Genomic DNA, 121,896 nt, shown 5'->3' with positions numbered 1-121,896 from the left:
TCCAATCCCAAATGTAACAGAAAAGTAAGAATCAGACAAAGACACTTGATCTCATTTGTAACTCCCTGCAGGCGCCAGCTGAGCTGGGTGACTTTATTTACGTCACGTGTGTGTGTGTAAAATACTCCTCCAAGAAAAGTATCAGTGAATTGCGATGTTAAAAAAAATATATATAAAAGCAGAGCAGTAACATGACAGCGGTCCGCTTTAGTTCACTCCCACACACTCGCTTCCTTATAAACCACTCCTGTCTAAACGGAACCTACTTTTCGTTGTCAGCGGAAGCATTTCGCAGCGCGCCGCACCGGGTAGGGAGGGCCGTGTGTCGCTGCTGGTTTGCCAGTTCAGGGGCGGAGCTTGAGGCGAGGGCGGGGTTGCTGCTTGTGCTGCTGTTCCAGGGCTATGCAAGGAGACTGATGAGGAGGCAGCGGGCTGGGGAGATGCCTGGATCCTGCTTCCAGCACTGGGCACTATGGAATAGAAGGGGCGCTGCCTGCTGACCCCTTTGCACTCGCTTTCCCTTCCCCTATGGAGAGGGGTTTTTAGCAGCTGGATTGGGCTGCTCCCCACCCGGGGAACCTGCAGTCTGTGCTCCCATTCCTCATTAACAGAGAGAGGAGAGACTGGGGGAGCCGTAGGAGATTGAGATCCGAGGGGGGCGGCGACGCTGAAGCCTCACCATGGGGAACACCACGTCGTGCTGTGTGTCCTCCAGTCCCAAGCTGCGCAGAAATGCCCACTCCCGGCTGGAGTCGTACCGGCCCGAGCAGGACATGAGCAGAGAGGACACTGGATGTAACCTGCAGCACATCAGTGACCGGGAGAATGTAGATGGTATTGTTATAATTGTTATATTGTTATAATTGCACTGGGGGTGGGCTTAGCACTGGCATATCATTGTAGGCTACAGAGGCATCCCATAATCACAGACTCCATGCATTATCTGATTAGCATACGTACAAAGAACACTTAGATTGCAAGCTCTATGGGACAGGCGCCTACTTCCTCCTGTCTCAGCACTTCTATATAGAATGGAGCAGAATTGTTGTGTTTCTTATATCTCTATTTTTTTTTTTTTTACAGTGCTGCCTAAACAAATCCCATTATATCCGTATATATTGTTGAACTCCAACCCTACGCACCCCCCCCCCGCTGACAGCCGAAGGCTATTAGCTGTCCCTAACCACCCCTCCCTGTGCATGGGTTTATTGTGACTTGTCAGTAGAGATGAATGGGGATGTGAGGGGCATGACTTGTGTGAAAGTTGGCAAATGCTCTGGGATTGCCCGTGGGATTTGTGTGGATCCCAGTGATGGACTTGTTTCATTGTCTGCTGCGAGGCCTTGCACCATGTGATCTGTCAATAACTAAACGGGTGCCATAGGGTGACACTATTGGGTTGGATCCTTTGTGCTCAGCAGCCCACCCAGCTGTGTCTGTGACATATGGACATACTGTGCTCACCTAAGTTTGCTCTTCATCTTCCTTGTTTGTGTGCCCTTCACCTGTACCCATTGGTACTGACCCATCTCCTGCTAAGGTTTAGTGGCCTTTCTAGTTTTCTACCTTCTTAACTAGACGTTACTGGGCCCCACAGCAAATTAGTTTTAGGGCCCCCGACCTATCCGGAGGCTGTCCTTTTTTTTTTTACCAACATATGTGGAAATTGTTCATTAATTAGTAGGGAGGCACCAAATCCACTATTTTGGATTCGGCCAAACCCTGAATCCTTCGAAATATTTGGCCGGATACCCAATCCGAATCCTAATTTGCATATGCAATTTAGGGGGGAAAGGGGAAACATTTTTTACTCCCTTGTTTTGCGACTCATGCAATTAACCTCCCTGCCCCTAATTTGCATATGCAAATTAGGATTAGGTTCGGCCGAATCAGAATCCTGCTGAAAAAGGCCGAATCCAAATATGCAAATTAGGGGTGGGAAGGGGAAACCATTTTTTACTTACTTGTTTTGTTACAAAAAGTCATGCGATTTTTCCCTCCCGCCCCTAATTCGCATATGCAAATTAGGATTAGGTTCGGCCGGGCATAAGGATTCGACCGAATCTGAATCCTGCTGAAAAAGGCCAAATCCCGAACTCTGTGCATCCCCATTAATTAGGGCCTCTTTGGGCCCCCCTATACTTCCTGGGCCCCCCTGCAGCCGCAGGGTCTGCTTCCTCTGTAGTTACACCCCTGCTTCTGTTCATATCCAGTGCCTACTCGGCATTGCTCAGCAGTGATAAAGAAGGGGTTTTTATGCAAATTACAATATTATTATCTTTTATTTATATGCCACCAACCATTTACACAGATTTTATTAGAGCTAATTTCTACAATCTAAGATCCACGTCATATTCACTACAGTCAGTTTTAGCCGCCAACTTGTCTGTTTGCTTTGGAAATGACAAAGAGGGAAGCAATGAAGCCTCCTGGGCAATATACGGAGTCACTGCAGATTATGCTAATGCAGGAATGGAATCTAGAACCCGGCTGTGCCGGGTAACCTTTTTTTCTTATTCTGGTAATTGTTTTTGATGATGGGTACCCCGCCGGTCATGGGGGCCCTACTTTAGTTGTGACTTGTACACTAGACTGCTTGCTGTATATGAGTAAGGATCTTTAAAGGACAGGTAGGTGTAAACAGGGGGGAGGTGCCAAACCGTTAACCTACCTGATACCACAGTTCAATGGTTCTGTTTGATAAAACCTGCACCGGTTTCCCCCAATTGGAATGTGGTCTCTATTAGCTTGAACCTCTGTTGGGGAAAAAAAAAAAATCAGTTTACAGGTGCCTATTAACCTCCTAGAGGCTACAACATGCTTTCTACTTGCACAAGTCACCTGGTACAGGTATGGGACCTGTTATCCAGAATGCTCAGAACCTGGGGTTTTCTGGATAATGGATCTTTCTGTAACTTGGATCTTCACACCTTGTCTACTAGAAAATCATGTAAACATTAAATAAACCCAATAGAATGGTTTTGCTTCCATTAAGGATTAATTATAGCTTAGTCCTGTCAGGGATCCATATTGTAGTGACTAATAATTACTGATTCCATTGATTTCTCTGAATTCCACTCAGGGGTAACAGCAATCAATGCATCATTGATGGTACAGGTATTGGACCTATTATCCAGAATGCTCAGGACCTTCAGTTTTCTGGATAACGGACCTTTCCGTAATTTGGATCTTCATACCATAAGTCTACTAGAAAATCATGTAAACATTATAGAAACCCAATAGAATATTTTTGCTTCCAATAAGGACTAATTATATCTTAGTTGGTGCAAGCTGTTGTTTTATCATTACCAAGAAAAAGGAAATCAATTTAAAAAATTGGGATTATTTGATTATAATGGAGTCTATGGGAGACGGCCTTTCCGTAATTCGGAGCATTCTGAATAACGGGTTTCTGTATAACAGATCCCATACCTGTATGGGATATCTGCTTGTACCAGTGGTATCATATTCTCTAGCAAGGAGTAGAGGATGAAAATCTAAGGGGCAGCCTCTCTGGAGGACCAAATATATGGGTAGAGTAGTTTAAATGCTACTTAGTACAGGTATGGGACCTGTTATCCAGAATGCTCGGGACCTGTGGTTTTCCGGATAATGGATCTTTCTGAAATTTGGATCTTCACACCTTAACTAGAAAATCATGTAAACATTAAATAAACCCAATAGGTTGGGTTTGCCTCCAATAAGGATTAATTATATCTTAGTTGGGATCAAGTACAAGCTACTGTTTTATTATTACAGAGAAAAAGGAAATTGTTTTTAAAAATTTGGAATATTTGGATAAAATGGAATCTATGGGAGACAGCCTTTACGTAATTCTGAACTTTTTGGATAACGAGTTTCTGGATTATATATCCCATATCTGTATATGCCATTCTTGATGTATCCATGTTTTGATGGGTAATTGTAGGTGCTGGGTGACCAATTACACTTCTCATTGGTCAGAACACCACATGTGACATTGCCTATAGCCTTCGAGAATATCCATTGCCTCTCAGGCAGGCTGGCCACATGTTTCCTTAGATCCGGTTAGTATTGACTTAGTATATGACTATTGCAATAAGATGGGTGGGAAAGCAGTGGTATTCAGCAGGGGGCTGCTTCAATAAAGCCATAGATTGCAGACTCATTGGAGTATAAATAGGAGAGGGTCTGAATAGAAAAATGAGTAATAAAAAGTAGCAATAACGATAAATATGTACCCATTTTAGATGGGGTCAGTGATCCCCATTTGAAAGCTGTTTAATTCAGAAGGCAAATAATTAAAAAAATTTTTTTATAGAAAATAAATATGAAGACCAGTTTCAAAGTCGTTTAGAACTGGCCATTCTGCGACATACCAAAAGTTTAATTTGAGGGCAACCAACCCCTTTAAAGTGGCCTTATGTGGCCAAGGGATGTAGTTATCAATCATTCCACTCCCAGCGTGTACCATTTACTGAAGAATCCTGATGAGATGTTACTGCCATAGAGCTAATAAAACACTTCTTTCCCTTTTAAAGGGCATGTAAAGTCTAAAATAGAATAAGGCTAGAAATGCTGTATTTTGTATACTAAATATAAAAATGAACTTACTGCACCACAAGCCTAATCAAACAAATGATTTATGCTTTCAAGGTTGGCTACAGGGGGTCACCATCTTGTAACTTTGTTAAACATCTTTGCAAGACTAAGACTGTGCACATGCTCAGTGTGGTCTTGGCCGCTTAGGGATCATCATAAACAAAGCTGCTTGAGGTCTGCATGGCTGGGAATTAAGGCGGGGGCTCCCCCTGCTGTTCATAAGTATGATTGTTTCCCTGCTCAGCAGTTGGGGACCATCTGACAATTCCTATCCACAGCAGTAAATGAAGGGAGAATTTCACTGCATACGGTCAGGTTTCTTATAAAAACAGTACACATTTTTTAATTAAAGTAGATTGGAGATAGGTTTCTTTTTCATTAAAGAAAGTAAAAATGGAATTTTATTTTTTTGCCTTTACATTCCCTTTAAATAGCACTGCTAGTGAGCAAAAATAGGTGGGGATTTCTAGCGAGAATGCCTTAGCCGGCCGCTCCCTCCCGTGCATAAAAAGCAATTATGCAAATAATCTTTTTATGCAATCGCCAAGCCCTTATACTTCACTCATGTTAATTGGTTATAAATGGAAGATAAATTTAACCTGCAGGTAATATAAGGTCATTAAAAGGCAGAAAGCTACTGTGTTTGTATATTTATTGCATATCATATTTTATTGTATTATAATAGCCTGATCTGAACCCCCCCTTCCTTTTAGCAGACTGAAAATCCTGGATAATACGCATCCTGGCAGTCCTTTCATAACTGTCTACGGTTAAGAGGACAATCTAGTTGTTTTGTACAGGCAATCATCCTGAAAATTATATCGCAGCTAAATACAATCTCTTGGGTGCAATATCCGTTAGACTCGATAATTGTCCCCAGTTAAAGGGGTAATCTCGTCACAGTGGTGGAGCTACTGCGGGGGCTGGGGATGCAACTGCACCAGGGGCCACCCTCTCACGGGACCCGCTGGGAGATTTTGGGTTTGCTTCTGTGTGCTATTTACATAATAAATAGGGACCACGATAAGTGTGTGTGTGTGGGGGGGGTTAAGGGGAGCCCATTTGAACTGCCACATCTTGCACCCAGGCCCTTAGGGTCAGGGCACACGCTCAGATTCTGGGAGATTAGTCGCCAGCCGGCGGGAGGCAGTTCGGGGAGATTAGTCGCCCCAAAGAAGAGGATATTTGTCGCCAGGCGACTAATCTCCCCGAATATGAGTGTGTGTCCTGACCCTAAGGGAAATAGTTATTACTATTCAGTCCATTTGTGCTTGCTGTTGCAGAATTGCCTTTATGCTGCTTCTAGGAAAACCTTTGAAGTACTCCCTCCATTAATAACATCTGCCAAATGTCATTGAAATGATCAAAAACAGGGGCTACTGTTGTTGAACGAAATCATAAGTGGGTCACTTGCATTATCGTAAGGAGCAAAACCGCACTGCTGTGGTCTGCATCAATTCAAACCCTCTGCTCTGCTCACTGTACAGCCTCAGGCAATTTTTATATTTTAAATAATTGCTATTCTAATTCATGCTCTTCATGACCTCCCGGGTGATATGTAGTGCCTGCAAATTTTTTATTCTTCAGAATGTAGCTAAGGTCTTGAAAGCTTTGAAGCTGCAGCAGATGTTAAGGCCTTTGAATTGTGTGCAACCCTTCCAAATAAAGTGCACAGAATGGAAAAACTTACACAACCCCTGCTGTTATCAAGATGTCTGAAAGGGAAAATACCAGTCAAATAACTTCTGTCCAAAAGAGAGACCTATAGAAGTAGACAACATGGTCTTTTGTAGGGACTGAATAGGTGTGACCATCCAAAGCCTTGTACCCTACTAAGCAACAGTCATGGTAGGGCAATTGGCTACACTTCTTTACCAAATTTGGGCATTTTTGGCCACCTCAAAGTTTCTCCAGTTTGCAGTTTCAACAATCTGGTTGCTAAGGGTCCAAATTACCCTAGTAACCATGAATTGATTTGAGTAAGAGACTGGAGTATGAATAGGAGAGGGCCTGAAAGGAAAAAAAAAAAAAAAGTAGCAATACATTTGTAGCCTTACAGAGCATTTGTTTTTAGATGGGGTCAGCGACCCCCTTTTGAAATCTGAAAAGAGTCAGAAGAAGGCAAATAATTCAAAAACTATAGAAACTATAGAAATAAACAATGAAGGCCAGTTGAAAAGTTGCTTATAATTAACCATTCTATAACATACTGAAAGTTTACTTAAAGGAGAATTCAACCTGTGGGGAAAAAACCCCGTACCCCCCACCCCAGGTAGACCTCCTTCCCCACAGGTTGAATTCTCCTTTAAAGGTGACCCACCCTTTAACACTTTCTATCCAGTGTTTCCTGACTTTCAAATTTCTTTTTTCTTTTGCTGAATGCATAAAAACAGCAGCTGAAGGGCCACAGGTTGAACCTCCTACTTTCCCTAATAGGACTCTGTTTATTTTTTCAGCAACCCACCATTACCAATAAAAGCCATGCAGATAGACGTTCACTCAGTTACCTACCTCAAAGGAGAACTGAACCCTAAAAATTAATATGGCTAGAAATGCCATATTTTATGTACTAAACCTATTAAACCAGCCTAAAGGTTTAGCATCTCTATAGTAGTAATGATCCAGGCCATATACAACAATCTGGTTGCTAAGGGTCCAAATTACCCTAGTAACCATGAATTGATTTGAGTAAGAGACTGGAGTATGAATAGGAGAGGGCCTGAAAGGAAAAAAAAAAAAAAAGTAGCAATACATTTGTAGCCTTACAGAGCATTTGTTTTTAGATGGGGTCAGCGACCCCCTTTTGAAATCTGAAAAGAGTCAGAAGAAGGCAAATAATTCAAAAACTATAGAAACTATAGAAATAAACAATGAAGGCCAGTTGAAAAGTTGCTTATAATTAACCATTCTATAACATACTGAAAGTTTACTTAAAGGAGAATTCAACCTGTGGGGAAAAAACCCCGTACCCCCCACCCCAGGTAGACCTCCTTCCCCACAGGTTGAATTCTCCTTTAAAGGTGACCCACCCTTTAACACTTTCTATCCAGTGTTTCCTGACTTTCAAATTTCTTTTTTCTTTTGCTGAATGCATAAAAACAGCAGCTGAAGGGCCACAGGTTGAACCTCCTACTTTCCCTAATAGGACTCTGTTTATTTTTTCAGCAACCCACCATTACCAATAAAAGCCATGCAGATAGACGTTCACTCAGTTACCTACCTCAAAGGAGAACTGAACCCTAAAAATTAATATGGCTAGAAATGCCATATTTTATGTACTAAACCTATTAAACCAGCCTAAAGGTTTAGCATCTCTATAGTAGTAATGATCCAGGCCATATATATATATATATATATATATATATATATATATATATATATATTATATATATATATATATATATATATATATATATATATATATATATATATATATATATATATATATATATATATATATATATATTATATATATATATATATATATATATATATATATATATAAAATACTCTGTGGCAGAGCCGTGCTTGAGAAAGGGAACGAGATGCTCCCGAAACGTTGCTATGTATCGACTCTGAACAGAATTCTGAACAGATAAGTTGGCTATAACTTACACATGCTTTTATTGCGTTTGAAATAAATGCTACGTTTTATTGAATATGAGTGCGACCCTGTTGGAATATTTATACATAAGTTTGGCGGATTGACTCACCGCTTATTGGGGAGACGCACCATCAGAAGATAACTTTATTACTAATACTGTGCATTACACGTGTTGGACTTTTATTTTTATATATATATATATATATATTGTGCGTTGGGTCCCTAAGCTCAGTAAGTGACAGCAGCACAGAGCATATGCTGTGAATAAGCAGAAAAGAATAACGGGAGCTTCAAGGGAATCTTAGGAGATTTAGGAGACACAGATCTTTACTTCTAATGGGCTGTGATTGCCTTGGGCTTTTTTAGAAACACAATTATTTCGCCTTACTTTTTTAGTTAAGCTTTAGTTCTCCTATAAACAGTTTGAGGAAGAACTTTGCTCCTTGTTTTTTTTATTTGCAGTGGTTAAGGAATATTTTGCCTCCTTGTTTTTCCTCTGTCTATCCTGCAGTGGAAAATTCTTAGGTCATTGATTATTAATCCAGTCTTTTTAATAATGTTAATCTTCCATTCTGACATCTAAAACACTTCCTTGTTTCTACAGTCAGTGACAGCAGTATAAAGGAAATATTGTGTGTTGATGATTAGGCTTTTATATTGTCTGTTATTTTTTTAATTGGGACCAAGTAAAAACACACTGGCATGTAGGGTGTTCTTCTCCGGAAGCTTTGTTTATCTCCATGTTTCTGTATATTTATATGCATGGGAGCAGCCACGATTGTTCTGAAACTTTAATCTCACCCAGAATCGTAAAAGAAAAGAGCACCAAGAATAAAACGAAAGATATTTCTTACTTGATTTTACTAAAACATTCAAATATGTGCGAGTGTGGTTTTCTTATGTTGTCTGCGAGTTGCATGTTAAGGTGGCCATACACAGGGAGATCCAATTGTTTGGCGATGTCGACAAATGAGCAGATCTCTCCCCGATATGCCCACATTGAGGTGGGCGATATCAGGCTGATCCGATCGTGGGCCCTAGGGCCCAACGATCGGATCAGAATGGAGGCAATACGGGCGGTCAGAAAGCGGGGCCGCATCAACGGTGCGGTCGGTATTTCTGCGAAAAACATGTGGCCACAATCCGACGGGATTTTTTACCCTGGCCGACTTTTGGCCAGATATCGTTTGGGGACGCCCGTCGGATGGCCCCACACACGGGCCAATAAGTTGCCGACTGGGTCTGTCGGCAGTTTTTATCGGCCTGTGTATGGGGGCCTTTAAGATAATGTCTGGATGGAGACCATTCTAGCACTCTTGTACCTGTAGAACAAAGAGTGGAGTGGGATGAAAGAGCCCATTGTACTGTACCTGTCTTATCTTTATTTGGTATAATGAGTCCTGTCATGGATCCATATTGTAGTGACTGACTGATTCCATTGATTTCTCTTAATTGTAACCACTCCGGGGCAACAGGAATCGATGCATAATTAATGGTATTGGATATCTGCTTGTACCAATTATATCAGGCAGACTATAGAAAACAGGGCAGGTTTCAGAGTGGAGTAGAGGATGGAAATCTATGGGGCTGCCCCTCTGGGGGACCAATGATATGAGTAGAGTAGTTTAAATGCTGCTTAGTATGGGACCTGTCATCCAGAATGCTCAGGACCTGGGGTTTTCCAGATAACGGATTATTATGTAATTACATACCTTAAGTCTACTAGAAAATCATTTAAACATTAAATAAACCCAATCGGCTGGTTTTGCTTTTAATTATATCTTAATTTGGATCAAGTACAAGGTACTGTTAAGTGAGATGGGCTTGCCGTAATTTGGAGCTTTATGGATAATGGGTTTCCTGTAACAGATCCGATACCTGTAAAGGATAACTGATCCCATACCTGTATACGATTTTTCAAAATACTTTTTTTGTTGTACTCTGCATTAAGTAAATGCCAGCATTCCAGCTTTGGATCTGGCTGGCGAATCCACCAATTTATCTGGAAGACCTGATATTGACATTTAAAAAATAAAATAAAATAGGCTTCAAAGCAGATTGCTGCATACAGATCTTGCACCCCTTGGTTTATGGGGAGAGGTGATGAATTTATATATTATACACAAGCCATGAATATCCTGTAACGTATATCCTTATACATGGTGCTTAGTGATGTCATTGGTTATAATCGGAGCTTAGTGATGTCATTTCTGTCACATGACTCACTGAAACTTGTGTATCATAATAAATATAGGAAATATGTGGATATTTTAAGTCACCTCCGAGTGCTATGATGTGTTTATGGTCATGGAACTCCTCTGTGAACTATAGTAAAATTAAATATATTAGTGATATCTTCTGATAGATAATAGATTATAGAAGGAGATGCTAGCAGTGGGTTTTGCCAGGTGTCTGTCTGTATTGTTCAGCGGTAACAGGTTTTTATGCGTAAAAACTAGATGCATAGCCCAACGTTTACAGTTAGCAGAAATTATCTATGGAAGAGTGTGTGTCACAAACATCTCTTTGAACTGCTTTCTGTATTGCCAAAATAACCAAGTCTAGAACAGAAAGGAAAATCTGCTTATAGGAGTGGGTATGCCCAGGTTAGATCTACCTTGAACAGTACAGTAAGAATTAGGAATTTAAAGGGTATCTGTCACTAATGTTAAAAAAAACTACTACTACTAAAAAAATCTACTATTCAGGTGTGGGACCTGTTATCCAGAATACTTAGGACTGGTTTTCCAGATAAGGGATATTTTCATAATTTTGAACTCCATACCATGGGGCTACTAAAAATCATCAAATAAACCCAATAGGATTGTTTTGCCCCAGTAAGTATTATGGGTAAAGGGACCTGTTATCCAGATTGCTTGACCGGGGTTTTCCAAATAACGGATCTTTCTGTAATATGGATCTTCACTACTTAAGTCTACTAGAAAACCGTGTAAACATTAAATAAACCTAATGTTTCTGCTTCCGATACGGATTAATTATATTTTAGTTTGGATCAAGTACAAGGTACTGTTTTATTATTATTATAGAGAAAAAGGAAATCGTTTAAAAATTTGTCTTATTTGAATAAAAGGGAGTCTATGGGAGACCGCCTTTTTGTAACATGGAGCTTTCTGGATAACGAGTTACTTCATAATGGATCCCATACCTGAAATTATATCTTAAAATCGAGTCTATGGCCTTCCTGTTAATTGGATCATTCTGGGTTAGGAGTTTCTTTATAATGGATCCCATACCTGTACTGGATAAAACTCTGATATGAAATCCCTTACATGAAAACCTACATAAATCCATATTGGTGGCAAAATCTTAATGGGTTCATTTTATGTTTAAATTTTTTTTTATATATATAAAAAGTCTGAAGGTATGGTGATCCGAATTACAAAAAAACCCTCATTGGGAAATCCCAAAGTTTCAGTCACTTAAGATAATACATTCCATACCAAAAAAAATAACGATGAACGTTGCAAAACGGATTTATTAGCTATCCATTACAGTTAGTGGATATTTCTGTAATAATAGTGACCGTTTAGTAACTCAACAACCCACATGAATTCTTAAGGAACTGAGGATTAACCCACTTTTTACAATTTTTATATCAGGAATTGCCATACTGTTTATTCTGCCCCCTTAGGGCAGAGACAGACGAGAAGATTCTGGGAGATTTAGTCGCCCGGGTGCCATCCTGCCGGCAATTCGTCTGTCTCTGCCCTAAAATGTCATCTATAGACCCTATGGAAACTGTGGAGATATGATTGCTTTACTGTTTCCCCATTACATAGCTGATCAGTATAACTTGTTTGCTTAAAAATAAAACAAAAAACAAGAAGTGGTGTAGAAGTGACTTTATTGTGGTTTGTGATTTTTTTTGTATTTTGTTAATGACATTGAAAACCAGAATGTTGAGCTTGCAGTGGGTGCAGATCTAGGAATAAATGAATGAATGTCTCAGACAGTACTGACCGTACTAATCATAAGCAGCTTAATTTTTTCACATGCAGTTAATAAAAAATTGACAGATGGTATAACTGTTGATTCTATTTTTATTAAACAAACTCTTGTTGGATTTTCTGCCCGGTCACACAGCCTAGCCCAGTGGCACCCAGAGGGCTAAATACATTACTCAGCTGTAATCTTGTTTTCCTAGCCATATCTTTACTGTTGCACAGCAATTAGGATATCTGTGGGTGGGTTGTACCTCTAGAAGGAAAGTGTTTGGCAGGTACTAAGTAAAGGTTATTAGAGAGGTACAGAGTAATCATTGTTTGGCCCAAAGCAATAGTTAAGTACATTATACCCATTAAAAGGATACTGTCATCACAAAATTACCCCACCAGTGTTCTAGATACATTTGTAAAAGGCATTTGGCTAACATTACAGGTATGGGACCTGTTATCCAGAATGCTCGGGACCTGGGGGCTTATTACTTAATTTGGATCTTCATACCTTAAGTCTTCCTTATGTGTTATAATTCCTTTACAAGAAGCCAAGAAGGGCTTAGAATAGCAGTACAGATATGGGATTCCTTATCTGAAAATCTCCAAATTATGGGAAGGCCGTCTCCTATAGATGCCATTTTATCCATATAATCCAAATTTTTTACAAATGACTTTCTTTTTCTCTGTAATAATAAAACAGTAGCTTGTACTTGATCCAAACTAAGATATAATTAATCCTTATTGGAAGCTAAACCAGCTTATTGGGTTTATTAAATGTTTACATGATTTTCTAGTAGACGTAAGGTACGAAGATCCTAATTATGGAAAGATTTGTTATGTTTAAGGGTAGAGCTACACGGACAACTTCCATTCGTTTTCGGCGGATCCGACGCTCTGCGCCAAACGCCTGCGTTTTGGTGCAGCGCGTTGGATCCCACCAAAAAAGCATGGCAGTCGTCTGTGTAGTTCTACCCTAATACCCCAGGTCTGGAGCAATCTGTATAAACTGTCCCATACATGTACAGAGGCACAATGTGACACGGGTGGAGGTGTTACCACCCAACTTTAATTGACTCTAACTAGAGCAGATATAAATAAATAGGTTTTCTTATAGTTGGTATAGAAAGTGTTTATACAATATAGAGATGGGTAAAATTTAAATCCATATTGAATTATTGGACTAGAAACCTTTTGAAGCTGCAGATCTAGAGTTCCCAGTTTCCCTACTGGCATGGAATAGTAGTCCAGGAACAGCTGTTGGGCTATGGTATTGCTCATTCCCCTTTACTTTTGGAGTTTTAAGCTATTTACACAGTGGTGTTACAAAACAAATGAATAAACATTTGAAAACGAATGAATAAACATTTGCACATCAGAGTGCCCTAGGATAAGTTTCCAAATGTGCTGCATGCCACCCATATGTGTTTGGCAACAGTTGAGCCACAGGTTGCTGTATGTGTTGCAAGCATATCCTATAGCTACACCATCACCCACGCATCAATTTCTCACACAGTTGTGTTACTTGCCTGTTTACTTTGTTTGTCATTGTGTGTGTGTGGGCTCCATACTCAGAAGATAGACCAGCCACAGTTTATGATCTAGTCGGGAAGGATCAGTTCCTCGTGTCTGACATCAGTAGCTAATCATACATAGGCCCACGCCCTGCTATTAATCTAATTTTATTTTAGAACAGCTAGGAATGCAAGAGAGTAACAAAAGTTTGTTCCACCATAGCCCATTGAATCCGTTCACAAAATGTGAAAACGTTGCGCAAAGGCTTATGGCACGCTCAGCATTTTCTACTCCAGCTGAAAAGACCAATATGTTCCACGCTTGCCCATTTAGTAGTGACTAGAATTATTGTGATTCACCTGTCACTCTGCACAAAGGGTGAATTTCAGAACTCTGCTTGTGTGTACTCTGACAGTTGGATCATATTCATTCCGGTCACTAGAAACCTACGGGACACTGGCAGAGCAAATGCCAGCTTTAGCCAGTAACAACCAATCAAAATTTTGCTCTCGTAAATTTAACTTCAGTAAACAGATCAAAGCTGATTGCTGATTGGTTGTCTGTTGGTTACTGCCACAGAGCAAACTTGTGGCAGGTCTGAGAACTGAGAATTTCTCCAGTCTTTTTTTGTGTTTCTTTTAAGGTGGCCATAGACACACTGATAATATTGTACGAAACAAAATTTCATACGATATTCGGTGCGTTTATGGTGGGAGACGAGCCGACCATTCGGCTCAGCCATTATTAGAGCTGAATCGTCAGATACAGGTTCAATTCTATTGTTTCTACCTGTATATCTGACAATTCAGCTCTATACGTGTGTATTGAAACAAACAATCTTTCTTGGAAAAGTCTTTTACAGGAAAGATCGTAATTGTAACATCTATGGCCACCTTTAGGTGTATTCTTCTGATTGCATGGGGCAAAGCACATGTTTGTCTACATACCCTAATTAAAAAACCCAAGTGGCTGATCATTTGAAAATTGAGACAAAAAGTAAACCCAGACTTTTAGGGAAAAAACAACTTTCTTCTGTAGATTGTTTTTTTTTGTCAAAAGAATTTAGTAGCTTAAGGCTAAGGCCACACTAGGCGATAGCGCCGCGATTTGACTCGCGGCGACTTTTCGCGGCGACTTTTAAGCCGCAATCGCTGGGGAAACTTTTGCGCTGGCGTCTATGGGGAATCGCGACAAATCGCCAGCGTAAAAACACACGCGGCGATCTTTTTTCTATTGTCGCTCGAAATCGCCGATTTCGGATCATAATGGATCCGATACGGGCGGTTGGATTGCGGAATAGACTTTCAGCCAGATATCGATTGGATACCGTCGGATGGCCCCACAAACGGGCCAATAAGCTGGCGACTGTTGTACATTTTAATATTAAATCCCCTTGTAGTTTATATTTTGTGGACATTTTGGTAAAATTACATACCCAGCTACTCCTATGTCCATGGTTGAACTACGTAGTCTACGCACAGAGGGAACATTTTATCGTGGTTGTGCTGTACCTGCCATTTCTAGGTGGCATTACAGTTTGCCCGAAAGAATGAGCTGTGTTAGAGACAGAAATAAAATCCTGAGCCCTGAAACCTTATCCCTGTTAGTAATGAGGTGTCTGGGAGAGGATCAGCATTGTGTCGCTCCTTTTATCCCATCATATATCATCTATCCTTGACAACCGATGAAGAGGACTTTGTCGCAAATCAGGGACATCTATGTTTTTTCAGAGACCTCAGGGTGGTCTGGAAAATATTGAAAAGGAAATGGACCTGGGTGAGTCAGAATCGGTTGGGCTAACAAATCCTCTGTAGTTCCCATATAATAATTCTAGACTGCTCAATGCCTGCATTGTTGTCTCTACAGACGTAGCATTAAAAGAAAATGGAAAAAAAAAATTGTGGTTTAAAGTCAGTTATATTTCTCGGTGGTTGTTTTCAATGTGTTTCTTGGAAGCGAGCAAGCATTTTTTGAAAAGCGTGCAATTACAGTTAATGTAGATTACAGTTAACATAGGGGAGGCCCAAAAGAGGTCACATGCAGGTTATATTGACTTTGATGAGACTCCTAGGGGCCCTCTTGTATTAATGATTTCAGAACCATTTATGATCTATATGGCTTATATGACTATATGATTTCATGATGATGTCACAGGTGGTATAAGGAAAGCAGGGATGCTAAATAACTCAAAAACCACAAAAAATAAAAGAATGAAAACCAATTGCAAATTGTCTCAGAATATCACTTTCTACACCAGGGATCCCCAACCCTTTGAACTCGTGAGCAACATTAACATCACGAGCTACTGGTTGGGAATCACTGCTCTACACCATACTAAAAGTTAACTCAAAAGTGAACAACCCCTTTAAGTCATGGTTACTCTAGTGACTTAAGGTCCCCATAGACGTGACGATTCTTCTTGCCGAACGACCGATTTTAGGGAAGCCCAACCAATCCTTCAAAATTATCATGCGGTTAGTGGGATTCGAACGATCGTACATCTTACGATTTTTCATCTGTCAGGAAATTGATCGTCCATGTCAAAAAATCTTTGTCGGTCCCAGTACAATCTCTATCTATGTTTGCAGGGCCAAGCAGGCAGCTCCCCTTTGTTTTCCTGGCAAATTGGTCTTTTTAGTTGATGGTAAATTTGTACGATTGCTCCGAGAAGATCGTGTTCTCACGATCAGGATCTGATCTTTTAAAAATCTCTTCTCATCTGATCTGATCTTTTAAAAATCACATCTATGTCCAGCTTTAAGTGGTGTTTAAATATTTGCATTTTGCTTGGCTATTTTTCAGACCTAAATTTTTATTTTTATTTTGTAGTCTTAAATATGACCTCAAAGGAGGAAGTGGTTTAGAACTATATGATCCCACCAAATCCCTAGTAAGGCAGTTCGTTTGCAGTAAAAATGGGGGTGGGTTTGGGAGGTCAACATAGAAAAAGTAAAGAGCAGAGCTTCTGGACCATCCTAGAGGTATAGCAACTGTCAGCTGTAGATGCCAGGTTGTCCTGTTTGAAGTCAAAGGCACTGCACATGCTCAGTCGAATTTCTACTCCTTGCTTATTAGCAAATTAAGTTTTAACATGAAGCTTTGGAGGCATGAACATTCGTCCACCTACATAAACGTAAAGCTCATAATTTCTGTCCTAAGCCTTTGGGGTTCTCTGGTTTTTCTTATTATTTAATTTGAAATGACTACTAGTGATGTGCGAGTTGACCCAAAGCCAGTAGTGACGCACGGCAGGTTCATGTAGAAATTTGCCCAACAATATCAGGTTAGGGTTCTTTTCGGGTCAGACTGGGGAAGTACACTCCTTCACTGCTCCCAAAGATTTCCCTGTCTTGAAACCAGAGGTTTGTTCCGAAGTAGCGAGAGACGTGGGTACTGGTTGGGCGCTGGTCCTACAATGGCAACATTTGTGGGTCGGGTGTGGGTTAACATTTTTTGGGATAGGGTTGGGTGCCGGTTGAGTTTTTCCTGACCTGCGCTTAATTAATGTAGAACGCACCTATGAGAGATAAATATGTTTTCAAAAATGCTGTACGTTTTTCTTTAATAATTTAGGGGCACATAAATAGAATCAGGGGCAGGCATTGGTAATGGTACACTGGCTACGGATGCCTTGCAAATGAAGCCTAACCTAACCAGCCATTGCTGTGTTCTGTAGCCATGATTCCTACTCCCCACCCCTGAAGTCCATACTTTGTGGCCCTGTGGAGAGAGAATCAGAAAAACACTTTTTTAGTATTATATTTCTTGTCCACAAGAGACTTGTAATGAATTCCCAGCATGCTATGATTGCATTAGCCAGAGGCAAGGCAGTAATCTTTCATTGATTAGGACAAATAACAATAATACTCAGGCTTATTTTGCTTTTCCGTAGCATGGCAACAAGATGTGCAATCCAGTGGACCATTTCTCATGGTTTCTTTGTATGTGATTATCTTGTTGAATTCATTTGCGAAGAGGCGGTTTAGGAGCAGAAACCATGAAAATTACCCAATTTAATCATGTTTGCCAGTTGCACTCCTAATGTATTTCAAGGGCAGAATCTCAAATCTCAAAAGGCTTAACTTGAAATAACATTAAATATGTGTTTGCTTTGTTGATTATCACAAGTAGGCTGGAATTTTATATACGTTATATTTTGTGCTTCTGTACCAGCCCAAGGCAACCACATCCCTTTAGCAATAAAGATCTGTGTCTCAAAAGATGCCCCAGTAGCTCCCCATCTTCTTTTCTGTTGATTCTCTGCACATGCTGTGAATCAACAGCTGCTCAGAGCCCACTGAGCATGTGAGTGTCAGACACTTTCCAAGATGGTGACCGACTATTCGCCATCTCATCGAATTACTGTTTAAGTCAGTGAGAGAGGTCCAGGGATCAATTTGGAGTTGTTTGCAGCCTTCCTGACATGGGTTTTTTTCGTAGAAAAAAATTGAATTGATTTTGAGCTAATTCAGTTCGAGTTTTTGGGTCGTTTAAATTCGTCAGAGTATTAAAAATTCGATTTTATAAATACATTTCGACTAGTTGAATTTCGAATTGACGGGAGTTTAAAAAAACTCACATGAATTTGAAATTCGACCCTTGATAAATGTGCCTCTTAGGGTAGGACTCCACGAGCGATTTTGTCGCGATCCGACGCACAGCGTCAAAACGCATGCGACAAAAATAAGGCAAGAGATAGAATTGTCGCATGGTGTCGCAGCGTTGATACGACGCGTTCCGACTGTCGGATGTAGACGCAGCGTCTGCATCCGACAGTCGGATCGCGTCGGATCAACTCTGCGACACCATGCGACAATTCTATCTCTTGCCTTATTTTTGTCACAGCGCGTTCGATCGCTACAAAATCGATCGTGGAGTCCTACCCTTAAAGTGTACTGAAGTGATTGAGCGTGTGTTCAGAATGCTCGGATCTGGGGTTTACTAGATAAGGGTTTTTTCTGTAATTTGGATCTCCAAACATTGTCAACTAAAATAACATACATATTTTGGACTTGTTCTCCAGAATGCTTGGGGCCTGTGGTTTTCAGGATAACAAAACTTTCCATAATTTGGATCTTCATTCCTTAAGTCGGCTAGAAAATCATGTTAACATTAAATAAACCCAATAGGCTGGTTCTGCTTCCAATAAGGAATAATTATATCTTAGTTGGGATCAAGTACAAGCTACTGTTTTATTATTGCAGAGAAAAAGAAAGTCATTTGTAAAAAATTTGGATTATTTGGCTAAAATGGACCCTATGGCAAGTGGCTTTTCCAGAATTCTGAAAAAAAGGGTTTCTGTATAACCGATCCCATACCTGTAAGATATTTTTTTTAAGTGTTTTTAAAATATATAGGGAATTATATGGGAAATAATTTACCTTCCACCGTAAAATATAAAGATAAAAGAAGATGTCTGTTTATGTTTCCTCCTGAAAAAAACCTTCATATCAAGGACAAGGTGCTTGAAGTCGTTTGTGAACTGTTTATATGTAAATATAAAGAAGTGGCGGTTTGGGTTCTTCCCCTGAATTATTCGCTAGTGAGCAAGGGTCAAAGTGCACCAATGCTGATTGTACCTACTGCTCTGCTCATTCAAGTTAGTTCATGAAAAGGGAACAGTTAAGGAAATATGCATAAAAAAACATTAATTTTTTTCTTTAAGACAGTGCTTTTCGTGATATAATTTGCCTAGTGTACTGTGTTTATTAAATAGCCCCAGAGTCGTCTCTATCCCTTTTCTAGGCTTGGTTACATTGCTCAGGCACATAACTGTGGAACTCTGTGCCCTAATTGGAGGGGCTTATTGCATATGGAATTAATATCTGGGTCAATTGCCCTGCAGCGATCCTTCTGGGTTGCTCCAGCAGCTGACAAAGAAATTGAGACTTTTAAATACTTATTTTTCTCTAAGAGGCTCATATATAAACAAAAGTAGTACTGGTGTGGGATCCGACATTCAGAAAACTCTGGATTACGGAATGACCATCTCCTATAGACTCGATTTTAAACAGATAATTAAATATGTTTTAAAATGTTTTCCGTTTTCTCTGTAATAATAAAACATTACCTTGTATTTGATCCCAACTAAGGTATAAATTATTTTAAGGAAAAAGAATCGTATTTGGTTTATTTAATGTTTAATTACATTTTAAGTAGACTTAAAAGACGATTTTTTTTAAAATGTAGTAGAATTTTAGAGGTCTTTGAAACCACGACTAAACTCACTTTCTCTAAAACCATGAATGACATTTATTAAAAGATCCGAATTCAAAAAAGTACGAATGGAAAATAATGCTGAACCATCTGAAAAAAATACGAATACCTCTATAAATTTGAGTTTTTCTGACAATACCTAGTGAAAAAAAATGAGTCTGAAGTGATTTAAAATGGTCCAATAGGATCAGCGTAGCTCCCATTGATCTCTAAAGGACCTTGGGAACTTATACTTGGCAAAGTTTTCTATTAGAGGTTTCCGTGGTTAACTTTAAGGAGAAGTGAACCCCTTATTAAAAAAAACCCTACCCTACATAGACCCTCCCCCCCATCCTAGCTGCTACCCTGGGCAAATGCCCTTAACTTTTTACTAACCCCTCGGTGCAGATTCACGGCATCGGAGTTCACGGCAGCCATCTTCTTCTCTCGGTCTTCATCGGGAAGCAAGTTCTGGATGCGCAGTTGGAGCAGTCTTTGGGTTTTTGTCAACTGCGCATGCGGCGAAGTCACGAAAATTGCCGAAGCGCCAGAAGAAGACCCGATGTAGACCGAAGACGATGACGCCATGAACTCCGATGCCGTGTAAGTAAAAAGTTAGGGGTATTTGCCTGGGGTAGCAGCTAGGCTTGGGGCCTTTTTAATAAGGGATTTACTTCTCCTTAATGGATCTTAAAAAAAAAAAAAAAAAAAAAAATGAAAACTATGAATTTTAAGAGATTCGTGGAAAAAAAATTTAAAAATTAACATTCGATTGTTAGTAATTCAGCCCCTCAATGTATGAAGATCCAAATTACTTAAAGATCCCTTATCCAGAAAACACCAGGTCCCGAGCATTCTGGATAACAAGTCTCATATCTGTAATAAATAACAAAACGGTTAAAGAGCACTTTTTGTGTATTTATTTTTTGGCCTTTAATTGCGGTATTAAAGGGTAGGTTCTTGCCAGCACAGGCCTTGGCCATTAAAGAGATACAGACATTCACCAGAAATTCAATCTTTTCTTACATCTATCATTGCATTGTCTTTGCATGCTATTTATAATTTGGCCATAAAAGTATTTGCCTGATGCTTTTACATTACCTGTCTTATCCCCATGTTTCTGTATGAGGGGGCTGCCATATTTGTGCAGCAGGAGTTCTTTAGCATTATAAACTATAACTGACAGGCTGAGAAGGGACAGTCAGGTTGGTTAAGGTCAGGTTAAAGGACCAGTAACATCAAAAAAATTTTAAAAAAAATTTGTTAGTATACATCGAAAAATATACACCAACCCAAATAAAACTTTAAAATTGCAAAGCCTTTATTAAGAAATAACTTACCGAAACTCCACTTCCGCTCCTGTACAGAAAAGGCGACACGGCGATGATCCATCCTGCGGCATTCTATTTCTCCTCCCTGGCTATCGCCCATATTGTACTGACATCGTGTGAAGCTGCGTTCTGCATTTCGGATCCCTTGATGTACTGTGCGATTGGATTTGGATCTCACCAAGGACCTCTGTACACGGACATTACCTTTCCAGAAGCTGCGAGGCAATGCAAAGCTCCGCTGTCTTCTTCCAGCACGTCCTTTGGCTACCCGTATCCATTTGGAAGCAGTTACTACGGCTGCCGGTAATCACAACTTATCATGTGGCCGAGAAATACCCAGAGTCTCAGTCCCACAACTTATCAACCGGCCGAGAAATACCCAGAGGCCAGCAACCCCTTGCCCAGCGAAGGATTCTCCTCCAGGGAGAAGGAATTTGCATTTTATCCCAGTTTTGCCAGGCAGGTCCCTGGACTTGGACATGTTAGTAGTGCCGGGGATCAGTAGCCACCTGGAGCCCAGTCTTCTTCCAGCGCGTCCTTTGGCTATGCGTATCCATTTGGAAGCAGTTACTACGGCTGCCGGTTATCTAAGTCTCACAACTTATCATCCGCCCCCAAATGGATACTACTTGTCAGTCTTCCCCGGCTGCTCCTCATCTCCACCGCCGTGTTTGGGAGGACTGAGTGGGAACTGTGCAAGCAGCCACTGTCGGGATCCGACATAAGGAAGGGATGTCCATAGACAGCAGCGCGTCATGTCTGGGCTCCAGGTGGCTACTGAGCCCCGGCACTACTAACATGTCCAAGTCCAGGGACCTGCCTGGCAAAACTGGGATAAAATGCAAATTCCTTCTCCCTGGAGGAGAATCCTTCGCTGGGCAAGGGGTTGCTGGCCTCTGGGTATTTCTCGGCCGGTTGATAAGTTGTGGGACTGAGGCTCTGGGTATTTCTCGGCCACATGATAAGTTGTGATTACCGGCAGCCGTAGTAACTGCTTCCAAATAGATACGCGTAGCCAAAGGACGTGCTGGAAGAAGACAGCGGAGCTTTGCATTGCCTCGCAGCTTCTGGAAAGGTAATGTCCGTGTACAGAGGTCCTTGGTGAGATCCAAATCCAATCGCACAGTACATCAAGGGATCCGAAATGCAGAACGCAGCTTCACACGATGTCAGTACAATATGGGCGATAGCCAGGGAGGAGAAATAGAAAGCCGCAGGATGGATCATCGCCGTGTCGCCTTTTCTGTACAGGAGCGGAAGTGGAGTTTCGGTAAGTTATTTCTTAATAAAGGCTTTGCAATTTTAAAGTTTTATTTGGGTTGGTGTATATTTTTCGATGTATACTAACGAATTTTTTTAAAAAATTTTTTGATGTTACTGGTCCTTTAAGGAACTTCAAGTAAAAAATACAGGTATGGCATCCTTTATCCAGACATCCAAAATCTCTGCATTACAGAAAGACTATCTCCTATAGACTTAATTTTATCCAAACAATCCACATTTTTTTTAAATGATTTTCATTTTCTTTGTAATAATACAACAGTAGCTTGTACTTGATCCAAACTAAGATATAATTAATCCTTATTGGAAGCAAAACCAGCCTATTGGGTTTATTTAATGTTTACATGATTTTCTAGTAGACTTAAGATATGAAGATCCAAATTCCGTTATCTGGAAAACCCCAGGTCCCAAGCATTCTGGATAACAGAAATTCGCCGCAAATTCGCGCCTGGCGAATAAATTCGCCCAACACTATTCGACCATTTGATAATCTAAGTACTGTCTCTATATAAAAACTTCGACTTCAATACTTCGCAAACTTAAACCTGCCGAATTGCTGTTTAGCCGATGGGGGACCTCCTGTGTGTGTTTTTAAGTTGAAGGATTTTTTGGGAAAATCGTACGATAAAATCATTCGATTCGAAGTACGATCGGAATGCGATCGTAGAATGTATAAAATCCTCAGACTTCGAATTCAAATGTCGGAGGATTCTATTCGATGGTCGAATTTCGAAGTTTTTTCTACTTCGTAATTCGACCCTTGATAAATCTGCCCCTAACTGTGAAAAACGTGACCTATAGAAAACTTTTAATGTACTTTAATAATGTCAAGCGTCATTTTGTTAGTGTCAGTATCACTTTAAGCTGCTTTATATCTGTGGAACATTTGGTAAGTGGGGGCGGTTGTCGATAACAGTAGCAAAGGGTTAGAAAGCACCCAGCTTATACTTCTTACAGGAGAATAACTCTTCTTATAAAAGCAGTAAAAAAGGTTATCGACTCCAACCTTGTGACTGAGGAAGAGCTGTAAACATCATCATGTGATTGGTTTTTCATACAAAGTACAGAGAGTGCCTGATAGAATCCTGCCCTTGTAGCTTATGTATCACGCATTACCAGCTGAGCTTTCCATCTGTGCCCCTTGTATCCGTCTCTCTCCAGCATGGCTCACAGGGACTTGCCTAAAGGCTTTCCATTCACTGAAACTGGCAAACTGGCAGCTGCTGCGCGGCTCCTGCATTCCAAATAAATCAGAAACCCATTGACTGGCCTGCATTGTTGCCATTGTAATAAACTAATCAGTAGCCCCATATATAAACAGTATGTTTGTCTTCCACTTTCTAAACTGAACTTTGCATATTATCCTTTCAATCTGAAGCAAAAAGCTCGATTGTTTGCAATGTTAGCATAATAGTAAGGGGTTGTAATTAGTCCTAGCTAGCATCTTAGCTTATTAATAATGAGGAAAATACACATTTCACTCTGCTTGAATTAGGGATGCACTGAATCCAGGATTCGGTTCGGGATTCTGCCTATTTCAGCAGGATTCGGACGCGGCTGAATCCTTCTGCCCGGCTGAACTGAATCCTAATTTGCGTATGCAAATTATTGGCGGGGAGGGAAATCACATGACTTTTTGTCACAAAATTTGCACCCCTAATTTGCATATGGAAATTCAGATTTGGTTCGGTATTCGGCCAAATCTCGTGCAAAGGATTCAGTGGTTTGGCCGAATCCAAAATAGTGGATTGGGTGCATCCCTAGTTTTTATAAGTTTCGTGAAACTCCTCGTGACTTTAAAACAGCTTTGCCAACAGTTTAATTATCTTCTGATTATACCTACATTTCTGTGAGTCATGTCACACCAATTACATCACTAAGCTCCAATTATAACTGATGACATCATTAAGCACAATTTACGAGGATATATTTTACAGCATAATTAATGCCGTCTAACGCTGTAGAGGAACTTGTGTTATTTGTTACTTGTAAATATGCATAACTTCATTTCTGTATTATAGTAACGTAACTGGATAATAGAACTCTCAACTTCTATATTATAATAATATTTAGAATCCTAGCACAACGGAGGTGCAGACAGTGAAAGGATAGTAGTATATATGCTGTTTTCAGGCACAAATAGTTTCCCTTTATTGTTCTGACAGAAGGTATGGATTCAAAGAATGTTTGCTAATAATATACGCTTAGTGGGAAACAATGAACGCCTTGCATTCCAGCAGAACACTGACACGACTTAAGGTGGCCATAGATGCAAAGATCCGCTCGTTTGGCGATGTTGCCAAACGAGCGGATCTTTCCCCGATATGCCATTAACAGGCATGGCTATATCGGGGGTAATCTGATTGTTCGGCCGTATGGCCGAACGATCAGATTGCGATGTGCCATGAGCTCCGGCGGGATCGGTCGGGTCAAAATCAAACCTGACCGATCGACCAAACGACCGATCTCCGCCGGGCGAAAGATGTCGGCACATGCCACACACGATCCGAAAATCGTACGAATCCTCGATTCGTACGATCCGATCTGTGTGTCTATGGCCACCTTTAAAAACATTCAATAGACGGGTGCTCATGTATTATGTAACGGATAAATCTATCCTCCGTTTTTAGCGTGCATAAGTGTTTAACATAACTGGCAGTGACTTATGTGTAGAGGATCATTTCAGTGCAGTGTATGGGAATCAATAATAAAATCTGTAGAATATGTGTTTCAAAAGTAAATATATTTAATGCAGTCTGAGTTAAATATTTCATGTTGTCCCATCAGTCATTTACTTTATTGTTGATGGGAAAGCATTTTGAGGAAATTTATTGCTGGTGGCAGCGCAGATTTAATTGTGATCACCAGCTGATATAATACTATGGCGCAGATTTATCAAGGGTTTCTAATTTTTTTATGCTCAAAACTGTCAAATTCGACTAGGGAGTTATTCAAATTCTATTCGAGTTTGGTTTTCATACTCTAGCCCTTTAAAAACTCGAATTTAACTATTCGCCACCTAAAACCCGCCGAATTGCTGTTTTAAGTCAATGGGAGACATCCAGGGATCAATTTGGATGCCTTACTGACATTTAAGTGTGGAGTAATACTCCACACTTTAAAATGGTTGTGCACCTTTGAGTTAACTGTAAATATGTTGTAGAGAATGAAATTCTGAGGCAATTTACAATTGTTTTTCATTTTGAGTTATTTAGCATTTTATTCAGCAACTCTCCAGTTTGCCATTTCAGCAGTCTAGTTGCTAGGGACCAATTTACCCCAGCAACCGTTCCTGGAGTATGAATAGAAGAGGACCTGTATAGAAAGAATTTTAGATGGGGTCAGTGACCTCCAACTTGAAAGCTGGAAACCGTCAGAAGAAAAAAGCAGATAACTATAAAAATACATAAGGAAGACCAATCGAAACGATGCTTAGAATTGACCGTTCTATAACATACTTAAAGTTATATTTAAAGGGATGGTTCATCTTTACTTTATATGTTTGCATCTGGTACTGTGATTTGTTCTTCTGTCAGGTCTTTTAATGTATTGTATTATTGTGCAGCTGTATAAATAAAAATTATACACATTATGTGTTAAACTGCCATGGGGTTTTACTATGTTGATATTATAGTTTGTATCAAACAGAATCTCAGCTCTCTGGAAATCCTTTAACTCCCGTTAATGCATCCGTTCCTTTATACTGTGTGCACTAAATGGGACAATTTATTTAATAGTCAATTACTCCATTAGATAAATTGCCGAAATAAAGTTTCCGAATGGTAGAGCTAAATGGGGTTGAATCCGGTGGCTGCCTCATTTAATAAATAGATTTAAACTCTTTTCTCTGGTATAATTGGCTTTATTAGTGTACATCTCCAGCTATTCATGTTGTGTGCAGAATGATTCATGCCTATTGAGGTGGATTCCCAGATTAGTCACAAAGGATTTTATTTAGCTTATAAAGTATGGAGAGCTATATTTGGAAGCATAGGGTGCAGAAGGTTTCTAGAGGCATCCTTACGCTTCTAATAAATGCTGTTCCCCCCCGGCGTGTATTCATGTAGAATATTAGTCCAGTAAAAAGTCTAATAAAAAGGCTTAATGTCTCCATGTTTGATAAAGTGCACTCTTGATACATAGGATTTATCCTGAATGGCTTGTATATGTTAATATTGTAGACATTGCTTTTGTACACAGCAATGGCCTTTTTCAGCTCCTCTGCTGGGAAATAGGATCTTATTAATATCACAGAAGGGAAGATACCAGCCCGTAGATGATAATGTTGAGCAAATGTCAGACATTCTGGAGATATGTATTTTCTCTCTTATTATTCTTTGCTACAGTGGATCTATTGAGACAGCTGCTTGGTGGGAGGCAGTTGCTTTTATATGCATCTCTTTTTGGGTGATTAAAGACCCTACACCATTTCCTAGTTACAGGTATGGGACCTTATCTGGACCAGGGGTTCTCCGAATAAATTCCGTAATTTGGATCTCCATACCTTAAAGGGGTGGTTCACCTTTAAATTAACTTTTAATATGTATAGAATTGCCAATTCTAAGCAGTTTTTCAACTGGTCTTCATTATTTATTTGTTTTATAGTTTTGAACTACAGTATTTGCCTCTTCCCAGCTTTTCACTGACCCCATCTAAAAAAAACCAAATGTTTGATAAGGCTACAAATGTATTGTTATTGCTACTTTTTATTACTCATCTTTCAATACCAGCTTATCGTTTTTAATTATTTGCCTTCTTCTGGCTCTTTCCAGCTTTCAAATGTGGGTCACTGACCTCATTTAAAAACACATGCGCTGTAAGGCTACACATTTATTTTTATTAGGGATGCACTGAATCCACTATTTTGGATTCGGCTGAACCCCCGAATCCTTCGTGAAAGATTTGGCCGAATACCGAACCTAATCCGAATCCTAATTTGCATATGCAAATTAGGGCTGTGAAGGGGAAAACATTTTTTACTTCCTTGTCACGCGATTTCCCTCCTTGCCCCTAATTTCCATATGCAAATTAGGATTCAGATTCGGTTCAGCCAGGCAGAAGGATTCGGCCGAATCCTGGATTCGGTGCATCCCTAATTTTTATTGCAACTTTTTAATTCTCATCTTTCTATTCAAGGCCTCTTCTATTCGTATTCCAGTCTTTCATTTAAATCAGTACAGGGTTGCTAAGGGAATTTGAACCCTAACTACTGGATTGCTGAAACCACAAACTGGAGAGCTGCTGAATAACTAAGCTAAATAACTCAAAAAACATGTTTTTATATCCCAAGAATTTTACTGCAGAATAGCATACTCACAACTTGGTATTTACTAATACAGGCACAAATCAAGGTCCACATTAATAAATTGCTGACAAAATTGGATTTGTATCTTCATTTGTCAGTGTGATGCTTCAATAAGTGAATCGGTGTGCAAGTCTGTGTGTAGGCATGCACCTGTGCATCTTGCATGCCTTTTAGTTGCACAAAGCGTTTATGGATGCAAGCAACTTTGTGAAGAGTGTAAAAGCAAGCATATTTTGGCTGGCCTGGATTGGCAAATGGCAGCACGGCTGCTATAGAATGGCATACGGTATATAGGTCCAGTTTATGGGGGGGGGGGGGGCTGTTTGCGCCTCTTTGTGCTTCAAATGCCAGGGCCTTTTTTTAATCTAAGTTGGGACCTGCTCTCTGGTTTATGATTGGATTGGGAAGGGTAGGCTTGAGCAGGCAAAGCTGATACACCAGTGTATGACCGATTGTATGGATTATCTCTGTTCAGAGTCTGTGTTTTCAAAACTTTATTGATTGCTGTCATGCAAGAAGCTGTGGTGATTGATGGCAACGCTGGCTTCTACAAATGTCGTTTCTTTGTTCATTACATTGCCGCATATTCGGTGTTGGAGAAACAGATGGATCATTTGAATTTCCTTGATAATTTATTTTTTTGTACATTTTATTTTTAAATCAAGCAAAATCTGCCATGACAACAGTCTATAGAACTCGGGAGATCATTTTGTTTTTCAGTCGGTATTATTTATTATTCAAAGCAGTAAATGAACCCTTGTCAGAATAACTTCTTAGAGGGGTGGTTCACCTTTAAATTCACTTTTTGTATGTTGGCTAATTCTAAGGAACTTTTAAATTGGTTGTCATTACTTTTTTTTTTATTTATAGTTTTTAAATGATTTGCATTCTTCTTAAAACTCTTTCTAGCTTTCAGATGGGGGTCTCTGTAAGGCTACAAATTAATTGTTATTGCTGCTTTTTTATTGCTTCTCTTTATATTTAGGGCCTCTCCTATTATTATTCCAGTCTCTTATTCAAATCAATTCATGGTTGTCTGGGTAATCTGGACCCTATCAACCATATTGCTGCATATAGCAATAACAATACATTTGTAGCCTTACATAGCATTTCTTTTGTTTTTTTAGAAGGGGTCAGCAAGGCCTATTTGAAAGCTGCAAAGACTCTGGAGAAAAGGGCAAATAGCTATAAAGCTATAAAAATAAATAATGAAAACCAATTGAGAAGTTGATTAGAATTGGCCATTCTAAAACATACTGAAAGTCACCTTAAAGGTGAACCAACCCTTTAAGTCCAAATCTTGAGGGGAGACAGAAAAGGGGTTTACAGTTATGGCTTGGCTTTTTTATGGTTAAAGGAAAACTATATCCCCCAAACAATGTAGGTCTCTATAAAAAGATATTGCATAAAACAGCTCATATGTAAACCCCTGCTTCATTTAAATAAACCATTTTCATAATATACTTTTTTAGTATTACTTGCCATTGGGTAATCATAAATAGAAAGCTGCCATTTTAAAAAATAAGGGCCGCCCCCTGGGATCAGGGGTGCACTGTGCACACAAACAAACCAAACAAACTATACTTTTAGGTCACATGAGCCAATTAACAGACAGAGTTATGTCTTTTGCTTCAACACTTCTTCCTGTCACAGTTAGAGTTGTAGTATTTCTGGTCAGCTGATCTGAGGCAGCACACTAGTGATGTGCGGGCCGACCCGAGGCCCGCGGGTCGCGCGGGTTCGGGTCGACCCCTGGACAAAATGCACGACCTAGTACTGCCGGCTTCCGGCGCCGGAATTTATAGACTTCCGCCTGCCCAGCCTGCCCCTTTTGTGACGTCACTGCGGAGCGAGCATGGGTCTATAAATAAAGGGGAGCAGCGGGCCCGGGTCGGGTGCGGGTAGGGAGCAGGGTTAGGGTTGGGTGCATGTCGAGAATTTCTCGACCCGCACATCACCTCAGCACACAGACCATCACGAAATGGTGGCTCAAGGCTAGAGATGTAAAAGACAATATTTACTTAAACATATAGACCAGTTTGGTAAGATTCTTTAATATGCCACTTAATATGATGTAAACTATCTGTTGCTTAAGTGTTCATTTTGGGGTTATAGTTTTCCTTTAAGTCGGATTGTTCAGCTGATGAGAGATGCCAGTTAGTGAGTGCTGACATGCAGCCTGCCTTGTTTTTGAACAAATCAGTAAACACAAATTGTTGTGGAGGCGTGCAACGCTATGCTCAGAATCAATGCTCTAAATTAAGAAAATGTAATTAGACATGAACACTGATGTAAAAATAAGCAAACACAATGAGCTTATTCTACACCCCTTTTGCAGACACTCCTGTATGGCTAATCAGCAACCAATTTAGATTCATGCTGCAGACCTCAGCAGTTTCTGTGGCAGCATGCGATCTACACCTAAATATATTGCTTATTAGCCGAATTAAATATGGGTGTTTGCTTTTTCCCTTCCTTTCCCTTCCTTCCCTTAAAGCTGCCGATTCAGGTGTCCCGTTCCCCCTTACAGTGTAATTTTTTTTGTAAAATAAAAGGGCGAAGTAGTTTTCTGGTTATTACGCTAGACCGTTCACTGCAGACTTTATTGATGACATTTCTGGCTAATTTGCTACAGGTATGGGACCTATTATCTAGAATGCTTGGGACTTGGGGTTTTCGGATAAGGGTCTTTTTGAAAATCGGATCTTCACACCTTACTAAAAATCATTTAAAAATTTAATAAACCCAATATGATTGTTTTCCTTTAAGGAATTAATTATTTCTTGGCGGGGCTCAAGTACAAGGTGCTGTTTTGGTACTGCCGAGAAAAAGGAAATATGTTTTAACTCTTTGAATTTTTTAATTAATATGGAGTCTATAGGGAGACAACCTTCCCGTAATTTGACGCTTTCTGGATGACCGGTTTCAGGATAACTGATCCGATACCTGTATATTGAAAACATTTTTTTATTTTGCACAGCCTATTTACTCAGTTGAATTTTTACACTGAACCGTTCCTTTAAGTGCACATACACAGGTAAAGTGCTTCCTGTTCTCTTTTAATAGCACTTTGTGCAGCGAGAGCTCATTCATGTGGTTCACACTGTGTCACAGAGGAAATAACTGCTGAATCACACAACTTTGAAGCAAGACTCCATTTCCGAGTAAACTTGAATAGTGTGGTGGAAACGTCTCCTAGCAAATGGAGCAGTGCGGGCATTGACTTGTTGGCAAGCTTCAGACCGGCAAGCAGTGGTTTCTGGCAAATGTCTACCTGCAAATTCTGTAAAATGCCAAGAAAGTAACTTGATACAAAAGTATCAAAAAAAAAAAGTAATTTATTTAATGGTGGTGGTTTGGGCCTTTCTGTACCAGGGCCTATTCTGATGTCCAAGCAATGTTTCACCGCTCTGTTACTTCTTCATCCAGGCATGCAACATTTCATTGACCAGCAGCGTTTCTGAACCCGACTAAAACTTCAGCCAGACCAGCAGCGTTTCTGAACCTGACTAAAGCTTCAGCCACGCAAGCAGTATTCCTGAACCCGACTAAGGGGCAAATAACCTAACCGCCGAAAATAATCTGCAGCGATGGCGTCACAGCCATCGCAACACGTCGCCAGGTGTAAATTCGCTAGGACAACGCTAATTCACTAAAGTGCGAAGTTGCGTCCTGAGCGCCGAACACTTGCAAATTTTCGCTAGGGTTACTTCGGCAATCAAAGCGAAGATGCGCTAGCGTTGCCTAATTTGCATACTGTGGGAGATGATAAAGTTACATGGACGTATATGTTGCAGCAAATACATTCCACAAGTCCAGGGAACCTTAATGAAGACAACGGAGTTGTTATCATGCCCTACACATGAGCCCACTGTATAGTTTATGCTCCATATGTTAGAAAATGTATAGGGGAACCCGGTTACCCAAAAATATTGGACCTTTGCAGGCTATCACTCTGAAAAAAGGAAAAGACGCCAACGTAAAATTTTTGCACTAAAAATTGAGGAAGGCCTATGCACTCTATTGCACTTCACCTGGTCTGAGGTGGCGAAGGCAAGTCTGGCGAAAGAGGTAACATTCAGTAAAATCTGCATCTTAGTGAATTTTCGGAGTTCCGTACATTTGCCAGAGCAAAAATTCACCTGGCGTTCAGAGTGCAAAGCAACGCTAGCGTCTATCTCCTTCGCTAGCGAAGTGACGCCTGCACCTGTTAGGAAATCGTCGAATTCCCTGCGGGCAGTAACGCTAGCATATTGATGCTAGCGTTGGCCACTTCACCCTTTAGGGAATCTGCCCCTAAAACTTCAACCAGGCAAGCAGTGTTCCTGAATCCGACCAAAGCTTTAGCACAGGGCTATTTGAAGGCTTTAGTCGGCCCTGGGCAACGAGCCACTCTTGTTCTAAATAAGAATTGTATTTACATCCTTCATTTAGATCATCTATACCTGGAATAGGTTGCAGGTATCAGATAATGCCCTCATCCTGACAGAAGGGATATATATGTATGCACATGCAGTTCACATTCTGCCTTTTACTTGCACAATACTTTACTGATTTCTGCAGTTTCCCTTTGCTAAATAACTACGGTACTTCAGTTCAATGTTATGTTTCTGCTTTAAAGGCCAATCAGTAGGAGGGGAATCACCAGGCGAAACCTTGCTATATATATTTATATGCCTGTTTAAAGAGGGTTTATTTACTTATGTGTCACAAATGCTGGTGCACCCAGAGCAATAAAATGATCAGCAGTGTGTATTTGCCTATAAAGACTATGCAGGGAGCAGTTGTCATGTGTTTTGCTTACCGTATTTTTGTTCCATTTAAAAGCTAAAATGCTTCCCACAACCTTTATTACATACTCTATCTATATGGAAAAATGCATTTATTGATTGCAGGTCATTCTAGGCCGCTCCATAGCGTGTATATTCAGCCTTGTAAAAAGTGATCTGTAATGCACATAAGCAGAATAAAGAAAGAGCAGAGTACTTACTGGTTACTGTTTGTCATTTATTTCACCTTATTTACTCCTAGAATGCAGCATTGAGAGTAGATGTTAATTTCCTGGATTTATACCAGTCTTTGGGGCAATTCCACTGTCATGAAAAGATGTTATCTAGCACACCATTCATTGGCCTGTCTTGGTTTTAGGCTGTGGGTGTTCAAGACATTGGCAACGAAACACCTGGAATTATACAGAGGAACACAACCCATAGGTATATGTTTTAATCAAAACATTAAAGGGATACTGTCATGGGGAAAAATTTTTTTTCAAAATGAATCCGTTAATAGTGCTGCTCCAGCAGAATTCTGCACTGAAATCCATTTCTCCAAAGAGCAAACAGATTTTTTTATATTCAATTTTGAAATCTGACATGGGGCTAGACATTTTGTCAATTTCCCAGCTGCCCCATGTCATGTGACTTGTGCCTGCACTTTAGGAGAGAAATGCTTTCTGGCAGGATGCTGTTTTTCCTTCTCAATGTAACTGAATGTGTCTCAGTGGTACATGGGTTTTTACTATTGAGTGTTGTTCTTAGATCTACCAGGCAGCTGTTATCTTGTGTTAGGGAGCTATCTGGTTACCTTCCCATTGTTCTTTTGTTTGGCTGCTGGGGGGGAAAAGGGAGGGGGGTGATATCACTCCAGGAGAAACACGGGTTGTGAGAGATTAAAACGGAGCTCACCCTTCCTTGTGGCGTCTCGGCCGCAGCTCTCGCGATACTCCGGCAACTCCAAGCCGGCATCTACAGGGCAAAATCTGTGTATCTCAGGGCTGGCCCGTCCACATCAAGACTCGCCACACTTGTTCATTGAAAAAGCGGCTTTATTCAACTTGCATAAGTGATAACAGGCAGTGGGTAAGTGGTGCGAACTAACGCGTTTCGTGCCCTCTCTATTGGCACTTCATCAGAGTTCAATGAACAAGTGTGGCGAGTCTTGATGTGGACGGGCCAGCGCTGAATAGCGATACACAGATTTTGCCCTGATATCACTCCAACCTGCAGTACAGCAGTAAAGAGTGATTGAAGTTTATCAGAGCACAAGTCACATGACTTGGGGCAGCTGGGAAATTGACAATATGTCTAGCACCATGTCAGATTTCAAAATTTAATATAAAAAAATCTGTTTGCTCTTTTGAGAAATGGATTTCAGTGCAGAATTCTGCTGGATCAGCACTATTAACTGATTCATTTTGAAAAAAATGTTTTTTTCCCATGACAGTATCCCTTTAACTGCATTTCCATAACCAAAAAAAAATAAGAAATAGCAAAATGCTAAATTTGTAAAAGAAAAGGTTATTGGACTAGTGCTTGCATTCAAGGCCCTATTATGGGAGAAAGCTTTTCACTGTTGTTTGTGTACATTTTGTAATTTTGTTTTGCATTCAACTCTTTGGCGTTTAGAAAAACGATAATTTGTTTCAAAAAAGGGATACGTTGCCAGAGTCGATAAAATAAACCAATTTACTGTTGAAACTAGCCTGTCCTAAGGGCAATGGTGTGCTGATAGAAGCAAACCAGTTATCTTAATCAATATTCCCCTTGATTTTTTTTTTGGGAGCATTACTGTTAATAACTTAACTCTGAATGCTTTAAGTTAGGATTTCTGTCTGTACCTATTCCCTTCAATGAAAAGGATTATGGGCTTTATTCGTATTTAGTGATGCACCGAATCCAGGATTTAGTTTGGGATTCGGCCTTTTTCAGCAGGATTCGGATTCGGCCAAATCCTTCTGCCCGGCTGAACTGAATGCAAATCCTAATTTGCATATGCAAATTAGTGGCGGAGAGGGTAATCGCGTGATTTTTGTCACAAAACAAGGAAGTTAAAAAATGTTTTCCCCTTCCCACTCCAGGATTAGGTTCCATATTCAGCTGAATCTTTCACAAAGGATTCGGCGAATCCAAAATATTGGATACAGTGCATCCCTACTCGTATCATAAAAGGAAAAATGATTCACTGACTGTATTGGCAAAAATTAGTTGTCATAGTTTGAGGAATTTGCGGTTTATGGTCGCTTTATAGGCTGCAGTTAAAGGTTCCCCATGATTCATGGAGTTAAAGCTTTGTTTTCCATAGGCTAAAACAGCAATGCAGCAGGTTTTAGATGGAGAATAGTCTTATTAGAGTTCTTAAAAGGCCAGTGTATGATAAATCTCGAAAATCGAATTTGAATTTTTTTTAAAAAAAAACTGGAATCGAATTTAACTATTCGCTAGTTTTGGCCATAAAATAACTTGAAAATTCGAAATTCATCCGAATTATAGCAAAACAAGTCTTTATTGCTGTATTATAATGGGATTTATTTACTCAACCCTAGAACTATACTTGAAAACATATTTTAAAGTAAAGCTGACAGACCAGTACAGAAAGCAGTAGCAGCCTATCAAGTGTTTACTTTCATCAGTCAAATTGCATTACATCAGTAGCTGCTTAATGCTGATTGATTGATGTTACTGTATATGTAAATCTGCTTTTCTGTTAGGAGGTACAAAATGAGCTTTTTAGTTCACAGAATGACCCCATGAGAAGGCTGTTTGTGAAGCTTCTGTACTATCTTCAAATTTAAATGGCTGCTTCCAGAAGGCCACTGTAACTTAAATACTGCTGTCCTACATTATACAATTTATTAAGCAAATAATTACATATATTTAAAAAATGAATGGTAGCCATTTCCCAGTATCATTTGGTCACTGTATGTTTTCATGCCTGGTGACCTCTATTCGTTGAGCTGCTTGTCTCCTGAATCATGGAGGCAAGAACTATTTTGATCAGTGCTCAGAGTGATAAATCGTGATTCATTTGCATTCCAGGCAGCAGAATCTGCCATCAGCTCAACACCTCATCTGCTATCTTTATGGATTAAGAAAATGAAAAGGAAACTGTGCAGCAGATGGTGTATATTTATTTAATTTCAACAAGGTTTGAGAAATGCCATCATGAACGAAGAGCAACAAAATCACATAAATCACATCAAATAAGCGCAGTTAACAGTAAGAAGCTCATAATAAAATCAGAAATGGAAGAACTTTCTCTTCAGTTGAAGGAGCTCAAATATTCTACACCGGCTACTATTACAGATTCAACTCAAGGGAACTGTAGGCAGAGATGTTGATGAAATATGTTGTAGTAGAGGTAGAGAAGAGCCAAAAGCCAATGAAATACAGGTATGTGAACTGGAGTTTTCTGGATAAAGGATCTTTCCCTAATTTGGATCTTCATATCTTGCGTCTATAAGATCATGTAAACATTAAATAAGGCCAATGGGCTGGTTTTGCTTCCAATAAGGATTAATTATATCTTAGTTTGGATCAAGTACAAGGTACTGTTTTATTATTACAGAGAAAAAGGAAATTATTTTAAAAAAAAATGTGGATTATTTGATTATAATGGAGTCTATGGGAGACAGCCTCTCGGGATAACAGGTTTCCGGATCTGGGATCTGTACCCGGAATGATTTAGACCTGAGGCTTTCTGGATAATGGACCTTTCTGTAATTTGGAACTTCATCCTAAATTTAAGTCTACTAGAAAATGATGTAAACATTTAATCCAATAAACTGGTTTTGCCTCCAATAAGGATTAATTAAATCTTAGTTTGGGTTAAGTACAAACTACTGTTTTATCACAGAGAGAAGGGAAATCATTTTTAAAAATGTGAATTATTTGGAAAATATGGCGTCTACGGGAGGCGGCCATTCCGTAATTCGGAACTTTCTGAATAACAAGTTTCCGGATAATTGATTCCAAACCTGTAGTTATAACCAACGAGAGATGGGTTTGTCAAGACATATTTTAAAGGAGAAGGAAAGGATTTAAATGAAAATCACTTCAATATAATTACCATACTTCTGCCTCCCAAACGCTATAGCAATTATTCTGGATGTGCATTATTTATCCAGCTTGAAGTCTTGAAAGTGAGCTCTTCAGTAGATTGCAGTTGCCATTTTCAAGCTGCCGACGTCACTTCCGCCTGTGTCTCCTACACTGTACACTGCAGCTCTGTAGCTTTAGGGCAGAGACAGATGAGAAAATTCGGGGAGATTAGTCGCCCATCGACAAATCGCTTCTTTTTCGGGGGACTGATCTTCCCACAATGCCTTCCCGCCGGCTAGAATCGAAATCGACGGCGGGATGGCACTCGGAGAGCTTCGTTTTCTGAAGTCGCCCGAAGTTTCCTCGTGAAGCGATCCGAGTGCCATCCTGCTGGATTTCAAATTCTAGCTGGCGGGGAGGCAGTTCGGGGAGATTTGTCGCCCGAAGAAGAGGAGATTTGTGGCTGGGTGACTAAATTTTCGAACCCGCACTCAACCCTAACTCACCCTTCACTAACCCGCCCAAGCCCGACTTCCTGCTTCAATTTTAAGGCCTGGGCCACCCTGCCGATGACGTTACCAAAGGGGCGGGGCAGGAGGCGCTCATCTTTAAAAAATCAAGCAGACAGTTGGAAGCCGGCAGTTCCAAGTGGCAAATGGAGGGACTTCTCCAGGTGTATCAGTATTAAAAAGACAAAGCACCAGTCTTACTCCCACAGCCATTTTGCCTGCCGTTTTTTTTTATATCAGTGGGGATCTAAATGTATTAATTTCAAAGTATTGATGCAAATAAATGTAGTTTAAAATATATCTGTATGATCGAGTGAGTCCTGCAGCCTGTTGGGTACCCGCAAAACAAAAAAAAGGTACCCTGCGGAACGAGGGTAGGATTTTCAGATGCGGGTATAGATGCAGGTAGGGTTGCAGGTCTCATCTAAATTTCTTATATTATATTGTTTATATTTTACTCCTTTTAAAATTTTACAAAACTTTTTTCTGTCTCCACCCACTTTTGATGATGTCACTTCCAGTTTGCAGCAACGCCACTTCCTGTTTGATGGTGGTCGGCGGGTTGCGAATAAGGCAGTTGCCGGTCTGGGTCGGGTAGCGGATCAAAGTGGGTAAATATGCAGGCTGCTGTTCGGGTTGCCAGTTCGGGTCGGGTTCGGCTTTAAGAAATTGGTTCCGCGCAGGACTCTACTATTCATTTTTTTTAAAGGATAAGTAAACCTTTAAAATAACCTTTAAAATAAGTAAATGTAAAATTGATGAGGGTGCTATTCTAAGCACTTTTTCAATGTACATTCAATCATTTTTTTTTTTAATTCTAAGATATTAAAGGTTACATGTACTATTAACATGAATATCATTTTGTTACAACAGTGCCACCCCAGTGATATAAATCTTCCTTCTCCTTTAAGGCCTAACCTCCTAGCAAATTAAGGAGCATGTTATATGTGTAAAGTTAATTTTACGCCTTGGAGTGTTAAGGTGATGTGGGCATTGACTCATCAAAATTGGATATACTGTAAGACTCCCACACAGCAGCTTAATCCGTTATGTAATGCACAGGAGTCTTAAATAATCTGCAAAATGAAATGCTTAGTGATATCAGTTGTGTTACATGACTCACTGATACTTGTGTATTAGGGAAAATAATGTTACCCCCGGTTGTAAAATATGAGGATACTGGAAGTCCGCTCAGAGTGCCATGACCTCTATCAAAACACTTGGCCTGTAGTTTTCATTGAAGTCCTCATAGACGTCTTGTATTTTATAGTAGATAGGTGTAATATTCCTAATATATTTACTATGAGATTTGTTTGTAGTAAATCATGACTAACGCACATCTTGACTTCAAGGAGAATCCTCTCTGCGAGTCTGTAGTTTGGCTAACAATTATTCTATCCGGGCTGGGTGTCTGTATCATTTGTAGTATTTATAGCTCTCCTTTATCTAAGGACAAAAGAGAACTAGATATCCAGCATCTGGAGAAGACGATGAAAGTATCACACAGAAGCCCAGAATCCACATGCCCTTATCGTTATTTATACCAGGCAGTACTATATCAGCTATACATTAATCAGTCAGCCTTTTGGGGTTGCAATATAAATGTCCAGTTTGGGGTTGGGATCATTTTAACATAGTAAAATATTACCTTTTTTTGCACATGTTGGAATAACAGTCACATTTCTGTACCCCATTAGTCATAGGGAATTAATTACCAGTATGTTACAAAAATACACAAAAAAAGGATGTGTTAAAACTCCAAGGCTAAGTAAAATACAGGTATGGGACCTGTCATCCAAAATACTCAGGACCTGGGATTTTATGGATAAGGGGTTTTTCCATAAATTGGATATTCATATCTTAAGCCTACTAGAAAATCATATAAACATTAAATAAACCCAGTAGGCTGGGTTTGCTCCAATAAGGATTAATTATATCTAAGTTGGGATCAAGTACAAGCTACTGTTTTATTATTACAGAGAAAAAGGAAATCATTTGAAAAAATTTGGATTATTTGGGAGACAGTCTTTCCATAATTAGGAGCTTTCTGAAAAATGGATTCCATACCTGTATTAGATATTCCATTGAACAGGGTACGTTTTCATACTGCATGCCCTTCATCTGTAAAAACATACTCATCTACTGATATACACCAAGCTCCCTGGATCTCGAGTTCAAACTCAAGTTACTAGCAAGATCATAAATGGCTTTTCCGAGAAGGCCAATTAGTGAGTGAAGTGCTTCTCTCTGCAGGTTCAACATCAATTAAGTTCCATAAAGTCCTGATGATACTTAGTAGATCCAGACATACCTTTTGATGAAAAAGACTAATCTCTAATTCTCTAATCTCCCTTCCTCATGGTGAGCAGGTCACATTATGCAGTATGTAAAGGGGTTGTTCACCTTTAAATTAACTTTTAGCATGATGTAGAGAGTGATAATATAAGACAATTTGCAATTGGTTTTGATTTTTTATTATTTGTGGTTTTTAGTTATTTTTTTTTTTATTCAGCAGCTCAGATTTTCAGAAATCTGATTGGTCCAAATTACCCTAGCAACCATACATTGGTTTGAATAAGAGACTGGAATATGAATAGGAGAGGCCTGAATAGAAAGATCGGTAATAAAAAGTAGCAATAACAATAGATGTGTAACCTTACAGAGCATTTGTTGTTTAAATGGGGGTCAGTGACCCCCATTTGAAAGGTGAAAAGACTGAGAAGAAGAAGGCAAATAATCCAAAAACTATAAAAAAAGAAAAAAATGAAGACCAATTTTAAAAGTTGCTATAACATACTAGAAGTTAACTTAAAGGTGAACCACACCGTTAATATTGTATGATGGCATTCCAGTGTCATACCTTCTTCCATGTTTGTCTGTTTGTTGTGAATACTTATAGAATAACAGGCCTGCTAAGTCACAAGAAGCATTATTGGTCCTCATGAACGTTTACAATAACAACTCATGCTTCATGTAGTTGTCGTTTATTTTTTTTTTAAAAGACCTAAACCAGGGAATAATACTATTGAATCTGTTCTACGACACCAAATCATCAGCGCCCTACTTATTCAGTACCCAGGTGCTTGCCTAGTCCCAAAGCCTGTGCTTTTTTGGAAACTCTAAATGCATGGTAGTATAAATAATTATACATACAGATGTGCCCTCACAGAGTGTAAAAGGCTTTTTGCTGCTGAAGCTGCATATTTAGTACCCGACTAGTAGACACTCTTAATTTGAGGAATTTATTCTGATTTACCTTTCAGTTCCAGCCCAGCGGAGCATGCAGCCTACTTTCCTCGTACATTATGGCATGTATTGCTGACTTAATCAGGTCTTGACCCCCATCTTAATAACATGGCAGTGATAACACTGGACATTACCTTGAGTATTTGCATGAATGAAAAATGACTAGGAACCTTTCTGTAGTGACAGATATTTGCATTTTCCTGGGCATAAATCGATGTGGCAGAGGTAAGGACATCATATTTACATAGTCTTTAAAGCGGACCTCTCATCCAGATATAAAAAAGCTGTAGAAGAAAAGTCCTTTGCAAATTAAAAATTAAGCCCATTTTCTTTTTTTTTTTCCTTTTTTAATTATTAAAACATCCATACCTGTTATTAACTCGTTTGAAAGTCTTAGCTGTCAATCATATAATACTTGCCCTGCCTCTATACCTGAGGCATAGAGGCAGGGCAGGCTATTACGTTCACTTTCCATTCCATTTTACAGTCCTCCCTACATTCCCCCTTCCTCTTCACCATGTAATTGTGTAGCCAGAGCTTGGGCAAAGACATCAGGTGTCCCTTTTCCAGATCTTTCCATGATGCAAAGTTTTCCTTAACAAAAGTGTCCACAAAATGGCTCCTGCCTGTGTGATCGTAAATTACAAAATTAATGGAAGCAAGATTTTAATACTTACTAAAGTGTAAGTGAAGTTTATTTTGCTTGACTGACATTACATAGGATTTGGATTTATTTCTTAATGTGACAGGTCCCCTTTAAGAAGTTACCCCAAAATTATATTTGCAGTGGCAGTGACCCCACAACCCCAAGAAACTTATAAGCACCACCCAGCCATACAATTTCCTCTCATTGTTTAGGACAGCCATACAAAGCTGCAATTGCCTAGTAGTCGAAACATTAACATCCTACTTTGTTTCTGGTAGGGATGCACTGAATCCAGGATTCGTTTCAGGATTCGGACTTTTTTCAGCAGGATTTGGATGAATCCTTCTGTCCGGCCAAACCGAATCCTAATTTGCATATGCAAATTAGGGACGGAGAGGGAAATCGCGTGACTTTTTGTCACAAAACAAGGAAGTAAAAAATGTTTCCCCCTTCCCACCCCTTATTTGCATATGCAAATTAGGATTCGGTTCGGTATTCGGACAAATCCTTCGTGAAGGATTTGGGGGTTCGGCCGAATCCAAAATAGCGGATTTGGTGCATCAGCCCAACACAGGAACCTTTATCAAGAAAAACCTTGAGAAAGGTTCTGGTGGGACCGAAACGTTGGATTAATAAACCTGTTCCTTTATATAAAAATATTTTTTCTTGTTCTGCAGTGTGCGATCGATTATATGGAATTCCGCTCCCCAGAAAGCTCTGAATTACGGAAAGGCAGACTCCCCTTACAATCCATTTTATCCAGATAATCCAAATTTTTAAACATTTTCTTTTTCTCTTTAGTAATAAGACAGTACATTGTAGTTGATTCCAACTAAGATATAATTAATCCTTATTGGAAGCACAACCAACCTATTGGGGTTATTTCATGTTTACATGATTTTTTTAGTAGACTTGAGGTATGAAGATCCAAATTATGGAAATCTCCATTATCCAGAATACCCCAGGTCCCGAGCATTCTGGATAACAGGTCCTATACCTCTTTTTCAAGACCTCCCCCCCCACACTTTTTTCTACATGCTTTGGAATGTGCAAGTATTTTCATTTCTATCAGTTTTCTTACAAGGATTGACACCTCTTTGCAACCTCAGGTGCACGCTTTTTACCCACATTATTTTAACATTATTGCCTTTCCCAGGCGCGTCCCTCTTCTCGTATTGTCGCCTAGAGCAAATAGATAGCACTTAAAGGGCCAGTACCCATTGTTCAACACAAGTTCATTGAATAGGGCTTGTGCCAAATATACTTATCTGTTGTTTCAATTACAAAAAAAAAACAGTTTTTTGTTATTTCTTGAGCTAAGCAGGGAAATTTAAAATATTACATTTTTGGTTCTTGTGTGGTAGGCACAACAAAGGGTGAAGGGAGGGGATTCTATACTGTCTACCTCACCAGAACCAAACACAGTCGCTACAATTTCCATTTTTAGCTCAAGAATAAAAACTTGTGTACAGTCGGAACAAGCCCTGTTTCTTGAACTCACGTTGAAGAAGGGGGTATACTGCCTCTTTAATGGTGAACTGTTTGAAAGCAAAAAAGCTGATTGGTTGCTATGCTGTTACTACACCTGGGGAAACTTTGTCTGTATACAATATACACAGAAAGTGCAGCGGAATCTGATTTAGTTTGAGATGCAGCCATTTTTCTTCAGTCTTGAACATTATAGTGAGACTGTCAGTATGACCAATTAAATTTTTTTTAAAAAAAAATATATAGTTAGAAAAAAAGAATTTTGTTGCTTTTCCAGATGGTATTTCTGGCCATCCACCATATCTGCAAGAAAAATCATACGTATAACAGCAAGGTTAAAGGAAAAGTAAACCCGCAGAATTGTTTCCTTTGCCAATCTTTTTCGCAGTTCCTCCACTGGATCACCATATCAAGATATTACCAAATTATAGATCAGTGCCATATGTACAGAGTGATTTTTTTCCAAGTGGAATAAAGCTCCCCATAGACGCGACGATTCTTCTTGCCGAACAACCGATTTTAGGGAAGCACGACCAATCCTTCGAAATTATCTTGCGGTTAGTGGGATTTGAACGATCGAACATTTTACGATTTTTCGGCCGACATCTGTCAGGAAATTGATCGGCCAGGTCAAAAAATCTTTGTCGGTCCCAGTGCAATCTATCTATGTTTGCAGGGCCAAGCAGGCAGCTCCCCTTTGTTTTCCTGGCAAATTGGTCTTTTTAGTTGATGGTCAATTCGTACGATCGTACGATCGTTCTGAGAAGATCATGGTCTCACGATCAGGATCTGATCTTTTAAAAATCTCAACATCTATGGCCAGCTTAAGTCTACTCACTTGCAATATTCTTTTTATCTGTATCTAATGAACCAGGAAAAGGAAATCCAAGTCTGCCAATCTGGCAAGTTTCTGTAACACAATCTGTCCCCGAAGCTGCTTTCTGGGACAAAACAGGCAATCTGAGACCTTTAATCGCTTTGTAACCGGTACACTTTGGTCTTGTCGTGAATGATACAATTATAATTAAAACTCGACATTACAAGAACAGATTTGATTATTTGCCGAGGTGAAGAAAAGTGTCCGCTATAACACAATCGGGTTGAATTTAATTTTAAAGCGTTTGTTCACCTTTGAGTTAATTTTAGTATGATGTAGCGCGTGATATTCTGAGACCATTTGCAATTGGTTTTAATTTTTTATTATTTGTGTTTTTTTAGTTATTTAGCTTTTTATTCAATGTTGTTATATTTATGACCTCGTACGTAAAGCAAAACCAAAAGATAAGACAAGTACAAATACAATGAGGTAATTTATACTATACCAGACAATAGGTTTTGCCTGGGAAAACAGGTTCACCTAGGTGGAACACGAATGCTTGCCAAAGATACTCCCACATAACATAAGTTTATATACCCATTTTGATGTCATAGATGGGGGTATACAGATACCATACATAGTCTGACTCCTCCTTGTACGCTATATGTCTAGATGACTTGCTTAGCATTACATGTTTTTCAGAATATATTGCAACATATTATTCCTGGTTCTAACGATCCATAGCCTCGTAAACATCTGTTAGCTAAACATAGCCATTGTGGTAATGCCAGTAATTGAGCAACACTTCTGCAAAAGGGGCTCCAAGACACAGGCTGACACTATGGAATCTAAGTAACAGAGTGGAGATCATTTATTTGTATGGCCTAGGATAAGTTTTATGAATCACCATTGTCCACAGTTGACCATTGGCTCTTATAGTCCATTCTGCCTTGGGCCCTATAGCGTTATGGCGTCATAGAGGGCGGGGGTAATAGATATCGACCCTCTGACACTAGCCATTCGTCCGTCATAGGAAACCGACCGTTCCAGATATAAAAGAGAGATAAAAAAAATATAAACATCAGCAGCTCTCCAGTTTGCAGTTTCAGCAGTCTGGTGGCTAGGGTCCTAATTACACTAGATTCATGCAATAAAGTTGACATGATTCACTAAAAATTTGGAGTGCGGTTCTATGTGAAGAATTATACATTATGGATTTGATCCAGCACCCACAGTAACACAGAAAATCCATATTGGAGTACAGCTGCTGATGGATATAATATATATATATATATATATATATATATATATATATATATATATATATATATATATATATATATATATATATATATATATATATATATACATACAAACTACTGGATAGGTGCACTCAGAAAACAATGGAAATGCCTAGGTGCTGGAACATAATCTATAGAGCAAATAAACCCATTTTTTTCTTCACAAAAGACCTATGAGTGCGGATTTCTTTTCGCTCTCTCTCTCTATCTCTATATGCTTTTATCAAAAAAATTTTATTTATTTAAACATCACTCTTGTGTCCAACATTTCGGCCCACATTGGGGCCTTTATCATTGGGCCGAAATGTTGGACACGAGTGATGTTTAAATAAATAAAAGAACCAGCTTTGAGGTTATGGTATGTAGGAATTATTTTCTGTCTGGAAGAGCCCAAGAGGCTTGAGAAAGGGCGAGGAAAGATCAGAACATTGCCTGGTCTTTTATCAAAACAATACACTTTTTTCATTTTTGCAAATTGGAGTGCCGAAGAGCCCATTCTTTACTGGAAGAGCCCAGTGATACTGCCGTTTGATTGGGGAAACCTGTGACCGTGCTTGAACTGGTGTGTTTTGCCAGAGCAATTTTTTGTCTGAAAATGTCCGTTCCAGCAGTGTCATGCATGTGGCAGTGATGGATTTGGTGCTGAAACGTGCTGACCCATAATAGACTCGTGTGCCATTGGTCTAAGGGATTGCAAGTATAATGGACACACGTATTTTATTGCACAGCTCAATGTCCGCACTTACATGTTACTATTTCATTGTATACCGACATTTGCATACATCTTGCATGCACTGGCCAATATATGGTTTTGTCTGAATACTGGCATAGTCTATTGACTGACTCTTGGCACCTGCACCAAGTATGATTTAAAAGGAGCTCATGCTCTTTATTCGCTGTCATTAAAGGGATTCTGTCATAATTTTTATGATTTCGTTTTTATTGCTAAATTACTCTGTTTACATTGCAAATAATTCACTCTACAATGTAAAATTTCATTCCTGAACCAGCAAGTCATTTGCCTGGTCATGTGCTTTCAGAAAGAGCCAGCACTTTAGGATGGAACTGCGTTCTGGCAGGCTGTTGTTTCTTCTTCTCAATGTAACTGAATGTGTCTCAGTGGGACCTGGATTTTACTATTGAGTGCTGTTCTTATATCTACCAGGCAGCTGTTATCTTGTGTTAGGGAGCTGCTATCTGGTTACCTTCCCATTGTTCTATTGTTAGGCTGCTGGGAGGGGTTGAACTCATTCCAACTTGCAGTAAAGAGTGATTGAAGTTTATCAGAGCACAAGTCACATGACTGGAGGCAGCTGGGAAATTGACAATGTCTAGCCCCATGTTGGATCTCAAAATTAAATATAAAAAAATCTGTTTGCTCTTTTGAGAAATGGATTTCAGTGCAGAATTTTGCTGGAGCAGCACTATTAACTGATGCGTTTTGAAAAAAAAAAACAAAAACATTTTTTTTTACCCATGACCGTATCCCTTTAAATAAATGCATGCTATGCTATGTTTTCTTTATCTTGGGTTTATAGCAGCCCTGTTATTTCTCTAAACATAATAAGCATGCACTGAGAGCAACTGAAGAGCCGGTTTCAGAGATACCTAAAAAGTGTAATCATTATGATCAATAATTCAGAATAATCAGCAGATCCAGTAAAGTGTTTCCTTCCCTCAGCTGTTACGGTCCCCGTGTAAACAATGTCCATATTGTTAGCCGCGTTTCTTCCATTTCCCTGGACAGCTAATTGGCGAGGCGATGATTGATCGTACCCCGTGCACTTTGTGCAAAGCAGCTGGGTGTGATGCGCTGCGTTTCTGTGTGAAGGTCATTTGTCACATGCCACTTTTTATATTTGCCCTGCCAAAGCAATAAAAACATTCTCATAATGAGGCAGACTTAATTGGATTTACTGCTGGCTGTGCACACCCACTTGCCTTATTTAGCTTGATTGATTTTCTCAGATAAGATGGTCACCTTCGACCCCCAAAAGAAGGGTCCCCGATTCTCCCAGCTGCATACCCAGCATATAGGCGTAGCACAATTAGGGGGGTTCGGCCAAATCCAAAATAGTGGATTCGGTGCATCCCTACTTCCGATAAGGATTAATCATGTCTTAGTTGGGATCAAGTACAAGGTACTGCTTTAGTATTACAGAGAGAAAGGAAATCAGTTTTAAAAAATTTGGATTATTTGAATAAAATTAAGTCTATGGGAGATGGCCTTTCTGGATATAGGGTTTCTGGATAATGGATTCCATACCTGTATATCAGGGGTGGTTCACCTTTAAGTTAACTGTTGGTATGTTATTGAATGGCCAGATCTAAGCAACATTTCAATTGGTGTTCATTGTTTTTTGTTTTTTTTTTAATATAGTTTTTTTTAATTATTTGCCCTCTTTTTTTTCTTTCCAGCTTTCAAATGAGGGTCAAATAAGGGTTGTGAGTGGCTTTTTGGTAGCCTCTATGTGGACTTGCAGCCTACGGGAGGCTCTGTTTCCCTATTTCTAAGGAATCAAAACTTGCATCCAAGCCAGAAATACAAAAATAATCACCTGCTTTGAGGCCACTAAGAGCAACATGCATTGGGTTGGTGAGCAGGCCCGGACTGGCAATCTGTGGGTTCTGGCAAATGCCAGAGGGGCTGCTTTAGGATGCCATAGAAAGTGACTATTAAGTGGGCTGGTTGGGGTTGTTTGGGCCTCTGTGTACTAGGAATGCCAGGGCCTATTTTGAATCCCAGTCCAGCCCTATTAGTGAGTAACATGTTGCTCATGAGCCACTTGTTGGGGATCTCTGCTTTAGGGTGGTGGCACACGGGGAGATTTAGTCGCCTCTGATAAATCTTCACTACTGCCTCACAGTGAAACTTCGGGCGACTTCGGAAAACAGAAGCGACACATATGCCATTCAGCAGTTAATTCATATTCTTGCTGTTGGGAAGGTATTTCGGGCCGATTAGTCGCCTGCAGTAGTAAAGATTTATGACAGCGACTAAATCTCCTGTGTGCCACCACCCTTAGAGGGAAGACATAATAGTTTTCTTCTAGTAACTTAATTAACCGTTATTCCCAATCAGTATCATGCAAAATGCATTCGTTTAGTAACTCAGCCTTCACCCACCCTGCCAACACGTGTTCCCATATCAAGACTTCTGATGGGTGTGCAGAGGACCCTGTTACCATCCCTTTCTTAACCTGGGGGTCCAAGCCATTGAATCGGCCTGATTTGGTTTACCACTTGGGTTGGAAGATGGGGCAACTAGCCACTCCTTTTGCTTTCTTCGGACTACTAGGCCACCGTATCGTCTGCCTTGAGCTGATGTTATGCACCAGAATGCTGCAGGATGCACAGGGCTTACAATTGGGAAGAAAGCTGGCTATACATTTCTGGCAGCTGCTCTTTGAGCTATTTTTAAAATATATCATTATCTTGGCATTCTGCTCAGAACTGCTTAGCAAGCAGCCACAGAGCCACATTATAATTCCTCGTCTTTATCTAATAATTAAATAGCAGCGAGATGGCATTCAGTTCCAGCGGATCAATTAGGGGCTTCCTTTACAAAATGATAGTAAATCAGCCTAAACTCTGCATGAGACTTTCCCTTCTGCCCGATTAGCAACGTTAATTGCAAGTGCTGAAAAAGGCAAAACAGAGATCTGTTGGGACTTAATGATGAGTATCTTGGCAGCTCCAAAAACACTGCCCTGAGCATCACGACACATGGACTTTAGAGGTGATTTCTAAATGACAAATGATGTTATATTATAGTATAGACACAGCAATACAGGTGTGGGATCCATTATCCGCAAAGCTCCAAATTATGGAAAGGCCATCTCCCATAGACTCCATTTTATCAAAATAATCCAAATAATAATAATAAAACAGTAGTTTGTACTTATTGGGTTTATTTAATGTTTACATTATTTTCTAATAGACTTAATTATGGAAAGATCCATTATCTGCAAAATTCCAAGTCCTGTTAGGGTTGCCACCTTTTCGGTCTGGGCGGAACAATAGGGATTACAAATTTACAGGCTAATACATTGACGGTAGATTTGTAATACCAGTCCCGGCCTTGGTTTGTATTTTATTGGCTAGGCCGGTGAAATACCTGCCAGGCTGCAACCCTAGGTCCTGAGCATTGTGGATACTAGGTCCCATACCCGTATCTCTTACTCTCACAGGCTATGGAAAAGCCTCTATCTATATATCCATTATATAGCGGGTTAAAAAACATGGTACATGTTTCCTTTAAAAAAAATCAAAAAAACATGGTACATGGGATTTTTGTGTTGTGAATATTCTATGGCAGAAAAATGCCATGATCAAAAATAAAAAATTTATAATGTTCTTCCTTGATGTTCAAATCCCAGTGTGGACCCTTACAGCTGCCGAGAGTAATATTTAGACCTTTAAATATTTATGCTGTGCCTCCAAAAATCCTAGCAATTAATTGCAAATGTACAGATTTCATGGAAATGTTTCAATTCCAAGAATAATCTATTGGTAATCTGTAACTGAGAGTTAATGCAGTTGTTGATAGGGATGCACCTAATCCACTTTTTTGTATTCGGCCGAACCCCCGAATCCTTCTTGAAAGATTCGGCCGATTACCGAACCGAATCCGAATCCTAATATTAGCGACCAATCTCCCCAAACGCCTTCCATGACTCTGGCTAAAATGAAAAAAAAAATGCCAGCGCTAATCACATGCGGCGATTCGTTGTCCGAAGTCCCCTGAAAACTAATCGCGGCGTGTGATTTCATTTTTGCCGGCGCAGAGTCAGGGAAGGCGTTTGGGTAGATTAGTCACCGCAAAGACGAGGTGATTAGTCGCCAGGCGACCAAATCTCCCCAAAACGCCCAGTGTGGCCTATCCCTAATACAGGGATCCACAGAAAAAGGAAGACCAGTTGGTTTTTAATTTGCTTAGAATTTAAAGTAGAACTAGGTGTGATGCAACCCAGAAGATGGAATTTTGTTTTGTTCACTGTTGAACAGAAAAAGAAAATGAATTGTTTAGCATAAAGTTTGTGGCATCTTTTACATGTGAACGAACTAGAGTTGAAATATTCGTTTTATTTTGATGGGATGGATGTCGATCTGCCCTCGCTGCCACAAAGGAACACGCTTTTCCTGGCTTTCACCAAACAAGAATTCCAGGAAAAGGCGTTTTCGGAGACCCCTTCTTTATATTGCAGCATGGACTGTAAACAAATGGATGACAGGACACTTACGTAAACATGTACATCTTGGTGTGCCTGGCCTCATACATTCTGTAGTGCGTTGAAGGGGAACTCCACCCAAAAACTGACACGTCATAGTGATAGAAAATGTCTTTCTAAGCAACTTTCCAATATACTGTACTGTATAAAGTTATCTGCACATCTAATGGCTATTGAAAGTAGTATCTTATTGATTGTTTGCATTTTCTGATCTACTAACTCTGACTCCTGATACAGTACAGCAGAACTGTCCACTGCTATGTTGCTTCAAGAGTCAGAACCAGATAAGGGAAATGCATATGGCTACTGCTGACTCATATAGGGCCTAGCCTGGAGTCCACCGGAAAATATTTTGGTTGAGTGCCTCTTAACACTTCTTGATACACTTTAAAGTCCAACCTGAAGATCAGTTGGGGTGAAAACATATTTGCTGCCCTTGAAAACCTGGATGAATGGCTGACGCTTTATCATGCTAAGGGTGAAAGGGGTGCTTCACCTTCAAATTAACTTTTAGTATGTTATAGAATGGCTAATTCTAAGCAACTTTTCAATTGGTCTTCCTTATTTCTCTGACTCTCCAGCTTTCTAATGGGGGTCACTGACCCCATCTAAAAACAAATGCTCTGTAAAGCTGGCCATAGACGCACGGATCCTATCGTACGAATCGAGGATTGTGTGCGGAGATCGGTCGTTTGGTCGATCGGACAGGTTTGATTTTGACCCGACCGATCCCGCCGGAGCCCATTGCGCATAGTAATCAGATTGCTCGGCCATACGGCTGAACGTTCAGATTACCTCCGATATAGCCATGCTCGTTAATTGGCATATCGGGGAAAGATCCGCTCGTTTGTCGATGTCGCCAAATGAGCGGATCTTTGCGTCTATGGCCACCTTAAAGGGATCCTGTCATCAGAAAACATGTTTTTTCAAAACGCATCAGTTAATAGTGCTACTCCAGCAGAATTCTGCACTGAAATCCATTTCTCAAAAGAGCAAACAGATTTTTTTATATTCAATTTTGAAATTTGACATGGAACTAGACATTTTGTCAATTTCCCAGCTGCCCCTGGTCATGTGACTTGTGCCTGCACTTAAGAAGAGAAATGCTTTCTGGCAGGCTGCTGTTTTTCCTTCTCAATGTAACTGAATGTGTCACAGTGAGACATGGGTTTTTACTATTGAGTGTTGTTCTTAGATCTACCAGGCAGCTGTTATCTCGTGTTAGGGAGCTGCTATCTGGTTACCTTCCCATTGTTCTTTTGTTTGGCTGCTGGGGGGGAAAGGGAGGGGGGTGATATCACTCCAACTTGCAGTATAGCAGTAACGAGTGATTGACGTTTATCAGAGTACAAGTCACATGACTTAAGGTGGCCATACACGGGCAGATAAAGCTGCCGATATCGGTCGTTTGGACCGATTTGACAGCTTATCTGCCTGTGTATGGGGGCTTATGGCGGGTCTTCCCGATCGAGTGGGCTTGTGTTTCCTTTCTGTTTTCTGGTGTAACTGGTTACCTAACTTGAAGGGATTCAGAGGAAAAATAGACCCATTTGTGGGGGGAATTCAGTTGTCGAATGGTCATTAATTCAGTACGGGCTACAAAGCAAATTGGTTAACTTTCAAGCTCATTAGTTTTCAGTTTGACTTCGGAGGAGGTTGTTAACATCTTAATGTGAAGTCTACCAGAATGTTCACAGTAGTTATCTTAATTTTATCAAATTTTCTGCAGGCAGGGATTTTGTGTAGCAAGCCGCTGACTCCCACAGCATTGAGAAACTCTCTGCGCTGTATAATTGTCTAATTTATGGTATTACTCATCCAGATTTAACCTATATGGCAGTTCTCTGTGGCATATCCACTTTGCCTTAGTAAAATGTTCACGTCAGTCAGCATTAAACCTTGTTGCTGTGTGTTACATTTATTTTACAGTTAATTCTGGATAATATTGTCCCCTGGTGAAACTGCTCTTTACATGGGACCCTCTCAACATCCTGCCCAACAAGCCAGATATACTGTGTATACAATCCTCTTTTAAAGGGTTCTCTAGAACCCAATTAAGATTCTTTCATTGACCTAGGGGCCAAAGTATCCGAACATCCTGATTTGGGCTAGTGTGTTGGTGACCAATTCTGATCATCCTCACATTTGGTGAGCTTGTGAGTGATAATCATTTTATTGACACTACACTATAATTGTTTGCTGATCTCTCGCAGTTGGCTTAGTTTTGGGATGAACCGAATCTACTATTTTGGATTCAGCCAGACCCCTGAATCCTTCGCAAAATATTTGGCTGAATACCGAATCCTAATTTGCATATGCAATTTAGGGGTGTTAAGGGAAAACATTTTTTTACATAGTTAAATTGGGTTGAAAAAAGACAAAGTCCATCAATTTCAACGCCTCCAAATGAAAACCCAGCATCCATACATACACCCCTCCCTACTTTATACACACCCCTTTTACTTACTTTTTTTCTTACAAAAAGTCCTGCTATTGCCCTCCCCGCCCCTAATTTGCATATGCAAATTCAGATTTGGTTCCACCGGGCAGAAGGATTTGGCCTATCAGAATCCTGCTAAGAAAGACCGAATCCTGGCCAAATCCTGGATTGGGTGCATCCCTAGTTTTTTTAGACCACTATGTTCTTCAGAACGGGCCTCCAACCTTTTTTTTCCCCCATGAGCCACATTCAGATTTAAAAAGAATTGGGGAGCAACATAAGCATGAAAAAATGATCTGAGGGACTGCCAGATAAGGGTTGTTATTGGCTATTTGGTAGCCCTATGTGGATTGACAGCCTACAGGAGGCTCTGCTTGGCATTATACCTGGTAGTAATGCAACAACTAACCTCCCAAGTCAAGAATTTAAAAAATAAATTAAAAAAAAGCATTTTATTGAGGCCACTGGGAGCAATATCCAAGGGGATGGGGAGCAGCATGTTGCTCACGAGCCACTGGTTGGGGATCACTTGTCTAGAGGTATAGAATCCTCCTGGGAACCTAACGTTTGCATGATAAATGGTTTTCCTGTAATTAGGGTGCTGACGAGTTAAAACTTTGCCTCCTCTGCTTCCTCCTCCCATCTGTTATAGGAATGGGAAGAACCTACAACCTTTCCAATCAGCCAAAATCCAGGTTTTGTAACCTGCTTTCCCTAGTTTGGACATAGGTTTTGTCCCACATTTCAGTGTTCTAGTTTTCATAGTGTTTCGGTTGTCTGAACTCTAGATGAGGCACCTGTATAAACTGTAAACTGCGTGGGCTGCTGTTCCTGACTTGTCGGCTATGGTATTATGTAATACGGGCTATTACATTAGCTGCAAAGTCTTTTGCATTGTCACCTATTGTATCTGAAGTTTAATTTCCGATACACAATGCGGTATCAGCTCTATGGGCCCTGTATCTGCAGCACTCAAATTTGTTATTCAGCTCCTACATTATTCATTGACACAATCATAATGAGATGTCCACAGAGAGTGATTACGAATATGGATTTCAGCCCAGCATGGAGACAAGAATATTACAATGTTACGTGCAGTATTTTGTATGAATGTGCAGCATGGGTTTATAGTGGCATTATTTCTAATGTAAGAAGAGAAAGGATCATGCTGCGAATGCTTTTAAATAAGTTCCCAGTGCACTTTTCTGCTAATGTTCCTACTGAATACAGCTCTGAATGAGGCCTCTACACCCAAGGTAATCTCTGTTACGTTGGCCTTATCTCTTTATTATTTTAGTGCTTGCTATAGACAATATGCATTTTTAATCTGTTTACATTCGTTAACTGGAAGGAGATTTGTGCAACATCATTTTCTCCCAAGTTGTCTGAAACTCACCTTTTGAATGAACTTTTTTGTATGCTGTAAATGGAAGCAGCTTAATAATTGGACTTCATTTTTCAATTGGTCTGTTTTTGTGGTTTTTTGAAGTGTTTGCCTTTTTATTTAATTAAGTTTTTCATTAAACTGATACTTTAAATGCCATCTTTTGGCAGCTTTCCTTCTTCTTTTTTTTCTAATATTGCATTGAAATGTTTATGCAGTGTTTTACAGAAGTGGTTCATTATTCACATCAGTCGCCACTCCAGTGGAGCCTGCCTTTCTGTATTGGTCGAAACATGGGTCTACAATTTTTTTGGTGGGGAGATGGCTGTTGGGGCAGAAAGATTCTTCATGGCGATGACTCTTTTAGAATAATTGCATTGATGGGAACTGTCGTGAAAATGTAATTGTGTCATCATACTAAAATAAGAAATTTTCTAAATATATACAATATATAATCAATTAAAATTCGGACCTGTTTCTGAAATAATGACGTTACTCTTCACTCTCCTCCTCTCAGCGTCTGTTTCTCTTCATTCTGTCTTCACTCAGGATTTGGGAGTCTGATTTTGAATGGGGTATATTTATCAAAGAGTGAAGTCAGAGATCACCACAGTCCTCTAGAGTAAAATTCCGCCACACTCCATTCATTTCTGTGGGATTTTGAAAGGCAAAATTATCAAAGGATGAACTTTCCCTTTTACCCATTGATAAATACTCTTTTAAAAATCCCATAGAAATGAATATATTAAGTCTACTATAGCCTTTAGGGCGGCTCATTTTGCCTACATGATTTCTTACAGCTCACTCTTTTAAATTCACCAGAAATCTTGTTTCCCTACTGTTTGTGCCAGAGTCAGTTATTTAGTTAGATTTTGTTTGTGCTGGAGTCAGTTGAGCTAGCACTAATACATCTGTTAGGAAAGGGAGCCCCCCATAAAAGATATATTGGATCTAACCATCAGACTTCTGTATAATGAAGCATTATGTTGAAGCTTCTATTCATTGCGATTTTCACAATAGTTCCCCTTTAAGTAAGGAGGCAGTTTGCTGGGAAGTTACTTTAGAATTAAAGGAGTGGATCACCTTTTAAGGTAACTTTTAGTATTTTATAGAATGGCCATTCTAAGCAACTTTTCAATTGGTCTTCATTGTTTATTTTTATAGTTTCTTTTAAATGATTTGCCTTCTTCTTCTGACTCTTTCCAGCTTTCAAATGGGGGTCACTGATCCCATCTAAAAAAAAAAAAAAAAAAAAATTTCTGTAAGGCTTCAAATGTATTGTTATTGCTCATTTTTATTGCTTATCTTTCTGTTCAGGCCTCTCCTATTCATATTCCAGTCTATCATACTAAAAGTTAACTCAAAGGTGAACAACCTCTTTAAGGGCACAGCTGGCAGGGGGTACGTATTTATGTGTTTTTATGCAGGAAAACAGTAGGAATTGGGATTTAAATTAACTTGTTCGATACCAGATTCTGATTAGTATCTGACGAGTGTTATGCTTCATTGCCTTATAAATAAAACTGTGCCTTTATCTCTTTGATATAACTGAGAATGGTGCCTCCTCCCTCCCGATTAAAGGACCAAGCACTGAACTACCATCTCACACTGACACCCCAAGTGAATTTCACTTGACTTGTTCTTTAAGGCACACACTTGTAGCGATCATGCGATGGAGAGCATACGAGGGGCCCTGCATGTTATGACCTCCTTTCTATTGTTTTATACGAAATTAGTGGTGCATGTATGGTCAGCTTTAGGTGTGGAGGTGAAGGATACCTTAATCCACATAGCTGAGCTAATAATACTAAAGTGACAAAGGGAGTTAACTCCATGTCTTAGCCCTGCAATACAATGCACTTATTGACAGCATACACAAGAATTTCCTCTGGAAATAGAGAGAGGCAATTCCATTGCAGGAGTCTCTCTTGGGACTAAGTAAGTCAATAGACATGGACATTGCAGGGGCAATATAAACAATTGCTGTAATCTTCCGTCCGCAGGCCACTCACAATTTGGATCTCAAACCTGAATTGTCAAACAATGAGCATTTCCCTCCTGTCAAGCGAGCAGATGAAAGAAATATGAGTGTGCATACGTGCTGAATCATTCATCCTACAGGAATACGGCACACACAGTCTGCCAACGTTCAATCCCTGTACTATACCTAGGGAAAGCCTGGCACTGGGATGGCATACAAACCTTAATGTGCTTATTGTCATAGTTGCCAGGGATGAGCAGAAATAAATGCTTTCTTTTATTACTACACGGACATTGTTAGTAAATATATAGTTTCTGGCATTTGAAGGTTCTATCTTCTCTGGAGATTTTACCAATTTAAGTATGTTTTTTTTTGTTTTTTTTGCTTGAATAAATGTGCCCAGGTGTGGGTACATGGTCATTCTTCAATCATCTACCATTGGAGTCCCGTGGGCTGGATGTTATCCTCCAAGAGATTTTTATGGACAATATCTCCACAGGTCCCTTTGTATGACATCATTGCTTATGATAATCTGGACCAAAACATGTGAAAAAATTGGCCCACAGCATGCTAATAATCTTGGGCAGCTCTAGGTAAAGTGTTCTTCATAGTTCAGGGTAGTAATTTGCAGCAGAGTTGCAACACAGGAAGCTTAATGGCTGGTGGAGGTCCATGAAGATTGATAGTTCTTCTATACACATGGAACTCCAGCAGCCTCCTGACTGAGTACAGTAAGCTAGATTGTCTTTGACAAGATGTATTGGGGCCCTACATTTATTTTGCTGTAGGGCCCATGACTTCTTAGTTCTTAGGTGATCACATCTTCAGATAGGGACAACCAGCCTCATCCTGATCCTGCTCAATACTGATCACTTGGGGGTGGTGGCTGAACGGGGTCCCAGAAGAGGTGTGGCTGGGGGGGGGGGCAGGGGTGGTGTGGGGGGCAGGGGTGGTGTGGGGGGGCAGGGGTGGTGTGGGGGCCCTGAGGCTGCATGCGTGATGGGCACTGGGCCCCCAGTCTGGCGCTGTTTGCGTTCCTGTCCAATAATTTTCATCTTGCTTGTTGGGGTATACTTGATCCATGCTTTCAAGCTCACTGACTGTAGAAATGTCATCCCAAGTATAATCTGAATTTTATTGTTAGATTCATGTGTATATTGCCCCTGTGAAGGAAGGTTCTTCTGTATGTATAGTTGGCCTAGTTTCTGCAAAATGTGCCTTAACCAACAGTGCTTCTATTCTAACAGTGCTATCAGTTCTAAACGTATTTCTTTCTCTAAAATAAATCCTAGCCTTGACTTTATCTCTCATTAGCTGTGTATAAAGTATATGTCTGCCTCTACCCATAGCAAGCAATCAGATCTCTTCTTTCATTAAGTTTTGGTCTCAATTGGTTGCTATAGGCAACTGCTCTGGTCCAATTTAGCCAAGTATTTTCCAAGGGCTGCTGATTTCTTCATCGATCTCGGTGGTTCCCCAGCACGCAGCCAAACAGAGTGCAATTAATTTATATTCAGTCCAACATGAAATTATTGACTTCAGGTAAATTGTTTTTAGAAATTATTAACTGGGTTCTTTGCCTTTAAGTTAACACTTAGGGGGGTTATTTACTAAACTCAGCATGCAAAAATCACGAAAAACTTGTGAATTTCTTTTTACAAGATAAGACTAAAAAAAATCACACATTTTTTTAAATTTATTAAACCCCGAGCATGGAAAAGTTCGATTCTGAAAATCCGGCATCTCAGAAATGTCAAGGTTGCATATAAATCAATGGGAAAAGTCCCAATAATTTTTTGATGTATGCTGGGTTTCCTGCAATACCTCTGAGTTTTTGAGCAAAAATCCAAAAAAGTCATGAAAATCAGATGAAAGTACAAAAAAAATCATGAAAATTGGATGAAAAATCGGAAAAATCATGAAAATCGGATGAAAAATCCAAAAACAAAAACTCATAAAAATCTGATTTTATTCCCCTGCAAAGCAAATTTTCGGGAAAATGTAATAAATAAGAGTAAAAAAACCGAGCGGATTTGATCAGAGTTTGTAGCTGAAAATATTTAGATAAATTCGGACTTTGATAAATAACCCCCTTAAGTTTTATATAGAATGACCAATTCTAAGCAGCTTTTCAATTGGTCTTCATTATTCCTTTTTTATAGTTTTTGAATTATTTGCCGCCTTCTAACTCTTTCCAGCTTTCAAATGGGGGTCACTGACCCATCTAAAAATCAAATGCTCTGTAAGGCTACACATTTATTGTTATCGCTACTGTTTATTGCTCATCTTTCTATTCAAGCCCCTCTCCTATTCACATTCCAGTCTCTTATCCAAATCAATGCATGGGGTAATTTGGACTGGATTGCTGAAACTGCAAACTGGAGAGCTGCTGAATAACTCAAAAACCACAAATAAAAAATGAAAACCAATTGATTCCGAAAATCACTCTCTATGTCATACGAAAAGTTTCAAATTCAAAGGTGAAGAACCCCTTTAAAATGGAGTGTTGCCACTCTTGAGGTCATGATAAGAGCTGAAATGTATAATCTAGCGAATAATGAGCCTCCTACACGCAGTAACTGACATTACGTGACATTACGTATTAAGTACCAGGTACTGTTTTTTTATTATTACAGAGAAAAAGGGTAATCATTTTTAGAAATCTGAATTATATGATTAAAATGGAGTCTATGGGGACATGGACATCCCATAATTCAGAGCTTTCTGGATAACGGGTTTCCGGATTACGGATCCCATACCTGTAATATATTTCGGCCTATAACAATAACTGATAGCATTACAAATTAACTACTCGGTTAAAATGGTTATTATTTGAAATGTGCCAGCTGCCAAACTGAATTCAGAGACATAACCTGTTCTGTTCATTTCCGTTACATTTAATTAAATTTCCGCCAGTTCTCAATGCAGAATATCTAGTTTAGTGTGAAAGCTCTAATTAAGGGATTTTACATCCCGGCCCTCGTCTGTTTATTGTAATGGTTACATAACCACAGACCATTCTTAAAAACACATTAGCCAAATAAACGATTTATGTTATTACAAACAGGTTTCAAACTGACATTAATCCAAAGGAAAAAAGTAAAGTCAATTAGGGGTTTTGGCTTGTCACATGCTTAACCACAGCAGCACTTTCATCATGGGAGAAGAGCTACATGAAAAGAACAGACAGCACGGTGCATTGCTTCTGATTTATTTGATGAGACCTCTTGTCTCTGTTTCATTTTACTGAGACCGTTCTAGTTTAGTCCGAGCCTTAAAGGAGAACTACTGCTCAACACATAATTAAGCTAGAACCTTACATCTTGACTTTTGAACCGCTTTAAAGGTATTGTTCACATTTGAGATAACTTTTAGTATGATGTAGAGAGTTTGAGATATACTGAGACAATTTGCAATTGGTTTTCATTTTTATTATTTGTGGTTTTTGAGTTATTTAGCTTTTTATTCAGCAGCTCTCCAGTTTGCATTTTCACCAATCTGGTTGCTAGGGTCAAAATTACTCTAGCAACCATGCACTGATTTGAATGAGAGACTGGAATATGAACAGGAGATGCCTGAATAGAATGAGTAAAAAAAAAAAGTAGCAATAACCATATATGTGTAGCCTTACAGAGCATTTTCAAAAATCTGAATTATTTGTATAAAATGCAGTCTGTGGGAGATGGCCATTCCGTAATTCAGAGCTTTCTGCATAACTGGTTTCCGGATAATGGATCCCGTATCTGTATTTACAAAAATTGTGTCGTCCCTCTTACAGGTTTTGTGTCTGGGGGCTGGAAGGGTAAAGCTGGCTGAGCAATGAGCATAATAAGCTAACACTTTACAGTTTGCTGTTAGTTTAAAGGAGACATAGGATAAATGAAAAAAAAACTAATTTTGTAGGCAATTATGAGTATATATGGTGTTTTACATGGTAAAACAATACTGTGATGCTTTTGAGAAAATTCTCATTTTCTTATTTTATCCTAAGAAATAATAAATGGCTGCTTAATGGTACTAATTCTGTTACCCCTAGCAACCAACCACCGCTAGGCTTTCATTTTCTAACTTGCAGTCGTCTGATCAAAGCTAATTGCTTATTGGTTGCTGTTGGTAACTGCAGTGGGGTTCAGTCATCAATAATTTTGGCCAGACAACTGTACTCTGTTAATAAATAAGCCCTGTTGTTTAGCCATGCTGCCTTCATTTTTTAAAATTTGGATTGTTTGGATAAAATGGAGCCTGTGGATGACCGTCTTTCTGTAATTCGGAGCTTTCTGTATAGTGGCTATCCGAATAACTGATCTCATACCTGTACTATGTAAACATACAGGCAGGTTATTTAGCTGTGCATGTCCTAGTGATCGAGCAGGTTAGGGCTAAATAAATGGAGGTTAATATTTAATAGGAACATATTGAACAGACTGTGCATAGCAAGTAAAGTATTTTTAAAAGCTTTTCATAGCACTGCCTACACATATGAACGAAAATTGCCTTTGCCTTATACTATCAGTATTTACTCTCGTAAATGAATTGGTATAATTGCACTAGATCAGAATGATAGCCAATGCAAACAAGTGCTTAAGCCTTGGCACAGCAATGTTGATAAAGTGCTCATTGGACCTCTTATCTAGAATGCTCAGGACATGAGGTTTTCCGGATAAGGGATTTTTCTGTAATTTGGATATTCAAACCTTAAGTCTACTAGAAAACATTAAATAAATCCAATAGGCTGGTTTTGCTTCCAATAAGGATTAATTATATCTTAGTTGGGATCAAGTACAAGGTACGGTTTTATTATTACAGAGAAATATTTGTATTATTTGGATAAAATGGAGTGCATGGGACATGGCCATTCCATACGTCAAAACTTTCTGGATAATGGGTTTCCGGATAATGGATCCCATACCTGTACTTTATAATACACAGGGTCCCTATTGCTTTTTGCACATAAATGTGGTTATGTAATAAAATGCACGGGCAGTAACCCACAGGAACCAATCAGCAGGTAGCATTTTCTGGTCACCTTTTTAAAAGCAAACATCTTATTGGTTGCTATGGGTTCCTGCTCCTGGGCAAACTTAGTGCCTTTTATTGCATATTGGGAAAAAGTGTTTTATTGCTTCAGCCAGTCCACCTTCAAGTTGCAGAAAACACATTTTTCTGTAGTCTTGGGTCCCTCATCCTGCACTGACCAGTGCAAACGACCGATGAATGGGTCCAGACTGGGATTCAAAATAGGCATATCAGGTACGGAGAGGCCCAACCAGCCAGGTCATATAAATAGTGTATATGGTCTTACAGCAGCCTCTCTGGCAGTTCCCAGAATCTACAGATTTCAAGTCCAGGCTTGCAAGTGAAACAAGAATCAGTGGGGCAAAATATTTAAATAAAATATTTAGTTTTCGCTTGATTCATTCTGGTATATATGTGTATATATTGTGAAAATGACATGCGTAAAATGCGTAAAATATAAAAGCATAGATTATTTTAGGTATTAAACATCCCTTTTATTCTTTGCTTGCCTTGCCTAAGATAACAGTAGCGCCATCTCATGTCCAGAAATAGGTGGTGCTTTTTTTTTTTTTTTTTTTTTTAATTAAGGTCAAGTGTGTAGCAGTTGCTCATACATTTCTCCCATCTGTTTAGAACAGTCTGGGCGGGAGGGGGCATGGGAAATGCTCATTAAATTCACTGTCAACTTCCATATATTGGCAGGGTAGTTACATTTCCAAAATCAAATAATTAAGTTAAAAATATGTCTTTATTACAAAATCATTTAAAAAGATAGGCATACAGACTACTTGGTATTCCGCCTGATGCGTTTCATACCCTCTGGTACTTCAAATAATAGGAAGGCCATCTCCCATAGACTGCATTATAAGGAAACCGTTTAATTTTTAAAAATGATTTCCTTTTTTCTTCTGTAATAATAAAACCTTGTACTTTATGCATGAATCCATATTGACGACAAAACAATCCACGGGTTTTACGTTTAAATGGAATTTAGTAGGCTTAATATGGAGATCCAGAGTATGGAAAGATTTCTTATCCAGAAAATCCCAGGTTCTGGATAACCTATACTATACAATAGGGGGCAGATTTATCAAGGGTCGAATTTCAAGGGTTAATAAACCCCTCGAATTCGACCCTCGAAGTAAAATCCTTCAAATTCGAAGGATTTTAGCGATTTTTAGATTTTAATTGATCGATCGAAGGATTTTTATTCGATCATAAAAAACTTAGAAAAGTGCTGGGGAAGGTCCCCATAGGCTAACATTGAACCTCGGTAGGTTTAAACTGCTGAAGTATGTAGTCAAAGTATTTTTTAAAGAGACAGTACTTCGACTATCGAATGTTCGAATAGTTGAACGATTTTTAGTTCGAGTCGAAGGTCGTAGTAGCCTATTCGATGGTCGAAGTAACGAAAAAAACGCTTCTAAATGCGAAGTTTTTTTTCATTCGAATCCTTCACTCGAGCTTAGTAAATCTGCCCCTAGTGTGCACTGATGAATTAAACAAGAGGCTTGCATCTAGAAGGAGAGTGTACAAAAGTATTGGAGCACTATGTGGGGTGCCCAGCTCCATTCCATGCCAGCCATGCCTTGTTTAGACCCTACATTGTGCTTATGCATTTTGCTGTTTTGAAGCAATGTTCCTGTTACAGTAATATGTTAGCAGTTTATGGGTAGGTGGACTTATATAGTGCTACAAACAACATCTGCAATGCAACTTTGTGATGTCAGTGTCGCATACGTGTTCCTATAAAGCCGGGGTCCTCCAACTTTTTTTTTTACCTGTGAAACACAATCAAATTTAAATATCGTTGGGGAGCAACACAAGCATGAGAAAAGTGCCTCCGTGCCAAATAATGGCCAGGATTGACTATTTGAAGGCCCCAATGTGGACTGGAAGCCTACACGAGGCTCTGTTTGGCAGTACATCTGGAATTCAAAAATAAGCACCTGCTTTGAGGCCACTGGGAACACCTTTACAAAGGGGTTGGTGATCAACATGAGCCACTGGTTGGGAATCACTGCTATAAAGCATTGAAGGCCTCGGAGAAGACTCTTTATATAAAGGTAGTGGTTTTATGTGTTCCATGGTGGGCTAAAGGTGCAGAATACAGTGTTTTCTGCAACCAGCTCTGTGGCTCAGGAACAGCAGTTTTATTAATATAATAAAAGTTTCACTAGAAGCCATAACAAAGGGAGGAAGCGCTGTGTAAAATTTATAAGAAGCACTGGAAAAAGTGACCCAGGGCGGATTTAGAGAGAGACACGGCTGTGCTGAAACAGAGGCAATAAGGAACACGTCGGATAAAGAGAGAAGCAGCAGGAGTGGGACGAGAGCAGGAGAGAAGGTGAAGGCAGAGAGAAGCAGTACAAAGACAGACGCAGATGAGCTGTTTGCAGAGAGGAGAACAAAAGTCCCCGTTGCTCAGCAGAGAAGCCCTGGAAGATTGGCACTTATCACAAATTGAACACAATGGCAGGGAAATATCAAGAGCAGATGTATGTTTCATGAATCTCTTTCACCCACTGTGGTGTAGCTCAGTGCTTGCCAACATTGTGTTCCACTCATAGCACAAAGCACAAATTGGACAGATTCTTGCCTTATTAAGGAAAAAAAAGCCATATACAGGAAAACCGTATGCTGGCCAGCTATTCCATTTGATATTATTTTTAAAGGGCGATTTATATATTTTTTTAAATAAATGTTCAGTCTTTTTTTCATTATTATGTTTTATTATTGAACTGGAATAGATTTTCCTGCCTCATTGAGGTTTTGAGCCCCAGAATGAAAAAAACGTCTGCTAGTCTATGGCTTTTATGTATTTATGGCTTTGAATTTATAACACTACTGTCTATCAATTCTGGTCCTGGGTGCACAATGGGCCCCAGGGTCAGTATGGAGTAATTTGCATGTCTCCACCCATAATTTATTGAGTGGAAGTTAAAGCCTCTTGTTTGTGGGTTTAAGACAGTGTTCTGTGTACACAAGGTTTGTAAATACATTCTGTTTTACATAGGGATGCACTGAATCCAGGATTCGGTTTGGGATTCTGCCTTTTTCAGCAGGATTTGGATTCGTCCGAATCCTTCTGGCCAGCCGAACAGAATTCCGAATCCTAATTTGCATATGCAAATTAGGGGTGGGGAGGGAAATTGCGTGACTTTATGTCAGAAAACAAGCAAGTAAAAAATATTTTCCCCTTCCCACCCCTAATTTGCATATGCAAATTAGGATTCGGTTCGGTATTCGGCTGAATCTTTTGCGAAGGATTCGGGGTTCGGCCAAATCCAAAAAAGTGGATTCGGTGCATCCCTAGTTTTAAAGGGGTTCTTCATCTTTCAGTTAACTTTTAGTATGTTATAGAATAGCCTAAACCTGGCGACTTTCAATTGGGTTTCATTATTTATCTTTTAGCATTTTCCAATTATTTACCATCCTCTTCTACATCTTTTCAGCTTTCAGATGGGAGTCACAAAAAAATAATTTCTCTGTGAGCTTCCTTTTTTTTATTATTATTATTCATTTGTTTTCCTTCTCTTTCTGTATAGTCACTCTCTTGTTCATACTCCAGTCTCTCGTTTAAACCACTGCTTGGTTTCTAAGGTAAAGAAGACCATAGCAGCCAGAGAGGTGCTGAATAACTGAAAAGCCACAAAAATAAATTGAGACTTATCTCAGAATATCCGTTATTTTAAAGGTTAACTAAATGTGAATGGTTAACTAAATGTGAATGTAAAATTGATGAGAGTACTATTCTAAGCACTTTTGCAATGTACATTCATTATTTTTTTATTTCAAGATATTAAAGGATAAATGTAATGTTAATATGAATGAAACCTCGCCACCTGCTGGTAATTTTTTGACCAGTCTGACCATCAAGTAGTCAAGGAAGTTGTCAGGAGAAAGAAAGAGGCTGCTCTGATGTTCTTCTGCTTAGGAAAGATTTGAGAAATGTTTCTAGCTATTTTCCTAAGTAGAAGAACATCAGACCAGCTTTCAACTTCCTTGACTACTTAGTGGTCAGACTGGTCGAAAAATGACCAGCAGGTGGCACTGTTGTAACAAAATCAATTCATAATAACATTACATGCATCCCTTAATAGCTTGAAATTTTAAAAAAAATTAAGAATGTGAAGGTTTACTTATGCTTTAAGAATTTAAAGGCCAATAACCCTCTAACAAGGTTTTTACTGTGAATCCTAGACTGATCACTGGAGCAATGTGTTGTGCTTGGTAAAATTTAATAGAATGTTTCAGTTTCAGCCAGGATGTTTCAGTTGCTTTCAGTTACTAAAAACTTTAAAAGCATTAAACATTGCGAATTAAAGATGTTGTTCACCTTTCAAATTAAATTTTAGTGTGATGTAGAGAGTGATATTCTGAGACAATTTTCAATTGTTTATTATTGTTTGTGGTTTTTGAGTTATTTAACTTTTTATTGAGCAGCTCTCAAGTTTGCAATTTCAGCAATCTGTTGCTATTGTCCAAATTACCATAGCAACCATGCATAAATGTGAATAAGAAACTGGAATATGAATAGGAGAGGCCCTTAATAGAAAGATGCGTAATAAAAAGTAGCAATTACAATACATTTGTAGCCTTACAGAGCATTTGTTCTAGATGGCATTTGAAAACTGGAAAAAGTCTGAAGAAGGCAGCAAATAATTCAAAAACGAAATAACGAAGACGAAAAGGCGCTAAGAATTGGCCATTCTATAACATACTAAAAGTGCATTTTAAAGTTGAACCACCCCTTTAAAGTATCTTATAAAGTTACTTAGCATTACATTATCCTTTATTGTGCAAAAACATTCTTAGGGAGGCGTCCCCCTGAAATGAGGCTAGTAGCGCTTGTCTCAAGGGGCCACAACTTGGGTTCATTTATAAGGGGTAATTTTCTGATCTCTGGGGTCCAAGTGATATCACAGTACACAATAGGGGACCGCTTAGTGCTCACGTAACAAGCACTTGTACCCAGCCTTGGTGCACAGAGCAGTGTCAGGGGTACAAGTGCTTGTTAATGAGGAGCATGTTTGGGGGTCGTTGGGGGGGGGGGCGCCCATACCTCCGAACTGTCCCATTTTTAGAAGGACAGTCCCTCTTTTGACAGCTCAACCTGCAGTCCCTCATTTGTACTGAAAAGTCCAGTTTTTCTCTGCCAAAAGCCAATTAAGTAAGAAACAACGGTTCTTTTTCTGGCTGTTCAGTGCAGAGAGCCCAGAGCAGCTGATAAGATACTTTTGTAACAATTTCAAGATAAGCAAATAAGTAATTGAAACCATATAAGATAACCAGTCCCATGGGAAATGTTAGACTCACAGCTTAAAGGGCAATTCACCTTCATTAGCAAAACTGTAATAACTGAAAAAAAAAAACACCGAAATATGTTCAAACTTTCATAACCTGCCAAATTTTGTAAAATGAACATGGTAATTAGGGGGTGTGGCCACAAAATGGGCGTAGTCAAAATGTTTCACTGCGCTACATGCACCAACTTTTTTGTCCCTCTTTTTGTTTCCAAAATGTTGGGAGGTATGGCTTCCCAATTGACGAATAATGCAGTTAGCTCAACATTCCTGGGGCAAGCAGCAGTTCTCTGTGCTCCAAAAGCCTACAGCCTGGGGCCACAACACAGTATTGCGACCTTGTACACTGTATTCTGTAAAGCAAATGACCCCTATAGTCTCTGTAATATTGAGGCTGTTCAGCCCAGGAGTGCGGTTTGAAAATGTTTGCAATAAACATTGTTGTAGCAGAGAAGGAGATGCTTATCAAATGCCAAATGGAGCCAGTGGGCATATCACCACCTCACTGTAAGCTTTCCACATCAACAGACGTCTTAGTGAAAGCTTGACAAGTGGAAAGTTACAGTTCTGACTAACAAACAGGCAGCAGGCGTTTCCAAGCGTGGCCCTGTCTAGCAACATTGAGATGCACTTCTAATCAGCATTGGGAAATGTAGAACAACGTGCCACTCCAGTGAGTTACAGCCTCAGACCTATTAAGGGCACGGCACAGCTCTCCTATAAATCGGTCCGTAGGGAGGGATAATTATCACCCGATATTTGCATTTTGAGAATAATATGGCACAATGAGTCTAGTCATCGGCGCGTGCTCCTTTTTCTCCCCAAAGCGCAGCTCTCCAAAAGAACAGCCAGTCTTCAATTATGCATCTCAAAAGAGAACGGCTTAAATTAACATCCCCAGTCGCCTCCAGGCACAGAACTAATTCATATATTCGTATTACAACAAAAGTAATTAAAGCGGCAGAATGGAATCTGAGGGGCTTTGTAAGGTAGCTCTCTGTCGCAGCTCGGGCGACTTATATGTTAGACTGACTGTAAGGGCTCTTGCATATGGGCAGTTTACCTGCGCTCCCCTGTGCTGCACTTACTTCCCTTCAGCCTCAGGGGAGCGCAGGAGTGGATGCACTCAATTATTGTCAAAGGGGCTGTACTCACACAGATGCATGTAAGCGCCAAACGCAGGTGGGACGCAGCATGTTGCATTTCACCTGCATTGGGCGCTTACATTCGTTTATATGAGTACAGCCCCCTTGACAATAATTGAGTCTACTCCTGCGCTCCCCTGCGGCTGAACGGAAGATATCGGGGAGCGCAGGTAAAACCGCCCGTGTGCAAGAGCCCTAAGCCACAACATATACAGCTTGTTTGGGATGCTGCACCTAATCTATCATTCTTCATTCAGTTCTCATCTTTCTCAGAACACTCATTGTCACCAAACCTGGATTTAGGGCTTGGTTAGGGTAAGCATTGGGCACAATAACACAGCCAAAGGCATAGTTTATCTACCCTTTAATTTAACTTTGAGGACAGTAACATTTTAAAGGATAATGACCCAGGTTTAGAACTATACCTATAACTTTCATGTCATTTCCAGGATCCAATATTCTGAGGTTGTCACTTTTTTTTTTTTTTTTTATTTGCCCAAAATGCTGGGTCCCCCTATATAAGCAAGGGGCATCCTGGCCTCCTATGTATTGTAATGATATCTTATAGTTAAGGCACCTGTACCACCGAAACTGCCAGGTTTTAAAAAATATATGTGTTGACACCAGGAAATCAGGCCCTGTTATTGGATGAATTGGAGTACGTATTCTAATGCAGGGGTCCCCAGCCTATTTTACCTATGGGTCTCACTGAAATGTAAAAAGAATTCGGGAACAACACAAGCATGAGATAGTTCCTGGAGGTGCCAGAAAAGGGCTGTGATTGGCTTTTTGGTGGCCCCTAAGCAGGCTGGCAACCTTCAGAAGTTTGGCTGTACACTGTTGTGTTTTTTGTTTGCAACCAAAACTTGCCTCCAAGCCTGGAATTAAAAAATAAGCACCTGCTTTTAGGCCACTGGGAGCAACATCCAAATAATAAAAAAAAATAATGAAAACCAATTGCAAATTGTCAAAGAATTTCACTCTCTACATCATACTAAAAGTTAACTCAAAGGTGTACAAAGGTCAAGAAGTACGCTAGCCTAATTATGTGTTGAGCATTAGTAATCCTTTAAGGCACGGACTAATCTGGAACGGTCTCAGTAAGATGAAACAGAGACAAGAGATAAAATAAATCAGAAGCAATGCACTCTACTATCTCTGTTCTTTTCGTGTAGCTCTTATCTCATGATGAAATTCAGCCATTTACAACATCTGATTTTTGTTGTGTTTTTGTGAAGCCACTTTATTTTTTCACTTTGTTAGCATATGATAAGCCAAAACCCCTAATTGCCTTTGCTTTGTTTTTTCCTTTTGGTTAATGTCAGTTTGAAACCTGTTTGTAATGACATAAATCGTTTATTTGGCTAATGTGTTTTTAAGAATGGTCTGTGGTTATGTAACCATTACAATAAACAGACGAGGGCCGGGATGTAAAATCCCTTAATTAGAGCTTTCACACTAAACTAGATATGCTGCATTGAGAACTGGCGGTAATTTAATTAAATGTAACGGAAATGAACAGAACAGGTTATGTCTCTGAATTCAGTTTGGCAGCTGTCACATTTCAAATAATAACCATTTTGATTGAGTAGTTAATTTGTAAAGCTATGATTTATTATTATAGGCAAAAATATATTACAGGTATGGGATCTGTAATACGGAAACCCCATTATCCAGAAAGCTCCGAATTAAGGGAAGTCAATAGTCCTATAGACGTCATTTTAATCATATACAGTAATTCACATTTTTAAAAATGGTTTCCTTTTTCTTAGTAATAATAGAACAGTACCTTGTACCTTGTACTTGATCCCATCTAGAATCAAATGAATCCTTACTAGAGGCAAAATAATACTATTGCCTTTAATTAATTACAAATCAATTACAAATATTAATTACAAATAATTATTTGGTAGATTTTGGGGGTTATTTATCAAAGTCAGAATTTCTCTTAATATTTTCTGCTACAAACTCCGATCAAATCCTCTCAGGGTTTTTTAAGCTTATTTATTATTATGTTTTCCCAAAAATCTGATTTTTCATCCGATTTTCATGATTTTTTCGGATTTTTCACCCAAAAACTTTGGGGTATTGCACGAAACCCAGCGCACATCAAAAAATCATTGGGACTTCTACTATTGACTTATATGCAACCTCGACAGGTCCGAGATGCCGGATTTTCTGATTCGGACTTTTCCATCCTTGGAGTTTCATAGATTCCAAAAAAATCGGGATTTTTTTTAAAAGTCCTATTTTATAAAAAAAAAACACGAATTTTTCGTGATTTTTGCATTCGGAGTTTAGTAAGTAACACCCTTAAGGTCTGGAGATCCAAATTATCTGGAAAACCCCAGGCCTGAGTTTTCAAGATAGCAGGTCCGATACCTCATTATCCACATATTTAACCATTTATCAAGCAATAAATAGTTTTGGCATAAGTTAATAAAAGAATATCTCTCTGCCATGTTGACATTAATAGTATGATTAGGAGCTGCCATACTGCTATACAGAGATGGAATGCTTTTTTATTTAGCCACTGAAAAGCAGATATTTTGGGCACCAAAAATCTTAATGTACATTTCTAAGAAATTTGTTTCACTATAGTAGACTAGATACAGAGCTGTGACTTTCTTTAACATTGGAACTGCTTTTAATGATTGTGTCGTGTGATTAACTGATAGACCTGAAATTAGCTAAGAAATGCCAATGTGTTCTTTGGCGAGCTCCAGAGCAATCGGCTTCTTCTGATTGGGCAGCCTTAAAATGAAGATAATAGCCTCATATTTAGATTGGCAATACATTTCATTTCCATAATGACATTCTTCTTCACAAAAGCTTTAGTAATGAACATCTGCTGCATTCCAGCCATTCCCCAGTAAATCTATTGATTTCTCTTTCAGATATGAATATGGAATTTAACCCCTCGGATCATCCACGGGCGAGCACAATATTCCTTAGCAAATCTCAGACTGACGGTAAGTTCGCCCTGTTCTTTCTGCTTTCCCTGTGCACATTGAGACAACTCTTAAACAGATGTTTCAGGGACTAATTATATGAAGAAGACTTTGGAGCCCATCGTTGGGCCATTAAAATTCCTTGGAGTGCCACATTCAGCCGACAGTTGGACATCTGTGTTCAAATTAACAGAAGTGATCAGTAATGGGGTGGGTCACAAATTTAGTTTTTAAATGGGGTTGTTCCCCTTTTAATTAACGTTTAGTATAATGGACTAAGTGGTGATATAAGACGAATTGCAGTTGTTCTCAGTTTTTATTATTTGTGGTTTTTGAGTTATTTCGGTTTTTATTCAGCAGATCTTCAGTTTACAATTTCCAAATGACCCTAGCAACCATACATCGATTTGAATAAAAGATTGGAATATGAATAGTAGAGGCATGAATAGAATAGATAAGTAATAACATGTAGCAATAACATTACATTTGTAACCTTACAGAGCATTTAGTTTTATAAAAATAAATGCTAATTGAAAGTTGTTTAGAATTGCCCATTCTATAACATACTAACCGTTAACTTAAAGGTAAACTCGCTCTTTAACTTGCACAAGTAATGTCAGACTGGGATGCCAGGGGCCCCCCAGAAAACCTTAAACGGTTGGTCCACTTTCCAAACTATTATACCTCCTCTCCTCACTCAACCTCTTTATTCTTCTAGTCTCATTTCTCCACATACTATACTCGATTCTTTCATTATCAAGCCTCTCTGTTTCCATAAAGAATAGGGAATGACCATTAAATAGGCCAAATGATTAGAAGTCAGAGGCCCACTGACACCGGGAGTTTTCCTGGTATCCCGGGGGGCCAATCCAACACTGTGCAAAATTGCATTAGCCAATAGCGACCCATCAGCAATTGCTTTTAAAGAGCCTACTGTAAGTTAGACCTGTATAAAGAAATTGTTCAGATAAAAATAAAACTGGATAAATAGACAGGCTGTGCAAAATAACAAATATTTTTAAGATAGTTATTTAGGCAAAAATGTAATGTATAAAGGCTGGAGTGACTGGATGTGTAACATAATAGCCAGAACACTACTTCCTGCTTTTCAGCTCTCTTGGTTTCCACTGACTGGTTACAGGCAATAACCAATCAGTGACTTGAGGGGGGGGCATGGGTCATAACTGTTGCTTGTGAATCTGAGCTGAATGCTGAGGATCAATTGCAAACTCACTGAACGTTTATGTCCCATGTGGCCCCCATTCAAGTCGCTGACTAACTCAGAGTTAGAGAGCTGAAAAGCAGGAAGTAGTGTTCTGTTCTGTTATGTTAGACATCCAGTCAGTCCAGCCTTTATACATTACATTTTTGCCTAACTTACTATATTAGAAACATTTTTTATTTTGCACAGCCTATCTATTTACCCAGTTTTTATTTTTACACTGAACTGTTCAAGTACATTTTAGAGTAGTAAAAAAAAAAAAGGACCCATCAACAGTTGTTTATTAAAAGAAAGACTTTTGGATCACAATTTTAACCAATACCCTCCAAACTGAATTTTGTGATCCCACATTGACCCAGTCTTCTCATTCACTCAGAATGAGAATTTTGCATCTGGGGCTACCATAAACATCAGCCTGCAAAGCAAACTGATCCCTGAAACAGCACCAACTGCTGGTCTGGAACTGCAATAGCCCCCTGCAATCGTACAATTGAAGCTGCTGTACTAGTCCATTTGTATTGCATTGGCTCGATACAGCCCCATACTGCACATTCAAGCGTTCCAGGACTATGAGGATTTAAAAGTTCCAGGGATGCCATAGCCATAGTCTATTTTTACCCGTAAAACTATTGCTGATGTGCAGGGACCAAATATTAGTGATGTTCTTTCTACCGCTGTTAGGTATCAGCTTGACTTTATTTTCTATGTTGTATTTCCACAGTACGAGAAAAACGGAAGAGCCTTTATATAAATCACGTAAGTAAAACCACTCTGATTGACCTGTTTTTATAAAAATTGAAATAATATAAAGAAAAATAATGCATTTAGTTCATATTTGAATTGTATTTATTTTCCTTTTGTGTGCTCAGAAAGTCCCATCCCATGGCTGTCACACAACAGCATGTAGTATCTGCTTAGTCTCAATGGTTTCTGACTTTCCATTAGGTTTAATGTAGGACTATTTGATATAGTTCATGTAAGGCAGTGGCACACCTCTGCAGGTAGCAGGGATCACAAATCTTGAAATCAGCCACAGATTTCTTTCCATTGTCATAAATGAGAACAGTGTCGGACTGGCCCGGCGGGACACCGAGAAAAAACCCGGTGGGCCCTGACCCTCGATGGGCCCCCGCCGGGCCAGTCCCCTCTACGGATCGGAATAGAAAAAAAAAAAGTTTTTTCAAGGCGCAGCACCATCTGCGCATGCTTTCGGCACCTATTCATTCAGGAGCACCCAGCGGCACCGTCACTCAGGCGCACTGATGCCTGCACACTCTGCGCATCATAGTAGGGGGACAGGGGCTGGAGGGGGCCCTGGACATTAGTCCCGGTGAGCCCCGGGCCCCCCAGTCGACCCTGAATGAGAAGCACCGTGGGGCACCCTGCAAAAGTGGTTATCACCTGAAAAACAATCCACAGGGTGTTTTTATCATCTCTTGAAATAGTAGCAGTGAGTGGAATGAGATAAGGAATGGAGGTGCACAGCAGCACTCTAATACTTCCTAGTATTCAATAGCATGGTGCTTACTGGCCCCAAACTCAGTGCTGTGTATAGTTATGTATCAAACGCACAAATATATTGTCAATGAAAGCTGCTGCTGGATGGAGAAATCATTCAACACACAAAACCCAAAGCTAATGTGTAAGCAATGTAGTAGAGGCACAGACCCAATACAATTCAGGTTAAGAATTGCATTGATTGGGCCATTTTCTGCAAACTGTCTTTGACAGTGCTGGAATCTTCACTTGAAGGAGCATTACAGGAGGCAACAGTAAGCATTGTAGTTATGGGAACAACCAAAAACAGTTTTATTCAAGAATGCCTATTTGCTCTGCAAGATAGTCCTGGAAACCCAGTTTGAAGGCCAGTTGGGCTGTTGCTTGGAACTGTCAGAAAATGACTCATAACAATATTTCACTGTATCTGTATCATTAACCAGATGTTGGAAATCAAAGGGGACTTGAACTAAAATAGTCCAAAACCAGTGATTGTGAGGAACACTGTCCTACAAAGGATCCTCAAAGCAACTCTCAAAAGATCTGAAAACAAAGATTGTTCAATATCATGGTTTAGGGGAAAGGCTACAAAAAGCTATCTCAGAAACTGCTATGACAGAAACTGCCAATTTCAACTGTAAAAATCTGTAATAATAAAACAGTATCTTGTACTTGATGGTAACTAAGCTGCACAAATCCATGCTTGTGGCAATACAATCCTATTTGGTTTATTTATTTAATGTTTTAATGATTTTTAGCAGACTTAAATTATGGAGATTCAAATTACGGAACATTCCCCTATAAACCCCAGGTCCTGAACTTATATACTATATATAACTATACATATATATATATAACTATATATATATAATTTTTCTCCTGTGCAGTCTGTTACTTATGTTATATTATTAACTTGCTCTTCATTCTGCCTTTAATATGACTTATTTTAATTTAAGCTCCTTTCCGTGGCACCTATGAAATAATAGATATTAAACTCAATATAAGAACTTTAATACTCAAAGTCTGTACCCTCTTTGTGCCTCTAGCAACAGAAAATATAGGCGTGTTACAAGGATATTGGAAGGTGACACTGATATCAGTGACTTGGCGTCTGTTCCGGCTCTCCCTGTTCTGCCGCTGAAACTGTGCAAGCCTGCCAAGCAATGGCACCACAAGGAAATAAAAATATTGCTGGCGCTCAATGGCATTAGGGACTTGCCAATTAACGACAGGTTCATGGGGAAAGTAAAATGTGAACTGCTGTAGAGCCAATTAAATTGTGTTGCTTGCTATACTTGCCTGATTCTGCCTGATTATCCTTGTACAATCCTGCAAAGTAAGTGGGAAGATGCCCTCCTATGGGGGTTTTGTAGTTTCAGTATTTAAAGCAACACTGTGCCCTCAAATTCAAATTAATGTAAGTATTAAATAAACCCAATAGGCTGGTTTTGCTTCCAATAAGGATTAATTATATCTTAGTTTGGATCAAGTACAAGGTGCTGGTTTATTACCACAGAGAAAAAGGAAACCGTTTTAATAATTTGGATAAAATGGAGTCTATGGGAGACAGCCTTTCTGTATTTCAGAGTTTTCTGGATAACAGGTTTCCGGACAACGGATCCCATACCCATATATCTTGTGTTTGTAGAAAAAACTCGTATTGTTACATGGTATGTAAAACTGATGCTTTGGTTCCTATTGGGACCTTATTCAAGGTCCAATAGGGACTGAAACATCGGTTTTACATACCATGTAACAAAACAAGTGTTTTCTACAAACACAAGACCCTTGGTGCTGGTTTTTTGTTCTTTTTGTATACGAATCTGGATCCGTGCACAGGGGCACCAAAGAAAAGGAGATTTGTCGTTGGGCGACTAATCTCCCCAAATCTGCCTGTGTGCCCTGACCCTAAATGGGCTGTTCATCTTTAAAGGAGCAGGAAAGTCATCTTCCACTTGGGGGTGCTAAATGTTAGGCACCCCCAAGTGATTGTATTTACTTACCCGAAACCCCAGGCCGGTGCTCCTATCAGCAGAAAACTGCACCTGGGTTCTTCCAGTGAGCACCATAGAGCGATCCTCTTCTGGCTTCTTCTTTCTTCTAATTTCCCGGGCAGACGCATATGCGCAGTAGAACGAAATCGCTGACTTTTTAGTTAAACTTTGGCTTTTTTGCACTACTGCGCATGTGCAGCAAAGAGAAGAAAAAAGATGCGTGGTGCTTCCTGGAATAACCCCGGGACAATGCAGTTTTCTGCTGATAGGAGCACTGACCCAGGGTTTCAAGTAAGTAAGTAAGTAAATACAATCACTTTGGGGTGCCTAACATTTGGCACCCCCAAGTGGAAGAAGACTTTCCTTCTTTAAAGATGAACAGCCCATTTAGGGTCAGGGCACACAGGCGGATTCCGGGAGATTAGTTGCCCGACGATAAATCTCCTTTTCTTCGCTGCGACTAATCTCCCGAGGAAACTTCGGGCAACTTCGGAAAACAAATCACTCCGAGTGCCATCCCGCCGGCAGGGGAGGCAGTTTGGGGAGATTAGTCGCTCCGAAGAAGAGGAGATTTGTCGTCGGGCTAATCTCCCCGAAACTGCCTGTGTGCCCTGACCCTTAAGAGACAGGTATATGAATTCAGCAGTGAATGTTGCAGTTCTGTTTTTCCTTCAGCTGACGGAACAGTTTGAGGAAAGCATACTGGCAGCTTGTTACCTATAGCTTACGGCACATTAACTATCAATGTTCCCTCATTTCCGGCTCTAGCATCCTCCAGGACAACTACGGAGAAAATACAGCTCGTGTTCTACTATTTATCTTGATGACAGCACAGTCAGCCAGCCAAACCTCAAGTATACAATTAAATGGTGGGTACGCTTCCTAATGCATTCACTGTAATTTGTCACAAAGATTGTTATCTACACATTGGCCAGCTTGCTGGAACTTGCACAGATATGTATGTTCTACATGGACAGTACTTTTCCATCTATCTTTATAACCTCCCTGCAACCCACATTTTACAATTATATTTGCTGATCCTTCCAAGCGAAAAGGTCAGCTTCAAGACTTGAGGATTTACTTATTAGGGTGGAGCCTCACAAGGGAACTTCGGGCGACTTTGGAAAGCCGAAGCAATTCGATTTACATTCTAGTCGGCGGGAAGGCATTTTGGGGAGATTAGTCGTCTGAAGAAGAGGAGATTCGCTGGGCGACTAATCTCCTCAAATAGCAGCGTGTGCCACCACCTTTATGGTGTGTTTAAAAAAAACCAAAAAAAACAAAAACAGTAGCATCTCACCAAGATCGACCACTTAATGCCACAGTACAGTGTGTGAATTCACTTGTACTTATAAAGCTGTGCAATATGTCTAGCCAAGTGTAAAATCCTACTTTTCTGATAGAAAACAGCATTAAATGCTGACAGATTTTACACCCTTTTTTATTTGACTTCAGTGGGTATAAATAATTTTTGTTCTTAATCTGTCAGTGCACACATATATATATATATATATATATATATATATATATATATATATATATATATATATATATATATATATATATATATATATATATATATATATATATATGTGTGTGTGTATATATATATATATATATATATATATATATATATATATATCTGTGTGTGTATGTATGTATGTATGTATGTATGTATGTATGTGTATATATATATATATATATATATATATATATATATATATATATATATATATATATATATATATATATATATATATATATATATATTCTGGACATGGATAATGCCAGTGATTACAGTATGTTGGTAAATCATGTGTAAGAAATACAGCAAAGCGTTTTAAACAGCCAGTTTTAATGGTATATCTATAAAAATGCCCCTATGTACCAGTCCAATTTATCCTATTTCTTTTCTAACTAATACCTGGTTCCAAGAGCCAATAACCAGAGCTACTACATAGCAGTTTAAATAGCAACATCTAGTGATGCATAGCAATAAAGTTAGAAACAACAATAAAGAGTAACTAGTACAAGTCTTAGAACTGCACTATGAACTTACCCTTTAATCATTTCAAGTATGTTGAAAAAGCCTTTTAATCCATTATGTTCCGTGTGCTTGTTTTATGGGCACATAAAAATATTATTATCTATAAATCAAAGCTTGCTCTCTGCACAGTTAAATAAACAGAACTTTGGTTTATGGATTTGCTGTGAGCAGAGGAAGAGACCCAAAGTGACCTTCTGTGATATAGATGGAGCCTTTTTGTAGATGGGTTTGCTTTCTTGCCTATAATGAATGATGCATCATAGATAGCAGACATATCCACTAATCTTCCTATTTTGGCCCCATTTACCAGCAACAGCCCTGTCTATAACTCACGATCATTTGCACCCAAATTAGTGTCGACCCCTACAGCTGAAGAGGCCTAAACCAATCTAAAATTATCACTGGTGTAGGTAATGTTAGGCAGATGCAGGAGCTCACTCAGGGGTGTGGCCTGGATCTTAACAGGGAGTGGCCTGGATCTTAATGAGGCGTGGCCTGGAATTTAACAGGGCATGATCTGGAGCTTATCGGGGCATGGCGTGGATCTTTTTTTTTTATATTTAGTTTTGAAATCTGACATGGGGCTAGACATGTCAGTTTCCCAGGTGCCCTCATTCATGTGACTTGTGCTCTGATAAATTTTAGCCACTCCTTACTGCTGCACTGCAAGTTGGAGTGATAAGTTGGAGTGATATTACCCCCCCCCCCTTCCTTTACCCCAGCAGCCCATCAGCATAACCATGGAAAGATAATGAGATAACAGCTCTCTGACACAAGATAACCGCTCTATGATACATTTGAGAATAACACTGCGACTACTTCAGTTACATTGAGTAGGAGTAACAACAGGTTAACTGAAAGCAGCTGCTCTTGTGTGTATAGTATGTAGACTGCAAGCCCTTTCCTGGTGTTGACTGTATACACTGTGGTCAGTGTGGGAAATTGCACAATTCATTTAAATGCCATAGAAGAAATGTCACTAATATGGAAATGTATGCATTTATTCTGTTTGTTTGTTTTACAGCGTAGCCCTTGCAATATATTATCACATCAAAAACAGGTAGGTGACACTCGTCCCTTAAGAAACGTGCTGAATGTAGATACGGACCTGTGTAACCAAAACGTGGGTTTAGCCAATAAGCGGTGATGGTTTCATTGCATGTCTGTGCTGCACTTATAGATATCTTATACATATTTTGCTGTAGTTACCAAATTCGCGCTTCTAATGCTTCTTTATAAATGGCCTGCACTTTTTATTCTAATAAATGTTCATTAAAACATGGGGCTCATTTATAAACGCTGGGCAAATTTGCACCTGGACAGTAACCCATGGCATCCAATCAGATGATTGCTTTCAGTGCTCAAGCTGCAGCTAACGGAATATAGCTAATCATCTGACTGGTTACCATGGGTTACTGCCCAGGTGCAAATTTGCCCAGCGTTTATAAATGATTCCCACTGATGTGGGTTATGTACATACATATTAAGTTATTTTTCCAATATGTAACCCTTGATGTACCACTGTGGTTCTCAATGATCTGTGAATAGATCTTGGCAATCTGAGGTGTGCAAGACTTATAAAACTGATATTTTACTACTCCAGTAGAGTTTACAGTCTAATCAGCAGCAGACAGACACTTCAGTAACTAGCCGACCTTATTTATGAACTGCCCATAAAGCAGCATAAATAACAGACATCCAGTCTAAGAATGATAGATTCCCTCTAATAAGGGCATTTTTTGTCCATGATCTCAGTGGATGTCTATTTGATCTTATTCCAAGCCTCTTTCTATGCAAAGTGCATGTGTTTTAAAGGGGAAGTTCACCTTAAAGGAATAGTTCACCTTCAAACAGCTAGTTGTTCCTATTTTCTATGTGTCACCGTTTTTCTAATATTGAAGTGTAAAGTGTCATTTTTCACCTTCTAAAACAGCTCTGGGAGGGGGGGTCGCCGACCCTGTAATTTTTTTTTTTAAATTGATACATTTAATTGATACATTTCTTATCCTTGTCCCTGCTGAGCAGAATCCCTGGGTTTCATTAAAGGCAGCTTATACAATAGTTGCTAATACGCCAGAAATGCTGCTGAGAAATGTATCAACTAAATGTTGCAAAATTGTAACAGTTCAGAGTCTGCACCTGAATTACTGAGCTGCCAGACTCAAACACCAGAGACAGGGACATTCAACTTTAAACTTAGATTTTGGAAAACCAGAAAAAAATAAATGATGGAAAGTAATTGAAATTAAGTATTTTTTTCTGGGGAACAATCTCAAAACAACTGAACTGAAAAAAGTGTTTGGAAGGAGAAAACCCCTTTTGAAATTAACTTTTAGTATGATGTAGTCATTGATGTTCTGAGACCATTTGCCATATGGTTTTTCTGTTATTTTAGCGTTCAGCAACTCTCTAGTTGGTACTTGAGCAGCCATCTGGTTGCTAGGGTCTTATTTACCCTAGCAACCAGGCAATGAAGGAGAGATCAGAATATGAACAGGAGAAGGCAATTACAAAATTGTAGCCTCAAAGAGCAATAGTTTTTGGCTGCCAGGGGTCAGTGCCCCCATTGGAAAGCAGAAAAGAGGCAGAAGAGGAAGTCAAAAAAACTATTTAAAAAAAATGAATGAAAACCAACTGCAAAGTTGCTAGGAATAAGGCATTCTGTAACATACTAAAAGTTAATTTAAAGGTGAACCACCCTTTAAAGAATAATTCATCTGTTAGTATATTTAAATACCGTAATACAAACTGAAAAGTATTTAAATAATAAAAGTCCATCAAAGTGCCTGACCATGCCCCCAATAGTGGCAGGATTCGGCCTTTTTCAGCAGGATTCAGATTCAGCCGAATCCTTCTGCCTGGCCGAACTGAATCCTAATTTGCATATGCAAATTAGGGGCGGGGAGGGAAATTGTGTGACTTTTTGTCACAAAACAAGGAAGTAAAAAAATGTTTTCTCTTCCTTGGCTGAATCTTTTGTGAAGGATTCGGGGGTTCAGCCGAATTTAAAATAGTGGATTCTGTGCATCCCTAATACTGTATCTATCTATCTATCTAGATAGATAGATATATTTTTATACTACCTTTGGCCCCCAACTCTACAGATGTTGCTAATCTTACAGCCAGGACCGCCATCAGAAATCACAGGGCCCCATATGACAACATTTCCTGGGCTGTGCCCACCGCAAGCCCCATCTACAGGTCCGCCCTCCCCACCCCACAGGTCCGCCCCCCACCACACAGTAAAAAAACAAAAAAAATATTGGTGGTCAGGGCCCCCCATAAAAAAAAACATTTGTGGCCAGGGCCCCCCCATTAAAAAATATTGATAGCTAGGACCCCACATGAGAAAAAAAAATTGGTGGCCAGGCCCCCCCCCACATTATAAAAAAAAAATTGGTGGCCAGGGCCCCTTAAACGTCCATTCCTTCCGAAGTCAGCAGCTCTCAGAAAGATGGGGGGCTCAGCTAATTAAGTAAGTGTGGCATGGCCGGGCCCCCCCTTACCCTCGGGGCCCCCTACAACTGTCCTCCCCTGATGGCTGCCCTGTTCACAGCAATGCAGTTAATTGCAGTTGAGCGACTGCCAGAGAAAGAGTGTTGGAATGGAGATGAACCCGTAGAGGATATTTCCAGAGGAATGAGGCCACATTATACACATGTGCTGGAAAGAAATACAGGTTAAGGAACATTGGGCTGACAGTCTGATAAATCTTTGCTCTAGCTGTCAGGTTTCATTTGGAAAAAGATGCATCATGAGGTTTTCGCCCCGGCAGCCTGTCAAGCTGGAGCTGCATGATTTATCTGTGCGCTTGGGAAGTGGCAAAATGTTGCGCTAATGATAGACGTGTCGCTGCTAGCATTACCGTTACCTTAATAAATCCCCTCGTCCTGGTCACGTCAGTGCTGCTGTAACTGACCCAACGTGGGGTTATTGCTATTGGGCAATCCAGGAGATTTTCGTAAAAATGTAAGTGGGGGAATGCAGAAAGCAGGGTCTTTTTTTTTAATTTAGGCTGCAGGTTCTTAGGTTACAAATGTAGTACTTAATATACTTTATGTATGTCATTCCACATTGACATTATGGGACTTGCCATGAACAGTAAAGCACTTGCAAGGCTAGGGCTTCCCCAAAATTATGGAAACAGTAACTGAACAATCATTAATGTCAATATTCCTTGTGCCTCATGGCCCCGTATTCGGTAGAGATCTGTCCAGGCAGCAGTATGATGTATGCAGTTATAGAAAGGGCAATTTACTCTTTCTAACTGTCTCACAAGAGTGGCTCAGATCCTGAGTATATGACTCGAATCCCTGACTGACTTTCTAGCAACTGAGTCGCCAAAGAACAAGCAGTGTGTAAAGCCCATGTGTACTTTGCAAAGGAAAGTAAAATACTTGTAGCTCCAGAAAGATGTCGCCACCAAAGAAACCTGTAAATTGACAAATTCACTCTAAATGTGCTCTTATTGCTCCCTCTGCTGCTCTACAATATAATTACATGATACATTAGTTCATGCTCCCCATCACTAAAAGCAACTCGGGTCTATGGACTTAAAGTCACAATTTATTTTAGCTTTAAGCTTCAGTGCAACCTTTTTTTTTCCCCCCAGAGACTATTATGCCCACTCCTATAGGCACCATCTCTACCTACTATACCTGCTACCCCACACTCCCTTCCCAGAGACTATTATCCACTGTTACTATAGGCACCATCTCTCCCTACTATACCTGCTATCCCACAGTCACACTCCCTTCCCAGAGACTATTATCCACTGTTACTATAGGCACCATCTCTCCCTACTATACCTGCTATCCCACAGTCACACTCCCTTCCCAGAGACTATTATCCCACTGTTACTATAGACACCATCTCTCCATACTATACCTGTTATCGCACAGTCACACTCCCTTCCCAGTCCCTTGCCAGAGGCTGCGACTAGTGTTGGAGCTTCTGCTGCTTGGTTTGCTGCACTGATCACATCAAGGGGCTGATTTCATGGTGTGTTGAGTTTCTCAACATGTTGAGAAACATGTTGTCCCATGTTTGTCCCAGCAATTTGTTGGGTGCATTGCAAAGTTAATTGAACCCCATTTAGTAGTGAATAGTAGTCTAGAGTGTTTTGGGCCTTGGACCTCATGTTTTTCTAAGCTTTTATATCAGGTCTGTAAGATTTGGCAAGAGGCCTGTGTCATCAGCTCTGTTGCTCTGTACCTGCTTGTACCATTGTTTGTGCAGCACTGGGCAATATGGAGGCATTCACTGCCCAATTACCTATTGTCCAAGTTGTTCGGTGCTAATGACTTATTTATTATATGTCCTCTTACATTTGCCTGGCACTGCTGGTACATTATCTACGTCATAACACCATTATTTCTGAACAGCTGTTTGTTTTCCTCATGCTTCGGTTAATATATCTACCAATAAGGGGGAAGAAAAGAGAAATTAATTTTGCTGAAAATAATCTTTCTAGTAATTTATGTGCTTCTTTTTTTTTTTTTTTTCTCTAGAGATGGAGACGGGAGGCTGCTATTAGATATCTTTGATGAAAAACTTCACCCCCTGTCGGTAAGTACTGATCTCTTAAGTATATAAATCTCAGGTCATTATAAACTTTTCAGCTGAAAATGTATTATTTTATACAGGTATGGGATCTGTTCTGTGGAAACCCGTTATACAGAAAGCTCTGAATTACGGGAAGGCCATCTTCCACAAAACAGTACCTTCTACTTGACCCCAACTAAGATATAATTAATCCTTATTGGAGTTAAAACAATTGTATTGGGTTTATTTAATGTTCAATGATTTTTTACTGAATTAAAGGTATGGAGATACAAATTACAGAGCCACTGGTTATCCATAAAACCCCAGATCCCGAGCATTCTGGATAACAGGTCCCACCGGTGGGTATAAGATACTCTCATGATACATTTTTATTTGCAGAAATCAGAAGTCCCCCTAGATTATGAAAAGCACGACCCAGAACAGAAACACATTTACCGCTTTGTTCGGACCCTCTTCAGTGCTGCCCAGCTGACGGCTGAATGTGCCATAGTAACTTTGGTGAGTATTTACTGGAGACTAGAGGAAAAGTATATCTGAGTTTATAATGCAGAAATGCTGGGATAACAGTGTTTCGGTCATGTTAAACAATGCATTCCATCCCATGGAGCAGTGAGCATTTACCAGTCCAGTGCAGTTCAAAGAATTAAAATCAAATATCTGATTGGTTGTTATGCATTACTTAAGGTGGCCATACATTGGCCGATAAAAGCTGCCGACAGACCGAGTCGGCCGCTTATTGGCCCGTGTATGGGGCCCTCCGACGGGCGAAAGTCGGGCAGATATTGATCGGACAGGACTAAAAATCCAGTCGGATCGCGGACATCTATTTGTTGATGCGATCCGACCGCCCGTTTACCCATCGTTATTATCCCATTGTTTGGCCCTGGGGCCCACAATCGGATCAGCCCGATATCGCCCACCTCAAGGTGGGCATATCGGGGAGAAATCCGCTCGTTTGGCGACATTGCCAAACGAGTGGATCTCTCCGTGTATAGCCACCTTAAAATAGGAAGGATTTCCGTTTTAAAAAATCTATCCCACAACCTTTAGAAAGTTATAGAATGGCTAATTCTAGGCAGCTTTTCGATTTGTTCTTTTTTTCTTTTTTATAGTTTTTTAATAATTTGCCTCTTTTTTCTGACTTTTTTTCCAGCTTAGAAATAGGGATCGCTGACCTCATCTAAAAAACAAATGCTCTGTAAGGCTACACATTATTATTCGTTTTTCAATCTGTACATCACACTAAAAGTTAATGTGAAGGTGAACAACCCCTGTAATGTAATGGGAATAATACTGATTAAATTAACAGGTTACTGTCTGTGCCTCTGTACCTGTGCTACGGCTGTAAAGCTCTTAAGAGACAATAGGTGAAGAGTGAGAAAATAAAAGTGTTAATGTGATGAAAGAGCAAGTCATCAGCCAGTCTGTGTGTGCGTTCAGGTAACACTAAGTACACAAACCCACAGCCGTGAGACATGTCGCCTGCTTCTCGTTCCTCTCAGGTTTACCTGGAAAGACTGTTTACATATGCAGAGATTGACATTTGTCCAGCAAACTGGAAGAGGATTGTCCTGGGCGCCATCCTCCTTGCATCCAAAGTTTGGGATGACCAAGCCGTGTGGAACGTGGACTATTGCCAGATCCTAAAAGATATCACCGTGGAGGACATGTAAGTGCAAAGACATCAAATTAGCAATGTGGACCTGGAAGTTATTTGCTCTTCCTCTCTACTATCACGCAGGGAAATTAACATTATTAACTAAAAGTTGGTGAGTGCAGGTGTCTTTCAAATGCATAACTTTTATTCAATTAAAGGACAAGGAAAGCCCTATTGCAACATATTAAGTAAACCCCCCTGAAAATGCAATCACTCGGTTTCCTGCATCGGGAAGTTGGGTGTTTGCCAAAAAAGTGGATTTTCCCACCAGTTGACAACACACTTGCTGGGCCAAACCAGGCTGATCTGATTGATCTAATCAAGAACGAAAAAGCTGTTACTTTTTAATATTTCAGATATTGGTTGGGCAGACCACTGGACAGGCCAATATGCTGCCAACATGGTCCTAAAGGGCCAAGATTTTATCAGCCCTTGTGGGGGCACCTTATGAATGACCCAAGCCCTTGGACCTAAATGGTTTACATGTAAATTAAAAAAAAAAAAATTTGCAATTGGTCTCTGCTTTGTGCCACAAGGGGTGCTGTTCTACAATGACACTGTAAAAGTTGCCCTCTTATTGGCTGCAACCATATTTGAATGGCAGCGAATTACAGAGAAGAATGTAATTCTTCAGCTTCTACAATGACACTGTGAAAGTTGCCCTCTGATTGGCTGCCACCATATTTGAAGGCTCAGATTTAATCCTAGCTACCTTTGTCCTCTAGACTGACACTCTGTGTTTTGCAGGAATGAGCTGGAGCGTCAGTTTCTGGAGCTGTTACAGTTCAACATCAATGTCCCATCCAGTGTCTACGCCAAGTATTATTTTGATCTGCGATCGCTGGCAGAAAGCAACAACCTCAGCTTTCCCTTGGAGCCCCTGAGCCGGGACCGTGCATGTAAACTTGAGGTTGGTTATTTTCCCTTCCCTTTTATTATTTAGTTTGTATTATTTGAAGCTGACTGATGCAATGGAATCGTAAGCCTTGCCTGGAAAAAAGCATTCATTATTAAGAAGCATATGAGCATAAAATAGTTATATGGTCCAGTAACGCACAGTAACCAGATGGACGTCTGAGGATTAAAAACAAGCATCTTATTGGCTGCTGAGGTGGCCATATATTAAGTGACACAAAATGTTAATTTTCAGATAAAGCTGTATAAAATTCCATTACTAATTTGAGATGACCGCTCAGAAATGGCAAACCTAAATCGCTCCTTCCTGTGTAGAGGAGCAAGCACATGATGCCATGAACAAAAAAAACTCTCATGCTTCTATGCCCAACTGATACTTGCGGGGGACTCCCTGCTGGGTAAACTCTTCACCAAATGGCAAAATGAAATTCCTGAAATAGATTCTGAAGCCTGAAAGGAGGTTTTAGGGCAGAGACACACGGGAAGATTCTGGGAGATTGTCGCCCAGCGACTAATCTCTTCTTCAGGCGACTAATCTCCCCGAAAAGCCTTTCCGCCGGCTGGAATCTAAATCGCCAGCAGGATGGCACTCGGATTGCTTTGGCTTTTCAAAGTCATACGAAGTTTTCTCGTAAGGCGACTTCGGGAAAAGAAACCTTCCAAGTGCCATCCCAGTCGGCTATTTACATTCTAGCCCGTGGAAAGTTTGGGGAGATTAATCCCCAGAAGAAGAAGTGATTTGTCGCTGGGCAGTGTGCGTCTCTGCCCTTAGGCTCAATACTTGACTATATAATCACACCCAGAGATAAGATGGCACAATATAAATTCCTCCACAGAGCAAATATCACCCCAAATTTGCTAGCAAAAATGTCCCCAACTCATGGAGACGAATGTCCACGGTGTCACCACTCACCAGCAAATTTTAATACATATGGTCTGGACATGTTCTAAAGTTGTACGCTTTTGGAGCTCAATTGCACAATATATCTCCAGTCTGATAGATGCCCCAGTCATAGTCAACCCCGTTGGTATGTTACTGAACCAAGTTACTGATATGGCCCTAAAAATAACTGAAAGAACATTCATTTCTATTCTGTCAGTATATATACTTCCAAATCGATCACTATGAAATGGAAGTCCCAAGCAGCTCCCTCGATACGGTTCTGGGGAAAAAACAAATCAACCAAGTGATCCCCCCCCTCCCCTACAATCAACAGAAGCAAAGCACAGTTAATGTTTGGTTCAAATGTTTCTTTAATTAACAACTCCGTTACCAAAAAAAAGGAAAAGGCAATCCAGAATAAGCAGACTGGCTGTGAACATCTAACTTGTGATGTGGATAAAGATGTTCTATTCTTGTTCACTATTGATTGTAACCTATATATTCTTAAATGATGGCCTGTACAATAAACTTGCCAAATAAAAAAAAAAAAAATGTTAAAAAAAAAAAAATAAGAAAGAAATGGCAAACCTAGTTGGCCTGTGAGTCCCATAAGCGTTTATATGGGGTTACTGACTAACATCACGACAGGCAAACACATTTGATTATATTGATTATACTAATTCAGGGTCAGACTGACCAACTGTGTGGACCCCTAGCCCTCTTTTACATTGGTGGGAGACAAAGTAATGTGCAGCACACTATTGCAGAAGTCAGAGAGACCACAGGTCCACCAGCCCAAGGCAACCACAGCCCTTTAGCAGTAAAGTAAAGCAGTAAAAAATCTGTCTCTCCAAAGATGCCCCAGTAGCTCCTCATTTTCTTTTCTGCTGATTTACTGCACATGCTCTGTGCTGCTGTCACTTACTGAGCTTAGGGACCCACTCACAATATACAGTACACATAGAATAGAAATGTCACAATATAAGGCTGATTAGTAATTAATACAGATAATTACTACATGGCATCAGAATTTAATTATCAGCCCTGTAGCATCAGTTTATATTACAGACAAACCTCATTTTCTGCTGGATAATTAGTGATGACCCCTAAGCTTAGCTTCTCAACAGCTGCTCAGAGCCCACTGAGCATGTGAGTGTCACAGACACTTTCCAAGATGGTGACCCCCTTGACAAGTTTGAAGTCCTGGATCATTGCTGCTGTCGAGAAGCTGGTGCAATAAGTTAAGACATTAAGCTGGTGCAATAAGTTCAGTATATAAAATATGGCATTTTAGCCATATTCATTTTTAGGGTTTAGTTCTCCTTTAACGCTGATGGCTGGCTGGCCTGCTCCATGGTTGCATCTAGTGTACACACACAAGTATAGGTGCACAGGGTCAGATTGGGCCCTACCAGCCTAGACCTGCTCCCTAATGTGGCAACTGCAGTGTGCCCGGTCCCCCCAGTCCGAACCTGTACTAAAGTGTGAGATCTACACTTTTAAGGGAAAATATAGGTTCATGGTGTATATTATATTGAAATATATTCCTTCTAAATACACAGGGGTCCTTCCACACTGTAAAAACTGTATTAAAGGAGAAGGCATTGCATTTTATTACACTAGGGGGTGCCAAAAGTTAGGCACCCCCAAGTGACTACTACTTGTCTGACACCCTGGGCCGGCGCTCTTATCAGCAGAAAACTGCAACGGCCCGGGGGTTTTCTAGCAACCATCATGGAGAGATCCTCTTCCTGCTTTTTTGGGTCTTCTCATAGTTGCGCATGCGCAGTAGAGCGGAAAGCTGAACTTTAATGAAAAAGATGGCTATTTCGCTCTCCTGCGCGTGCATAAGCCCCAGGAAATTTGAAAACTGATGAAGCAGGAAGAGGATCTCTCTGTGGTGCTCGCTAGAAAACCCCCGGGAAGGTGCGTTTTTTTGCTGATAACAGCACCGGTTCAGGGTGTCGGGTAAGTAAAAATAGTCACTTGCCTAACTTTTGGCACCCCAATTGTAAAATGCAATTCCTGCTCCTTTAAACAAACTCCAATATAGTTCTTGTTCCCCTGTTCATTGGGTCCAATGCAGAATTGCAGAGCAGTGGGCAGCCACCATGTTTGGGTACATCCTTTCTGACAGAGCCTGCTTTGCTCTGATTGCCAGCCATGAGCGTGCATGCTGAAAGCCAATCAAGGTCCTTGCTTTCAGTTGACATGTTCCAAGCTTGGCACTAGAGAGCCTCAGGGTGTTACTGCAGTCATGCGTTGCAGGCTCCCACCATTCTAGATGAACACTTGCCCTGTCAGGACCTCTTGTTCTGCAGCAAATGCGAAAAGCACTGCATGGAAAGCTTGCTTTCTCTTACTGCCTTGGGTGACACAGGCTCTCCCTCCAGGAGGCAGGACACTTATACTAAACAAAAAAGCTGGACTCCTCCTTCACCCTCTATATCCTCTCCTGCTTAACTCCCCCACATCAGTTTCTTAGTGTCCTGCCAAGGAGGTAGGAGGCCCTACTAAAGGAACACTTAGCCGCCCACAGAAGTCCCCCCGAAAGAGTCAGAGCCCATTCGACTAGGGTCCTAACCCCTAAGCACTTTGTGGGCATGGAGGAATGATGCTTCTGCTGAGCTGCCACATGGTCCTCCATGCACACCTTTACAACGTTTTCTGTCCAAACTTCATCTCTTCATGTAGCAGTGAAATTTCTCTTGTGACTATGGAAACTGATATTTCTGTGAGATTAACACATTTCCCCCCTTCTTTTTATTGTTTTACAGGCCATTTTTCGCTTGTGCGAAGATAAATACAAGGACTTCCGAAAATTAGCCAAGAGGAGATCAGTGAGCGCAGATAACCTGACTGTCGTACGGTGGTGTCCCGCCATTATATCTTAACAGCGGCTCCTTCCGCGAGCCGCCCTTGTCTTATGTACTGTCTTGTCTGGACATTCGTTGGCTTTTGTCCTAAGACAGCAAAACTTTTTCTTTTTCTTTGAATTCTATAAAATTTGGCAAGCCTCCCTTACAGTGCCTCCCTGTCGCAAGGATGGGATACATCATCCTCTCTCTCTCTCATATGGAAGCCATTGCAGTTTCTCCCCATTTCTCCTGAATGGGAATGGAAACAAAGGGAAAGTGAAGAGTAAGCAAAGTAACCTGCAGACCAGAGAAGGCTTCACATTGGCTTGCTGAGTGTCCAGCCACCATGCTTGTATCTCTCTTTCTGCACACAACAGAAATGCGGGTCTATGAAGAAGTAGGTGAAGGGATCAAGGAATGGACCAAAAAAAAGTGTTTTCCCATGGAGTTAAAATGAATTTTGCTATTTTAATTCATATGTATTTAATTTATATCTTTTTTTTTTTTAATCTATTTGCTTGGTTGCCAATGACACGTGTACAAGAAGCAGAGAAATGTGATTGGCTGTTAAACAAATGAAGTACTGTTATCTCACACGTTTTTCATTTCTCGCTACCAGGCCTGGGCCACATGAGGCTTTTGGGGTATGTTGGGATGTCGAGTTGCTAGGAAGCTTCTCCTGATATCCTGATTAGACTCCATTTGATTGGTCACACTGTGGACTCTAAAGGTGGCCATAGGCGTAGAGATCCGTTCGTTTGGCATTGTCGCCAAACGAGCGACTCTCTCCCCAATTTGCCCACATTGAATTGGGCGATATCGGGCTGATCCGATCGTGGCCCTAGGGCTCAACGATCGGATTATAATGCATCCAATATGGGCAGTCTGATCACGGGACCACATAAATGCACAGATGTGGCCTTGATCCAACGGGATTTTTTAACCTGCCCGATCGAGATGTGGGTGACTTTCGGCCATCGGGGAAGCCCATCAGATGGCCCCACACACGGGCCAATAAGCTGCCGACTTGGTCTGTCGTCAGCTTTTATCGGGCTGTGTATGGGGGCCTTTAGTATGGCACCTATCCACCTTCTGAGCCAATGTCCAGCACCGGACTGCGGGCAGCAGTCAATAGAAGCATCTAAGTATTACCTCGATTAGAACAGGGAATATGCTGTCTGCTGCATTCATAGGTGACGTTCATATATGGCAGGCAGGAGGCAGACATTCGGGGCCCTGCCAAGAATTTATGGCTGCATTCTCATGTCTTTTGAATACCAAGAGAAAGCTGCCTATCTGGCCCCAGCTGTACACAGGTTCATTCAAGATGTGAAATCCATTTTTTGTACAGTTAAATAGGGTGCATTAAAATCATACATTGGCTTTAGGCCTCTTCTAATCAGACCTCCCATTTAAAGGGAAACGTTACCCTTTTTCCTTAAGCTGACATTGAAGTATGAAGGCTTACCTTGTTGTGCAATATATTGCCTTTATATGTAAGAGTGAAACTGCCATTTTCATTTTCTTCAGCTGAAAAAACTTCCTTCACTATATTCAAACACTTTCTTTTCATTGGGGCTCTTCTACTGCCATGGAGAATGCATTAGCTGAGCAACATGGCTCCCTCTCTTATGTATAAGAGTATGACTGGCAGGATGCTAAATTAAAGCCATTGTTCTTTACCATCAGTTTATTTATTAAGCAGATAAAAAGGAACAGTAAATATTTGGATGTAGGAAGATTGCTTCATGTAAAGATGTATTTCATGTTTGTTTTGTTGCTATTTTTATTACATTTCATCAGATCTCTATTGCACACATTGTTTATGCCCTGATTTCCTACAGGGTGGTTCTGACTCACCCCAAAAAAAGAGTGAGGTCAGAATATGTCCCAAAGGTGGCACTCTTCCATACCAAACTAGGGATGCACTGAATCTACTATTTTGGATTCGGCCGAATCACCCAATTCTTCGTGAAATATTCGGCTGAATACTGAACCGAATCCTAATTTGCATATGCAAATTAGGGGCTGGGAAACGTAAAAGTGGGAGTTTTTTTTTACTTCCTTATTTTGTGACGAAAAGGCATGTGATTTCCCGTCCTTCCCCTAATTTGCATATGCAAATTCGGATTCAGTTCGGCAAGGCACAAGAATTCAGTAGAATCCGAATCCTGCTGAAAAAGGACGAATCCTGGATTCAGTGCATCCCTAATCCAAACCTCGCCCCCCCCCCATGCCCACACCAGAAGTATAATTTTTTTCAAGTATATCTGCATAGGAACCTTGGTAATTATGTGCCATTATAATGCACCCAGTCTGGATTTATCATATAGGGACAATGTAAAGAGATACTGTGTGCCTTGCATTGAAGTGAAGCAGGAACAGCGATTAGCATGGGGCTGCGATTATATTCCATTGCTGCTCCTCAAAGATGAACTTTTTCAGTTCAAGTCTTTCCCTTCCTTTTGGAGTTCAGCCATTGTTAAGCGCCCTTTAGGCCCGGACTAGTGTTCAAAACAGGCTCTGACATTTAGGGGCAGATTTATCAAGGGTTGAATTTCAAGTTCATGGGAGTTATTTAAAACTCCCGTGAACTCAAATTCGTCCGATCGAAATTTATTTAAAAAAAAAAAAAAAAGTTTTTTTTAAAAATTCGGGTGAATAGGATCGACCTGAAAACTCAAATCAAATTCGATTTGAGTTTTTTCTGCTTAAAAAACTAGAATGTCAGGAACGCTGCAAACAACTCAAAATTGATCCCAGGATGTCTTCTACAGGCTAAAACAGCAATTCGGGAGGTTTAAGGTGGTGAATAGTCAAATTTGAGTTCTTAAAGGGCCAGTGTATGATAATCGGATGAAAACTTGCGTGATATTAAGGATTCGGATTGGATGAATCCTGGATTCAGTGCATTCCTACTACAGAGACCACCCACCTGCTCTCTACCTTCAGTGGTACTACTTTTAGGAACTTCGACAGCTGCAAAGGACATTGTTCACCCTCACCCCCCTAGAAGCTGCATGGAGAACACTACAGGGTTCCAAAAGCAGCCCCATGCTAATCCCTAATTCTGCTTCTTCATTTTAATTTGCATGGGGTTGACAATATCTCTTTACAATGAACTCCATCGCTGTTATTCTCTAATTCCGGCTCCGTAGAAGCCGAGGTGGCCGGATACGCAGAAATCCATTTATTTCTATTACACCCACAGCGCTGAAGCAAAAGTGCATTTGGAAGCCACTGATCATTCCTAAGGTTCTGAGATGCGTTCTTGCTGTTTATTTATAATGTGGATATACTATGTGCGTGCGAGAGTGTGCAAGGTTTTGGGTCATTCCTTGGTTATTTTTATATTATTGGCTTTGTCTTGCAAAAAAAAAATGGTTCTCTTGAGAGGTCGTTTGCTCCTTCCTGCAATGGTAAGGGAAACCTATAGAGGCCCAAAGAGCTGGCAATCAGGACAGTCTACGCGGTTTATTGCTGTACGGTTTTTAATACAAAATGATGATTTTTGTACTTCTTAGATTTTATATCTTCCCCCTGTGGTTTCATTCCTTTGCAACCAGGTCCATTTTGCAAGCAATATTCTCAGACTTTATATGTTTACCTTTAAAGCAGCATAAACCTGTTTGTATGTATATATACATTATAATATAGAGTGGGAAAAATACAAACAAACCTCAAAAATGTATATTTTTCCAGCTTGAACCATTTCCCCCACCCTCGAGCATTTAAATTCCGTGCAAAAAAAAAAAAAGAAAAGCAAATGGGTTTTCTAACCGGCACATTGTAAACAAGTGCTTATGTATTTGTGACTTACAGTGTGAATTTTAGTAATAAATGGAATTTAATGAAATGTTGTTTTTTTTGCTACTTGAATTCCCTTTTTACGTACAGCTTATATTTGGGAGCACTTGTCAAATGGGTACATGGAACAACATGCTCTGTTTATTATAGCATAGATGTGAATTTATACACAAGAGGGAGCTACCATGTTGCTTGCTACAACACTTATTTATATTTGGACTCCAGTCTACTTGTTTGCAGGGCCCTTTTCCCAGGGTGTCCAGTTGACCAATGGGCCCTGGGAGGGGAGGGTCCTGCTAACCTACTTATACTATATTCGTATAGTTACAAAATTTAAAGGAATGGTATCACCCCAGGGACAGGTTTAGATGCACTCAAGTACCTTAAAGTGATACGGAGATATCAGGATAACTTCCTGACAGTCTATTTACTAGTACAGGTACGGGATCCGTTATCCGGAAAGATCCGAATTACAGGCAGGCCATCTCTCATAGATTCCCATTTTATACAAATAATACAAATCTTTAAAAAAGATTTCCTTTTCGGTAGTAATAAAACAGTAGCTTGTACTTGGTCCCAACTAAATTTAGTATTAATCCTTATTGGAAGCAAAATCAGCCTGTTGGGTTTATTTAATGTTTATATGATTTTCTAGTAGACTTAAGGCATGAAGATCTGTTATCTGGAAACGCCAGGTCCCGAGCATTCTGGATAACGGGTCCCATACATGTATGAGGCACCCAAGCTGTGGCTGTTGCTGAACTGCATCTTTGAGAATTCCTCTGACAGCTGATGGCCGGGGGACCACGATTCGACCATTCCTGAGTTATGATACTTTTTTCTATTCTAAGACTTTGGCCACAAGATGGACACCTCATGTTTTTAGACATGAGAGATTCAGCTTAAAGGATGATAGAAACCAATAAAAATTGTTAAAGGGATATTGTCATGGGAAAACTTTTTTTCTAAACGCATCAGCTAATAGTTCTGCTCCAGCAGACTTATGCACTGAAATCTGTTTTTCAAAAGAGCAAACTGATTTTTTTTATATGTAATTTTGAAATCTGACATGGGGCTAGACATATTGTCAGTTTCCCAGGTGCCCCCAGGCATGTGATTTGTGTTCTGGTAAACTTCAGTTACTCTAGTAAAAACCCAGGTCCCACTGTGACCCCGTTCAGTTACATTGCGTAGGAGAAACAATAGACTGCCAGAAAGCAGTTCCATAGTGCAGCACTGGCTCTTTCTAAAAGAACGTGACCAGGCAAAATGTTCTGACATGGAGCCTACACACCATTATTACAAAAAAAAATACACTTCTTGGTTCAGGAATTAAATTTTATATGGCAGAATTATTTGCAGTGTGAAAACGACACCATAAAAATCATGAAAGAATCCCTTTAATGTAAACATATTCAGAGATACTCCTTTTGCAATTTGCACAAATTTTATATTTTTAGTGTTTTCTATAAAATATCAGCAGTTTTAGACTGTTCATATCAGACGTTCACCTCTACAGATGTCTTTGAAAATCAGAGAGGGGAACATAAGTCATTCATGGAAAATTATCGGCTTGCCAAAAAATAATTCCTTTGCGCAATCAATTATTCCTTAGCACAAATGTGATAAAGCTTACTAAAGTACTTAGCAGGCCCAAACACCAGTGAAAACAGAAGGCAATTTTGTATAGTTTGCCCTGATGTTCAGTGTATGTAGTTACACTTCTGCTATTTGTGCAGGAAAAGAATATAAAGTTATAAAGGCTGATCTGTAATGTTGAACAATAATCAAAAAATATGTTGGGCATATGTGAGCGTTTGGCCCTAAGGCAATTAATTGGGGCATGTGGGGGCTATCCTCTTTCAACAGATTTTTGAATTATTTCTAATTAATATCGGCATGAGCCCCTAGAAATATGCAGGCACATATAGTGCTAATTTGTTAATGAACATTTAGGGGTTAATTTACTAAACTCCGAATGCAAAACTCATGAAAAATTCATGATTTTTATTTAATAAAATATGACTTTTAAAAAATCACCAATTTTTCAGAATATATTAAACCCAGAGGATGGAAAAGTCAGAATCTGAAAACCCGGCATCTCAGACCTGTCGAGGTTGGGAGAAGTCCCAATGATGTTTTGATGTGCATTGGGTTTTGGCCAATACCCTGAAGTTTTCGGTTGAAAATTACAGAAAAATCTTGAAAATAGGATTGAAAAATTCATGAAAATCAGATTTTTTCCCGCAAAGCAAATTTTCGAGAAAATGTAATAATAAATAAGCGTTAAAAAAAACCCGAGCGGGTTTGATCGGAGTTTGTAGCAGAAAATATTGAGATAAATTCGGACTTTGATAAATAACCCCCTTAAGGTACTAGAAACCCTACTTTAAATTAAGGGGGTAGTGTATATTGTCCCTTTAGGACAGGGAACCCCTCACTCTGTTCCTGCACATGACAAGCTACAATGTATATGTTCTGGGAAAATAATGTTACTCCATTAACTTTTCCATTGTCCATTTTTGTTTGTTTTTTTTTAATCTCATCCGAGTGAGTTCAGGGAAACTGCATCATACTATTAGTGGGACAGAGATACAATTATTTTTGGGTGGTAGTTTTGATTGGTGACCGCAGTGACATATTGGCTGAATGTAACAGCTGACAATGGATTAGACGCAGATTCAGCAATCGCAGCTATGTGTGGAATGCCATTGAAGTCTATAGGAGGAAGAGGCTGGAATGCCAATACTGTGCAAGGGTTTTTCTGCAGTGATAGGTTGCTATAAATGCCAGAATGGTGCATGTCCTGGGCTCCAAAACTCAAGGACATACTTATTCCTCAATGGAGAGGACAGGGAACACAATTGTGATGTAATAAAGGCAATTTTCTAATGTTTCTGACAAATTAATTTTAATTTAAAATTAATAAAAATTAGGTTTTTTTTTACAAACTTGGTACAAGAGGGGGCTTAGGGGCATGTTTACTAACATTGGAGATAAATATCTCTGGCGATCTCTTGTGATGTTGCCCATGGCAACCAATCAGCAATTAGATTTAAACATTTACCTACAAGTTAGAAAACAAAAGCAAAGATCTGATTGGTTGCTATGGGCAAAATCTCCAGAGATATTTGTCTCCAATGTTAGTAAACATGCCCCTTGGGTAGGCATGGAGCTAATGGGATGTGTGCACACACTGGGAGGCATGGCCTGGGTTTGCTGGGGAGCCCAGGGCCTTGTTGCACGCCTGGGTTCAAGTATGTTTGCATATGTATATCTGTGGATTGCCATACAGTTCTCCCTATCCATTGTAGGTGTTTAAACTGAAAAAAGGGGAGACCTTTGAAAATGTGGCAGCTATTTCCAGTGGCAAACTAGGCCTATAATGGTTTATAGAAACCTGGATGGCGGCTCCCAAGAATGCTTATCCAAACGTGCTTGAACCCAGCTGTGCAACTTCATTCTCTCAAGCTCAGTAAGTGTGGACAGCGGGCGGTCAATCAGCGCCAGTATTGATGCAGAAATAACCCCTCTCTGGTATCCCACCTTGAGTTCTGATATTGGCATTTGGCTTTGTTCTGAACAGGGAAGTCTCTCCCCCAGCAGGAGAGTGTGGTTTTTTATGGACTAAATTGGGCCTCCTTATTGTTGCCATTCAGTGCTGCTAGAGCCGCGGCCCTTTCCCACTTGCTAGCATCTTTCACTGGATAATCTTACCATACCTTAAAGCGATAACAATACGTTCCTAAAAAAATCATAGGAACGTGTCCGTATCAAGGAGGTGCTGCATGCTGAATATTGTCCTCTAAAAGCCCCGCAAACCTTTGTGAAACAATGCAGAAGATCCATTAGCAGTGTCAGAGGGTCGTCTTAATGAAGGTTTGCAGGCTGGGGGGGGGGGGCTTTTTGAGGAAAATATTCACATACAGCACCTCCTTGATACAGACACGTCCCTATGATTTTTATAGGAATGTGTCAGTATGGCTTTAACCTGGAAACACCAGACAGCTCCACTATGATCCCTGCTCTGACACCAGAGTTAATAGTAAAGCTGTGATACTGTCACTTTAAGTTATGAACAGCCTGTACTGATGTCACAGCACTCCCATTATAAGGCTTTACAGTCATTTAGATGTTGGGCCGTTGCACCACAGCTTTTTGTTAAAGTGAAAAATTATTTATCACTTCTTTGCACTGTATCCAACAAATAGAGCCTCAGAGCCTTCCTCATGCAGGTTGATAAATAAATGGCGCAGCCCAGGGCAGCCACAAGGGATCCTCGGGAGAGTCAATGGTTGGGCGGCGCTCACTAGCAGAGAGGTTTTTTAGCGAACGAGTGTGCCAGCCCAGGGTCTGATTGTTCAACTTTGAGTTAACTTTAAGTATGATTTAGAGAGTGATATATACGGAGACAATTTGCAATTGGTTGTCATTTTTTATTTGTGGTTTTTTGACTTATTTAACTTTTATTCAGCAGCTCTCCAGTTTGCAGTTTCTATGATTGGTTTGCTAGGGTACAAATAACCCTAGCAACACGCACTGACTTAAGAGACTGGAATAGGAGAGGCCTGAATAGAAAGAGGAGTAATAAAAAGTAGCAATAACAATACATTTGTAGCCTTACATAAAGAAATATATATATAAAAAAATAGAACAATTTAAAAGTTGTTTAGAATTAGATATTTTATAACATATTATTATTAACATGTATTTATATAGCGCCAACATATTGCGTAGTACTGTAAAGTAAATGTGATTATACAACTAAATCACATGAACATAGAACATATGGAGTTACATACATCACAATCAATACCGGTACAAAAAGGTGAGGAAGGCCCTATGGAAAAGAGCTTACACTCTAAAGGGAAGGGAGTAATACACAAGGTGTGGAAGTGGGCAAGATAGAATTAAGTGGGTGAGAAATGTGGTATTGTATGTGGTGTTGCGTTTGGTAGTTAAGCAGAGTGAGGGTAGGCTTCTCAAAAGAAGTTGTGAGAAATAAATAAAATCCAAAGGTTCTGCAATTCACTCCCTTTGCCGGTAAAGGATCTGTTCTCCCTCAGATCAACCACAATGTAAAAAAGCTTTCCTTCATACGAAGATATACCAGCGCTGTAAGCTTAGGGATAGACACCAAAAACATAAAAATAAAATATAGTGTAGTATTTTCAGATATGGTTTGCACCTCTGCGCATCCATGGCCAGGACCCGTCCACAAAAGGCGCACTTGCGCAGTAGGAAGTTGTAAGCCTTGAGGAAGTCGCATAGACAAAACGCGTCGGCTGAGCAGTGACGTCATCAGGGGGAGACCAGGAGCGCGTGTCCTGTGAGTGCAATCTGTATTTTTATCTTTTATTATATTAAAGAAGTTTTTACACGATTTTAGCATATCTTTTTAGAGTTCTAAAGACAACCAGGATTGGGACAAAGAATTACACTATATGCTAGTGGCAAAACTAAACGTTTGTAAGTACCCATTACCTCACACAGGAGGTGGCCACGTATATTATTAATAAGGCACGGATAAAGGGCACTTGAATTTCTTGGTGGAAAATATCAAACCACATCATATAGCAGCTGCACAAAGAGGTGCCAACCATATCTGAAAATATTACACTATATTTTATTTTTATGTTTTTGGTGTCTATCCCTAAGCTTACAGCGCTGGTATATCTTCGTATGAAGGAAAGCTTTTTTACATTCTCGGAAGAAGTGCGTTTTCAGAGATTTCTTGAAAGCAGAAAGTCTTGGGAGAAAGTCGGACAGAGCATGGGAGTAGGGGTGCAGCCCTTGCAAAGTCTTGAATACTAAAAGTTAACCTAAAGATGAACTACCCTGTTAACAAATATAATCACTAATTGCCACCAACAGGGTTTAAACCTTTGGTCTTCCTTATTTATTTTTGTTGTAGTTTTTTTAATTATTTGCCTTCTTCTTCTGACTCTTTCCAGCTTTCAAATGGACGTCACTGACCCCATCTAAAAACAAATGCTCTGTAAGATACAAATTTATTGTTATTGTTACTTTTTATTACTCATTTTTCTATTCAGGCCTCTCCTATTCATATTCCAGTCTCTTATTCAAATCAGTGCATGGTTGCTAGGGTAATTTTGGCCCTAGCAACCAGATTGCTGAAATTGCAAACTGGAGAGCTGCTGAATAAAAAGCTAAATAACTCAAAAACCACAAATAAAAAAAAATAAAACCCCATCTAAAAAAACAAATGCTCTGTAAGGCTACAATTGTATTGTTATTGTTACTTTTTATTACTTATCTTTCTATTCAGGCCTCTCTTATTCATATTCCAGACTCATATTCAAATCAATGCATGGTTGCTAGGGGAATTCTCACCCTAGCAACAGACTGCTGAAACTGCAAACTGAAGAGCAGCTGAATAAAAACCTAAATAACTCAAAAACCACAAATAATAAAAAATTAAAACGAATTGCAAATTGTCTCAGAATATAACTCTCTACATCATACTAAAAGTGTACATGAAGGTGAACAACCCCGTTAAAGGGGATATAAACCCAACACTTAAACTTTGCATAATGAAAAAAAAGAAAGGTTCCAGTATACTTAGAAGAAATTGGCATTCAGGTGTAGCATACTAGTACAGGCTGTGTTTTTGTTTTTTTTTTGAGATGTAGGAGGGTGTGTGTGTTCCTTCCCTGTTATGAATTCAGTGCTGCTGAGTGCATTCTGGAGTGCAAGGACCTGTGTCCAGGATAGGGTTGCCAACTTTTGGCCCAGTTGAATCCGAGCAGGGGGGCAGGGTCGTGACATCAGGGGCAGGGCTATGACATGGCGATCAGCGATTGGCCGATTGCTGCGTCAATCATAGGTAATCCTGCCTGGTTTTCCTATTTTGAAATTTTTGTGAAGGGCTCTATGGGTCAAAACTGGATAAGTGGCAACTCTAGTCCAGGACCACTGTAGGAGCAAACTGCAAAGCATTATAAACATGGCAGCTTTCACCTGTTTTTTGCACTTTACACCCTGCCCTGATATCAGTAAAGAACACATTAATGAATCCAATTCATACAACTGAAAATTCTAGTCGTGTCTCTTGCCTTAGTTATATTTGTCGTCAATTTGCGCCAGATCATAATGGCTTCCCAACTGCAGACATTATTAATCTCTCCACTGCCCCGAGCCGTTGGCCTTTGTGTTCCAATAATCCCTGTCATGAAAAACATTTGTTGTAGGGGCTGTAACTGGAGCCATTAAGTATATTCTCAGCCGGTTCATCTATTCCGAGGGCATTCTCCAGGCGCACGCGAGGGCTTTGCACGCGCCAAACCCTTCTCTCTATTTAAAGGCTCTGTCTATGCCAGCGTGCCGCCCTGGAAATATTCACTTTATGAGCACATCTTCCCGAAAAATCAACATAGCTGCCATGTTGTGTACATAAGGCATAACTGTGTGCGCTGAGGGAAAATAAACTTTCATGTCATGTCCATTCCATTGACACTGAGTGAAGGGTTTCAGCACTAAGAAGAACCTGGTGGTGACTGAGCTGAAAAGTTAATGGCATTGCAATATAAAAACCTATGAAAAGCATTATTCCATGACTACCGTCATTTTCCTTGCACCTGCGGGCCAGCCAGTGAGCATTCATTATTACCATTCTATGCCATATAACTATAAATTCCATCATGGGTATAAGAAACAGATTCTGTGGTGTCTCGTTGACTTCTTACATCTATACGATAAAGGGCAAATTGTCCTTGTGTCTCATTACTGACATGAGCTTTCCTGATCGGAGTGAACTCGTTGTTTGTCAGTGACAGATGTACAAACATGGCTCCAGCTGAAGCAATACTAATAGGATAATTAGGGTGCCACTGTGGTGGCAGTGATGCCCAAAAGGTACATCGGGATCTACCAGTAGACCTTTAGCTGGTGATCAATAGATCTCAAGACACTGTCAACAGCTTGTCTAAATCACCCTCCGATTTCATGCTTTTCATTCAGATATTCATTTTGTTAAGGTAACATAAGAAATAATTGTTTCTCGTGAATTAATATTTAAGCTATATTTTCCATCGACCAGAATGCTAACAATGTTTTATGGATGTAGATCATAATTGAACAACATCACTAAAAGTAGACCTCGCATTAGTAAAGTATGGGCACTCCTGCCTTTAGGACTCCTGATGACCACCTTCCTGATAACTCTTCATAACCTTACTGGGTGGGTGCTGTAGCTGCAGTAACGCAGTAAAACTGGACTTAATCATTCTGATAAAATTGTACAGAACTAAGGTTTTTATCTTATTTGTTCACAAAGAAATATTGATTGGTTTGTAATTAGGAAAGGTTTGAAATTTTAATTTAGGATGGCTTAATGGGGGAATTCTCCTTTATGTTAACTTTTAGAGTGCTATATATCCAATTCTTCATTATTTTTTTATACATGGTCGCACTCAGCATGCTCGCAAACTGGGGGAAAAAAAAGATGGGCTTCACTGACCCAGGGCTAGAGTCCTGCGTGGAACCAATTTCTAAGACCCAGACCCAAACCAGCAACCCCCAGCTTACGCCGCGAACCGCAACCGGCATATTTACCCACTTTGATCTGCTACAGACCGCAACCCGCCGACCACCATCAAACAGGAAGTGATGGTGCAGCAATCTGGAATTGACATCATCAAAAGTGGGCGGGACAGAAAAACATTTTGTAAAACTTTAAAAGGAGTAAAATATAGACAAAAGATAAGAAATTTAGATGAGACCCGCAACCCGGCCCGCAGCTATACCGCAACTGAAAATCCTCCCCTCATTCCGCAGGGTGCCCGCTGCAGGACTCTACCCAGGGCTGCTCCCCACAGGGAACCTTTCCCTAATTGTTGCCATAAAGGGAAGAAAAAGTGTGAGGCACATGAGTTTCGAAGGAGCTGGGTTTGTTGGTGGCAGCCCTGGGTGGTCCCCACACAACCCAACAGTGATTTTGTATAGTTTTTTGAATGATTTGTCTTCCTCTTCTCTCCCACATTCCAGCTTACAAATGGGGGTTACTGGGGGCCGAGCAGCCAAAAAAACTATTGCTTTGTGTTGTTATTTTCTACTATTATCTTTGTATTCAGGTCCTCTATTAATCTCTCATTCAAACCACTTCCTGGCTACGATAGTAGAAGTTGGACTCTCTTCCAGAGTGTTGATTTTAAAAATCGACTTTAGTTCTTTAAAAAACACACAGGCATAGGGGTATGTAACTGAGGCGTGTGCCCCTGCAATCTTCTTTTATCTCCCTGGTATTCCCTGCATTAACTTGGGGTGGGCACATGCAAAGTACAATAGGATTTGTTAAAATCGCTATAATGCGAATGTTTCCCACCCAAGTCCATGAAGGGGAGACCTAGAAGGGGAGACCTAGAAAAAAAAATGTCAGGCAGCTTAATACCCAGCCAAGTACCCTTTTACTGATGTTTTTTTATTGAAGAGGAGCACAGGCCCCAGATCAGAAGTGGTACAGTATATAGTATATATTCATCTAGTCCTTATCACATTTAATATTTCATATGCCCCAGGACGAACCTCCCTCTCAGCAGGCGGCACATAAACAATTTATAGAAAACCGTCTGGCTTTTGCTTAATAACTGAGCAAATGTTCTCTGCTTCAACCAATAACAACCCCATCATTAACGTCATGGAATTCCCAGACTTGCTCCTCTCTAATCCGCTAGTTCAAATAACTGACTCTGAATGTCTGTGATTCAAATATGTGTAAAACACAAGGTACAAAGTGGTGCCCACTCATTTTGCCCACGTATGGCTTCTTAATCTATCAGCATGAACACAGATTTAATAGACTGGTACTAGTACTTTTGTGATATTGTCCCTTTTCTTTCGAGAATAGGAATTAAAAATTTTTTTATTTGTTGCAATAACCATTGCAAAACAGTGGCCCAGAAAGCACTTTCATTCCACATTATGTATCAACTCCTTAGTTCTCAGCAATTGTGGAAGAAAAGACCATGAATTAAATTCAGTCACATTTAAACAATTATATAATGAACTTTTCCTTATCTGTAAACCTGAGACATAGGGATTAAATGGAGGCAGCAAGGGACTTGCCTATATAAAAAAAAATCGAACGCCTATGGAGTTAAGTAAAATATACTTTCTCCGATTAAAATAACAGGTAGAGCATGTTTTCAATCAAATGGTATTTATTTGGTGCACCCTGAACATAGGATTGCTTTAGAATGACCTGAAAACACAGATCTGACCATACCTGGCTCTCTAACTTTATTATCACTGTGGGTTTAAAACAAAATCAGTGGACTGCACCAAACCAAGCCCTGCATGAAGAGAAAACTGACAGCCCCAGAGCTGGATCTATATGTAATAAAAGGCACAAAAGTTTGCCCTGGTACAGTAAGCAATGCTAAACAAATCAACAGTAACTGCTCCCTGCTTGCTATAAGTGACTAGACCTGTTGCAAACTTTGCACCTTTTGTTACATAACCCCTTAGGCTAGAAGCTCACATTTGAGAGCAATGGCAAACAGGGAGATTATCCATAGCTGTATTTAGGTCCGGCGCCACCCTGGGTACTGGACCTAAGTACGCCCCCAGTTTGCGGAAGTAACATGACTATGTGTGATGTTACGTCCCTTGCGCGTGATGTTACTTCCATCAAAAATGAGTCCGCTAACCCCCCCCAGCTCCCCCAAGTCTCCTTCTGCGACCGGAGAGATTTATTTTTCTTAGAATAAAAAAGAATCTATTACATTGGCATTGGGTGCCTAAATATAAATATGACCCTGCGATTACCAGTGATTTACAGCTTTGCTGGAGGGCAACAAAATACTCACAGTTTAGCTGAATGGTAATTGCCTGGACCTTGCGAGTGGGCTTGTATATCAGGCAATTAACACATGGAAATGCAAAATACTGGTACTATATTTGTCCCATGTGTTGTTGCCTGAAAGGTACCAGACTCTGGGGGAAGTCTTTCTGTCTATCTGTTGAACTTCTCTTAAAGGGATACTGTCATCGGAAAACATGTTTTTTTCAAAACACATCAGTTAATAGTGCTACTCCAGCAGAATTCTGCACTGAAATCCATTTCTCAAAAGAGCAAACAGATTTTTTTATATTCAATTTTGAAATCTGACATGGGGCTTGACATTTTGTCAATTTCCCCAGCTGCCCCTGGTCATGTGACTTGTGCCTGCAATTTAAGAGAGAAATGCTTTCTGGCAGGCTGCTGTTTTTCCTTCTCAATGTAACTGAATGTGTCTCAGTGGGACATGGGTTTTTACTATTGAGTGTTGTTCTTAGATCTACCAGGCAGCTGTTATCTTGTGTTAGGGAGCTGTTATCTGGTTACCTTCCCATTGTTCTTTTGTTTGGCTGCTGGGGGGGAAAAGGGAGGGGGTGATATCACTCCAACTTGCAGTACAGCAGTAAAGAGTGATTGAAGTTTATCAGAGCACAAGTCACATGACTTAGGGCAGCTGGGAAATTGACAATATGTCTAGCCCCATGTCGGATTTCAAAATTGAATATAAAAAAACTGTTCTCTTTTGAGAAATGGATTTCAGTGCAGAATTCTGCTGGAGCAGCACTATTAATTGATGTGTTTTGAAAAAAAATTTTTTTTCCCATGACAGTATCCCTTTAAGGTGGTCATAGACATTACAATAATGATCTTTCCTGGAAAAGGTGTTTCCAGGAAAGATTGTTTGTTTCAATACACACGTGTAGAGCTGAATCATCAGATATACAAATAGAAACAATAGAATTCTACCTGTATCTGACGATTCAGCCCTAACAATGGCCGATGTTCTTGTGCCTTTAAAGGCACCCAATCAAAATTTTCCGTCCAGCTCGATCGATGAGCCGACCGTTATCCTAAGCTTCTGCCTATACCTGTCGGCTCATCTCCCACCATACACACACTGAATATTGCACGAAAATTAATTTCATACAATATGATCAGTGCGTCTATGGCCAACTTAAAATGATCGGTTTAAAAACATGGTACATGGGAATATTTTTTTTTCAATTGTCTAAGGCAGAAAAATGGCACGATCAAAAAGGAAATGTTTTTTAACAATGCATATATAGAAAAAAAATTCTGTCCATATCCCAAAACATGTGGACCCTTCCAGCAGCATAGAGTAGATTTGTCTCCCAAACAAACAATGCAACTTATGGTGAGGGTTATAGAGAAAAACTGTGTGAAGAGGTGTAACGCTACATTGTGTATGGAGTTAGGACAGACCCAAGAGCACTCCGCCTGATGCAGGTCTGTATAAACCCTATGAATAATTGTGTCACTGTTTCACACTACCTGTAAGGTCAGTAACACTTTTCTCTTAAAAAACTGCATAGAAAATGGATTGTCTGACATATAAAAGATAAGTACATTAGTAACCCCGATGAGTGGCAGTTTAGGATACCGTCAATTAGTGACTGCAAAGCTATGGTGAGGGTGAAACCGGGTGAAAGTGAAGGATGCCAGTGGGACTGCATTATTTATGGCATAATGGATCATACAGTAACACTTACTTTACACAATTACTGCAAATGTTTCCACTTAGGTACAAAAACTTGGATGCAAGAATGCAACTGGCACTAGATTATCTGACACAAATAAACTGAATAGGATGCTGGGCATTCACACTGTGCAGGAGCCAGACACCACCCCCAGCCCAGTGTCGCTGCTACGTGTTTGTGTCGCTGCTACGTGTTTGTGTCGCTGCTACGTGTTTGTGTCGCTGCTACGTGTTTGTGTCACTGCTTTGTGATAGACTTGGCACCTCCTCACTTATCTTACACTACTTATCTGAACCTGCTGGCCCCTCTCTACACAAGCAATCCCTTTCAGATAATGCTCTCCATGCGCTAATGCTTTTAATCTCAGATACCCAATTTGTTCCATAACATCACTGCATTTTGTAGATGTGACAAAGTGGTCAGTGCTCACTTGTAGCATTAGGGTCCCAGGCAAGGAGTTTGTTTGTGGTTTGTGGGTTTCCTCTGTGCACCCTGGGTTCCTCCCACACTACAAAATTGTAACTGTGGGTTAATTCACTCCTGAGGAAATTTGTCCTAGTGGGGTTCTTTAATGCAATAGGAAACTTAGATCAGGGCCGCCATCAGGGGGGGACAGGGGGTACGAGTGTCCCGGGCCCGGGCCTGAAGTGGGGCCTAGCAGTGCTGCACTTTCGAAAGAGCCGGACCCCCCTTGACAGCGCCGAAGCCTGCGGCCATTTTCGAAGTCCCAAACAGCCGAAATGCGGAAGTGCCGAAAAGACAAACAGCCGAAGTCCTGAAGCGTCGAAAAGACCCGAAGCCACAAAAACAGCCGAAGCTAAACTCCCGAACAGTGAAAAGACCCGAAGCCACGAAAACAGCCGAAGCTAAACTCCCGAAGCGGTGAAAAGACCCGAAGCCACGAAAACAGTCGAAGCTAAACTCCTGAAGAGGTGAAAATTCCGGAAAATAGCCAAAATTTAAGTCCTGAAGCAGCAAAAAGACCCGAAGTCACGAAAACAGCCGAAATTGAAGTCCTGATGTGGCGAAAAGGCCCGACGTCACGAAAACAGCCAAAACTGAAGTCCTAGAGCGTTAAAAAGACCCAAAGTCACGAAAGGAGGCGAAGTTGAAGTTCTGAAGCCACAAGTTCAATTCTGCTGAACACCAATTTGTGTTTTTTTACTTTTTTTTTTTGATGTCTTTGTGGTCTTTTAACTGTTGTGTGAAGTGTGCGGAATCTGGGGTGGGGGGGACATGAGCGCGGCCCAGGGGGCCCTGAATATTTTGTTGTACGGGGCCCCGTGATTTCTAATGGTGGCCCTGCTTAGATTGTAAGTGCCACTGGGACAGGGACTGATGGTAATGAGAAAAAATCTCGCTAAAGTTTTTCCATTATAGTGTTCTCCAGTTTCTGTAACAGGACATGGCTGCACTTGAAATTTACCCTATGCCTATGTAATTAAGTTCATTAGCCTATGACAATGTGCCACGTAGGCATGAAATGCGTTAGGCCTTCTCTGGACATGTTACCTGAATAAAGGTCTTCACTCCCTTTATACTTGTCCTGTACGTTGGATCGTTTGAGAGTGCAAGCCCAGCATTGTTTTTACGGTGTTCCGCTCCTCTGAGTTGAAGTTGAGGCTTGACACCCAAACAGTGTCGGACTGGCTCACAGGGATACCAGCAAAACTCCCAATGGGCACAGGTGTCAGTGGCACCTCTTGCTAAACATTTGGTCTATTTCATGGTCATTCCCTATTTCTTTATGGGAAAAATGCTTAATAATGAAAGAATATAGTAAGCAGATATAAAAGACTAGGAGAATAAAGAGGTTGAGTGAGGAGAGAAGGAATAAAAGTTCGGAAAGTTGGCCCACCGTTTAAAGTTTTCTGGTGGGCCCCTGGCATCCCAGTCCCACACTGCACCCAAACCCAACTTTTATAATTGTGAGCCTTTATTGATTTGTAGACTTAGGGGTCTTTATTTTGGATGCACATACCTGTACAATATCCTATCACCTGTGAGTGCTGAATGATACCAACTATCCACCTTATGCTTGTTTCTTTTAGTATATGTTGTTTTAGGGACATGGTCCCACACTGCTTCTAAGTGTAAGTAGTAGTAAGCTATTGTGACAAAAGTGTGCTTTTATTGCAGATATGATTAAAAGCTAAGTTTTAATATATTTATTGAATCCTGTATCTGAACTGGTCTGCACAAAGGTGAGGCAAGTCCTATTTGTATCTAGCCCTGAATGACTTGTAATTTGAATATTTTCGTGTATGAATACTAACCTGCAGATATATGGTATTGAAGTTACTTTGGTGCTTTGACTGCTGTACTTACCCCAGTTATACCAGGCATAAAGTCCGAGCCTGATGCCCCCTAATCTGCACTACAACTGTCATATTCAGTGCCAGCTCAGTATTTATTGCTAGGAGGGACTATAACCAGTTTGCATCACTTGGGCTAATACTCCTTCTGCATTTAGCCAGGTTTCTGTCTACATATAAAGCTGGACATAATTAAGACAATGTAGGCTATTTCAGTGAGCTTTTAATTCCCATTGATGTTGCTCCCAGTGGCCCCATAGTAAGTGCCCAGTTTCTGGTTTGAATTTAGGAGGCACAAAGATACAGGTTTACTCCAATAGAGTCTCCTGCAGGGTAGAAGTCCACACGGGCCCTAATAAGCCTATCACAGCCCTTATTTGGAATCCCCCAGGAATCTTTTTCCTGCTTGTGTGGCTCCCCAACAGCTTTTATATTCCTCTGAGCAATATGGCAGCCTGCTGCTACTATATGCTCCCAAAATGATGACAATTGCTATTCGGGATGCCACAACCCTTCTCCTACACCCCTCTCTCAGTAATATCAAAATATAAAACTGGCATAACAGAACAATTAAATGCAGGGAGCTTTCACTTACCCTTCAAACTACATCATGCCCACAACCTAGGTGACCAACCTGGACAACAAGCCTGAACTGGCAATCTGTGGATTTTGGCAAATGCCAAAGGGGCTGCTGTAAGGCCCCAATTTTTTTACCCATGAACCAGATTAAAGTGTAAAAAGTGTTGGGGAGCAACATAAGCATAAAAAAGTTCCTGGGGTGCTACATAATGGGTGTAATTGGCTATTTGGTAGCCCCTATGTGGAGGTGGCTCTGTTTGCCCGTACATCTAGTTTTTATGCAACCAAAACCTTTCCTTCAAGCCAGAAATTTTAAAATAAGAACCTGCTTTGAGGCCCCTAGGAGCAATATCCAAGGGGTTGGTGAGCAAAATGTTGATTGTGAGCCACTGATTGGGGACCACTGCCTTAGATAGTCACAATTTGGTGGTGGTGGGGCTCTCTGTACCTGAAATGCCAGGGCCTATTTTGAATCCCAGTCTGGGCCTGCTGTTGGAGAAGTAGCCACACTAGCAGACCTACCCATGTATGGCCACTCCATTGCACCTCTTTCACTTGACTGCTACCTCTGGCTCTTTAGAGTTCAGTTTCAAAATGCTAGGAATTGTAGTTTGACAACAGCAGGGTCGCCTTAAGTTGCAGATCCCTGATCCAGTTTATGTTCTTGAAGACAGTCTGGAAAAGGCATGGGAGGAATGAAGAGAGAAACGAGATCTAAAAAGCAAAGCAGTAGCTGTGATACAAGGGGAGAGTGCAAAGGCCAAGGAGAGATAAACAGGTAGGGGTGACAAAAAGCAGCCACATTGCTAAGCCATAAATAGAGAGCAGGCTGGGTGGGGGGAGCTTTTAAAAGTAAAGTAAGGCAGATGGAGTGAGATACATTCTCTTTGCTTTGTAAACTGAGAAAGTAAACCGAGATATTCCTTTTTGCTGTGCAACTTTACCTTCAGTTCAGGATGGACTTTATTTATCCTAAATATAAAGGCATTTTATATTTCAATAGCAGCAGCCATATTTCTAGTCTCTCTCTAGTGCAGGGGTCGCAAATCTTTTTCACCCATGAGCCACATTCAGATGTAAAAAGAGTAGGGGAGCAAAAAAAGCATAAAGAAAGTTCCTGTGGGTCCCAAATAAGGGCTGTGATTGGCTATTGGTAGCCCCTGTGTGGACTGGCAGCCTACAGGAGGCTCGGTTTGGCAGTATATCTGTTTTTTATGCAACTAAAACTTGCCTCCAAGCCTGGAATTCAAAAATAAGCCCCTGCTTTGAGACCACTGGGAGCAACATCCAAGGGGTTTGGGAGCAACATGTTGCTCATGAGCGACTGGTTGGGGATCACTGCTCTAGTGCGTAGATTCACCTGCAAGTCAGATAAATAAATGTGTCCTCTTATAACATGGTCACATTTATTGCTGCAGACTGCAACAGTCCAAAAATCATGATGTACATAAAAAACACAACCCCATTTCTTAGGAATGTACTGTACATGACTTTCAAACCTAATTTGTATCCCCTGAGAAAAAAGGAATGAACCCCCCCCCTTGCTTTAGCAGAAAACAGCAACCTTGGTGGTTGGTTAGAAGTATGTATGACCACCACTATGAAATCTATTAAGGGATCTCCATACATGAAATCTGCTAAAGGATCACGTAAACATTAAATAAACCCAATAGGCTGGTTTTGCTTCCAATAAGGATTAATTAATATCTTAGTTGGGATCAAGTACAAGCTACTGTTTTATTATTACAGAGAAAAAGGAAATCGTTTTTAAAATTATAAATTATTTGATTGAAATGGAGTCTGTGCCTTCCTGTAATTCTTAGACTCCGGGTTTCTGGGTAACGGGTCCCATACCTGTACAATGGTTGCCATACCACTATTTATATTTCTTTGATATAGAATGCTGCATCTCAGAACAAAAGTACTGTACTGTACTGTATTCCATTGATCTGCTTTTAGCCATTATGGTTCGAACCTTATCTCCAACCAATGGTGGAACTAGATGTTCCTGGGCCCCACCCCACAGCAAATTCATTTTAGGGCCCCCCAACATATCCAGAGGTTGTCCTGTTTTACCAATATATATTGAAATAGCTTGTTAATTAGGGCCTCATTGAGGCTGCTTCCTCTGTAGTTACGTCCCTGTCTCCAACACAATTTGAAATAAATGTTGATGACAGCAGTCGGTAAAGTGTTAATTCTAAACCCACGCTGTGCTATAACTTGATTTAAAAAAAAAAAAACAACTAATAACCCTTCCAGCCCAATGGTAGTTACAGGTCTGACACTTAATGAACTCAGCAGTGCAGGGGGAGTTGGATTAGTCAGTTACACTGGGCTGGGAGTGGCAAGAGCCTGTATTCACCTTTCTACTGCGCTCTATGGGGCAGATTCACTAACCGCCGAAAAGTCGCTAGCGACCGATTGGCACCCATCGCTACACTTCGCCAGGCGAAAATTTGCTCAGACAACGCTAATTCACTAAAATGAGGCGTTTCGTTGTTAGGTGCCGAACGCTGGCGACTTTTCGCTAGCGTTACTTCGGCAATGCCAGCAATTCAAAGCAAAGATGCGCTAGCATTAATTTCTGCCTAGCGCAAATTTTCTAGAGGTCTTGTGCTCAGGTCAATTTGCATATGGCGGGAAATTTAAAGTTGAAGGGATGTCTTTATATTATATGTTGCAGCAAATACATTATATTTCCACTGTTAATAACACAAGTCCAGGGAACCTTAATAAAGACATTAGAGTTAAAGGGATCCTGTCATCGGAAAACATGTTTTTTCCAAAATGCATCAGTTGATAGTGCTACTCAAGTAGAATTCTGCACTGAAATCCATTTCTCAAAAGAGAGTGTTGTTCTTAGATCTACCAGGCAGCTGTTATCTTGTGTTAGGGAGCTGTTATTTGGTTACCTTCCCATTGTTCTTTTGTTTGGCTGTTGGGGGGAAAAGGGAGGGGGTGATATCACTCTAACTTGCAGCACAGCAGTAAAGAGTGACTGAAGTTTATCAGAGCACAAGTCACATGACTTGGGGCAGCTGGGAAATTGACAATATGTCTAGCCCGATGTCAGATTTCAAAATTGAATATAAAAAAATCAGTTTGCTCTTTTGAGAAATGGATTTCAGTGCAGAATTCTGTCGGAGCAGCACTATTAACTGATTCATTTTGAAAAATCTTTTTTTCCCCATGACAGTATCCCTTTAATATAATGCCCTACACATGAGCCCAATGTATAGATAATGTTCCATATGTTAGAAAATGTATGGGGGAAACAGGTTACCCAAAAATTATTAGGACTTTTGCAGCCTATCACTCTGAAAAAAGGAAAAGACGCCAGCGTTTTTTGAACTTTGATGCTTTCTCCACTCACAGAATATGATGTAAGTGGCAGAAGTTTGAGGAAGTTCTATGCACTCCAGTGCACTTCATCTGGTCTGACCTGGCAAACGCAAGTCTGGCGAAAGAGGGAACGTTCATATCTATATCTCTTTCGACAGCAAATTGGCGCCTGCGCCCATTAGTAAATTGCTGATGTCCCTGCGGGCGGTTTAGCTGTCGAATTGTCGCCAGTGTTTGCCACGTCACCCTTTAGTAAATCTGCCCCTATAAGAGGATGGCACCCCCCCAGTGCAGCATGTCTAAAGAACCAGCTCTATTGGACTACAGAATTCAAAATGTTGGAGTTTTGGACCTGCAAGTAATGCTGGACTGGTGGTTTGGGATGTTAGATTCCTCTCATTGTTCAGTATACGGGAGCATCACTTTAAGCTGAAGAAATGCAAACAGTAGAGTGAGCAAGGCATTCCTGAGATCTAATGGATTGTTGGGTCTGCGCTACATCTCACTGGAGAGGATATGGTTAATTTCCAATGCGGTATAAATGCAGCACATTCTAAGAAGATTATCTTTAAAATGTGCAAAGCAGGTGCATTAAGTTCAGCAGTGGGATGGAAGTGAATTCTTTTCTATTAGTGGAATCAGAGCACTGGGACGGGCATCACTCCATACATTCATTCTCACTTTATTTGGTCAATAATATCAAACAGACAGCATCCGAGACAATTTAATATTAGGGATGCACCGAATCCACTATTTTGGATTCGGCCGAACCCCCGAATACTTCACAAAAGATTTGGACAAATACCGAACCTAATCATATTTGCATATGCAAATTAGGGGTGGGAAGGGGAAACCATTTTTTACTTCCTTGTTTTGTGACAAAAAGTCACGTGATTTCCTTCCCCACCCATAATTTGCATATGCAAATTAGGATTCGATTCGGTTCGGCCGGACAGAAGGATTCGGCCGAATCCAAATCCAGTTTAAAAAGGCAGAATCCCGAACCGAATCCTGGATTCGGTGCATCCCTATTAAATATACTCAGGGACTGGCCTAGCAGTTTTTTATTATGTCGGACAATGAGGCAAACAGGATATTTTTAAAAAAAAATTAATTGCAAAGTTATCCCAAGGCAAGAAATATAATAAGTCACTGGGGCTACAGTCACAAGTTCACAGCGGGTGCCTCATGGGTCCAATGATCATTTTATTAGACATTAGTTATGCTACAGGGCTGATTATTAAATTCTGATGCTAATTGCACTGGTTTCTGTGCTGCCATGTAGTAATTATCTGTATTAATTACTAATCAGTCTTATATTGTGACATTTCTATTCTATGTGTACTGTATATTGTGAGTAGGTCCCTAAGCTCAGTAAGTGACGGCAGCACAGAGCATGTGCTGTGAATCAGCAGAAAAGAAGCTGGGGAGCTACTGGGGCATCTTTGGAGACACAGATCTTTACTGTTAAAGGGCTGTGGTTGCCTTGGGGTGGTACAGAAGCACAAAACTTAGGGGCCGATTCACTAAGGGTCGAATATCGAGGGTTAATTAACCCTCGATATTCGACTAGGAACTAAAATCCTTCGACTTCGAATATCGAAGTCGAAGGATTCAGCGCAGATAGTTCGATCGAAGGATAATTCCTTCGATTGAACGATAAAATCCTTCGAATCGAACGATTCGAAGGATTTAAATCCAACGATCGAAGGAATGTCCTTCCATCAAAAAATGTTAGCCAAGCCTATGGGGACCTTCCCCATAGGCTAACATTGACTTCGGTATCTTTTAGATGGCGAACTAGGGGGTCGAAGTTTTTTTTAAAGAGACAGTACTTCTACTATCGAATGGTCGAATAGTCGAACGGTTTTTACTTCGAATCCTTTGATAGTCGTAGTTGAAGGTCGAAGTAGCCCATTCGATGGTCGAAGTAGCCCAAAAAAAACTTTGAATCCTTCACTCGAAGTTAGTGAATCGGCCCCATAATGTATAACATTTTCTAGATGCTTCTTTAGTTAACCTTTAGTTCTCCTTTAGTTCAGTTGTTCTTCTTACTGTAGATTGCTATCAAAAATGATATGGAACTATTAAGATATCCACAAACAGACCTAAAGCCCTATGGTCCCATGTCAAGAATTACAACTGCCCCTCCCTCTAGTTATGTGCGGGCTGAGCCGATATCATGGGACACACGGGCAGGTTTGGGCCGACTTCCACACACATTTTACGGGCAGCGGGTGGGATTGGGTTGAGATGTTCTTCCCCGCCCGCAAACTTAGTGGGTAAGTTGGGAAGGTTAGGGTTGGGTGCATGTCAAATTTTTGTCAACCCACACATCACTACCTCCCATCATTCCCCTTATCTATAGCACAGTGCATGCTGCAGAGGTACTGGAGCTCTCCGTTTAGGCTCCATGTTTGGGAGGAACCTGTTGGTGTCACACCCTCAGCTCTCCTGGTTCTTCTGCCTCTGGACTTACCTAAAGGGTTGTGGAGGAATTTGTATAGATTTGTATTTGTATTGTTTAGCTCCTAGATACAGTAATGCAGTGTGCAGAGTCATGAATGGCGCCAGCGCTGAGCATCCAATATTCTGGGTAAAGTGCCAGGCACCAAAAAAAATGAAGGGGCTATGATGTGATCCATTTATAAATAAGCCCCATTAGATGTCCTCACTTGAGTGCGGCCATCAACCTTGTGCGTTCCAGTGGCGGTTCCTTCTCTACCGCGTACTGTGGTATATCAAAGAGAATACCCACAGTACGTGAACACAATATCTGACTATAATACACAAAAGCCATGAATATCTTGTAAATTATATTCTTATAAACGGTGAGTTCTGATGTCATCAGTTACAAGCGGTGAGTTCTGATGTCATTTCTGTCACATGACTCACTGAAACTTGTGTATTATAATAAATAAAGTACCCCCTGTTGTAAAATATGAGGATATTAGAAGTTACCTCGGAGTTCCATGACCTGTATAAAAACACTCGGCCTTCGGCCTCAGGTTTTTATATGGTCATGAAACTCCTCGGTAACTTATAATATTCTTATATTTTACAGGAGGGGGTACTTTATTCACTATATTATAGACTTCCGATACACTGCCGGGAAATGTCCCTTCATCTTTGGTGGAATTTATAGATGTGTCACTCACTTTTTTTTCAACAAATATTCCAGCAATTTGGGGGCTGTCGGAATGCTCCTGGGTGGTAAGAATAGACGACAATGGCTGGGAAGAGACTTGTTGTCTTTTGTCTTGTAACAGTTGTCAGCCTAGTAAAGTCACAGAGGCGAGTGTAGGACACAACCAGAAGCCTCCAAGCAACTCCCCTGTCCCTTACAGTCATGTAATACATGGGGACAATCTGTCCTGCCAGCGACTTGATGTGCTGCTGTTAAACACTCATAGATTTCATTCATGGAACGTTCATCAATGGCTTGTTTTTCCTTTCATCTGCTGTAAAAATCTCTTGTTATCGGGAGCAAGAAGACATTGGCCACTATGGAGTATTTGGACTCAGTAGGATATTTAATTATCACTTTTAACTACAGTGTTACTGCGATCGGTAAGTGTCTAAAATTCATTGTTTGCCATTGTACAGTGCTGGATATCGTGTGATAGAGATTTAACCACAAGGTTTATATTCTTTACATGTCCCAGTCTTAATCAGTGATTTATTTTCGAAATCAAAATGAGTTTTTAGTAACGTTAAACATATACAGCCTGCATTATAGCATTGCTCCTATCTTCATGTAAATAAAGGTATTTTTATAGTTTTTATAGTGCTACTTACAGTGCAATCAATGCTGATAGGACAAACAGGAGTCAATACAATAATAAAATGCAAATAAACGCATTCAAGATTTATGTTTTATTAAAATTTGCATTTCGAAAAACTTCTCTAAAACTCAAATTTTTAGAGGAAGATATTCAGGATTTTTTTTTTATCATTTTTTTTTATCATTCAGCTTTTTTTTTTTCCATTGGTGCTTTTTATATACAGATCTTTTAATAACTTTCATGGCATTCATGGTTTTAGAGAAATAGAGGATAATTATGGTTTCAAATAGCTCTAATATCACTAAGGGGGTGATTTAGTAAAATCTGAATTTATTTCATAAAAAAACATAACCATACTCCCATGCCAGATTTTAGCTTATTTATTAATAACGAAAACTCGGTTTAATTGGATCACAGAAAAACTGAATAAAATCGAGCGAAAACCTGAATGGCTCAAATTTTTCAGGCTTTTCCCTGAATAGCTGGAATTTTTCAGGTTTTTTTTCCTCGAATCGCTCTAATTTTTAGAGTTTTTGCCTGAAAACGTTTGATTTTTTAGGCTTTACAAGGTTTTTCTGATCGAGGATAATCCTTCGATCGATGGATTAAAATCCTTTGAATCGTTCGATTATTCCTTCGATCATTCGATTGAACGAATTGCGCTAAATCCTTCGAATTCGATATTCGAAGTCGAAGGATTTCAATTCGGCAGTCGAATATCGAGGGTTAATTAACCCTCGATATTCGACCCTAGGTAAATGTGCCCCTAAGTGTTACTAAAACAATAGAAAGAAAGTCCCTGTCCCATAGGGCTTATATATACAGGTATGGGATCTGTTATCCAGAAACCTGTTTACTAGAAAGCTCTGAATTATTGGAAGGTCATCTTCCATAGACTCCGTTTTAGTCATATAATTCAGATGTTTGAAATTTGTTTCTTTTTTCTCTGTAATAATAAAACAGCAACTTGTAATTAATCCAAATTAAGATATAATTAGTCCTTATTGGAGGGCAAAACAATGTTTAAATTATTGTTTACAAGACTTAAGGTACAGTGATCCAAATTACAGAAAGACCCTTTATCTAGAAAACTCTAAAGTCTCAAGCATTCTGTATAACAGGTCCGTGTATATAAGATTATATCATGACATCCTGTGTAGTATAGAACAGATAAGTGGAAAACAATTAAGTATTTCCATAACCATACCCAAGTTTTTCATTTACTACAAAAAGCGATAGCTTTCAATGTTTTATTTTATTTTTTTTAAATAGAGAAATGTTGTTAAAAAAGAAAACTAATGTGATTTAGAAGCACATTTATCAAGGGTCAAATTTCGAATTCATGTGATTTTTTTTTAATTCAGATGAATTTGATTTTACTCAAAATTCGAATATTCGATAATTTATTTAAAAAATCGAATATGTAAAACTCGGACAAATTTTACCGACCCGAAAACTCGAAAAAAAATTAGATTCAAATTTGACCAAACTCTATTCGAGTTATTTTTTCATCTGAAAAAAACTTAAATGTCAGGAAGTCTGCATCTTCAAGTTGGTCACTGGACCTCTCCCATTGACTTATACAGGAATTCGGCAGGTTTAAGAATTCAAATTTTTAAAGCAAGTTTTTTTTATTAAAATGGGGGTCACTGACCCCATCAAAAAAAATTGCTACTTTTTATTACTCATCTTTCTAAATATATATTCAGGCCTCTCCTATTCATATTCCTGTCTCTTTTTCAAATCAATGTATGGTTGCTAGGGTAATTTGGACCCCTAGCAACCAGATGGCTGAAACTGCAAACTGGATAGCTGCTGAATAAAAAGCTAAATAACGCAAAAAACGCAGATAATAAAAAATAAAAAAAACAGTAGCTCAGAATTGTCTCAGAATATCACTCTCTACAGCATACTAAGGGGGTTATTTATCAAAGTCTAATTTTATCTCAACATTTTCTGCTACAAACTCCGATCAAATCTACTGGGGGTTTTTACGCTTATTTATATTACATTTTCCCGAAAATTTGCTTTGCAGGAAAAAATCAGATTTTCACAATTTCTTTTCAAATTTCTTACGCTTTTTGCCTGAAAACTTTGGGGTATTGCATGAAACCCAACGCACATCCAAAAATCGTTGGGACTTCTCTCGTTGACTTATATGCGACCTCGACAGGTCTGAGGTGCCAGATTTTCTGATTCAGACTTTTCCATCCTCTCAGTTTAGTAAATTCAGAAAAATTTGTGATTTTTTAAAAAAAATTACACATTTTTCAGGATTTTTGCATTTGGAGTATAGTAAATAACTCCCTAAAAGTTCAAAGGTGAACAACCCCTTTAATGTTTCCATAGACATGAATGGTCTGTGACGCCATCTTTACTAATGTCCTCCTTTACCGCCCTGCCATGGTCCCATATACAACTCACAAAATATTATGTGGCTGCTTTAGGTAAACAATGTGGTCTATTTATAAAGCAGAGTGTTATCTAAACCGGGTGATGCTATAGAAATAAAAGATATTAAAAATTGATTGTTCTGTGTTTCAGGGAAGGTATGGCTCACATTAATGCTGTTGCTGAGGATGGCTATGGTGTTATTTGCTGGATACCCTCTCTATCAAGATGAGCAGGAGCGATTCATCTGCAACACGTTGCAGCCCGGCTGCTCCAACGTCTGCTATGATATCTTCTCTCCTGTCTCCCACATGAGATTTTGGCTTTTTCAGACCATGATAGTCTTCCTTCCCTATGCTATGTTCACCGTGCACATTTTGCACCGGGTGGTTGGCTACATGGCACCCACAAATGATCACTTCCGAAAAAGCAACACCCCTACTTATCATGGCGTGGGCTTACAGATGGAGATCCCTGACTTTTCCATGGCCTATATCGTTCATTTAATCGTGAGAACTACTATAGAGGCTGGTTTCTGCACGGGTCAATATTTCCTCTTTGGAATATTCGTTCCGAAGAGTTTTAGCTGTTCGCAGGCCCCTTGTACCAGCAGCGTTGACTGTTACATCTCTAGGCCCACCGAAAAATCTCTCATGATGGTCTTTATCTGGGGAATTGGCGTGATATCTCTCATACTTGGGCTGGTGGACCTCATGTATGTAATCCACAGGCGAAGACGCTCAGAGCGCCTCAAGAGAGAACTGCTTTTGCTGGAAAACGACTCACTAAAAGGCGGCTGCTGTCCAGATTCACCTCCAAATTCGAACTTGCACGGAGCTCCCGAGCAAATGGCCTTGTATGTTGATCCAGCTTCCAATGACCTTGGAAAGATAGAGGAGAAAATGAAGGGCGACTCCCATTCTCTGCCGTCGTATGAAGGGGAAACGGCTTCTTTTCAAACTGAAAGTTCCGGCCACAATGTGGGGAAGTCCAATATGAACGCCAACAGCAATAAATCGTGTGCTTGGCAAGTAAGTCTGGCTTCCAATGACGGCAAATCCACCCAGAGTGAACACCATGTCATCACCCAAAGGCAAATCAAGCCAAAGAAAGAGAATGGCAGCAGTTCCAATCTGGAAATATTCAGCCCCTCTGAAAAACTCCCGGCGTCCAAATCCAAGAAATCAGAGTGGGTTTAACGATGGGTAAATGTTTGGTCATTGTTATGTGATTGATGTTTTAGAGTCTAAATTTATCAAAAGTGAAGTTAGAGATGGCCACAGTCCTCTAGAGTGAAATTCCACCACTCTCCATTCATTTTTATGAGATTTTTAAAAGAGTTTTTATCAATGGGTGGAAGTGAAAGTCCATCCTTTGATAAATACGCCTTTAAAAATTCCATACAAATTAATGGAGAGTGGCGGAATTTCACTCTAGACTGTAGGGATCTCTGATAAATATGCCCCCAAATGTTCAGTGTTTGTATTTAGTTTTATTTTAACACTAGTTTATAAAAATGATCAATAAAAATTCTGTTTTGTTTTTAAATTTTATTATAGGAGTTCTGGGTTTATCCACAGTCACAACTGCAGGCCAGAACTTGTGTTTCTTAATATAAATACAGGAGCATCTCCACTAAAGACAGCCTTCACTAAGATTTAGGGGCCGATTCACTAAAGGGCAAAGTGGCTAATGCTAGCGACTTTTTGCCAGCGTTGCCACCCGCAAGGACATCGCTGATTCATTAACAGGCTCAGGAGCCAATTCGCTAGCGAACGGACCGTTGCTATCGTTCATTCGGCACTCTATCGCCAGTCGACTTTTCGATCTGGCGAACAATCGTTAATCCGCAGATACACTCAGTGCGGATTTTACTGAACGTTACCTCTTTCGCCAGAGTTGACTTCACCACCTCAGACCAGGTGAAGTCTTACATCATATCCTGTGAGCCAAAAATGCATTAAAGTTCAAAAAACGCTGGCGACTTTTCCTTTTTTAAAGTGGGATTGGCTGTAAAAGTCCTAACTTAGACTTTTTTGGGGTAACCAGTTTTCTCCAGACATTTCATAACATGGAACATTCAATTTACAGTGGGCTCATGTGTAGGGCATTATATTAACTCTCTTGTCTTTATTAAGGTTCCCTGTGTAATATAAACCGGTAACTTCAAGCATTTGCACTCACATTTAAGGGGGTTAAATGTGAGTGCATTTACTGCTGATTTTAATTATCTTTTTAATAAAACGTTATTACACTATCTTCGACTTTTATCCCTGTTCTGGAGCCTGTAGAGAGTGCCAATTTGGAGAAAAGATCAAAGAGTGAATCTGCTATAAGCACAATGCCACAGGAGTGGTTTGTAAGTAGGCAATTTGCCAAAAGGGTGGAGGTGCTTCTATCTCGGAACACATTATTAATTGTTGCACAGGAAAACACCTTTCACTTTTGTATACTTACCCCTGGAACGTCTTCTGTTTCTAAACTAATAGTTGCCCAAAAGGGGAGCACATTTGTTAATAAGCCATTTGGAACACAGGGTGACATCCCATTTAAATGAACGTATTACGCTATGCTGGTTTTTTAATTTCTGTTGCCACAGGCGCTGATCACCCAATATATATTTCTTTGTTAATATATATACTCGTTTGAATAAAAAGCTAAACAACTCAAAAAAACACACCAGCCTTTTAAGATTTAATATTTTTGTAAAAGCCCACAAAAATATTGATCCCCGACCAGCATTCCATGGTATTTGCATTGTAGAGTGCAGCTTGCTAAAGAGACATATAAGGAAAAATAGATTGGTAAAATTGTGCGTTTCCTGGCTTCTCATCTCGCTCTGTTTGTGTTATAATAGTCTTTGCAGGGCAGAAAGCTGAACTCCCATCTGTCTGCACTAGAGAACAAGAGGTGCTGACGGGTCGGCATTCTGTGGTTTAACCTGTGTCTGCTCACATGCCAGCTGCCTCCCATAAATCTGTATGCGCAGGAGATATCTGAGCTGCATTAGCTGAGGATAAAGCAAAACATGGAGTTCCACGACCTTTATATTAGCTCAGACTCCACCTGCAGCCTTGTGCAGTTATATGGTCTTTTAACTCACTTCTCACATCCTTATCAATTACAGCAGGGGATCCATTATCAGGCCCGGATTTGTGGAGAGGCAACCAAGGCCCGGGCCTAGGGTGGCAAGATTTTAGGGGGCGGCATGCTGTCCAACCACATTGCTTCAGAAACACTGGGGAGGCGCAGGAGATATGATAGTTTTTAAAATTTCCTGTATGCCATTGCTCTGATCCCAATCATAAAATTTCATTGAATAAAAGGGAGGGGACGGGGCAACAGTGGGCCTAGGGGCACCTGCTATGTAAATCCGGCCCTGTCCATTATCCTCCAAATATATACATTATGGGGGTTATTTATTAAAGTCTCATTGGCCTTTTAAAGGAGAAAACACGTGGAAAAAAAATCTCAAACTTTTCAGAATTTATTAAACCAAAGGGTCCGAATAAAAAAGTACTCCAACTCAGACCTGCCGAGTTGATGTAGAAGTCAATGGGAGGAGCCGATCCTGATCTGCGCTGGGTTTCGTGCAATAATCCGAAGATTTCGTGGTTTGCCGTCGTCGAATCCGAAAAAGTCACCGTTTTCGGTGACAATTTTTTTTTCCCCGCACAGGAAATTTTTGGGAAAATGTATTGATAAATACATGAGGATTTGGCATATAATGATCCTGCTGATATCATTACAGGATACAGAGATCCTATAAGAAAAACAGCCAGTGACCATCATTCTCTTGTATACAGTTTATGATTATTACTTATTACCGTTTATGATTATTTATCACACCTGTGATGCATAGGGTCACCCGCTGCTTGGTGTAGGTACTGCACATTTATGTTCTAGATTTCCCAGTCTCTCCTACTGTTGCCTTGGAATGTTCCCATGTTCACTGGACTGCTAGCAGGTAAAGTATGATTTCAGAGTCAATTCAAAAATGTGGCAGAAAAAGGGTTAACATGAATTAGTGCTGTAGGCTGCCCCTTCTGTTATAAGACCTCTTTTGCAGTTTAGAAATACTTTGCTGCCCTCCAGTGGGAATGTAGGTGATGACATGAAGGGAGTCATTTCTCAAAGGTCGAGCTGATTTTTGCCTGAAAAATTTGAGTTTTTGAGGGTATTTTTCAATCAAAACTCAAATTTTTGGGTTAAAAAACATTGAAAAATGTTTTTATTATACCCCGAAATAGCTCGAATCTAAAAATACACCATCTAAAACCTGTCGAGATCATGTAGGAGTCAATGTCCCTTCAACCATTTGAAGATGTTCATAACCTTCATGATGTTCGAGTATTTTTTGGAGGGTTTTAGCTCAAAAACTTAATCAATTCAAGCAAGTTTTTTTGTTAACCCCAAACTCACTGATTCCAGTTTTCCAGATTCGGCTGAATACCGAACCGAATCCTAATTTGCTTATG

The 121,896-nt window shown here is 40.0% G+C and overlaps 2 protein-coding genes across 2 annotated transcripts; both read left to right on the top strand.

Moving 5' to 3' along the window:
* Window positions 1–281: 281 nt before the first annotated feature.
* ccny.L (cyclin Y L homeolog) lies at window positions 282–90,718 on the top strand. Its single transcript, XM_018267164.2, has 10 exons — window positions 282–834; window positions 69,989–70,063; window positions 71,986–72,020; window positions 75,524–75,624; window positions 77,827–77,862; window positions 82,313–82,370; window positions 82,746–82,865; window positions 83,870–84,036; window positions 84,772–84,934; window positions 88,600–90,718. Exons 1-10 carry the CDS (start codon window positions 681–683, stop codon window positions 88,714–88,716), a joined length of 1,026 nt encoding a protein of 341 aa, XP_018122653.1. The 5' UTR covers window positions 282–680; the 3' UTR covers window positions 88,717–90,718.
* Window positions 90,719–114,376: 23,658 nt separating this feature from the next.
* gjd4.L (gap junction protein delta 4 L homeolog) lies at window positions 114,377–118,735 on the top strand. Its single transcript, XM_018267163.2, has 2 exons — window positions 114,377–114,812; window positions 117,572–118,735. The coding sequence occupies exons 1-2, from the start codon at window positions 114,749–114,751 to the stop codon at window positions 118,615–118,617; spliced, it is 1,110 nt and encodes a 369-aa protein (XP_018122652.1). The 5' UTR covers window positions 114,377–114,748; the 3' UTR covers window positions 118,618–118,735.
* The last annotated feature ends 3,161 nt before the right edge of the window (window positions 118,736–121,896 follow it).

This window comes from Xenopus laevis, chromosome 6L (genome assembly GCF_017654675.1).
Source record: "Xenopus laevis strain J_2021 chromosome 6L, Xenopus_laevis_v10.1, whole genome shotgun sequence".
In the NCBI taxonomy this organism is placed as follows: domain Eukaryota; kingdom Metazoa; phylum Chordata; class Amphibia; order Anura; family Pipidae; genus Xenopus; species Xenopus laevis.
The sequence above is the reverse complement of the archived record's forward strand: the minus strand, read 5'-3'. Positions and strand labels throughout refer to the sequence as shown.

Coding starts and splice junctions, on each gene's coding strand:
- ccny.L (XM_018267164.2), top strand. CDS start 681: ATGGGGAACACCACGTCGTGCTGTGTGTCCTCCAGTCCCAAGCTGCGC. Junction 70,064..71,985: donor TAGCAAATCTCAGACTGACG/GTAAGTTCGCCC, acceptor GTATTTCCACAG/TACGAGAAAAACGGAAGAGC. Junction 84,935..88,599: donor ACCGTGCATGTAAACTTGAG/GTTGGTTATTTT, acceptor ATTGTTTTACAG/GCCATTTTTCGCTTGTGCGA.
- gjd4.L (XM_018267163.2), top strand. CDS start 114,749: ATGGAGTATTTGGACTCAGTAGGATATTTAATTATCACTTTTAACTAC. Junction 114,813..117,571: donor CTACAGTGTTACTGCGATCG/GTAAGTGTCTAA, acceptor TCTGTGTTTCAG/GGAAGGTATGGCTCACATTA.